At 49.0% G+C, this 144179-nt stretch overlaps 1 long non-coding RNA gene across 1 annotated transcript; it reads right to left on the bottom strand.

Annotated features, from left to right (window-relative positions):
• Nucleotides 1–59512: 59512 nt before the first annotated feature.
• On the bottom strand, nucleotides 59513–137764 carry LOC140407923 (uncharacterized). The gene is made up of 3 exons (XR_011939896.1): nucleotides 137572–137764; nucleotides 131565–131691; nucleotides 59513–59940 (listed from the first exon to the last, which is right to left on the bottom strand). It is a non-coding gene; the product is annotated as an uncharacterized lncRNA (long non-coding RNA).
• Between the last annotated feature and the right edge of the window lie 6415 nt (nucleotides 137765–144179).

The following is a 144179-nucleotide window of genomic DNA, read 5'->3' as shown; positions in this document are numbered from 1 at the left end:
CCATTAAACCTCGACAAAGGCAAATATCCTCCATAGATAGTGCATGCAACAACAGTCCACATATGGATAACACTCCCAAGGGCAAAGCACATCCCACTTAAACAATGGATGGTGCACCCTATAGTAAATCATTGTAATCATGAAGAAGATTGTTTCAGGATTGAAAGACGGACATGCCATGTCTGGGAGCCCAACAGCTGTGTTAGCATCTATGTCAATTCCAACTATATTAGGTAATATTTAGAACATAGAAACAGGCAATTTGGCCCAATTGATCCTAGCCAATGTTTAATAATAATCTTTATTGTCACAACAAGTAGGCTTACATTACCACTGCAATGAGGTTACTGTGAAAATCCCCAAGTCGCCACATTCCAGCGCCTGTTCGGCTACACACAGGGAGAATTCAGAATGTCCAATTCACCTAACAACACATCTTTCGGGACTTGTGGGAGGAAACCGGAGCACCTGGAGGAAACCCACGCATACACAGGGAGAACGTGCAGACTCCTCACAGACAGTAACCCAAGCTTGGAATCGAACCTGGGACCCGGGCGCTGTGAAGCAACAAAGCTAACCACTGTGCCACTGTGCTGCCCATAGACTCCACACGAGCATCCTCCCACTCTTCTTCACCTCACCCCATCAGCCTACCCATCTATTCTCTTCTCACTTGTGTTTATCTCGCCTCTCCTTGAATGCATCTACACTCCGAGGATTGAGAAGATACCCCCTCCCCCTCCCCACCCCCCCCGAGGTCCCTATGGGCATTATTAGTGACGATCTGATAATATGTCTGCGAGTTCAAAGAAACAACAAATAAAAATCCATGTGATCTTTTTGTGCTTGCGATTTTGAAAGCCGCAATCTGTGTTGCAATGTCACAGCGAATACCTTTCTGTCTAATGGAAGTTAAGTGATGTAATATGCATGAGGCGACTGCATCAAAAAGGCGTATGTAGTTTGAGGCTGATATGGCCTCATGCGATATAGCCCCAAACCAATGAGAGGCCATGTCTACTTTGGTAATCCCTCCCTGACCATCTGCTATTCCATGTAACATATAGTGTACTCATTTTAATGCAGTTTGATGGTTTTACTGAGATGTAGTGTGTGAATGGATTGTCACAATATGCAGAGTACACAGGTGAGCAGATGGTGACAGTGTTTGTAATTAAACAATGGATGAATGATGTCAGAGAACAAAAAAATTACAGGCTTTTCTGCTGCGGGTTCAGATGCAAAGATGGGAAAATTATATCTATATTTCAAATGGAATTACTGCTCCATTATTATTTCAGCGATTTAATTTGATTTAAAAAAAATGTATTATTAGGGAACTGTCGGAGACAATTGTCGGAGACTTGAAGTTGGGTGTGCAGTCAGTGGCTCTCACTCTGGCTCGCCTGCTCGGCAGTAGTCCACCCCTCTGTCTCAAATGGCCGGGGAGAGTTGTTAACCTATTAGTATTACAGCTTTAATTCTGCAGCAGTCAGCGAAGTAATGCTTTCTCGCCGGCCCCCTTAGTTCAGCACATTAACTTGTTTATCTGCTGCGGCGAAACTTCATAGCTTCATCATTCATTCAGAGCTGGGGAAAACAAAAGACAGCGACCAAGATTTGCATGGTGCTCAATTATACATTAGCGTACATCACTTGGCAATCTGTTCATATCAATTTAATTAGATTTTAATACTGCCTCTGATCTTGTTGTCTAATTAACAGCACTGGCTGGCAATAAAGCATAACCATGCACCCAGCAACACCTTTGATCTCAGCCATATGGAGCTTCTCAACGCTCTCGAAAAAGTTCACTTTGCACAATATGGACTGTGACAAATGCAGGGGGAAAGAGGGAAAGGGGGGGAGAAAGTATGTTCCCCAGATGGTCAGATACTGCTTGCGCTTTCGACTTCATTGATTAATTTCTCTGTCAATTGGTTTTGATTAAAAATAAATAAAACATGCTCTTAATGGTGTATGCAAATCGGGTTTGGGGAGGAGGTTCTGCTTCTACTGCTATCTAGCTATCTCTTTTTCTCCCTGACTAGCTTCCAAAAAAAAATTGTTTTGGGGAGGGGGGATGCAAATCGGTTTAACTCTGCGGGTTCTGATTTCCCATTGAAGCCCCGAAGAAGAATGAAGACTTTCTTTCTCATACCAATCACTTTCGGTAGAAATATTTAACTCTTGCTCCTGTTTCTGGCGAGTATTTATATTTCAGCAGGTATTGGTATTCCGATTAGAAGCGACTCCACCTTGATACGAACGGATCTTAGTCAGATTTTGGTGAATAGTTATTTTAAGCTTAACCCTTTCAGAACTAGGTGAATAGAAGGGGACTCAACAGATTTATGTTTTTGTTTGTTTCCAATTAATATATGTTGTCTTTGGGTCTTCTGCCTTCCAGTCACATTGTGTCATTCCCCATTCTGAGGTAGGATAGTGCCATGCTTATTAATGTTTGGAGTTTCTCAGCAGTAATGCTGGTTGACTTGGCATCTAATCTGCCCGGCCTCCCAACGGGGGAAAGGTGGTGGGTGGGGTGGGAGGCATTTATGTCAAAGTGGTGCTTCCTCAAATAAGTAATGCCCCTAGTCGTCACATTCCGGTGCCTGTTCGGGTACACAGAATATCCAATTCCAACAGAATTCAGAATATCCAATTCGCCTGACAGCACGTCTTTCGGGACTTGTGGGAGGAAATCGGAGCACCCGGAGGAAACCCACAGCTGACACGGGGAGAACGTGCAGACTCCGCACAGACAGTGACCCAAGCCGGGAATCGAACCTGGGACCCTGGCGCTGTGAAGCAACAGTGCTACCCACTGTTAATGTGCGGGGTCAGAATATCGCCTGACAATTTTGAGAGCTACTGTTCGAAAGTAGCTCTAAAGGGCAAGCATCGGAAAATATTCTGACTTTGTGAGATTCCTTCACAGAATTACAGGACCGTGGTGACCTGACGATGTGGAACGTTGGTGCACAAACATTGGAAAGGCACAAGGCAACAATCCAAACATCTCAGCTAGATAAAGGGCAGCACAGTAGTACAGTGCTCCGGTTTCCTCCCACAAGTCCCGAAAGATGTGCTGTTAGGTAATTTGGACATTCTGAATTGTCCCTCTGTGTACCCGAACAGGCGCCAGAATGTGGTGACTAGGGGCTTTTCACAGTAACTTCTTTGCAGTGTTAATGTAAGCCTACTTGTGACAATAAAGATTATTATATTATAAATGCAAGCATTTTAGAAGCTGATTATGATCTTCAGAAGTTAAATATTTAAAGCTCCTTATCTGAAACATTGCTCTGCCAAAGGGCTATGAAGCCATGTTCCTAACCCTTCGAAGGTGCTCGAATGATATGGCACAATGGGGGAATAATCAGCTACACCACACCAAAAACTCTTTCTCCCCTCCTGCAAATTCCATCCAAAAATACCCCAAAGGAGACCTGATTCAAAAAATCCTGTTTGGTTCTTCGAAGTTGGTGGTGAAAAATCCTGAAGAATCCTGTGGGACAAATTGCAAACTCCAATAAGATTTTGTGCTCCAATTCCTAGGATTTAATAGAATCTCCGATGACAATATCCAAAACCTCTTGAGGTTTTGAGCCTGGAGATTGTGCAAAAATAAATGGAAATTTCGCCACACTTCCCGTATTCTGTTTGATGGGGGAACTTTGCTGGATTTGTCAAAGCAGAAGGCTTTATTTTTAATTTTTTTCCCCCCTGCTTCAAATAATCATCTCAGAATGATCTACAGCTTAATCGGAAGGCTGAATTTTGAGGAATGGTAATTAGCATTGAATAGACAAAACTTATTTTGGATATTTATAGCAATTTATTTCAAAAGCTGTGCGAGTTTTGACCTCACCTTTCCTGAAATGGGTACAAATCGGCTGCTTGATGGAGTCATTCCCTGCCATCAGAACTTGTATCTCCTACCTTTCTCTTGGCATTCCCCCTCCCCCTCATGCCCCAGCATATTACGAGAAAATAGCTGCATCTGATAGCCAGATTATAAATTATTTCTTGTGCTTCGCGAGCTGAAATGTTTTAAAAGGGATGTTGGAAATCTGTTATGCGCCAAGCAGGCCGTGGAGGCATTAGGGAGCATGGCTGATTCCTACTCCCTTGGAGCTGGGGGTGTTAATTTTGAAATATAAGAACAGAATGTGAAGAATGCTAATTTGTCATTAGGAAGATTAGCGCAATCAGGGGAATTGGAGGATCTCGCTTCGATTTGGAGATTATTGACACGGTGTAACGTTAGGAAATCTGTGGTGTGGTGAGCGAAGTCACTCCATTTCATGTGAAAAGGGAATCATATATTTGAAATCGTTATCTTGGCTGGATCGCAACTGAAATTTCGAACCTGTGCCTGCGATAGGTAGTGAGGGATGAATCATGGGCTATTTAATTTTAATGTTGCATGCCAAAACGGCTGTGCAGCGAGATGGGACTTCACAGCAGGAACTGTTGCTTATTTATTTAACCCTTTGCCCTACTTGGGGGACAAATACATCATTCAGAAACAAACATAGCCCCCCCCCTCCTCCCCCCCCCCCCCCCCCCGTTCCACCCCCCCAATAAAATATCACTTGGCTAGGAATTTGAGCTAATGTTTGTTGAAAGAAAGACTTGTATTTCTATAGCCTCTCATCAAATCTTGAATAAATACCTCAAAATATCTCAAGTAATGAAAATTACATTCGAGTATCGCAGTCGTTCGTAGGTAGGTGAGTGTAACGACCCTCACTCACTCACAAACAGCAATGATTTGGCTACCTATTCGGATGTCCCTTTCTTTGTCTTACCATCAAATCTTGCCGGATTATGCTCTTGTGACATTCCATTGAGGCATTTTACTCATTTTACTCATTTAAAGCTCCCCTAAATTTTTAAGTTATTGTTGTTTCCAGTGCTAGTTGGGGTATGATTTTTGGTGAGGACACCAGGGGTACTCATTGTTCTTTTTAATGCCACAGGACCCTTACCATCTGCCCACCTGAACAGGCAGAGCCCTAGCTTAACCTTTCGTGTGATCGGCGGCAGCATTAACAATTGAGTGCCCCCTCAGTACTGCCTCAAATAGTCCTGGATGGACGCATGAACCTAGGACCTGAAAGAAGAGTCTTTACAATCCGCACCAAATTGATATTTATCTCTGAAAGCTTGCTGTTTGAAATGTAAGCACAACAGTCAATGGCGGAAGGTTGATCTCAGCTGAGACTACCTGAAATAATTGAAGCTGTAAAGATGGAGTGATATCTTCTTGAAACAATGGACTGATGCATTTGCATACATTGCTGCAGTGACTACACTTCACAAATAAAGAGCTCCATTGTCTGTGAAGCACTTTGGGGGTGCCCTTTGATGGTTAAAGATGCTACATAATTGCATATTCTTCCTTTCTGAACACTGGAATTGGGAGAAAGACTGTACGAAAGGCAAAAAGTGTTCTCATGTAAATTTTTCAAAATGAGAATTATATGTGAAAATCATTCAAAGCTGAGACACTGAGATTTAAAGGTGAGTTTATACAGCAACTCCCTAAGCAAACAAAAGCCTCATCAGGCAATTGATGGAATTGAATATTAGATTATTCCGCTATTTGTCCAGCAAATGCTCAGTTTCTCAAGGCAACATGCTGACTAAAACATAGCCCGTAATTGCTAATTTAATGCAAATATATTAATGGAGATCAGTACGAACATAAGAAAGAAAAGACCATAAATGGGGAAAGGCCATATGGCCCATTAAACTGCTTCTCTCCACAGGCTATGTGTGATTTACTGAACCATGGTCTGCACCCAAGCCACTCAATCACTTGAAGGTGGTAACTTATTTCAGATAGGGATTTATGAAATTCTCCCAGTTATAATGCCTTCAGATGCACATATATTCCGGAATTTAAAATCTCGTTTCGGAACAAGCCCTCCTGGTAACACTACCATAGGCGCTGTCATCTATAGCAGAGCTTCATCACCAAGTGTAGACCCAGCACCAATGCAAGGCAAATAATTAACATCCCTCCGATCCTCCTGATCATTGTGATAAATAAATGGTCTTGTCCTCCATGTTGCAATGGGGCACTTTTCACCTTGGCTGCATCGGAATTTTCCTTTCCCCCATCAGGTGACCTCCCCAATAAGTGCATACTGATTCATCCTAAGAGAGACAGGGAGAGAGAGACATCCGAGCTCAGCTAGGGTTCATAGATTTCATAGAATTTACAGTGCAGAAGGAGGCCATTTAGCCCAACGAGTCTGCACCGGCTCTTGGAAAGAGCACCCTACTGAAGCCCACACCTCCAGCCTATGCCCTTTATTCCCTTGATCTCCGTAACCCAGTAACCCCACCTAACCTTTTTGGGCACTAAGGGCAATTTAGAAAGGCCAATCCATCTAAACTGCACATCTTTGGACTGTGGGAGGAAGCCGGAGCACCTGGAGGAAACCCACGCACACACGGGGAGAACGTGCAGACTCCGCACAGACAGTGACCCAAGCCAGGAATCGAACCTGGGAACCTGGAGCTGTGAAGCAACTGTGCGAACCACTTATCTACTGTTCTGCCCCTGGTTACCAACTGTGATAAAACATCGATGATAAAACATCATCAAACGACCCTATCCCTCATGCTCTAGCCATTAATCTGCCAACATCATTGTGGTGTACTGCCTTTCTACACCAATTGGAAAGCAAAAAAACTCATTGGGTGATGTTTGACAGTCAGGCAAACAGCCTTCTCCGCCCCCCCCCCCTCCTTATTTTCAATGGTTTTACATCTGATAAAGAGAAATGTTCAAAGAAAAACAAATCTACTTTTTAAAAGTTTCTTAATTTTGCACACAGCAGCGTCCTGCAGATTGATTCCTGGAGACTCCAGGCCAATCCTGGAGGGTTGGCAACCGGAAAAGACCAACTCTTGATACGTACCTGACTGCAGGATCCACTAATCTGGGCCACATGATGAGTGTTGGCTGCCACAGTTGTCCCGTGGGTTAGTGTAGAATGGCAAAGGAACTGAGTGAAAGCTAATCAACATCCTCTTAAAAAAACATTGAGGACGGAATCTTCTCACCTTAGTCTCTGCCAGAGTGGCAAGACTGTTTTTTTTGAGTTTGGGACCCTGCTGTCTGTATTGTGTGGCTGGCCGTGGCTTTTTACCACAGCAACCCCTAGTTATCAATTTGCCTCTGGGCTCCACATTAAATTAGGGGGGGAAGGCAGGATAATGTGCCCATTCTGTCAATGGAATGGGTCAGAAAAGCTCATTTGGATTTCTAAGGCTGCAGCACCAACAGGAATGGGGTGGAGACCTGTTCTCAGTTCTCTCACTCTTTCCCAGAGGTCCTGCTGATAGATATGAGCATCCACAGTGAGGTTAACTCCACCATGAACAAAAGGACAACTTCTCCAACCAAGAGAGTGTGGATGGGAGAGGCCAAGGATGTCAACAGCAGCAGTATGGTTCCTTCAATCTGGAGACAGTGTACCAAGATGACCAGGGACCTCAGGAGAGCATGATGGCACGGTGGTACAGTGGTTAGCACTGCTGCTTCACAGCGCCAGGGACCTGGGTTCAATTCCGACCTTGATGACTGTCTGTGTGGAGTTTGCACGTTCTCCCCGTGTCTGTGTGGGTTTCCGCCGGTGCTCCGGTTTCCTCTCACACTGTACAGTTTAGGTGGATTGTCCATGCTAAATTGCCGCTTAGTGTTCAAAGGTTAGGTGGGGTTGGGGGGTTACATGCATGGGGTAGGGGAGTGAGCCTGGGTGCTGTGCTATTTCCCAGGGCCCGTGTAGACTTGATGGGTCGAATGGCCTCCTTCTGCACTCTAGTGATTCTATGATTCTATGACAGGCTGTGTAACTATTTTTCTGACCTGCCCAACACAACTCAGGCCAACACCCCTTAAAACTCCAGTCATTCCTCGCTGCCCAGCCACCTCACATCCCCATCTGAGCAGGCAACACACACTCATCCTCAGCCTACTGTCCCCTCACACCCATGCCTCATAATCACCCTCCACACCTCTCTCTGCACAAGCCATTACCTGTGCCCCCAGCTCTCTGCTTTTTCTCCATGCCGAAGAAGAGAGCACACAGGATGGCAAGAGGCGTAGATACAGTTGGATGGGAAGCAGGAAGGGTGCAGGTGTACAGTGATAGACATCTTGGCAACGCATGCCCACCTGCTTGCCTGGGAAAGGGGTCTTTTTCCAGGAAGCTGCAGATGTCACCAGTGACCGGCTGTGGAAGCCTGCACCTCCTGAGGCATTGGTGCTCAGACCTATCAAGTCAACGGGTCCCCTGCCTGTAGACATTATGTGAGATGTTTCATCTGCTTCCAACTGGATCTTGGTGTCTACCCGGTGGAGGGGCATGCAGTTCAGGAGATGGCAGCTAGTGGGGGCTGTTGTTATCTCCTCCTGCTGCTGCTGGTGCAGTTGTAGGTAATGTGACCTTCACTCTTGTCCTTCAGCAGAGGTTGGAAGTTTGAGCGGCACAAACTGCTCTCATGCCGTGCTGGAGGTTTGCAGCAGGGAAATAAAGCTGAAGATGAGTGAGGTGCTGGACAGGTGAAGTGCCTTCCAAACAGTTCCAATCACCTGTCCAGCAGTGAAAGCACACTCTGAGAGTGATCACCAGCCTTTCAATGGCCATGGCTGGAACTCCTCAATGCAACTGATCAAAGCGCTCTCCAGTGTGTCAGTTTCACTGAAGTATCTCTTCCTGCTGTGCACTCACCTAAGCAACATGGTGAGTTGCTTGCATTTTCCCTGACTGTAAAATTTCGGATTTATGATCAATGTCTTCCTATCCGCCTCAAACACTTCCTAATTACCTATCCAAAGTATCTAAGGGGGAGGGTCTCTCATTCTCTTTCAATCCCACCCGGGGAGTATTGCCAGAGGGCGGGGTCATGTCAAGATCATGACCTAACTTCAATTTCAGGGACTGTTCCAGATTGCATACTCCTGACCCACCACCAACAGACTGGGAACGTTCTGCCCAAAGAGTCCAGACTGCAAGTCATAAAGCTAAGTGCCAGGTGATGGACTCTTTGTGTAAATTATGAACAAATTGCAGATGCATTGCCTCTTTAGGATTGAAATTCGCCAAAATCCCAGAAAACCATAGGCTGCTGTCCCTTTTGAGGGGGGAGAGCTGACAGGTGGTGATTTAACCTGAGGATCACCACACCCCAGGCGAGGGGCAAGGTTGAGATGGTGGAGCCCTCATGAATAACCTCAGCTGGTACTGAAATTGAACCCGCTCTGCTGGCCTCGCTCTGCATTACAAACCAGGGGCGGGATTCTCCCCTACCCGGTGAGGCGGGGGGTCCCGGCGGGAAGGAGTGGCGTGAACCACTCTGGCGTCGGGCCACCCCAAAGGTGCGGATTTCTCCGCACCTTTAGGAGCCAAGCCTTCACCTTTAGGGGATAGGCCTTTGGCGCCACGCCAGCCGGGGCCGAAGGGACTCCGCCGGCCGGCGGAAGTCCGCGCATGTGCAGCAGTCATCCCCGCGCATGCGCAGGGGGAGTCACCTACGCATCAGCCATCGCGGAAACCTACACGGCTGACGTGGAGGGGATAGAGTGCCCCCACGGCACAGGCCCGCCCGTGGATCAGTGGGCCCCGATTGCGGGCCAGGCTACCGTGGGGGCACCCCCCGGGGCCAGATCGCCCCGCACCCCCCCCAGGACCCCCGGAGCCCGCTCACGCCGCCAGGTCCCGCCAGCAAGGGACCTGGTTCAATTCACGCCGGCGGGACCGGCAACACAGCAGCGGGACTTCGGCCCATCACGGGCCAGAGAATCGCCGAGGGGGGGGGGGGGGGCACCGACCGGCGCGGCGCGATTCCCGCCCCCGCCGAATCTCTGGTGCCGGAGAATTTGGCGGCCGGTGTGGGCGCGATTCACGCCGCCCCCCGGCGATTCTCCGACCCGGCGGGTGGTCAGACAATCCCGCCCCAGCTTCCCGACCAGGTGAGCTAGGATTACACTGGAGAAACAACGCTGAAAATTGGTACTCAATGCGTTTGGTACCCTTCTACCTATCAAACAGAAATTCCACTCCAAACCAATAATGTCTAGATTATTTTCCAGACCTGAAGGAGAACTTACTCTTCATTCAATACTCACCCCCAAATGCTTTCATCAGAAAAACGAGTGCTTGAAATCTGGACTGGTCGATTCGTTAAACAGTCAGAATCTTTTTCATTAAGAAGCAACCGATTCTGTGATTGCCACAAATTAAATTAAACTTACAAACTCCACTCCTGTTAATAATCCGAGCAAGAAATCTTTTTAAGGGAATGCTGCATCAATCAAAATTAAACACGTTCTATTAAATAAAACTTACTTTCTTGATAAAATTCTCTGCTCAGTATTTATACTGTGTGCTGTTTTGCTACAAAGAGATTTCAAAACTAACCTTCAACGTTCCCACTGTAATTTCTCCTTCATGCAAGGCACCAAGTAATGCATTTGTGATGCTTCTGATAAATATGTTGAAGTAACATTAAAAAGCTTCAAAAGGCTTATATGGCAGTGTAAGTTTCATTCACTATTAATATCAACAGTGAGCAGAGTAATTGATTAATCAAAGTAGCAAGCTTCTCATCCATGCCTGTGAGTCAGGTTAACCGGCACGCCGAGTGTTGTAAGCTGCTCCGGTATTTCTATATTATCGCCTACAACCTCCCATGATAGCTTCATTCGCAATAAAAATACGTTTGGCAATCTTTTCCCCAACTGGAACGGAAGAATATTCTACTTTTCAATGGGCAACTTGCTCCTTTGTCCCCTACTTTTGTAGGCCACGAAGAATTTGTCGCCTGGACCTAATGTGATCAAAGTGTTTTTGCATTTCTCCACCCTGGACTTGCATTTGATAGGAAACCGGCCTTGTCTGGTGGATGATGGCCCTGCAACGTTTTGGACATACACTGCATCATCTGGTACAAGGTGCCTGGGCAATCAACGTCGAATGGGGCAACGTCCTTGCAGGTCCTGGTTGAGGTGCACCTTCCCGCCGATTTCCAGGAAGACCATGCTAAGGCGGGTCTGAAGCCTCTGACTCATCAGCATCTCAACCGGGGCACTCCAGTCACGGCACATAGGCATTGTCCGGTAGCAAAAATGGAATCGGGCCAGCCGAGTGTCCATTGAGCCCGAAGACCGTTTCCACAACCCGTGTTTTTGACAGCCCGTTGTGGAGGTTTTGCAAGATCAAACCCTGGCCATTTTCAGGATGACGACACGTGTACCCCAAAGCAGGACACCATCCTCCACAATAAATGCAGACATTTTCGATGAGAAAGCTCGCAATTCACCGGGAAGCTGGAAGCTGTCGCTGCTGGTCACCATACAACCCAAGGTGTCAAACTTAGGAAAGAACTGGGTCCGTTTGGGTCCATTCAGAGATCCGAGACGCAGTGGCCGGCAACGAGTCCATCAAGTTAAGGGTGGCAACAACTTCAACTGCCCTGGGAGGAGTTGAAGGGTTAGTCGGCAAAGGTAGTCAGCTCAATTCATCGGCGTGTGCAATGTGAGTGCCCGGCTGATGTTCGTAGACGGCCAACAAAAGGGCCCACCGCTGGATCCTTGAGGAAGCGATAGGCGGAGTGGGCCTGTCCTCCTTGAACAGATCGAGCAATGGTTTGTGTTTGGTGATGGTGGTGAAATGGCGGCTGTAGATGCATTGGTGAAATTTCTTTACTGTGAAAACCACTGCCAGGTCCTCTTTTTCTATATGTGTGTACTTGCATTCGGCCACAGCCAGCTTCCAGGAGGCAAAGGTGATCGGCCAATCCCTGTCATCTGCCATCCAGCGAGACAGAATGGTCCCAATTCCGTGTAGCGACGCGGCACATGTGATGATGAGAGATTTGGCGGGATCATACAGAGTCAACAACCCGGAAAACAAAAGCTGTTTCTTCACTTGTCTGAAAGCTGGTTCCTGCGGCCTGTGCCACGCCCACTCATGGTTTTTCTTCAAAGGTAGATGCAGGGGGGCCAGCATCGTCGTGAGAATCGGGATGGACTTCTGTAATAGTTCCCTAACCCTAACAATGATCGAAGTTCTGTGGTGTTCACAGGGGCTGCGGCCTGCTGAATGGCACGCACCTTCTCTGCGACCGGGTGAAAGGCCTCGTGGTCCACCCGATAACCCAATTACACAACCTCTTTTGCATGATAAACACACTTGGCTTTCCGTAGGCAGGCACCAGACTCCAAAAAGCACCAAAGAACCTCCGCCAAGTTGTCCACATGCTCCTGCTCGCTCGCTCCAGTGACCAGCACATCATCGAAATATCGTTAGACGTGGTAACCCATGCAGAATATTCTCCATCACCCACTGGAATATAGTACAGGCTGACGACACGCCGAAGGGCAACCGGGCGTAGTCATACAGGCCCGTTGATCGTGGAGTAACGGCGGGAGGCAGAGTCGAATTAGAGCTGCAAATATGCTTGACTCATATCGAGTTTAAATGAGAGTCTACCTGCTAATTTAGTGTAAAGGTCCTCAATGCGGGGCATCAGGTAACAGTCCAAACCCCAAGCTGTATTCACCCTCATCTTATAATCCCCGCATAACCGGACCGTCTTGTCCGGCTTCAACACCAGAACCACCAGCACTGCAAAACGCATGGGCCGGATGATCCCCAGTTCTTCAAGCGGTTGAGCTCGGTCTTCACGCTTGCCAGCACTGCCTAAAGGTGTTAGGCTCTGAAAGATCTCGGGTGGGCACCCGAGTCAACATGGATTTTGGCTACAGCACCTTTTATCTTCCTCAATCCAGGCTGAAAGACTTCAGGGATCTTTTCCAGTACTTCGCTCAGGCCCATGGATTCCATTTTGGCGGAGTGTTGCCAATCAAGATTTAGATGGCTCAACCAATTGCGGCCTAATAAGCTGGGCCCATTACCCTTGACTACAATTAGCGGGAGGCGCACTGATTGCTGTCCAGAAACCACCGGCGCCATGGTGGTCCACGCAAGGTCCAGCGGCTCACCAGTGGAAGTGACCAATCGAGCCTCAGTGTTCCTCACTGATGGGGGGCAACCCGAGGCACTGCCACGCAGTTGAGCTGCATGTAGTCTTCCTGCTCTGGTTCATGCAGACGGGACGTCCGGGCCCTAGGCAGACGCCAACCTCGACCGGAGTGCCGGGACCACTGGCTGCCCCGTGGCTTGCACTCACTTCGGGGCCAACGGCCACATGCCCCACAACTCCCCGGTTCTCCCTCTGCAGACTCTGGGGAGGTATCCTGTCAGGATGACTCGGGCTTCAACCAATGGACTGTGGCTACTCGGCGCTCGGTCTAGGGCCGGGGTACCACCCTTGGGTTCGATCGCTGTGAGGGGACGCGTCTTAAGGTGTGAACTTCCATTCCCTGGATTTCCTGCACCCATCGTGGGAGATAGCAAAATTTGTACACCTTGCTGTAGATTTAAAGACTGTTCGGCCAACAATTTCTTTTGAATAGTCAGATTACTGATGCCGCATACCAAACGGTCGCGCAGAATTCCCAACAGAATTCGTGGAATTCGGCTATCTTTTGTAATCTTGACATAAATTCGGTGACGGACTCACCCTGAGTCCTTTCCGCTGTATTAAAGCGATACCTCTTCACAATCACAGATGGTGTTGCGTTGAAATGTTGCCCCACTGGTGTTCCTTGCTCGAAAGCATGAGTATCAGGTGCCACAGGATAGGTGATGCTTCGTATCACACCGTAGTTATGTGCACCGTAGGCAGTTAACAGGATGACTGTCTGGCGATAAATCTCTGTCATACTATTGGCCCGGAAAAAGCAGCGCATTCTTTCCCCATACTGAGTCCGATCTTCCAAATTGACATCAAATACATCTAACCTTCCGAACAGAGGCATGGTAAATGGAATTATTCCAACCTTTATCTGGCAGGGTTAGGGAGGTGGCTTAACCGACAGTATAGCATCGTCGACAGCAAACCAGCTGAACCCTCGTCGCCAGTTTAGCAGACCCCCCAAGGAGCCCACACCAAGTTGTTAAAAGGAAATAAAGGTTTATAATAACTGTTATTAGTTATTAGGGGCAGCTTCCTCCCTCAATCTCCCCCCTTACCACATTATCTATCCCTGCTTTCAAACTCCTCCTATTCAGTGACCCTAATTCAATTATCTTCTTCATTAACCCCCCCTGCTCAATGTCCAAATTTGTTTGCAACAGGGTGAGAGATCAGAGTTTGCCCACATTTGAGTAAAATAAACTGCAAGTTGCAATTGGTATTGAGTGCCAGCATGAGAAAAGGAAGCTGGATGCCTTGTTTACCAAAGATAGAAGAAAGAGGTCAACAGCCTCATGGTGAGCTGTTTAATTGTTCTCTTTTTATTGTCCTCAAATAAATGTAATGCTTAAGCGTTCTTAGCTGAAGGTAAGTGTAAGTGGCGCTGAAAAATAATCCACGGACAACCTTCTCAGAAACAGAAATGAACAGCATGAGAATTGACTAACTTTTCCACGTAATTATAGAAAGACAGATTAAAACAATTTTGATAATTACGTTTCTATGTTCTCACTGCACCTACAAATGGAAAGATAATTACGGTTGTACAGATTCTTCAGTCCCCCAGCTGCATGTTGTTCAGCCGCGCACTGTTCGCTGGCAGCAGGATTCTCTCTTCCCACCCTTTCTCAATGGGATTTCCCAATGAAGCCACCCCCATGCCGCTGGGATGCCCGCAGGCTGGGTGCGCTGCCAGCGGGAAATGTGAATTGCAACAATTTGAAGATTCCAGCCCATATCTCTTTTGAAGAGGTTAAGTCCTGGAGGTCACCATTGACCAGAAACCGAATTGGACTAGCCATATAAATACTGTGGCTACAAGAGCAGGTCAGAGGCTAGGAATCCTGTGGCAAGTAACTCACCTCCTGACTCCCCATAGCCTGTCTGCCATCCACAAGGCACCAAGTCAGGTGTGTTATGGAATACTCCCTACTTGCCTTGATGAATGCAGCTTCAACAACACTCAAGAAGCTCAACACCATCTAGGACAAAACAGCCAACTTGATTGGCAGCCCATCCACAACCATTCACTCCATCCACCGCGGACGCACAGGGGCAGCCGTGTGTACCATCTACAAGATGCACTGCAGCAACTCACCAAGGCTCCTTTGAAATCACTTTCCAAATCTGCACCTCAGCCATCTAGAAGGACAAGGGCAGCTGGCGCCTGGAAGCACCACCACCACCAAATTCCCCTCTGAGTCACAGACCATCCAGACTTGGAACTATATCGCCGTTGTGTCACTGTGGCTGGGTCAAACTCCTGGATATCTTTCCCTAACAACACTGTGGGTGTTACTCCAACACGTGGACCATAGTGGTTTAAAAAGGCATCACCATCTTCTCAAGGGCAATTAGTGATGGGCAATAAATGCTGGCCTAGCTGGTGGCCACCCGATCAATGAATTTAAAAAAAGCCTAATCTGGCCCAATAAGTCCAAACGTCTATTTGTCAGCGATTTTCACACACTCATCTACAAGAAGGACCCCTGATGTTTCCTTGCATCTATCAACAGACATTTACCGAGGACAATCCTTTCACATTAAACAATAAGGGGCGGGATTCTCCCCTCAGGTGGCTAAGTGCCGATGCCAGAGTAAAAACGGGAGTGTTTTACTCCGGTGTCGGCTCCCGTTCCGGGACCAGATTCTGCGGCCCAAAGGGGGCTAGGACGGACCTGGCCTGTACCCGGCGCCGTGGGGTCCGCGCTAGCGCAGTTGGGCTGGTGCCAACTAGCGCATGTGCAGTGGCCTTCTTCCCCGCACAGGCCCCGATGCCAAATGGCACAGGGATACAGGAGCCGGTACGGAGGAAAGGAGGCCGGGGGGGGCAGAGAGGCCGACCCGCTGATCGGTGGGCCCCGATCGCGGGCCAGGCCACTACGGAGGCCCCCCCCAGGGTCGGACCCCCCCTCCCCCCCACAGGCCACCCCCGGACCCTTCAACGCCGAGGTCCCGCCGGCTCAGAGGATGTCAGAACGGCGCTGGCGGGATTCGGCTTTTTGATGTCTCCGGGCTGTAGAATCGGCGCGCTGGCTCGTGCTGGAGAGTCGGCGCATACCCCGACTGGCCCCGCGCCGACCACGCCAGCGCCGATGGCGCCGATTCTCCGCACTGCAGAGAATTGCGTCTCGGCGTCGGGGCGGCGTGGCGCAATTCGCGTGGTGCTGCGCCGATTCCCCAACCCGCTGGGGGGGATCATAGAATTCCTCCCCAGTTACCTGTCTAGTGAATGGAGTTTGGTTTGAGACATAAGAACAGGAGAGGAAGAGCAGGGCGATATTCAAGAAATGGGAAAAGATGAGAAAAAAATAAAATGGCAGACTTGAAGATGTGCCACAAATTGAATTAGTCAGAGTGTATTGCCCATTAGCACAGAGCACTTCCTCGCTTGCAAGCCAAAAATGTCGGACAAAGCCATTTTAATGAACATGAGAAGTCGGAAAGGCGAATCTAATTTTCCCTTCGCCTCCCCTCAACCCCAGTACTGAGAAACTCATAACTGTTCAAAGACAAATTAAAGTGAAGATTGGACGGTATTTTTTTTTTTCTTTTCAATTGCAAAAGCAAATCTTGAAAAATGAGTTTTGCCTGTCAATTTTAAACGATGAAAGAACTCCGGCGTTTTTGATAGTATTATTTCCTTTTATTTTGCATGAAAACTCTATGTTATTTCACAGTGATAAATCACATCAATAAAACTCACAACAAAAGCAAAAGAGTCTGTAATCAAAAGAATGTTCAGAAAGAAAACTTTTAAGTGATACATAGCGAGTGGGAGTAGAGCTACATTCAGAGCTTGCCTAGTTCATTGGATTAAATGAAATTATATTTACAAATACATTGCTGGAAGGCCTTTAATTTTGGAATTTTTTTTGTGTTTAACGACAAATGACATTGTCATGTAATTGTTGTACAGATGTTATAGATCTGGTAAAGTATTTGGAATGAACAGCATTCGTTTTTGCCCGAATAGAGGACATGTGCTTGGTTTTTCTACTTTCTTAATGGTTTTTATGTGATTAGAAAGGCAATTTGATTCAATGGTGCAGTTGTTCAGCTATCTCATTTACCCACGTCTTTTAAGGAATGGTAATGCACATTGAGATATGTTATTCCGGCTATTTTGGGTCAGAAATTATTCTCGTATTCTCAGAACAAGAAGGCTCATCATTTCAAGAAAAAGCTCTAAAATTATTTTAATTTAGTTGCATTTCCATAACAGAAAGAATTATGCTCTTGCTCCCAGTTTTTTATTAAGGGCAATTTGAACCCAACTATCCCCAGGATTGGTTGCAATGCTGAGTTTACACTCCACCTGATTTTGCTCACCGATGAAGTCAGTGGAAGTAATGTTGGACAAGGGTTAAAATTGGCATTCCGTCTGATTCTGTGGGTTGCCCGTCTGGCAGACCAAAGAAGGCTGAGGGGTGACTTAATTGAGGTGTATGAAATTATGGGGGGGGGAAGAGTTAGAATGGACAGGATAAAATTGTTTCCCTTGGCGGAGAATTCTAGAACCAAGGGGCATAGATTCAAGATAAGTGGCAGAAGGAGTAGAGGGGACATGAGGAAGAAATATTCCAAATATTGACTGGAAAAGATATAGTTCGAGTACATTAGATGGGTCGTTTTTTGTACAGTGTGTGCAGGAGGGTTTCCTGACACAATATGTTGACAGGCCAACAAGAGGCGAGGCCACATTGGATTTGGTTTTGGGTAATGAACTAGGCCAGGTGTTGGATTTGGAGGTAGGAGAGCACTTTGGGGACAGTGACCACAATTCGGTGACGTTTACGTTAATGATGGAAAGGGATAAGTATACACCGCAGGGCAAGAGTTATAGCTGGGGGAAGGGCAATTATGATGTCATTAGACGTGACTTGGGGGGGATAAGGTGGAGAAGTAGGCTGCAAGTGTTGGGCACACTGGATAAGTGGAGCTTGTTCAAGGATCAGCTACTGCGTGTTCTTGATAAGTATGTACCGGTCAGGCAGGGAGGAAGGCGTCGAGCGAGGGAACCGTGGTTTACCAAAGAAGTGGAATCTCTTGTTAAGAGGAAGAAGGAGGCCTATGTGAAGATGAGGTGTGAAGTTTCAGTTGGGGCGATGGATAATTACAAGGTAGCGAGGAAGGATCTAAAGAGAGAGTTAAGACGAGCAAGGCGGGGACATGAGAAGTATTTGGCAGGTAGGATCAAGGAAAACCCAAAAGCTTTCTATAGGTATGTCAGGAATAAGCGAATGACTAGGGAAAGAGTAGGACCAGTCAAGGACAGGGATGGGAAGTTGTGCGTGGAGTCTGAAGAGATAGGCGAGATACTAAATGAATATTTTTCGTCAGTATTCACTCAGGAAAAAGATAATGTTGTGGAGGAGAATGCTGAGACCCAGGCTAATAGAATAGATGGCATTGAGGTACGTAGGGAAGAGGTGTTGGCAATTCTGGACAGGCTGAAAATAGATAAGTCCCTGGGTCCTGATGGGATTTATCCTAGGATTCTCTGGGAGGCCAGGGAAGAGATTGCTGGACCTTTGGCTTTGATTTTTATGTCATCATTGGCTACAGGAATAGTGCCAGAGGACTGGAGGATAGCAAATGTGGTCCCTTTGTTCAAAAAGGGGAGCAGAGACAACCCCGGCAACTATAGACCGGTGAGCCTCACGTCTGTAGTGGGTAAAGTCTTGGAGGGGATTATAAGAGACAAGATTTATAATCATCCAGATATGAATAATATGATCAGGGATAGTCAGCCTGGCTTTGTGAAGGGTAGGTCATGCCTCACAAACCTTATCGAGTTCTTTGAGAAGGTGACTGAACAGGTAGACGAGGGTAGAGCAGTTGATGTGGTGTATATGGATTTCAGCAAAGCGTTTGATAAGGTTCCCCACGGTAGGCTATTGCAGAAAATACGGAGGCTGGGGATTGAGGGTGATTTAGAGATGTGGATCAGAAATTGGCTAGCTGAAAGAAGACAGAGGGTGGTGGTTGATGGGAAATGTTCAGAATGGAGTTCAGTGACAAGTGGAGTACCACAAGGATCTGTTCTGGGGCCGTTGCTGTTTGTCATTTTTATCAATGACCTAGAGGAAGGCGCAGAAGGGTGGGTGAGTAAATTTGCAGACGATACTAAAGTCGGTGGTGTTGTCGATAGTGTAGAAGGATGTAGCAGGTTACAGAGGGATATAGATAAGCTGCAGAGCTGGGCTGAGAGGTGGCAAATGGAGTTTAATGTAGAGAAGTGTGAGGTGATTCACTTTGGAAGGAATAACAGGAATGCGGAATATTTGGCTAATGGTAAAGTTCTTGGAAGTGTGGATGAGCAGAGGGATCTAGGTGTCCATGTACATAGATCCCTGAAAGTTGCCACCCAGGTTGATAGGGTTGTGAAGAAAGCCTATGGAGTGTTGGCCTTTATTGGTAGAGGGATTGAGTTCCGGAGTCAGGAGGTCATGTTGCAGCTGTACAGAACTCTGGTACGGCCGCATTTGGAGTATTGCGTACAGTTCTGGTCACCGCATTATAGGAAGGACGTGGAGGCTTTGGAGCGGGTGCAGAGGAGATTTACCAAGATGTTGCCTGGTATGGAGGGAAAATCTTATGAGGAAAGGCTGATGGACTTGAGGTTGTTTTCGTTGGAGAGAAGAAGGTTAAGAGGAGACTTAATAGAGGCATACAAAATGATCAGGGGGTTGGAAAGGGTGGACAGTGAGAGCCTTCTCCCACAGATGGAAATGGCTGGCACGAGGGGACATAGCTTTAAACTGAGGGGTAATAGATATAGGACAGAGGTCAGAGGTAGGTTCTTTACGCAAAGAGTAGTGAGGCCGTGGAATGCCCTACCTGCTACAGTAGTGAACTCGCCAACATTGAGGGCATTTAAAAGTTTATTGGATAAACATATGGATGATAATGGCATAGTGTAGGTTAGATGGCTTTTGTTTCGGTGCAACATCGTGGGCCGAAGGGCCTGTACTGCGCTGTATTGTTCTATGTTCTAAGACTGTTTTTGCGCAGAGGGTAGTGGGAGGCTGGAATTCACTGCCTGAGTTGGTGGTGGAGGCAGCGACCCTAAACTCTTTTTTAAAAGTTCCTGGATCTGCACCTTAAGTGCTCTAGGTTACAGGACTATGGACCAGGTGCAGGAAGGTGGGATTAGAAAGGGAACCTGGGTGTCCTCGGACTGGCATAGACAAGATGGGCCGAATGAACTCCTGTGCTGTAACTTTTCTATGATTCTTTATCTTTTAAAGTTGGCTCGCTTCGTGTCATGCTTCCCTCCCATATAAGAAATGGTTTTGACTAATAGCCTATTCCTGGGCAAATGATGCCTCTTTTGCTGTTTAGGAAGATAAACAAAAGTGAACAGAAATATTAGGACCATAGAAGAACCGTAGAATTCCTACAGTGCAGAATGGGCCATTCAGCCTATCAAGTTTACACTGACCCTCTGAAAGAGCACTCCACCCAGTCCCACTCCCCCATCCCATCCCAGCAACGCCATGACCCACCTGACCTGCACATCTTTGGACTGTGGGAGGAAACTGGAGCACCCGGAAGAAACCCAACACAGACACGGGGAGAACGTGCAAACCCCACACAGATGGTCACCCTTCAGTTTTCCCTTTTGATATACCTTCAATTCACCAAGAGGCCGAGAGAGCGAGTGAACATAAGACTTTATTAGTCGTGAACTTGCCTAGCCAGAGTCGGTTGTTGAGATGAGTGCCACCCGCAGGTGGCCGGGTTATATATGGCCCCGGTGAGGGCGGAGCCAGAGGCGAGCCCACCGGGGTTACAGTACAGTACCTGGAAGCAGCTCGTATCACCACTTCCAGGTCAAAGGTTACATTAGGTGGATACAATGGTTACAGTGTCATGCATTATAGTGAATACATTCACCACATTCACCCCCTGTTAAAAAATCAAGTCCAGCGGGGGTGACGTGGGGTCATTACATATTCAGTCTCTCTGGAGGCTGGATCGTTCTCTTCGACCTCCTCAGCGCTGGCGGTGCGGCGGGCACAGTTGTTGCAGGTGAAGACTCCAGGGGCGTTGTGTCTGGAGCTGGAGCCTCAGTCTGGCTAGTCGGAGACGGTTGGGGTGTGGGGGTAGACAGGTGGGGGGTGTGGGTGGCGGCAGTGTCGGCGCGGGACAGTACAGGAGACCCAGGAGGGGTACGGGGCGCTGGGGTTGGGGGCGGTTAGAGCGGGGGGGGGGCGTTGGCAGGGGAACCAGCTGGTGCCAGGTCTCATAGGGAGACCGTATCTTGCCATCTGTCTTGGTGCGCAATGTAGGTGTACTGGGGGTTGGCGTGGAACAGCTGGACCCTCTCGACCAGCGGGTCGGTCTTATGGCTCCTCATGAGCCTCCGGAGAAGGACGGGTCCCGGAGTTGACAGCCAAGGTGGATGCGAGACCCCGGAGATGGACTTCCTGAGGAAGATAAACAAACGATTGTGAGGGGTCTCGTTCGTGGCTGTGCAGAGGAGTGACCTGATGGAGTGGAGGGCGCCGGGGAGGACCTCCTGCCAGCGGGGGATTGGGAGACTTCTAGACCTGAGGGTCAGAAGGACGGCCTTCCATACCGTCGCGTTCTCCCTCTCCACCTGCCCGTTTCCCTGCAGGTTATAGCTCGTAGTCCTGCTCGAGGCGATGCCTTTGCTGAGCAGGTACTGGCATAGCTCATCGCTCATGAACGATGTACCCTGGTTGCTGTGGATGTAGGCAGGGGAACCGAACAGTGTGAAGATGCCGTGCAGTGCCTTTATTACAGTGGCCAAGGTCATGTCGGGGCAGGGGACAGCAAAGGGGAAGCGGGAATACTCGTCGATGACGGTGAGAAAATATATATTACGGTTGGTGGAGGGGAGGGGCCCTTTGTAATCAATACTTAGGCATTCAAAGGGCTGGGAGGCCTTTACCAGGTGGGCCTTGTCTGGCCGGTAGATGTGTGGTTTGCACTCCGCGCAGACCTGGCAGTCCCTGGTCATTGCCTTGACAGATTGTCAAGGGCAGATTGTGGGCCTTAATGAAGTGGGTAAGCCGGGTGACCCCCGGGTGACAGAGGTCATTGTGGATAGCCCGAAGTCGGTCATCTTGCGCGCTGGCGCATGTGCCGCGGGACAGGGCATCTGGGAGCTCGTTGAGCTTCCCAGGACGATACTTGATATCGTAATTGTAGGTGGAGAGTTCGATCCTCCACCTCAGGATTTTGTCATTTTTTATTTTGTCCCGTTGTGCGTTGTCGAACATGAAGGCGGCCGACCGCTGATCGGTGACGAGGGTGAACCCCCTACCGGCTAGGTAGTGCCTCCAGTGCCACACGGCTTCCACTATGACTTGTGCTTCCTTCTCGACCGATGAGTGTCGGATTCCCGAAGCGTGGAGGGTCCGAGAGAAGAATGCTACTGGCCTGCCCACCTGGTTGAGGGTGGCGGCCAGGGCGATGTCTGACGCATCGCTCTCTACCTGGAAGGGGACGGACTCGTCCACCGCGTGCATTGCGGCCTTGGTGATGTCGGCCTTGATGCGGCTGAAGGCCGTGCGGGCCTCATCTGTCAGGGGGCAACTGGTGGTTTGAATAAGTGGGCAGGCTTTGTCCGCGTAGTTGGGGACCCGCTGGGCGTAGTAAGAGAACAGCCCCAGGCATCGTTTTAGGGCCTTGAGGCTGTGGGGAGGGGGGAGTTCTGTGAGGGGGCGCATACGGTCGGGGTCGGGCCCTAGGACTCCGTTCTCCACTACGTAGCCGAGGGTAGTACGGAAGACTCACTTTTCTTTGTTGTGTGTAAGATTGAGGGGTTGGGCGGTCTGGAGGAACCTCTGAAGGTTGACGTCATGGTCCTGCTGATCATGGCCGCAGATGGTCACGTTGTCCAGGTACGGGTATGTCGCCTGCAAACCGTACTGGTCCACCATTTGGTCCATCGTTCTCTGAAAGACCGAGACCCGATTCGAGACGCCGAAGGGAACTCTGAGGAAGTGGAAGAGTCGGCTGGCTGCTTCAAAGGCAGTGTAGTGGCGCTCGTCCGGGCGGATTGGGAGCTGGTGCTCGGCCGACTTCAGATCGACCGTGGAGAACACACGGTGCTGCACAATCTGGTTGACCATCTCCGCTATGCGGGGAAGGGGGTACGCACCCAGTTGCGTGAACCGGTTAATTGTTTGACTGTAGTCCACAACCATCCGATTCTTTTCCCGGGTCCGGACGACCACCACTTGCGCTCTCCAGGGGCTGTTGCTGGCCTTGATGATCCCTTCACTCAACAGTCGCTGGAACTCCGACTTGATGAATACCATGTCGAGCGAGCTGTACCGCCTGCTCCTGGTGGCAATGGGCTTACAGTCAGGAGTGAGATTTGTAAAGAGTGAAGGGGGGGAGATTTTGAGGGTTGCGAGGCTGCATACTGTGAGCTGGGGCAAGGGTCGGCTGAACTGTAGGGTCAGGCTTCGGTGATTACACTGAAAATCCAATCCGAGCAGTAGGGGGGCGCAGAGGTGGGGGAGGACGTAGAGCTTAAAGCGGGTATACTCCGCACCGTGCATCGCGAGGTTGGTGATACAGTACCCCTGGATCTGGGCCAAATGGGACCCGGAGGCAAGGGAAATTGTTTGTGAGGCGGGGTAGGTATGGAGGGAGCAGCGCCTTACCGTGTCGGGGTGGACAAAGCTCTCCGTGCTCCTGGAGTCGAAGAGGCAGGGGGTCTCGTGCCCATTGACCCGGACGACCATCATGGAGTTCTTTAGCGGATTCGGCTGCGACTGGTCGAGGTTCACCACACCTAGCTGCGGGTAGCCTGCGTGGTCGATGGAGTCACAAGATGGCGGCCCCCATGTGTTGCACGTGCCGGACGGGATCAAAGATGGCGACCAAGATGGCCCCCCCCCTCTTCAGTCGCACGTGTCAGTCGGTGCCGGGGCCGGCGGCCAAGATGGCGGCCCCCATGAGTCGCACGTGTCGGTAAGTGTTGGGGCCCACGGCCAAGTTGGCGGCCCCCACGATTCGCACGATGCCGATGATGCATCTGGAGGGGGCGTACCGGGCAGGCACGCAGCCACGTTGCGGGATCTGTGGGGCTGTGAGTCCATAGGTCGGGCCTGGTGCGTTTTCGATTTCTGGGCCTTAGGTCGGCCAGACAGACTCTTGTGTCGTGCCCCTTTTCCCCACAGTCGCTGCACGTCACTGAGCGGGCTGGGCAACGCTGCCGGGGGTGTTGACCCTGGCCACAAAAGTAGCACTGCAGTTCTCCGGGCTGGGCTGGCAGACGCGCGGCCCTGGCCTGCGACGTAGGCGTGTCCGACGGGGGCCGCAACGATAGTGTCCATGAGGGGTTCGTCGGGCCCGCGGGGAACGCGCTAATGTTCTGGTAGGCCACCTCTAGCAAGGTAGCTAGCTTTACCGTGTCCCACAGGTCGGAGGGCCCCTTTTCCAGCAGACGCTGCCAGAAATAGTTCGAGCGGACCTCCGCCACGTAGCTGTCCTGGATCTGTGAGTTAATATGCTCCTCCCCCGTCACATCTCGATAGCTGCAGTTCCTCGCGAGTAGAGTCAGGGTTTCCAGATACTCATCCAACGATTCTCCAGCGCGTTGACATCGAGTAGTGAGGAGGTGTCTAGCGAATACCTCATTTATGGGCTTCACGAAGTGCGCCTTTTGGGTTGCGACCGCCTCCTCGTACATGGCAGCTTTCTCAATCATTACCGAGATTCGATGGCTCACCCGAGCGTGGAGGAGTCGCAGTTTGAGGGTCTCCGAGGGACCCGTTGTGGAGGAGTCGATGTAGGCCTCAAAGCATCAAAGTCAATGTTCAAATATTTCCTTGGCTTCGGACGCGCTGGAGTCGAGTTAGAGCCTGCCTGGCTTTAGAGCGGCTTCCATGGTGCTGTCGATGACTAATAAATTGATATACCTTTAATTCACCAAGAGGCCGAGAGAGCAAGTGAACATAAGGCTTTATTAGTCGTGAACTTGCCGAGCCAGAGTCAGTTGTGCAGATGAGTGCCACCTGCAGGTGGCCAGGTTATATATGGCCCCGGTGAGGGCAGAGGCAGAGGCGGAGCCCACTGGGGTTACAGTACAGTACCTGGAAGCAGCTCGTATCACCACTTCCAGGTCAAAGGTTACATTAGGTGGATACAATGGTTACATTGTGTCATGCATTATGGTGAATACATTCACCACTTTCAGTGAAGTGTTTAGCCTCTGTTCTGTGCATCATGACCTGATGGATTGGTTGGCATCACCAGTGAGGAATTGTCGGCACTATCTGATGCCCATGTTCGCACCCAAATGAATCGACCACTGCAACTAATAGTCAATTTATGGTCCCCTCTCCAGTATTCACCACAATGTCATTTCTTGAGTCATTGGAAATTTCTAAAGTGGTACCAAAATTCTGCTGGAAAAACAGAAAATGCCGGCAATAGTCAAGAGGTCAGGCAAAACCTGTGCAAAGGAAAAGAGAGTTAAAATTTCACGTTGATGCCCCTTCATCTGAAAGTCCTGGGCTGGATTCTCCGCACCCCGATGCCGAAATCGCGGCTGCCGCCGGGGCGGCGAATCCAGTTTCCCGCATGGAATCAGGACCAGCACTGGTCCCCCAATTCTCTGGGCCCCAAAAAGCGGCATACCCGGAGAGTACGCCACGCAGCGAATCGCCTACCTGCGGCCATTGCTGGAGGCCAGCCCTGCCATTCTCCGCCCCCGACCGGCCAACGTCCCAACGGCGTGGATCCAACATGGTCCTGCCGGTCAGGATATTAACATGGCGGCTGCGGACTCAGTCCGCGGCCGCCATGGTCGGGGCCGGACCGATCGGAGGGCAGGGGGTCCTTATACGGCACCACACTAATTTTGGGCGGTCCGGGTTGGGCGCGCGACCGATCGGGGGCACTATTTGGAAGGTCCAGCTCCGCAGTCTGAGTCTGCCATGAAGCACAGCGCGACCGCTGGAGTTTTTCTCGCATGAAAGGCCACAGTTTTTACGACGGCGTGGGGACGTAATGACAAAAACGGTGATTCCAGCCCACTGTGTTACTTTAGGTGACAGTCAGTGTAAAGGGTAATTTGACGTTCATTCAACTTCGGCCTGCATTATTCCCTCCTGCTAATTTGTCTCCTTATCTTTTTTCCGTGTGCTTTGTGTCCTGTGATGAACAGATCAAGGGCTGAATTCTCCGGTCCCCCAGCCACGCGTTTCTCACCGGCGCGCCGTTCTATGGCAGCGGGATTCTCTATCTCTGCCACTTGTCAATGGGATTTCCCACTGAAGCCACCCTAGGCTGCTGGGAAACCTGTGGGCGGGCAGTGGCGCGGGGCCGGCGTGAACAGGGAATCCCAACGGCGGGAGATGATGTGATCACGGGCGGCATGTAGATAAAGAGACACTCTTCATGGTTTGATTAAGGCTGCATTGGCGATGTAGAGATGTAGCAATTTGGTTGGAGGCATTCAAACAGGGCTTACAGGAAAATAGACACAGATCTGAGAGATAAAAGCATCTTAAAACACATTGGGAGGGCAGCACGGTGGCGCAGTGGGTTAGCCCTGCTGCCTCACCGCGCCGAGGTCCCAGGTTCGATCCCGGCTCCGGGTCACTGTCCGTGTGGAGTTTGCACATTCTCCCCGTGTCTGCGTGGGTTTCGCCCCCACAACCCAAAAATGTGCAGGGTAGGTGGGTTGACCACACTAAATTGCCCCTGAATTGGAAAAAATGAATTGGGTACTCTAAATTTATTTTTTTTAAACGCATTGGGGAGCAGAGGAGTTTGGAGATGGGGTGGCGATTATTTACGCATGAATTAGTCAGCTTGAGAGATCATTTAGCGTGATGGGATTACTATCTTTCCCCAAGTTCAGGCCTGAATGGGGCAGGGTATGGAGAATGGGCATTAAATACTTAGCCTTTTGTTAGAATTCCCTCCTTCAACTCTCCACCTCCCTTTTCTTTTCCAAAACCTTCTTGAAAACACATTTGACAAAATTCTGGCCACTCCTTTTAAGCATTTGGTCTTCAGATTGGTGTTTTCCTTTTCTTATCCCATCTGGATTGCAAGGTGCTATATAACTGCAGGTTATTGCTGTTTAGGAGACGGAACCTGTCTGAGGCTCCACAGCAACATGTGTTGAGTAATTATGGGCAAACTGGGAGGGTGTCAGGTTTTATGCCTGTTGAGCTAGGTCATCTAAAACAGGGTGGGGTTTGCAGTTTAAAGTTGGACTCAATGCCAGTTGGTTAAGGAACAGAACCGGACAAAGATGTGAGGTAATGCATTTTGGAAGGTCTAATACAGATGGGAAATATACAGTAAATGGCAGAGAGTATTGACAGGCAGAGGGATCTGGGTGTACAGGCATACAGGTCACTGAAAGTGGTAACACAGGTGGAGAAGGTAGTCAAGAAGGCATACGGCATGCTTGCTTTCATCGGCCGGAGCATTGAGTTAAAAAATTGGCAAGTCATGTTACAGCTTTATAGAACCTGAGTTTGGCCGCACTTGCAATATAGTGTTCAATTCTTGTCGCCACACTACCAGAAGGATGTGGTGGCTTTGGAGAGGGTGCAGAAGAGATTTACCAGGATGTTGCCTGGTATGGAGGGCATTAGCTATAAGGAGAGGTTGGATAAACTCGGTTTGTTCTCACTGGAATGACGGAGGTTGAGGGGTGATTTGATAGAGGTCTCCAAGACTATGAGGGGCATAGACAGAGTGGACAGTCAGAGGCTTTTTCCCAGGGTGGAAGAGACAATTACTAGGGGGAATAGGTTTAAGGTGCGAGGGGCAGGATGTACGGGGCAAGTTTTTTACACAGAGGGTGGTGGGAGCCTGGAACTCGCTGCCGGGGGAGGTGGTGGAAGCAGGGACGATAGTGACTTTTAAGGGGCATCTTGACAAATATATGAATAGGATAGGAATAGAGGGTCCCCAGAAGGATTGGGGTTTTTAGTTCAGAAGGGCAGCATGGTCGCTGCAGGCTTGGAGGGCCGAAGGGCCTGTTCCTGTGCTGTAATTTTCTTTGTTCTTTCTTAGAACATTAGCCAGGCTTCCTGCTCCTGGTGGGTGTCCAGTGACCTCAGTGCATATGGGTCACTATTTAATGAGGACAGGACCACGTATAACTGCTACACTGCAGAAGAGCCTACAATGCTCAGCGTAAGGTTCCATGAATGAACCATGACCACTTGGGGTGCGCCATGTCTGTGAATCCATTTCCCTAACACGGAGAGGAGAGGAAGAGAAAGGGGAGTAGCTGCATCACATCCTGGCGAGTGTTTCTTTTCAGCACACACCAAATTGCAGAGTAAAGAGGGTCTTGTTTAAACATTTCTTGTTTACTGTACATCTCATCTAGGAGTAGCAGAAGGCCCCACCTTAATCACCTTGGGGAAAAATAAACCACTAATGAACTTTCCGAAGCAGTAATGGTTTCTACTGGGTAGAGAGGAAAACAAAGTTTGGAACTTGTGTGGCTGGAAGTATTATTATTTCAATTAATTAGTGCAAGCTGCTGGAATTTGGAGGAGTGTGCTACGTCTAAATAATAAGTTGTTTTGGTCTGTGCAGTTTGCGACTCACAACCAATGGGAACACAGTCAGGTGACATAGTTAATAAGATGAGCAAATGGATTGTGCATCAGGCTTGAGTAGCTACCTCGAGACAGCCATCTCTATTTAAAGAAATAGAGAGGTGATCTTTAAAATGTTTCCCCCTCCCTCACCTTTGACCCCTGAGGTGTGAGGTATTAAGGTTCCAAAGGTTTTCAGTGAATTTACAACAATAGTGTCAGGCCTAGCCCACGCAGTTAACCTCAGTAAATCTTGTTATAAAAACAGCAAGTGCTGGAAAAACCCAAGGCCTGGCAGCATCTGTGGAGATAGAGAGGGCGGAATCTTACCGTAACTATTCAAAGTGTTGATTCCGGTGAGAAAACGGTCGACACCGGTGGGAAAATGCACCGTATATTCAACCTCTTCTACCATTTTCCCCCCCACGTGACTCACGCCGCACACGTGGCGGCTTGCCTCTCATATGCTCGCACGGGAAAACTTCATCTCTAGATTCACTGGAGTGCTCCTTTTAAACGCCTCCCCAGCACTTGTTTCAAGCTCAGTCGGGGGGAATACTGTCAGGAAGGCAGCTCCACGTTTTCCAGAAGAAGCCCTCAGCAAACCTCTCCATGGTGTCGAGCAGCGGTGGGAAACCCTCTCGCCACAATCAGCCAGACGTCCATCCAGCTAAGTGACCAACACGTCCCTGGGAGGCTATGGCTGCGATTGTCAGCGCCAGCTCACGCCAAAAGAGGAGGGGGGGGCTGCAGTGTCATAAGAAGACGAATGACCTTCGTGCTACCAGGATAAGTCTGCATCCTCACGTCTCCCTCAGCATCTCTTAACACAATCCTCACACCTCCATGATGATTGCACTCCCACCCACCTCATGGGGTCACAGCACCTGTCATGTTCCACTCCCCCCCCCACCTCCCAACCCCCCCCCCCCCCCCCCGTAGCTCCTGTGCCCCACAAATGCCCGTCCCACTCACCTCCCACGCATGCCAGGCTTCATTGCCAACGATGTGGCATGACTCTCGCCTACATTCATCCCATCTACCCCATTGTAAGACAAACCCCAGCACAACAGATGTGAGCGGACACAGTCGGCCAGAATGATGCCGGAGCACAAGGCCCGAACCCCATTTGAGGAATGAGCCTTCTAGCTTGCTGGCGAGGAGAAGGATCGCTCCTGTGCAGAGGGGAAGGTGAGGTCCAAAGACACAAGTGTTACGGGCGAGGCTTTTCAGAACCCCAAAATGTATCCTGGAGTTCTAACCAACCACTCCCTTTAATGGATTTGTTGCTTTTCCGAGCACACGGCTTTTTCCCTAGGTGTGGGATTACAATTATGGACACGTGGGTTTTTAAACACAAAACACTGTTTATTCCATGAACTCAACTTAACATCTTAAATAAACATTGGATCTCTTAACACCCCTTACTTCAAAGATAACTCAGAAAATATTGCAACAGTAAATAATTCCTTAAAATGTTCCTTCAAATTTCCAAGAGACTTAACACCTTTAGACAGTATCACATTAGGTTAAAGGATATATATATATTTTGTAGAATGGCAGGGATATATTAGCTTGCGTGACTTCAGCTCCAGCACCTTGCTTTCTTCCTGCAAACTCTCTGGAAACACACAGACATACCCAAGCTGTTGTCTCAAACTGGCTTTCTACTTTTAAATTGTTCTCAGCAAAACCAGCCAGGCACTTTTTTAAACTAACTGCATCTCTCTTTCAAAACTGAAACTAAAAACCTGCAAAATGGCTGACCTGAGCTGAGCTCCACCCACTCTATGACATCACTGTTTTCTTAAAGGTACATTGCTTAAACATCCAGTTCTTAAAGGCACTCTCGCATGACACAAGTGAGAACCCTCAATATATCTAGCCACGACTCAAGCCTCACGTGAGTGACTCTTGGCCTATCAGTGTTCTCCTGTCCTGCGTTAATGCCATCAGTTCCATTTCGGGTCAATCAGCAGACCAGCCCAGACCATTATTGCCAGCCCTAGAGATCACATACCCCAGCAGCTCTGAGGTAGACATCTTGGCGACCAGCATTGAAGAGGCGTCACAGCTGTCACCCACACCCTCCACCAGCGCAGATACTCGTACCTCAGTGGGATTAACTAGTAGACAGGCTTCTGGGTCACTCACTTGTGAGCACTTCACAGCTGATGATCCACAGCAGCTGGAGCCAGGGATCTAGCACTTTGAGGGATGTTGGATCTCAGGACTTTGTTGAGACCCAAGCTGATGACGCACCACTGGGCAAGGTCATCTCAGAAATGTTGGAACTGGAAAGGCAGAGTCGCGAGCATCAGGAAGGGATGACAGCTTCCCTCCTCGGACTGCAAGACCGACTGGAGGAATCCCACCTGACCAAGGAGATGGTGCCAACAGTTTGACTGAGCCCGCAGCTGCCACACTAAGTTCACGAGAGGTGAGACCATGAGAGTCCCACGCTGTCGGGAACTTGGTTGGGGATGGAGCATCGCAGGGCAGGACTCAGGCAATGGCCTGAGGCTGTGGATACTTGGCACAGCGTATTCCTAGACTACGGCACTTTTCAGGGGTGGAGAATCCCAAAACCTGCGCCGCCCAAAATGGATTCTCTGCCCCATCGCCGAACACGATTTTGGCGTCGGGGGCCGGAGAATCCAGCCCCCTATGTTTGGAGAGGTCTTCACAACCTAGTCCTGGGGGTCACCAACCTGAGAGTCAATGCGGATGTCCCTAGCCCTGCACCCAATGCAAGCCCTGGCCATCACATGAGGTCTTACCTCCACCTCTTCCATGGGTTGCCTGTCACCACCCTCCATCGCCTCCTGGTCCAGCTGCTCCCCTCGCTGCAGTGCCAGGTTGAGCACAGCACAGCAGACAACTATGATGCGGGACACCTTCTGTATTGGAGGGTTCCCCTCGACTGGTCCAGGCACTGGAAGCACGTTTTGAGCACTCGACCAGTGCACAGTAGCCTCATGATGCTCGTTATAGCGAGTCTCAGTGGGTTTTTGTGGCTTCCGCATTGGCGTCACCAGCCACCCCTTGAGTGGGCATCCCTTGTCTCCAGCTGTTGCTCTCCATCAAAAACAGTTTGGATCTGCAAACACATCAAAATGTAATTATCAAGGACTGTTGCTCTTTAAAGTCGTCAATATGATGTTATATCCCAACAGCGTCGTCAATACTGTGGGTGTTTCTATTTCTCTTACTGAACCACAAGAATTCCCGTATATTGGTCAAATGACCACACAACCAGTTAGTCAGTTCAAGTTCAAAGATAGTTCATTTACACACAAGGGTTACTTCGACATGCAAGCACAATATACTACAAGTTAAACTACACCTATCAGCTACAATAACCTATACTTAACTTCAGGATGACAGTCAATGTGCAAGTGGATAAGGCCTTTATCTTGATCTCACGTGGCTGGTTTGAAGAAGTGGCTCTGTCTCTGCTGGACTCATCCATCAGGTAGTGATCATTGGTTTTGAACTTGGCTGGCTGTTCCTGCTACAGTTGGCTGGCATGGGCCAGATTTAAAGGAGGTTGGCACAGGCCTGATCCAAAAGAGGCTGGCACAGGCCGGGTCCAAAAGAGACAGAACACATGGCTGTGTCCTCTTTTATCCCTCTGGGATTTTGCGCTCTTTGGGGTGGTCCTTAACCTTGGACCCAATATTTTGACAGGGCTCTGATCACTGTCTTCGATTTTGGCCAATAAAGGGGCGGGTGCCTTGGTGGCTGGGTGGGTCCTTAGCGATCATTGACCTTGGCAGTTGGGCTCTCTGAGTAAAGGGAGTGGCGCCAATCAGTCTGTGGCTGTATCGGTTCCTTGATTGGAGTCCTATTGTTCTGGGGAATGGGCCATTAAAATGCAAACGAGCGGGGGTTTTGACCAGGTCTAGCTACCTGCGTTTCAAATACACAAAAGCTCTGTATCTGTCTGAGTCCTGGGTTGGTCATAATTCCCATGGTCCTTTGCAGGTGGCCTTCTCAGGTGGCTACATCCCATCCTCTTGATCCTGAACGCGAAGCGTGGTGGATCACACTATTGATCCCTGTTCATCCTTGGTGTGCCGGTCACCCTTGGCCAAGGGCAGGTTCTACTCTATCCTATCCTACGTTTTGGGGCATTTACCTAATATTTATTAACACATCATACATTAATTAATCTCTAACGGGTCACTATAAAACATTTCACTATTAAACATTTAACTTATCCATACAGTTGATTTCTAGCTAACACTATCTAAGCTACTCTCATTCTGCTGGCGAATATCAAAAAGAACTTATGTACAGTACAAAATTTTTAAAACAGCAGCATTACATTCCTACTTAATTCTAGTAACGTTACAGAGGTACATCGTTTTAATTCTTAGCCGCAGTTAATACATTTGTTCAGTTTTGTTGAATTCCAAAGAAGGGGGATCGTACTGTATATATCGGGGAGCGGGAGGCTTTTGCTCGCCATTTACTGAGTCAAAGTGTCTGAATGACTTGCAGATTATTGCAATTACTAGAAGGGCCTCTACTGTGTATGAAAGGGGATTCCATTTGGCAATGTTTCGCACCAAGTGGGGGTTTCGGTGTCTATCTTTATGTGTGGTGTAGTGTTCGGGCTGGGGGTGGCCTGTTGTATGGTGGTGTTCGGGGCTGGTGTAATGTTCATTACAAAACTTCATTGCGTGCACAGTTGCCGAAGTCCAGCGATGATCCAAACGCAGGTCAGCAGTCCTTGCTTCATCCTGTGTTTTCTGGTTTCCGTGCAATCCTGGCGGTGCAAGCATAGTATCTGTTATTATCTTTGGTTAATATCTCATTTTATTAGTCTTTCTCTCCGAACTCCAATTACCCGTTATGATTGTCACCATGTGTGACTCCCTCATTTTATTTTTCAAAATACCATTTTGGAGAGACAAGAAATGCAAATGTTTGAAGTACAGAGATTTTCCAGCTTGTGGTCGATGCGGGGAGTGGTATGACAATTTCCTCGACCAGTCTTTTCCTAAATCACAACCATGGGAGGTTGAGGCTTATCCTAACCAGGTGAATTTCAGGGCGGCCAGTTTTATATATTTGTTAGCCGCAATCACATTTAACCTGGGGTGTAACTCGCATATGGAGTCGGTCTAGTGTGACCGAAGAAGAGAGGAAGGAGGAGTGAAACAAAAATGAAGTGACATTGCTGAGGTGTCCCTGCCAGGAGAAGTGGTGGGTAAGCGCTCACAGTTTGCATGGGGCAGCTGGGACCTTGTAGCTGCTGTGGGTGGTGTTCTCTTTCCTATCTGGGGGCTAGTCTAGCTGGTGGTGGGGGTCTCCTGCAATCTCGGGCGAAGTGTCCTGACTGCCCACAGTTGTAACATGACCCCCGGGGCACGCAAGGTGGAGCAGGCTCTTTGGTGTATTGCTCCCTTGGGTATGGTTCCCTGGGATATTGGACCTCTCCTCTACCCTCGTTTATCCATGCGGATCCCTGGCTAGTCCTAACTGGGTGCATGTTTGCTCCTATATCTTCCTGATCTGTCTGTTGGTGTAGGGTTTGTTCCCAGCTCTAGAAAGTCGTTTCAATACCCAAACTTCATTGTGTGTGTGGTCTGCGGGGTCGTAGTTTACACAAGCCTTTTGACCTGCGTCTGTGGCATGCGAGACTAAGGTGCATTTAGTGGTGTCCTCCTCATTTAGGTGTGCACGGTTCAATTGTCCGTAGACTGCCATGAAATGAATCCAGCAAATGCGATCGGATGCTCTCCCTTCTTTTGCCTGCAGTGATTTAAACCCTCGACTGGATCTCCTTTGTTATACCCGATTGCGTCTAATATGGCTGCTCCCATTTCCTGTAGGGTTCCTCCTGCTACATTTTGGGGTTCGGGCAAAGCTGATCTTACGGACGGGCTAAGGCTCATAACAATCAACTTGACTTCCTCTCTCTCGTCTAGGCCGTACATAACGTTTTGTTGGCGCACTCCTCAAAGAAGCTGTGCGGGCCTGAATGGACTAATTTTCGTACAGGCTTCTCTTAATTGGGTTATGGATAGTGGGGTGGTGTAAACAATTTTAGGCTGATCCTGATCCGATGACCTGCGCTGTGTGGTGACCGGATTCATGGGAGTCGAATTGTGAGTGGGAGTGTCTGCTGCCTGTGCAGTCGGTGGTGCGGGTGCTTTTCTTTTTGGGGCGTAGGAGGCTCGATTTTGACTTCCCGTGTCCTCTACATATCTTTGTGTGCTTTTGTTTAATTCTTGCCAATTGGGGCATCTTCCTCATCTAAATCCTGGCCTAAAGTATACCTAAATCCATTCTGCACTGAGAGCAGTGACTGTAATTTCTCTATCTGTTGTCGGCATTTTGCGTGGTCTACTGTACTCTGTCTCTGTTCTTTCGTGGAGCTGTGGAGCGCTCGCAAAGCTGCTTTTAAATCCACGCATTGACTCGTTAACTGCGCTACCTGCTGTTCTGTCTCTTCTCGTACCAAGACTGCGCGCTGTGTATCTTGGTAGGCTTTATCGTACTGGGTCTGAAAGCTGCTAAGGTGAACTAAACAAGATTGGTGTGCCCGTTTCACATCAGCCATCTCCTTATCTTTAGCTGCCAACTGTTCCCTGAGTTGCTCAATAATCTTTTCGCTTTCACTATTGTTTCCCTCATTCTTCTCGTCTTTCTCAACTAACTGCCTGCGGAGCGTCTTCACGACCTCCTCTGTGCCTCGCAACTGTGCCAAACAGGACACTATTGCCATTGGCTTTTGGACTTTCGCTGCACTTTTCTTCTGGACCTCAGTTAGGTTGTCCCACCAAGTTTGCCCTATGCTTCCAGGACCTGGCTCGTCATTCGAACAAAAATTGGACCAAAGGGGCCATCCTTTATCTTCAAATACTTCCTCAACTCTTCCTCCCATACGGGGCATTGCTCTGCTCTGTTGGTCGCTGCAACCTCGGGTTCCTGTGGGTTCATTAAACGTTCCATCGTTTTAGTGGCCATTGCTTCTAATATCTCTTTTCCTATCTCTAATCTCTCGTTTCTTACCATTAATCTCTGTTTCCTATCGTTAATTTGGGACAAGGGGATAAGGCGGCGATTTGAGCTGCGGGTATGGCCTAAGCTATTTTCCGGTTCACAATTCCCTCGATAGTTTTGACACAATCTAACGTGTTTACCTTATATCCCTGTTAGTACGCATGCAGGTTAGTACACACTTCCGAAATTCGGTGATTTGGTCGATTTGGGCTTGCACTTGTGATTCTTTCTTTCTCTCGCAATTGGATTTCAAAGTATTGTGGGTTCTCTCGGAAGTCACTTCTAATCGAGTCCCATCAGAGTTTGCCAATAATGTTGCTCTTTAAAGTCGCCAATATGATGTTATATCCCAACAGCGTCGCCAATACTGTGGGTGTTTCTATTTCTCTTCCTGAACCACAAGGCTTTCCTGTATATCCGTCAAATGACCACACAACCAGTTAGTCAGTTCAAGTTCAAAAATGGTTTATTTACACACAAGGGTTACTTCGACATGCAAGCACAATATACTACAAGTTGAACTACACCTATCAGCTACAATAACCTATACTTAACTTCAGGATGACTGGCACTGTGCAAGTGGATAAGGCCTTTACCTTGATCTCATGTGGCTGGTTTGAAGAAGTGGCTCTGTCTCTGCTGGGCTCATCCATCAGGTAGCGATCGTTGGCCTTGAATTTGGCTGGCTGTTCCTGCTACAGTTGGCTGGCACGGGCCGGATTCAAAGAAGGCTGGCACAGGCCGGATCCAAAAGAGGCTGGCAAAGGCCGGGTCCAAAAGAGGCTGGCACAGGCCGGGTCCAAAAGAGACAGAACACATGGCTGTGTCCTCTTTTATCCTTCTGGGATTTTGCGCTCTTTGGGCGGTCCTGATCCTTGGACCCACGACAGGGTTCTGATCACTGTCTTCGATTTCAGCCAATAAAGGGGTGGGTGCCTTGGTGGCTGGGCGGGTCCTTCATGGTCATTGACCTTGGCAGTTGTGCTTTCTGAGTAAAAGGAGTGGCACCGATCAGTCTGTGGCTGTACCGGTTTCTTGATTGGAGTCCTATTGTTCTGGGGAACGGGCCATTAAAATGCAAACGAGCAGGGTTTTCGATCAGGTCTAGCTACGTGCGTTTCAAATACACAGAAGCTCTGTATCTGCCTGAGTCCTGGGTTGGCCATAATTCCCATGGTCCTTTGCAGGTGGCCATCTCAGATGGCTACAGGACTCTCCGTGGGAAATGGGCACACACCTGCATGATGTGCATGGCATGGTTACAGATGAGTTGGAGGGTGGTATCCCTTACGATGCAACAATGGCTTCCCATGCCACCATGTGAAACGCAGAGGCACGTGGTTGCAGTCTATGTCACCCTGCACCTGGAGCATGCCTGCTTGTAAGTGAAGCCCATGGCCCTGGCATCCTGGCTTGCTTGGTCCAGGCCCAAGTTTAAGTACATGCGGGCACTCGCGAATAGCACATTTGTCATCTCCATTATGCACTTGTGCACTGCTGACTGGGAAATGCTGCTCAGGTCACCTGCGCAGCCTTGGAATGAACCTCGGCACAGAAGTTCAGAGTGCAGTAGCTTACAGGACCGCAGGCAATGGGTGACCTTCCAGTCCATGTGGTGCCAACTGTTTCATCACTTGGCACAAATGGTCTACCGTCACCCGAGACAGATACAATGTTCTCCGGCAGTGGGCCTCTGTCATCTGGAGGTAGGAAGATTTACATCAGAACAGCCGTGGCCTGTAGTGTCTCCTCCGAGGCTCCACCATCTCTGGACTTGCTCCAGGAAGATCAACAGGCCCTGTGTCCCCCCTTCTCTGAAGAGTGTCGGTACTGGTCACATGCAGAGGCACATTGATGTCACTGCTGCTGGTCAATGGCAATCAAAAGAATTTCCAGCTCGAGTGGCTCCATAATTCCACAGAATCAAAAACTGAAAGGGGGGGAGCGTCAAACTGACCGATGAGACGTCCTGACAATGCCCGGACCCACAGCCCTCTCAGGATCCTTTCCATGTACGTCCCCTATGTGGGCGCTTTTCTAATGATCCTCACTCCCTCCCCTGTCACACAGTAACCTCTTCACCACAGCTGCCCCTTACAACACCACCTGAATGCAGCATTTTGAGCCTTGAGCGCCTCAGTGGTGTCCCCCCCCCCCCCCCCCCCCCCCCCCCCCCATGGGTAAGGTGAGGCCGGTTGAGTGCATTCAATGTACCTGCATTCTAACCTCACGGAGGAACAGGATGCTGCCCCCCCCCCCCTCCCCATCATTCTTTGAATGGGTTGACTTATGAGCGAATTCATTATAACGCCCAGCATTGGGAGCCTCATCTGTGCCAACTCTTTGTTATGCAGAGTATGACAAGAGTATGAGCCTTAGAGTTCAATTCTAGGGGAGCTTCCAAAGGCTTAAAAATTGGGCACCAATCAGGGGCACACTCATGCATTGCAATGCTGATTAAATTGGCACAATTGACTCTTAAACGAACGGTCAGGGAGCTGATTAGGCAACTGGCTTCCCCTTGCAGCAGGCAAGGTACATCTGATGCGTGTGAAGACTGAAATTAGCATATCAACTTCATCATGCACCCTCATTCTCCCAGCTCTCGTGGGCTGCAAATTAAACGAGCCTTCCAACTTGACCAACCAACCGCCCAGACATTAATCCCTGACAGCTTGACCTCCAGAATCAGTGGCTTTGAACTTCCAGACTTCTGATGGCCTCCAGCTTCAAAGTGCTGCCTGAATGTGGGGATTCATTCCCACTGCAGTCGCCCTCCCCACGCGTGAAGTTCTTCAGGCTTCATGAGGTGAGAAAAAACCCTTTATCAGGGTCCCCCACTCTGCCCATGCAGCCTGACATCTACTGGGACCACACCCAGAGACCTCACAGTCACCCCCAGTGTTGACCCTATGGATTGAGCCCCTCCCACCCACTTTCCAGCTGTCACTCTGGAAGGGCACTCCCTCAGCGGTTACAGCGCCCCAAACCCAGCTAAGGGGACACAGGTAGCGTTGTCTGCATACCAGTCGCCAGACCCCTTTAAACCTCGAGGCTCACAGCCATGAAGGGCTGCAAAGGCCTGCGATGCCAATACCGACCCCCCCCCACGCTCACACTCCCTGGCTCTGGGTTGAACGTATCTGGGTCCCCTGCGTCACCTCTGGTGCACCCTCTGCAACTGGCACCCTGGATGGAGAAGGTGAGCTGGGCTCTCCCCTCTGGAATTCCCTCCAGAGGTGGGGTCGGAAGGATCTCCTTATCTAGCTGTTGCAAATCGCTGACAGTACTCGTCAGCTCAAAATTCCGCCCAATGTTAATGTTCCGAGTTGGATAAGTCTCCTGTTCGGAAATCTTACTCTCTGACTGAGTTGGGCCTGAGGAAGAAAAACATTTATCGATGAGTACATTTGGACCTGTTTATTAAGCAGCTCATTTTTATTTCTTTAAGATTAAGGGGCGAGTTCAAAAATATTGACTCAAAATACCCCAGAATGATCTGCTGGAAATACTTTCCTTCCTGCTCAAAGGGGGAAGAAAGAAAACGATAAAAAGCACAACCAAATATTAAACCCATCCGATCAAAGGAGTTACAATCACTTGTTTGAGGAGGAATTTCTTCTCTCAGAGTGTGATGAATCTGTGGAATTCTTTAACGCCAATAACTAGAGAGGTTGGGTTGTTAAGTATGTTGAAGACTGAGATCGACAGATTTTTAATCAGTCAGGGAATTGAGGGCTATGGAGATAAGGCGGGAAAGTGGAGTTGAGGATTATCACATCAGATCAGTCATGATCTCATTGAATGGTGGAGCAGACTCGATGGGCTGAATGGCCTACTCCTGTCCCCACGCCTTCTGGTCTAATGTACATCACAGGGTGAAAACTCTCGGCTGGTTCTACCAGTGATTGATCCTGTTTGAAGGCTGCTCCTCATTAGCATGGTGCTAGCAAACCCCTAGGCTGCTCTCCTATAGCTTGTCCGCTCCTGACGCGAGCAATATGTTCCAGGTTGGATGCAGAGCCAATCAGCAGAAAGCCATTTTCCAGGTCGAGCTAATTTTTTGAATTCGACCAGCAAACTGCTGCCACTAAACAGGCAGATGTTCAGGAGAGGTGCGGGGGTGGTGGTGGGGGGGGGGGGGGGTTGGTCGGCAGGAGATGAGTCAGGCTGCTGGTGATGGGGGGGCAGCACAGGTTGGCAGCAGGCTGGAGGATTGGGGAAGAAGGAGTGTGAATGTCATAAGCCTACAAAAATCCTCGAAGCTACTCAAAAAACGGATTGTTCCAGCGTGGCCGGTGACCACTGGTAAGACTATTCCAGCGGATAGAATCCTTACAGTGCTGAAGGAGGTCATTCAGTCCAATGAATCTACACCAACCCTCCGAAAGGGCACCCTATCTGGGTTCACTACCCCACCCGACCTCCGAATAGCCTCCTCCTGCTCCTATTTCCTATGTTTCTAGCGCTGTAAACCCACCTGACCTGCACATCTTTGGGCACAAAGGGGCAATTTGAACATGGTCAATCCACCTAACCTGACTTATCTTTGGACTGTGGGAGGAAACCAGAGTACCCGGAGGAAACCCACGCAGACTCGGGAGAAAGTGTAAACTCCACATAGACAGTCACCCAAGGCCGAAATTGAACCTGAGTCTTTGGCGTTGTGAGGCAACAGTGCTAACCACTGATTGGTACAAAATAGAAAGTCCTCCATTATAACAAATTAATTTTGGATCTAATGTTAATCAATAAGGGTCCAGCCTAACTTGCTCCTACCGCAACCACACCCCCCCCCCCCCACCCCCACCACCACCACATTCCTTTCCCCCAAAAACACTGTCCAGTCTCCTTTTCCAAAATTTCCATCGTTTTCTGTGAAGTATAGGGGGTGGAGTTTCAGGCTTTGTGACACCTTTGGGAACACCACCATGGACAAGTCCCCCCCACAAGCCACACCACCCTGCCTGGGAAATATATAATCGTTCCTTCACCATTGCTGGGTCAAAATCCTGGAACCTCCTCCCTACCAGCACTGCGGTGCAACTTCACCACCAGCACTGCGGTGCAACTTCACCACCAGGACTGCGGTGCAACTTCACCACCAGGACTGCGGTGCAACTTCACCACCAGGACTGCGGTGCAACTTCACCACCAGGACTGCGGTGCAACTTCACCACCAGCACTCCGGTGCAACTTCACCACCAGGACTGCGGTGCAACTTCACCACCAGCACTGCGGTGCAACTTCACCACCAGGACTGCGGTGCAACTTCACCACCAGGACTGCGGTGCAACTTCACCACCAGGACTGCGGTGCAACTTCACCACCAGCACTGCGGTGCAACTTCACCACCAGGACTGCGGTGCAACTTCACCACCAGCACTGCGGTGCAACTTCACCACCAGCACTGCGGTGCAACTTCACCACCAGCACTGTGGTGCAACTTCACCACCAGGACTGCGGTGCAACATCACCACCAGCACTGCGGTGGTTCAAGAAGGAGTCACCACCTTCTCGAGGGAAATTAGAGATGGGTAATAACAATGCTACTTCATTGTTTGCAATTAAGTGAGAGAAAAACATCAGGGTTGATGTTAGCCCGGTCTATCTATTTTGAATTCTGTCCGTATCGAGTGAGCCTCTTGGGCATGCCTTTGGCATCTGAGGCACTGTTCAGAATTTTCAATTTTCAGAATGGCCTTTAAATGGGAGACCAGGGGCGGGATTCTCCGCCGGCGGGATTCCCCGTTTTGCCGGCGCCCGGGGGTTTCCCCGATGGCGTGGGGCTGCCCCACAATGGGAAACCCCATTGACCGGCCGGCGTAACGGAGAATTGTGCCGGCGGATTGAGGCAGAAAGGTAGCGTGGCGGGGCAGAGAAACCAGCCCCAGTTTTCCAGCTCAAAACAGGCATGAGGAAGACTAGTTAAAGATGCAAATTGGGTCCCTATGTCAGTTATAGGAGTCCAATTGCACCTTTCCTGTACAAATGGATGGAGCGGACCGCACCCACACTAGCTCAAGCCGTACCTAGTAAAGGCAGCATGGTGGCACAGTGGTTAGCACAGCTCCCTCATGGTGCCAGACACCTAGGCTCAAGTCCGGCCTTGGATGACTGTCGGAATGGAGTTTGGACAGTGTATGATTATAGAATTCTATGATTATACAGTGCTGCCTTTCCTTGAATAACATGTTTTGAAAATCTTCCAAAGTGAAAGAAATAGTGTAAAAACATCATCATTACTGAGAAATTCTCTTCAAACTTGTTTATTTATTCACTGTCATCATGATGTCACTTGCTGCAACTCCCCTTAACCCTGTGCAACTGCAATAATAATGCCATCTGGCATTTCACTGGAATGAAGGGAATGGTCTGAAAAGGACATTAAATGATGTATTTAATAATGAATTAAAGGGATATGCCAGACATTGGGTGGGATTCTCCCGCAACTGGCCGGATGGCCCGACACCGGCGCCAAGAGCGGCACGAACCACTCCGGCGTCGGGCCGCCCGGAAGTTGCGGAATCCTCTGCACTTCGGGGGGCGAGGCCGGCGGCAGAGAGGTTGGCACCCCGCCAACCAGCGCCGAGGGGCTGCCGTGGACCGGCGCGTGTTGGCGCATGCGCAGAACCGCTATCGTGTTTCCTGCGCATGCACAGGGGGTTTCTTCTCCGCGCTGGCTATGGCGGAGCCCTACAGAGGCCGGCGCGGAGGGAAGGAGCGCCCCCACGGCACAGGCCTGCCCGCAGATCAGTGGGCCCCGAACGCGGGCCAGGCCACCATGGGGGCTTCTCGGGGCCGGATCCCCCCCAAGAGCCCCCCCCCCGAGGACCCCTCTAGACAGCCGACAAGCCAGGTCCCGCCGTGATGGACCATATCCATTTCACGCCGGCGGGACTGGCCGAAAACGGGCGGCCGCTCGGCCCATCGGGGCCCGGAGAATTGCCGGGGGGGGGCTGCTGCCAACAGCCCCCGGCCGGCGCAGCATGATCCGCACACCCACCCAAAAACCGGCGGCGGAGAATTCGGCAGCCGGCGTTGGAGCAGCGGGGCGGGATTCACGTTGCCCCCCCCCCCGGCGATTCTCCGACCCGGCGGGGGGGTCAGAGAATCCCGCCCCGATACCGAGTTTTGACTAATTCTGACACTCATCTGCCGATCAGCATTGTGCACATGATGGAGAATTGAGAGGAGAGATAGAGGATAAAGGAGGACTGAGATGTGGCGTGATTGAAAGATATGGGGCAAGATTCTCCATTCCTGAGACTAAGGATGGGATTCTCCAATAATGGGGCTATATCCCCACGCCGGCGTGAAAACTTGCGCCAACCTCTCTGGCGTCAACGGCCCCCGAAAGTGAGGAATTCTCGCCTTTCTAGGGGGCTAGGTTGCCGCCGGAGTGGTTTCCACAGCTCCAGCCTGCGCCAAACGGAATGGCCGGCGTATTCCTGCGCATTAGCGGTGGTTCCCTTCTCCGTGCTGGGCCCTGGGCAAAATGGTAGAGCCCTACAGGAGCCCGGTGCGGAGTAAAGAAGGCCCCCATGGAACCAGCCCGCCCGCCCACCCCGGGGTCGGATCCCCCCGCCCCACCCTCCAGGACGGTCCCCGCACACTTACCTTCCAGGCCGTGTGTGAACGGCCCCCGACGGGCGTGGCGGCGATCCCGCCGGCGCCTGAAAATACGGCGCCGGAAAAGAGGGAAGCCGGTGTCGGGGCAGGATTCACCCCGTCCCGCCGGGGATTTTCCGACCCGGCACGGGGTCGGAGAATCGCGGTCTAAGTGTTGACGGCAGGCAGGGTCAGTGGAGTTCTATGACAGCAGAACTGGCGACGCACCTGAACCAATTCACCAACCATTGAGGGACTAGCACCGGTGCCACGTGGAACACAATCGATTCCAATGAGAAACGGTGTCGGATTCACCGGGTTCGGGATTGACACTCAGGAGGCTGGCAAGCTGCAGCCACGTATACAAACTTCAATCCCCACACGCACCATCCCAGCCAACAAGATGGCAGCAAGGAGAGCGGCACCCCGTTTCACGGACGCCGGACTTAAGACCCTGCTAGATGCTGTGGAGGAGAGGAAGGCGACCCTGTACTCCAGGGTGGGAAGGAACTTGCCAGCCATCGCCATTTGCCATAGATGGACACAGCTGGCAGAGGTCATCAGCGCCGTGGGCAACACAACTTCTTCAGAGTGGCCAGTGTGAGTAGATAGCCCTGTGCCCCTAGCACCAACCACCGTCCCGCACGCCCGTTTCCCCACGCCCACCCGGAGGGCGGCCACACCCCTGTCCTGCAACACCCGCCGGCACCTATACCGGCCACATTGCCGGGTGCCCTGGCCACTGAAGCCACCAACCACCTAACCCGTGGGCTGCATGTGTCGGACTGTCCAACACTTTAGGCTTTTTGTTCCCCCCCCCTCCCCCACCCCCAGGTGAACGTCGCTCACAATCGGCGAGAGTGGGTGAAGACTTGAGGGGGTATCTCTGGACTGCAGCCCCTCACTGGGACTGAACCGAGGGCTCTGGACGTGGTTGGTGGGCCCGAAGAAAGGACAGTCACCGAGGCGAAGGTCGGCATCGGGCGAGGAAGCAAACCCCCGCTGATTCGAGGTTCCCCAAGGCACGTGTGTCACCCCCACCCCCACCACCCACACTACCCCACACTCCCATTCCCCCACCACCATCCTTCCCCTCACATCGCCCTCCCCCCCCCACACACCCCACCGCCTCCCTCCCGGCCCGCAATGCAATCACGCATCGTGTCTTGCAGGTGTTGTTGCTGATGGCGTGGGCCCACCTGGTGTCCCCTGGTGTTCCCCAACCAGACGCCTGATGCCAGGGACTATTTGCTGCCCTGACGGGTTTCGGGCTTCTGGAGTGAATGACCCCGTCTATTGTAAAGATGCAATCGCAGAGCCAGGGACTGCATGAGGGGTTCTCGGCGAGCATCCAGCACCTGCAGGTGCACTTGGAGGAGTCAAGCCACATGCAGGGGCAGGAGATGGTGCCGACCATATGTGCTACGCAGGCCAACAACGCACTGGTGGCACCTGGGGTGGAGGCCTTGGGGACAAAGGTTTCGGCCATGGGTCAAGCTGCCCAATGCCTAGAGCATTCTGTGCAGGTGATGGCCGAGGCCCAGAGCCAGCTGGACATTGCAGCGACGCTCCATTGTGTGGCCCAGTCACAATGGGTTGTGGCTGAGAGCATTGGTGGCATTGCCCAGGTGCTGGCTGACATGGCACAGACACAGAGGGAGGTGGTCCAGTCCCAGTGGGAGGTGGCGCAGTCACTGGCTGATGTGACACAGATCCAGATGGTAGTGGCACAGCGGCAGCTTGATGTGGTGCTGTCCCAGGGGGATGTGGTGCACTCCCTGTGCTCTACGGCCACGAGCATGCAGACCCTAATCGAGACGAGAGCAGGTCTCCAGGTCTGACAATGCCAATTGGCGGGGAACCTCAGGCGTTAGCTCCGCTCACCCTCCCCTCCCATGGAGTAGCCCAGGGGCCATCGGCACCCAGCTGAAGGAGGAGGCAATGGGGACTGTTCTGGCGACTCCTGCATGAGCTGCTGGAAGACCATAGTGCCTCAGACTTCCCCCTCTTGTCCCTGGCACATCACATGGGCAACGGGCAGAACAGGGCCGCGCCAGGGGGAAATGGGCAGACATTGGGGGTGGGCATGGCCCAGGGACCGCAGTTTAGCAGTCACCACTCCGGTGCCCCATCCCCATCCCATTCCACCTCCCCCAACACCCCCGCCCCCACCTCCACCATGTGATGCAAGAGTCAGCTTGCACATAGGGATCAGCTGTGGAAAGTGCTACCGTGGGTAGGAGTCAGACATTGGCGAGCGATGTGGAGCACCAGAGCTCATCGCAGAGCGTGCTGTCATCATCCTCCTGCCCATCCCATATCCTGCCAATTCCTGCCCTCCTCCGCATCTTCCTTGTGAGACGAGGTCTGCCATTCATTGTCCTCCTCCAGCACGTTGCCCCTCTGCTGCGCGATGTTGTGGAGGGCGCAGCAGGCCACCTCAATGTGGGAGACCATCCTAGCACTATACTGGAGGACCGCTTCAGAGCAGTCCAGGCACCTGAAACGCATTTTCAGGATGCCAAAGCATCGTTCGAATGCACCTCTGGTTGTGGCATGGGCGCCGTTGTAACAGGTCTCTGCGTCAGTCTGTGGACTCCAGTTGGGCGTCTTCAGCCACGACCGCAGTGGATAACCCTTGTCGCTGAGGAACCAACTCTATAGCCGGGGGATATGGGGGTGGGGGGGGTCGCTCGAAGAGGCCAGGAACCATTAAGTGTGCCAGGATGAAGGCGCATGCACACTGCCCAGGTATCGGGCGCAGGCATGCATAATGCGCATCTCAAGGTCACACACCAGCTGCACATTCATCGCGTTGAACAGCGACTGATGCACGAGGGCCCCAAGGTCTCGCTGAGTATCCACCTCTCTCAATTTACACCCATTCAAATAATAATTTGCCTTACTATTTTTGCTACCGGATAACCTCACATTTATCCACGTTATACCACATCTGCCATGCATGTGCCCATCACTCAGCCTGTCCAAATCCCGCTGAAGCATCTCTGCATCCTCCTCACAGTTCACCCTCCCACCCAACTTTGTATCATCTGATATATAAATGCATGAACTTCCTTTCTTTAAACTGTGCTGTATATGATTCAGTTACGGTTGGATGTATATTTATACTCTAGTGCTGAGCCCAGTGTCGGGGATCAATGCCTCAATTTTTAAAATGTGTTCTTTCTTGCAGTGTGGGTGTCGCTGGCTAGGCCAGCATTTGGTGCCTTTGCCTAATTGCCCTTGGGAAGGTGCTGGTGAGCTGACCTCTTGCATCTCCAGTCCATATAATGTAGGTACTGCAGTGTTGTTAGGAAGGGAGTTCCAGGATTTTGACCCAGCAACAGTGAAAGCACTACATAGTCCTACGTCAGGATGGTGCGTGGCTTGGAGAGAAATTTGCAGTTGGTGGTGTTCTAAGTGACAGAGGTTGCAGGTTTGCAAAGTGCTGCTGAAGGAGCCTTGGTGAGTTGCTGCAGTGCATTTCGTAGATGGTGCACCCTGCTTCAAGCGGGCTGCTTTGTCCTGGATGGAGTCGAGCTTCTTGAGTGTTGTTGGAGCTGCACTCATCCAGGCAAGCGGAGAGTATTCCAGAACACTCCTGACTTGTGCCTTATAGATGGTGGACAGGCTTTGGGGAGTCAGGAGGTGAGTTCTTGCCACATAATTCCCAGCCTCTGTAAAATCTCAGTAATGTTGCATAGCAATGCTTAATCTTACAAGATGCCCTTTGTTGATATCTACCGATACCCAACCTATACCTGCTCTTGCTCCTAGTAAACAGGGTGCTGACGCACTGTCAGTTTGAACGTCTTGCTTACTTTAACATACTGCTAAATTCATGTCTGAACGCTGAATTAACGGCCTCTTTTCAGCCGCAGTCATGTTGTTGATCACAAATGAGAGAATGTAGCACAATAAGAAAGATTCGCCATAAGTAAAAGTGATTCTGATAAATCATTTTTCCCCCCTCACATGTTTACAGCTTCTGATGTGAAACGCAGGACTTAACCCGCTCCAAAGGCCTTCTCCATAAAAGGTGAAAGAAAGAGACACTCTTGACACTAAAGGCTTAACTTCAAATGCTGACGGAAATCCATTTTCCTGTTTTATTGCCCATTCCGGCTGCTTCATTTCAAAGGCAGGAATTTCTATTCCGACACATAAAATTCCCTTTGTTCTCTTACCCTCTAGCCCTCAGTGCCAGTGCAGCTGTACTACTGGGAGCAATGTAGATCAAACATTCAAAGCCCATATACCTGGCCCTGAATGATGCCCCTGGCACTCTCAATTAAATCAGCTTGGCAAGTTATCAGCATCACCTCACAATATCATTTCAAATGATTTATTTGGACAAATACATTTTAGTGCAGAGTAAAGAGAGGATATTTTCCCAGGTGCAGCCCTTTAGGACCTATCGTTGCAATGCGTGTGTCTAAGCGTCCGTTTGCATTGAGATACTTGCATTTGTTCAATTGATTACATTATCATACCTTTCTTCCTGTTGCTCAGGTAATGACATCATGGTAGCTTCATATTTCAGCTTGTTTCTACTCATTTTGCTGGACGCATGATGTCATAAGCGACTGGCTTCGATTTGGCAATCAGGGATGTGTATTGGAAAGTTTTACATGGCTGCTGATGAAATTAGATTCAGCTGATATTCAAACACGCTTCGCCCGCTGCGTGTACAGATCTTAAATCTTCCCAAATTGAAGGTAAGACGTTACGTTTATTATTTGCATTGATCACAGGCACTGACACACTCGTATCCAGATAGATGACAAAGGCATTGTAGTCGTGAGTCCTTAGAGATCTCATTAAAAGCAAAACTTTCCCTAACTGTCATCATGGGTGAGCTGAAATGCCATTTATCATTGTGGTTATTTTTGTTTGTGGCCATCTGTCAGGGATTCTGGTTCCGCAAACTGCTCGGTAAACTATGAATGTTATCAGGGCCAGGATGTCTCCATATTGGCCTCAGGTGTAATGTTTCAATTCTATTAAACATACCAGTAGAAAATTTCTCATTCCTCAGTTTGAGCTAACAAATCTTCCCAAGCTGGGTAGTGCAGGTGGACCCCTCTTTGTTTGGCCGTCGGGCGTGGTGGCACAGTGGTTACCACTGCTGCTTCACAGCGCCAAGAATCTGTGTTCAATTCCGGCCTTGGGTGACTGTGTGGAGTTTGCACATTCTCCCCGTGGCTGCGTGGGTTTCCTCCGGGTGCTCCGGTTTTCTCCCATGGTCCAAAAGACGTGCAGGTTAGGTGGATTGGCCAAGTTAAAATTGCCCCTTTAGTGTCCAGGGATGTGTAGGTTAGTTGAAGGGTTATTGGGATAGGGCGGGGAAGTGGGCTTGGGAGGAGTGCTCTTACAGAGGGTCGGTGCAGACTCGATGGGCCGAATGGCCTCCTTCTGCACTGAAGGGATTCAATGATTCTATGATGTCCAAGCTCTATGTCATTTCAAAGATTACAATCTTAACAGCTAAACGTGCACAAAATAATTTGACTCCAGCGAAGGAAGAGTGCGTCCTCCTGCCCCTACTCTCTCAATTACTTTCACATGGCCCCAGAGGGTCCAAGGCATTTTAGCTTGGCAGCTGCAGTGGATAACCAGTACAGGGTGCTTTTCTCCAGGTTTCACCCTTTGCTGCAGTCCACTGTGGATTTTTAATCATGGTTGATCTTTCTGGGACAAGGCAAGGATGTAGGCCCCAAGATCTACCTCAGCCAGTTTGAACCCATGCTGTTGGCATCATTCTGCACCCTCTTAGCCAACTGAGCTAACCCTCAACCCCAGACTGGATGGTTTCACGACAAGCTTTAGCACAAGTTATGATGCATTACAAGTACCTTGTGTTCCAGTGCCGTGCAGGGTCTGAATCCCACCAATCGGCATATACAATGCCCTTAATCCCTCCTCATTTAGCCACTTTTATCGTCATCTCCTGGTGTTGTTTGTGGCTCTACCCCTAAAGTTATTTAAATGCAGGACATTCCAAAAAATAAAAGCAGATTAAAATGAGAACTGTCCATTTTTCCTCAATAATGTTTTATCCTATGATTGTAACTGAAGAAGATACCTGAAGGCTAATGGCTATGATTGGCGGTAAAAGGCAAAATCCTTTCAGACGTATTTTAAGACCATAAGACATAGGAGCAGAATTAGGCCACTTGGCCCATCTAATCTGCTCCGCCATTCAATCATGGCTGATATTTTTCTCATCCCCATTCTCCTGCCTTCTCCTCATAACCCCTGATTCCTCTTATTAATCAGGACCCTATCTATCTCTGTCTTAGAGACACTCAGTGATATGGCCTCCACAGCCTTCTGCGGCAAAGAGTTCCACAGATTCACCACCCTCTTGCTGAAAAAATTCCTCCTCATCTATTTTAAAGGATCGTCCCTTTAGTCTGAAATGGTGTCCTCTGCTTCTAATTTTTCCTGCTAGTGGAAACATCCTCTCCACATCCAGTCTATCCAGGTCTCGTAGTATTATGTAAGTTTCAATAAGATCCCCCCTCATCCTTCTAAACTCCAACGAGTACAGACCCAAAGTCTTCAACTGCTTTATTAAGGGAAAATATTGAGGGAAATATTACCTGCTAGGGTAGAATTAGATGTATTTTAATGGGTTTGGGCGCATTAGAATCAATTCAGTTTGTCTCTAAATGAGAGAATTCACATTTTTTGTGCAGAAACTCCACTACCAATTACTATGAAGTAATTTCTCTGCTTCTCATTGCAATCTTTTTTTTAAATTTAGTGTACCCAATTTATTTTTTCCAATTAAGGGGCAATTTAGTGTGGCCAATCCACAAAAAAAGATGTTTTGGGTTGTGGGGGTGAGACCCACGCAAACACGGGGAGAATGTGCAAACTCCAGACAGACAGTGACAAAGAGGATTCAAACCCCATTCTAGGGGCACAAAATTCAAGTGCAGCACTGAAGGAGTGTTACAGTGCAAGAGGTATTGGGCGGGATTCTCCGTTCCCTGACGCCGATTTTGTAATCGGCGATCAGGCGGAGAATCCCTTTTTACTATGGAATCGGGGGCGGTGCCTCTTTTCGCATGCTCTGCCACTTCCAAAACGGCGTCATCGAGGAGCCTGCCGCATGCCGTTGGGACGGCCTCAGGACATTACCTGAAGGCCCTGCCCGATGCTCTGTCCCAGATGGGCCGAGTTCCCCACTGCGCGGTCGACTCATGGTCTCAGCGGTCGAGAGCCCGGCATGCTGGCTGTGGACTGTGTCCAGCGGCGCCACAGTCGGGCGGGAGCGTACTGCTGGCCGGGGGGGGGGGGGCTTCGGCGATGATTAGGGGGACTGGTGGGGGGTGGCCAGTGGTTGGTGCGGGGGTATCCATGGGGGCACTATTTGGCAGGTCGGGTCCGCGCACAGCCAGCGCCACGTTGTACGGCGCGACCGCTGCAGCCCATCGCCGTGTGCATGTGCGGCCACGGAGCCGGCAATTCTCCGGCCATTTTTGTCGTGGAAGCCTGGCGTTTTACGTAGCGCGGCTGCACCAGTTGGAGGATCAGTGCTGGGGCTCCGCCAGTTTTTCCCACGTAAAACGCCACGGATCCTCCGGACATAGTCTCCAAATCGGAGAATGTAGTCCTTGTCTTTTGGATGAGACATTTAACTACAGCCTGTCTGTCTTCTCAGCTGATGTAGAAGGTTCCATTGCATGATCTGAAGAAACGCACCGGAGTTCTCTCTGACCCACTTTTAATCCCTCCATCAATATTGCCAAAAACAGACTATGGAGTTATTATTTAGTGACTTCTGGTGCTGCATTTCCTACATTGAACGTTGACTATACTTCAAAGTGCTTTGGGATGCCCAAGGTTGTGAAGGTCATTATAAATGAAAGATTTTCTTTCTCAAAATTGATTTCCCATTCCACTGTTACCCTTTTCCAAGCTCTCCTGTTCCAAGATAACATCACATGGACAAATAGAGTAAATCCGTTCAAAATGTTTATAATTAGTAACACCAAGTACTAACATAAGAATTGGAGCGTACATGTTTTTTCTTACAGTGAACCTCTTCTAAGTGTATATTGATTGAAAAATCATCTTTATGTTGCTTTATACTTGCTGATTTCACAATGTATGCAATCTACAAAATTTGCACAATGCAATTGAGAAAAAAGAGAAATGGAATAGATTAACACTGGGGATACTTGTACTGATCTGTGGTTCTTACACAATGGGCTATGGTTTTCCATTTTAAGACAAACTCAGACTCCTTACACGCGCAACAAGATGGTTTCAGTTGCTGGATTTCAAGATAAGTGCCCACAATTCTTGCAAAGCCTTCAGAGGGAAAGACTCATTCCGGTTTTTAAAAACATCCAATTCCAGATATCGCCTTTTTAAGGTTGTTTCTGTTAATTGGTCTTCTGTAGGACTTTCATTATCTCCCAGCAAGGGAATCCGAATCGGTAATTTGAGCAAGGTCAGCCCTGCTTCAGATTCTACTTCTACTTCAGAAAGTTGTCCGAAAGGTCAGCTCAAATCTGGGCGGCTGATATCCATTGTTGATCCATCCACTACTTAATTAAACCGAATACTGGAGCGGTTATTTAAGTCACTTTATCTCGGAGTCCCTTGAGTGCCTTCCTCACTGTGACCAAGCACATTGCCTGTAAGCCTGGGATGATAACTCTGGAAATGAAACAGTCATCCTACAATGAAGGTCTTTAAAGTAATCTGTTTTCGACACCATTCTTAGGAAGTAATGCATTTCCTTTTGCTTTTATTGCTGTGGAATCATTGCTTTGCATCCGGGCCACCTTTACCCATCCTGCTTAAAGCGAAAGATTCTTTACGTAAGCAGTGCATTGAAGTTAATCGAACACTATCCTCCTCCAAGAGTGATGTACAAGTGTTGGAGATGAAAACAATATCCTGCGTACTGAAGTCACCATGCAATATACAGAACATTTTATTTTGCTGTAGTTTGACAAAGTGAAGATTTTCATTGTATTTTCTGTTTGGTAGTTTTTATGGAGCTCCCCACAGCTCAGTTATATAACTGAGCAATATAAACACGGACTCCCCGTATCCACATACCAATCTAAGCTGGATTAACTGGCCAAAGCTGAGGCAGCAATGGGGATGCTAAAGTCGGTCCTATACCTCAGCTAGTTTTCCCAGTCCTAATTACTAAGGCGGGATTCCTGTTGAAAGTCTGATTCAAGTCCAGGACAGGACTGGCACTACCACCTTCTGAAGGGTATTTAGGGATGGTGAGTGATGCCCATTGATGCACGATCAATTACACTCAAGACAAAGTGATTTCATAACTGAAGGCTGTAGTCTACTAGAACTTGTTCCCCAGCAGCTTCTGTACAGAAAGTGAAGGCTGCTGGGATGGCACCGTTTCTTGTACTCCACCTGTCAGGGCGGAGCTACGTAACAACAGCCAATGGTAAACTTTTGGGTTTAACCAATGGTCACCAGCCTCTTAGGTACCGCAATACCTGGTACTACCACACCCACATTCCAAGAATGAATAAAAGAGAACCAGGCATTGGAGGGTGGCAACAAGAACAGAGGATGCTGGTTAAATGAGCAAATTAAACCAACAGCCTGCTTCAGATTCCAGGCCTGAAGTACTTTGCTTATTGGAGGGTGGCTGTTGAAGGACCTTTCATATTCACCTGAAAGCACAGTGTTAGTTTAACACCTCACCTGAAGAACAGCAACTCACCCAACAGTGCAGTACTCCCTCAGTACTGCACTGGAGTGCCAACCTAAACCTTTGTGCTCAAGTCTTTGGAGTGGGACTTGAACCTAAAACAGCAACGAAAGTATTGCCAACTGAGTTACAGCTTCCAAGTTTCAGCGAGGTTGACATTCTTTTCAGGAATAGTCGACAGTGGGAGCTATGATGGTCCCCAACTTTGAAATTCTACGAAAGAACGTTGTGGCAGATGATGGTTTAATAGCATAATGCCAGGATCATCATCTCACTGAGATATTGGCATCATCATATCACATCCCTTTTAGCCACAAATCCCTACAGCGCAGAAGGAGGCCATTCGACCCATCAAGTCTGCACCGACCCTTCAAAAGAGCACTCTACCTAGGCCCACTTCCCCGCCCTATTCCCGTAACCCCCCCCCATTAATTTTGGCCAATCCACCCAACCCGCACATCTTTGAACACTGAGGGGCAATTTAGCACGGCTAATCCACCCAACCTGCACATCTTTGGACTGTGAGAGGAAACAAGAGCACCCGGAGGAAACCCACGCAGATCTGGGGAGAACCACCTTGCATTTAATTTGAGATTATGTTCATCCTAATATCTTACACTAAAATAATGTGAATAAATGTTGGCCTGATTTCAAACAAAAGATGACAGCAACACTTGGGGAGCAACTAAAATTCCACACTTTACAAGGTTTAACAAAAATGGCATTCAGATAGCTAATCAGTGTTCTTATTGCTTCAACTGTGACTTGCATTTCATTATAAATTTAAGTTTTATTCTGCTTTATTGATGTCTGAACAGTTAACATAATGGTAGCTTTATAAATGAATAGAAAGATCAAACTGTAAAATAGATAAATGTTTTAGACTAAGTACGATTCAAGTTTCTTTGACTAAATGCTCATGCATTTATTAAATGTCGTGACTTCTATTTCCTGGAGAAAGAAATGTGTTTGCTTAGGTAGCTTGAATGTTTTCCTCTTAGAAATTTCATGTTCATGAAGGTGAATGATTTTAATGTTCGAAAATATTCCGTTTGGTTTCCAAGTCAGAGTTGGCGCAGTCAGCTGTCATGCTGATATGTCTTAACCCCCACCCCATCTTAATAATGTGACAAACCAGCCAGCCTTATGACCTCTGAATGAAATTGTCAATCCTGCCCAGGTTGCAGCTTCTGGGTCTGGACTGCCCAGAGTCCAGTTATAGCCGTAACACCACTTGAGATCAGAGACATTGATCAGACGGGATGGTTTCAAACTCAGATCCTAAAAGAGAAAGGTCGTGATCAAATTCCTCTTTGATTCCCAAGGAAGTCTTTATGCCCCCAAATTTGTCAGATGGTTCATCATTACTTAACTAAGAAAGTTCTTTCAAAATTACTATGTCAATGTTTTTTAATGAAATGTACAATTGTGACTGCAGTCACATCAGAAAATGTATGGTGATGTATTTGCAAATTTTAGCTGCATCATATTAAAGCATATTGAACTTCACAAATAAAAGACACTAGGAGAACGTGCAAACTCCACATAGACAGTCACCCAAGGCCAGAGTCGAACCCGGGTCCCTGGTGCTGTGAGGCAACACTGCTAATCACAAATACTGTCCACAAGTACTCTGAACAATTTAAAAAAAATAATAAATTTAGAGTGCCCAATTAATTTTTTCCAATTAAGGGGCAATTTAGCGTGGCCAATCCACCTACCCTGTACACCTTTGGGTTGTGGGGGTGAAACCCACGCAAACACAGGGAGAATGTGCAAACTCCACACAGACAGTAACTCAGAGCTGGGATCGAACCTGGGACCTCGACGCCGTGAGGCAGCAGTGCTAACCACTGCCACCGTGCTGCCCATCAAGTACTCTGAACAATTAACACATTTAAGGATCTTGAAAGGAACCTATTTTTTCTTCTCCCATTTTGACAAAAATCTGTAGATGTTGAAGGAACCAAAATTATTTTAATCTTCATGAAAACGCAGGAGCCTGTTTCCGACTGCCCAATCTAAGGAAAATATCCCTGCTTGTTGTTTAGTGCCGTGCCCACCCCATATTTTCTCACCAATGCTTTTCTCACATATCCCAGGCACCACAGAAGGAAAGGGGAGAAAATTGCACTTGAGCACACCTATCTCAGGGAAAATTATATGCTTTGCAATTTTGGTTCCAGTGCAATACTGGAGTACAAAGAACCTAATGTTCTGCTTTGACTAGTTCCTTTCTCAAAATTCTCTGTCATTTCAGCTAGGCTTTCAGATTATGTTTATTTAATCGCAGACAGAATAGTCCCCCTTTAGGAGGAATTAAAAGCACTATTATTCTTTGAGACAGACACAATGATTAGATAAGGCTTCTGAGCAGTCCTCAGACTAGCGGATGAAAAAATAAAATGTTTACCAAGTAAACTCTCAATCAGCTAGCTCTCCTGATGCTATGATTAAATTGATTGTGGACACAGTAAGTGTGAGTCCAAATTAAGAATCAATGAGTTAGCTTTCGTATAGGAGTTCAATTTCAATTAAGTTGATGAAAATTTATTGAATGCATAGCAAGCCTATTTATTTTTCAAACTATCATGTCAGATATTATACAAACACGCCCAAATATTAAATTCCTCTTCACCAATTCGAATGCCAAAGATTGAGGCGTGCATTAAGAATATTAACTTCATTGCCAACATGGAACATTGATCTAAAAAAAGAGGAATGAATCATTTTAGTTTAAAGTTGCCCTGAAGGATACTTCCCTTGCTTGCGGCATTTCCAAGCTCCCTGGATCAAGGCTGTCGGCTTTTGCTACTGGACACTCCAGAAGGCTCAGAGCAAGTGTTAAACTTTCCTCAGAGTCGAACGCACAGAGATGCTTCAGGCTTCTTCAGTGGTGGGGAAACTGTATGGGAAAATTCCGAAGGAGAGAATTTATCTCCATTTGGAGAGGCAAGGTTTGATCAGGAATAGTCAGCATGGCTTTGTCAGAGGGAGGTCAGGCCGAACAAATTTAATTGATTTTTTTTGAGCACGTGACAAAGTGTGTAGATGAGAGTAGTGCAGTTGATGTAGTTTACATGGATTTCAGCAAAGCATTTGACAAGGTCTCACATGGGAATCTTATAAAGGAGGCAAATGCACATGGGGATTTGATATGGTGGATTCAAAGCTGGCTGAGCTGTAGGAAACAGAGGGTGATGACAGACGGCTGCTTTAGTGACTGGAAGCCAGTGTCCATTGGTGTACCACAGGGATCAGTGCCGGGTCTCTTATTATTTGTCATTTATATAAATGACTTAGATGACTATGTGGGGGGTAGGATTAGTAAATTTGCAGGATGACAGAAAGATAGGCCAGGTGGTTAACAGTGAGGCTGAGAGTGTTGGGCCACAGGAAGATATGGATGCGGCAGATGGAATTTAATCCACGCGCCAGAGTCCCAGGTTCGTTTCCCGGCTTGGGTCTCTGTGCGGAGTCTGCACGTTCTCCCTGTGTCTACATGGGCTTCCTCCAGGTGTTCTAGTTTCCGCCCACAAGTCCCAAAAGACGTGCTGTTGGGAAATTATACATTCTGAATTTTCCCTCTATGTACCCAAACAGGCCCTGGAATGTGGCGACGAGGAGCTTTTCACAGTAACTTCATTGCAGTTTTAATGTAAGCCTACTTGTGACAATAAAGATTAGTATTATAGTGATTATTATTCTTTGGTGGACATTGCAGATTCCCAAGTTGATATTCTAGACATATCTAAATCAGGGCTTTAGGTTTACCCCATTAAATGTCTCATGTTTCCTCTGCGGGATGTACCGGACTCCCTAAATTGATGCTCAAGGCTGTGTTTGCACTGAAGGCTCACAATCTGTTGTATTGAACACCTGCACATAGCAGTTCAAATTTTCTCAGATAATAGTCCATGAATTGACAGCACAGGAGAAGACCATTCAGAACTTCTGGCTGTGCCAAAGCTATCTCATCAATAGGAACTGTCTATCCCATGCAATTAGATAGTGGGGTGGCACGGTAGCATAGTGGTTAACACTGTTGCTTCATAGCTCCAGGGTCCCAGGTTCGATTCCCGGCTTGGGTCACTGTCTGTGCGTAGTCTGCACGTTCTCCCCGTGTGTGTGTGGGTTTCCTCCGGGTGCTCCGGGTTCCTCCCACAAGTCCCGAAAGACGTGTTTGTTAGGTGAATTGGACATTCTGAATTCTCCCTCGGTGTGCGCGAACAGGTGCCGGATTGTGGCGACCAGGGGATTTTCACAGTAACTTCATTGCAATGTTAATGTAAGCCTACTCGTGACACTAAAAACGATTATTATTATTATTTGCCTGTTCTGTCTCGCCATGCTCAGAATGATAGCAAAACAAAAAGGCTTAAATTGTGAGGGCAGGTTACGTAGATTAGGTTTATATTCCCTTGAAAGTAGAAGATTAAGGGGCAATTCTAGTGAGATGTTTAAAATTATTAAAAAGATTTGATAGGGTCAGCAACGAGAAACTATTTCCTCTGGAGGAAGGGCCCACAACAAAGAGGCCCAAACTTAAAATCGAGCTCGGCAGGTAAGGGGTAATGTCAGAAAGCACTTCACCGCACAAAAGGTAGCAGAAATCTGGAACTTTCTCCCCCAAAGTTCTGTTGACGCTGGTGGTCAATTGAAAACTTCAAGACTGGAGGTTGTGAGATTTCTGTTTGGCGAGGGTACTAAGGATTACCAAATCGAGTCAGGTTGACGGAATTAAGCTACAGATCGATCCTGACTTCATTGAAAGGCTGAACAGTTGAAGAAATAAATGACCTACTTAGTTCCTCATTTCCTATTTATTCTTTCCTTCAACCACATCTCTAATTCCCTTTTAAATGATGTTACAATTTCCACCTTAATTTGGCAAAGCACTCCTTACTAGATGGGCTGCAACTAGCATACGGGATGAGAAGCCAACTTCTGTTTGGAATAAAATAATCTACTGGACTAGCAAAAAAAAAAAAAAAATCCTCTGTGTGCCTCTATTGCTACATCTGGTGAGTGTCTCAAATCCATCGGCAGGATTCTCCGTCCCACCTCACCCGTTTTCTGGTGTCCCGCGCCCACACCGGCAGCGGGATTCTCCGCCACGGCAGTCGGCCAATGGGGTTTCCCATTGTGGGCACCCCACGCTGTCGGGAAATCCGTGCCGTGAGCGCGCAGCCGATAAAACGGAGGATCCCGCCGACGGAGAATCCAGCCCCATGTTTTCCTGGTGGCCGGGGTAGTGGTTGTGGGGGGGGGGCGGTCAGGATTAACGAATGGAGTACCTCAGGGGTCAGCATTGGGAGTCGCTGTTGTTTCTGAAGAATGTCCAAGATTTGAATTCAGAAGCTGAACTGGTGAATTGGTTAAATTTGCAGATGGCACCAAGCTGAGGAAATCGGCGAAGGCAGCTTAGAGACTGTCAGGTGTCGGACAAAATGAGCAAGTGAGCAGAAACACATTAAATTGAATTTGTCAAAGAGTGGAAGTTATTTCATGAAGGAAAGAAAAATGGTCGATTAACACACTTCATAAGTGATTTTAAAAAATGTATTGGATGTGGGGATCCCTAATTGCCCTTCAGCTGAGTGGCTTGCTAGGCCATTTCAGAGTCAAGCGCATTGCTGTGGATCTGGAGGCATATGTAGGCCAGAGCAGAATCCCCTAAAGGAAGGACATTAATGAACCAGGTGTCTTTTTGTAAGACATTGGCCATCATTAGACTTTTAATTCCATTTAAAAAATATGAAATTCAAATTTAGCCATCTGACCTGGGTAGGTGGGTTATTTGACGGTTCGAACCCAGGTCCCTAGAGTATTAGCCTGAGGTCGCTGGATTACTAAACCAGTGACAGTACCTCTGCACCATTGCCTCTCCTTGCTGGAGTAGCTAAGGCTGAAGATGAAAGAGGCCCTGCAACCAATGCTGAACATGTCCAACCAACGTGGAGCAACAATGAAAAGCAAATGGCGTGTTGAACAGTACAGTGATACTAGTAGAATACAAGTCAGAGGAAGTAATGATCACATTGTACCATGTTCTGGTCAGGCCATATCTTGAATGCAGTGAACAATTCTGTAACTGAGTCACAAGGGAGACATTCAAGTGTTGGAGGCAGTGAAAAGAGATGTCATGAGACTGATCCTTTGCATCAAAGTTGTGAGGAAAGAATGGAGTCATGTGCTTTTCAGACTGGAAGAGAAACATCTGAACTAGAGCGTAGTAATCCGGTAGATACGAAGAAGAAAGCTAAACAGGTTTATTTTAACTTAAAATGTACAAGCCGCCACTACGGCGTACCGCACTAATGTCCCAGCCCGGGGAGTGTCCGAACTCCCGGCCCTGGTCTGGGAGCAGCATTTTAAGGGCTCATTAACATGACCCAGCAGGCAGGCCTCAGCCCACTAACATGGGAACTCGTACTCTATGAGCCCCACAGGGGATCGTGTAGTTATCCCCCATGGTCCTCGTGAGGGTTATCACATTCCCCCAACCCCGCCCCCCCCAAGTCCAGATCATCCACCTCCATGATGATGAGGCCTCCTTCGCCTCTTGGCGCACGGCCTTGAGTCAACCGTCAGTGGAGCTGGGTCGGGGTGGCGTGAAGTGGACAGAGGATCGTAGCTTCCTGGCAGAGCGTCGAATGGCCACTGTTGGGAGCTCGATTTCGATGCTGGCCTCTGGCTGGGGTCAGTCATTTCAGTCTCCATTCCTGATCCCGAGTCCCCGCCCTTGAGAGAGATGGCTCTCAAGTTTTCCATTGACTGAGTCCCCGGCCTGGAGGTTGACGGCATCCGGAGTCGTTTCAACAGGGGAGGGTTCCTTGCTCCTCAGAGGGTCTATGAGTTTCTGTATGATCTTCTCTTTAGTCTTGACCTTGTACAAAATGGGACCAGTCTTTTGCACTAAGGGGAGATCGAATAGTGATCCTCTGTTGTCCTCGTGAGGGTTAAAGCCTAGAGATAAGAAATAAACAGCATTATAAAGGCAAATCCTTCAATTTACATTTAAATTAAATTGTAATGTGCTAAGAGGATCTCAAGTTCAAATGAAGTGAAAGGCAAGTTTAGGCCTGATGACAGGAAATTCTTCTTTACCTAATGCTAGATTATCAATACATAGAATGGACGCCTTACTGAGTGGTGGAGGTGAGAAGCCTGGAGTCATTTGAGAGCCAATTGGATGTGCAATGGGAGGACTATTGGATCCAGTGGAGATACTTTCCAGATGTCCTCAAAGCATCCTTGAAGATATTATGGGGGGGGTGCTGGATTTGTCTCGCCCCCTGCAGCGTGATTCCCGGCGGTGGGAATGGGTTTTCCCACTGTATCCACTCTCTGCCACTAGGAAACACGCAACGTGGGCTCGGCATCGCTGGGAGCGGAAGATCCCGCTGGCGAGAACAACCGAAAAATCTCCCCCCTCCCACGCACAACCACCACTCTCTGTCTCTGCTGACACATGGGAATCCCTGGCTTGTGACTGACCAAAAACGAAAAGGTCCACCTGGGAAAGTGTTGGACACTTTGAGAGTCTTCACTGGGAATGTGCAGAGGCAAAGTCAAGGCATCGGAGGAAGCGCACAAACCACCAAACAACCCATGAACCCAACCTCGCAAAACATCTGTCCCACATGTGGCAGAGTCTGCAGATTGTGCATTGGAATTATCAGCTAACTCTGAACCCATTAAACTGGAGTAGAAGCATGTCATCCTCGATCACAAAAGGCTGGTTATACAGACACAGCAAGTAATTAGGAAAGCTAATAGAATGTTAGTGTTTATTGTGAGGGGAATTTATTACAGAAATAGGGAGATTATGCTTCAGTTGTACAGGGCATTGATGAGACCACATCTAGAGTATCCTGTACAATATTGGTCTCCTCATCTAAGGAAAGATGCAAATGTGTTGGAAACAGTTCAGAGAAGGTTTACGAGACTAATACCAGGAATGTGTGGGTTGTCTTATGAGGAACGATTGGAGAGGTTAGGATTCTATCCACTGGAGTTTAGAAGAGTAAGAGGTGACTTGATCGAAACCTTCGAGATCCTGGGGGGTATTGACAGTATGGATAGTAGAGATGGTATTTCCTCTTGCGGGAGAATCTAGAACTAGGGGTCACTGTTTAAAAATAAGGGCCGGGATTCTCCGGTATCCGGCGGGCGGGCCATACTGGCGCCAAAGAGTGGCGTGAACCACTCCGGCGTCGGGCCGCCCCGAAGGTGAGGAATCCTCCGCACCTTCGGGGGCCAACCGGCGCTGAAGGGCCTCCGCTGGCCGGTGCAAGTTGGCGCATGCACCAAAGCGCCAGCGTGTTCCCAGATCCGCTGGCGTGATTCTTGCGCATGCGCAGGGGGTTTCGTCTCATCGCTGGCCATGGCGGAGTTTTACACAGGCTGGCGCGGAGGGAAAGAGTGCCCCGCACGGCACAGGCACGCCCGCAGATCGGTGGGCCCTAATCGCGGGCCAGGCCACCTGCCCCCCCCCTCCCCCCCCCCCCCCCCCGGGCCGGATTCCCCCACGCCCCCCCGAGGACTCTGTAGGCCACCCTCAGAGCCAGGTCTCGCCAGTACGTACCTGGTCTAATCTACGCCGGCGGGACTTGCCGAAAACGGGCGGCCGCTCGGCCCATTGGGGACCGGAGGGGGGGATCACTGCCAACGGCCCCTGACCGGCGCGGAGCGATCCCCGCCCCCGCCAAAAAACCGGCGCCGGAGAATTCGGCAGCCGGCGTCGGAGCGGCGGGGCGGGATTCACGCCGCCCCCCCTGGCGATTCTCCGACCCGGCGGGGGGATCGGAGAATCCTGCCCAAGGAGTCACTCATTTGAGACGGAGATGAGGATACTTTTCCTCTCAGAGAGTGGTGATTCTCTCAAACTCACTTCCTCAAACGGCAGTGGAAGCAGAATCTTTGAATATTTTTAAGGCGGAGCTAGATAGATTCTTGATTAACAAGGGGGTGAAAGGTTATTGGGGGTAACAGGAATGTCAAGGTTGAAGTTACAATCAGACCAGCCATGACCTTACTGAATGATGGATTAGGTTTGAGGGGCTGAGTGGCCTAGACCATAGAACATAGAACATTACAGCGCAGTACAGGCCCTTCGGCCCTCGATGTTGCGCCGACCTGTGAAACCACTCTAAAGCCCATCTACACTATTCCCTTATCGTCCATATGCCTACTCCTGCTTCTAATTGGTATTTTTGTATGTTCTTATGCATGTACATGTGTTTATATGATCCTGAGAGACTGCCTAAGAAGAAGATTAGATCCTCGGGTGTCCTCCTCCCATCCAGATTTTAAAAATATCAAATTTCCAAGCCTTTTTCTGTCATAATTGTAGCTTCACTTCCTCGATAATCTTGTGAATCATTGCTGCAACCTTTCCAGCTCTCCAAGATATTTTCGTTAATGAGGTGCCTGGAACTGCAGCCAATTATCCAACTGTGACCTTAGAGATTTAGGGGTTCTTGTATCAGGTTATCTTTGAAGTTTATGAATTGATGTACACAAGGACCACGGGCTGGATTGTCCGCCCCGCCGCACCACATTTTCGTTTCACCCAACAAGCCGGCTGGTCAATGGGGTTTCCCATTGTGGGGCAGCCCCACGCCGTCGGGAATCCCCCGGGCTGCCGGCAAAATGGAGCATCCCGCCGGCGGAGAATCCAACCCACATTCCAGGGAATGAGTAAATTAATAAGAACTCCCCATTTGTAATGAAATATACTTGGTGCTCTTTGCATTCTCATTGAGATAACAAGAGAAAGTAGTTGGAATCAGCTGTAAAAATGAAAGATATAGCTGAGATTGGGTGATTTCCGGAACTACTTGGAGACATTTTCTGGTTTCTCAGGGGCAGATAGTGGGCAGGAATTAAACACTGATGAAGAGCCAGAACATCTCATCTGCCTTTCCTGGATCTGCAGCTGTAACAGATATTAGCACACGTAACCAAGGAGCCTGAGGCCTCTTTGAAGGCCTCATTGCAAAGTTCAACAAATCCAGGTCTACATGGGACAAAATTGGCTTCCTGAAAGCTGCCTGCAAAAAGGTGGGATTGTAAACAACAAGCACTTCAATCTGGAGTGCCCCTCCTCTTACCGCATTGAAACTGCAAGCTACCACTGACCAAGGCACGGCCCTCCCCCTATCCTCCCCATCCTGATACCAACTTGACTCGCCCTGTCCTGATATCCTGATGACCTGATATTATGGCCCCCCCCCCCCCCCCCCCCCCACCACCACCCCCCAACTCCACCCCCCGAACCCCTGGCTTCCATCCCAATATCTCAAATTCACTCCCTTTCCCAATCAATTCCAGGTCACCCTCCCTTGCCTTGGTTTCCCCCCCCCCATCTCATATCTGATCCTAACCTCCTACCTGAAGGTAGTTGCTGGTGACAAATTGAAGTTCTCTTCGCCAACAAGCTGCAAGGAGGAGGCCACTCAGCAAGTGCGAGCAGTTTGCTGCTCTCATTTAAGTAAGGCCTGAGGCCCAACGTCTGATGCGTCTCGGGCCTATTCTTTCAGGCTTGGGGATTGTTCCCTGCCCCCAGTTCACATTGACAGGCTGGCGAGCCCAGGTCACTGTGGTGCCAAAAGGGCTAGTTACAAACATCCCATGAGCTAGTCTTTGTTTTAGAAACCCTTCCCCAACTTTAATTAAAGAAGCTCGAGGGCTTTCTGGATGAGGTCCAATTCTAGCCCAACCCAATGGAACCGCCCAAGATTTGGATGTGTTTAGATTTCAGGTTTTGGTTCTGTACTGACCCCTAATTAAAATTAACGATGATTAGACAATTTGGCTCTGGTTCAAGATCTTTTCATTGTCTGGTGTCACAGGTACTGCTGTGAAGTCGGATAGTTGACAGCTGACTCAAGGATTTAGCTGGCTTTTAATCTCATGCTGAAATGCATTGTGGCTCCCTCAAGCCCTTGGTAAACATAAACCCACCTCACAGCAACAACCACAAGTCTAGGAAACTATGTGGAAAGCTCAGGCAAAAGAAAATGGAGACCATTTTACCTTTCAGGACATCGACGTGACATTTAGCCAGGCTATATTAATTATAATTTATGCGAGCTACCAAAATCAGGTTCTCAGGTGATAAAATGGAGACTAAATCCATCCCTACAGCAGCGTCTTCTATTTGGCACCGAGTCACATTCTAATCATAATTGTCTGTGCTTTGTAAAGACTGGTAACTGTTGAAAATTTAATGTCCGTGTCTGAGACCGCCCACTTCAGTTTAGCTTGGAGCATTTTTGGCAGGTAAAGAATACTGCAAGACAAGTTATAGCAGCTGTTAACCTGTCCTGGGAGCAGCCTACTTCAATAACATATTTCAACCCTTGCTGCGGTAATTGCAGCAAATTTCAATTAAGTCTTTTCCTGATAATTATAGATGTCATTTCAGAAATGTAAGTTCCAAAAACCCAGTCTCCCCCCTCTTACACCCTGATTCTACTTCCTAGTTTTGGTATACACCTGTTATTGAGTTAGACTTTGCTCTGATGGGTAACACACTACAGCTTTCGTTCTCCGTGCAGTTTGGGGAGCATTGCAAAAGGGGGAGAAACCCGTCTTCAGAATGCACCAAGACACACCTTCTTATTTCAGTATCGCAAATTAATAGATTGGCTACATCCTTGTGGTATTTTGATAACATGCTGATGAACAACTCTCTCCTGTGAATAATAATAGCACCAGGTTCTCACTGTTCTGGTGCAAAAACCTTCCAACCTTTACATCATTTTCATTATTGGAAGCAAAAAATGTGTTGTTATTTCTTTGCCTTCAGGAAGATAATCTTGCAATCTGTGTACTCTGGAATTTTCCTCTCAAGTTTCTTGGCCTTGTAACACCTCCGCGTGGCCTTTGCTCAAGCACACCATTGGTCGTCACCCCAGTTCTATTTCCACTTGCAGCACAATGTCCTGCTTCCCCCACTCTGAAGTGCCCTGGGACAATTTGCTGCACTAATAATAATAATCTTTATTATGGTCACACGTAGACTTACATTAACACTTCAATGAAGTTACTGTGAAAATTCCCCAATCGCTACACTCCGGCGCCTTTTCAGGCACACTGAGGGAGAATGTCCAAATTACCTAACAGCACGATATTCGGGACTTGTGGGAGGAAACCTGAACACGCGGAGGAAACCCACACGGACACAGGGAGAACGTGTAGACTCCGCACAGGCAGTGACCCAAGCCAGGAATCGAACCTGGGACCCTGGCGCTGTGAAGCACCAGTGCTAACGACTGTACCGCCCGATAATGTGCCAGGTAAGTCCATGATGTTGCCCTGTCAGACCTCATCAATTATTACTTTCACCCAGATTCTGTTGCAAAATTCTGAACTGTGGCAAGATTTGGATGCCGAGGATGCGGGAATACCGGGTGTTCCACATTGAGAAGACTGACCTCACCGCTGCGGTTCACCTAGAATGGCCAATAACAAAACTACGAGACACATTGATATCCCTGACGCTTCCCGTAACTTCTTTGCGCTTGTCAAAAACATTGTAAAAAAATGGAAGTTCTTTCTTTCTTGCTGGATGAAATGCAGGTTTTTCTATCAATACCTGGAAGACCCAATCAATTGAATCAATCAAAACTCTGTGCTCCTGCTTCTCATCCTGGCCCCCCTGCCAGGCCATTGTCTCAGGCTGCACCTGATTGTTTGTAAGCTATTTGATGGCAAGCTTTTTTTTTGCCCCACCCCCAATCCTTTCCAAGATAAAGCTCACCTATTTCAACCTCGGTAACAAGGCCCCTTTCTTCTCTTACCTCATCTGCTGCTCAGTTTACCCTTCCACTGATTCCAGTGCAGTTTGGGCTTTGCGTTTCGAGATTGTGATTTGAGACTGACGTGAGTGACGGTTCGGCAATATTGGAAGTGGGCAGCTTTCTTGTCAAGAAGCACGTCAGTGGTTGGTCGTTGCTGTTGTGGGTAATGAAGCAAAGATCAGGTCAGTAGTCCTGGAATGTACCAGGCTGTTTTGAGTCATGCACAAGATTTAGGCCAAGCGTGGGGAGTTCCAGTCTGACAGTTCTACCGCAGTGTTGTTGTTGAGATAGCCCGAGATGTGATGCTGGCTGAGAGACATTCGGGTGTGCTGAAGGCTGTATTACAAATGTTGGGCCACAGGTCATTTGGTATCTTGTATAAACTTGTGGAGGTCAGCTCACCTACTCTGTTTCCCAGAGGGTTTCTACTGCTTGGACCAGGAGCCTGGTGGCTGGGGTTCTTGGCGGCAATAGTTTACTGGTTTTCAGGTTGGAAAGCTTTTTTTAACAGGAGAACCACGCGAAGGTTGGAGTCTGTTAAGTCTCTTCGAGATGACAGGAATCAGCAGAGAAGAATTACTTCACTCACTTAAGCTGAGCACCGTGAAAACCAAGACTGCCTGGGAAACAGCTGAACAACAACCACATCAGTGACCCATAATCAATGCTGATGCCATCGCTTCACAGCTCCTCATAAATTCAGAGCTAGCAGCCAGCAGGGAAGAGAAGCGGGAAGTAAAAACAGCCCGAATGCAGCCTGTCAAGCAAACAGACCTCTCAAACCCTTACACACCAGAGCAAGTGGACATGCGCCCCCCTCCTGACTGGCAGGTTTTGTTTGCACAGGACATAGCTGCTCCGAGCAGGACCTGACACAAATACTGTGGGCAGCATGATAAGCATTGTGGTTAGCACTATAGCTTCACAGCGCCAGGGTCCCAGGTTCGATTCCCGGCTTGGGTCACTGTCTGTGCGGAATCTGCACGTTCTCCCCGTGTCTGCGTGGGTTTCCTCCGGGTGCTCCGGTTTCCTCCCACAAGTCCCCAATGATGTGCTGTTAGGTAACTTGGACATTCTGAATTCTCCCTCTGTGTACCCGAACAGGCGCCGGAATGTGGTGACTAGGGACTTTCCACAGTAACTTCATTGCAGTATTATATTATTATCTCACATATTGAGGCTGGTTTTCAGAAAGGCATGCAGACAGAAAGCACCTTTGTTGACTTATCCTGTGCCTGCAGCAAATAGAATCATCACCCCTGAATCGCCTCCATTTTAAAATTCTCATTTGTGTTTTTAAATGCCATCCATGCCCCCTCCCCATCTCTATAATCTTCTCCAGTCCCACAACCCACTGAGGTGCTCAATGATTTTTATTTAAATTCATTTACGGGATGCGGGCGTCACTGGTGAGGCCTGCATTCATTGCCCATCCCTATTTGCCCTTCAGAAGATGGTAGTGAGTTGCCTTCTTGAACCGCAGTCCCTGAGGTGTAGGTACACCCACTGTGATGTTAGGGAGGGAGTTCCAGGATTTTGCCCCAGCGACAGTGAAGGAATCGACCCAATAACTGGCTAACTGGGCTGAATGATTTCCTTCTGAGCTGGATTTGTATGAATCTGTGATCCAAGTAGAATGGTCTGAACTTTAAAAGTTACGTTTAACCCCAGTGGCGAAATGATGTGGAAGAGTTTGCTTCAAACGGTGAAAGGTGTTTGAACCGGAATGCAAGAAGAAAACCAAACACTTCCCACCCTGTTCGAGACGTAGATCTTTATCTTCTTTGTGGTTCTCCATGCCTTATATTTAATATCAGATAATAAATGACTGGCAGCTAGGTACAAGTAGTAATTTAATATAGCCATTACAATGACATCACAAACCACAAGAACAGAAGACAAATGATTTGTGAACATTAGCCGAACCTCCAGATTGAATTATTGCCTAAATCCTACTGTCAGGCATTTGTTATTCTTTGCAATATACAGATTTAAGGAAAATATCATTAGCTTTGAATGATTCTCATGTTTCATGAGATATGTGCTAAGAACCACTCCAACATTGCCTGACTCGCTGCCTGCCTCAGCTAATCTGTTCCTGAAGCCCTAATCCTTACCTTTGTTACCTCCTGACGTAAATGCCCCAACACTCTCCCGGCCATTGCATATCTTCCACCCTCCTTAAACTTCAGCTCGTCCAGAACTCGGTTGCCTTTGTCCTGACTTTCACAAAGTCTTGTTCGGCCGTCACTTCTATTATTGCTGACTTATGTTCGTGGCAACATCTCAATCTTCAAATTCTCACCCTTTGTTTCAAATTACAGAATGGCCTTGTCTCGCGCTATCTCTGTAACCCCCTTCAGCCCTGGAACCTGGTTGTAGTGGTGGTGTCACTGAACTAGCAATTCAGAGGTCCAGGCTAATGCTCAGGGGACTTGGGTTCAAATCCCACCATTGTGGCTGTTGGAATTTAAATTTGGTCAATAAAATCTGCAATATGATGCCAGTCTCGGAAATGGCGATCCTGAAGCTATTGATTGATGTAAAAACCCATCTGGTTCACTAATGTGCTACAGGGAAGGAAATCTGCCACCCTTACCTGGTCTGGCCTGCAAGTGACTCCAGACCCGCAGCAACATGGTCCAACCTTAACTGTCCTCTGAAATGACCTCGCAAGTCACACAATTCAAGGGCAATTAGGGATGGGCAACAAATGCTGATCCTGTCAACGCCACCCTGAAAGAATTAAAACAGAAAAATCCTCCATGATCTCTACCCTCCTCCAATTCCAGTTTCTTGCACATCCTGATTTTAATTGCTCTAACATTGTTGGCACTGCCTTCAGTGACCTGGGCCCGAAGTTCAAGAATTACCTCCCCAAAACGTATTTCCTATTTCTGCTTCTTTAACACAAACATTAATACTTACTTTTTTTAAAAGAAGCTTTTGGTCCTCTGTACTAATGTCTCTTTAAGAGCTCGGTGCCAGGTTTTGCACAGTATGACTCCCTCTGAAGGATCAGAGAATATTTTACTATGTTACAGCAATTTTCGGACATCAGAGGAATCAACAGATATGGGAAGAAGCCAGGAAAGGAAGCTGTTGTAAACGTTCGGCTGGAATTTTATCAGGCTCGAGGGCACTTATGGATGACCTACAACTACTGCTCCTATTTCTTTTATTCAATCTTGGGATGGGAGTGTCCCTGGTTAGGCCGGCATTTATTGCCCATCCTTAATTGCCCTTCTTAAGATGGCGGTGAGCTGCCATCTTAAGCCTCTGCAGTCCATGTGGTCCATTGCACACAGCGCAATTAGGGTGCACTGCGGGGCCTGGGGTTCATTATCCACCCTTTTAATCACTATCAGTTTTGATGTTTTAAATTTCCTTTGATATTCTATTTACTTTGATGCAATATCCCTTTAAGGAACTGCATGTTTAATTTATACCTCAGTTTGTTGATTTAGTTTATTTGGTTAACAAAAAGGAAGCAGAGCGCAATTAGGGAGAGAGTTCTGGGATGTTGACCGATGTTCTTACATTCACATATGCACTAGATAAATGTAAGTTGTTAAGTGGAGGGAGGCGGGGCTGGAGCAGGTTAGGGACATGTTCTCAGAGGGAAAGTTTCTGGGATTGGACGAGCTGCGGGGGAGGTTTGAGCTGCCGAGGGGCAGTGAGTTTAGGTATATGCAAGTGAGGGACTTTGCGCGAAAGGAGTGGAGGACGTTCCCCTAGTTACCGAAGTACACACTGTTGGAGCAACTGCTGCTTCCTGACGACGTGGGGGAGGGCAGGATTGGAGATATATACGGGGGGTTGGGGGAGCAGGGCGTGGCACAGGTGGTGAGGATCAAGAATAAATGGGAGGAGGAGCTGGGGAGGAAATAGGTTGGGGGCTGTGGCTTGAGGCGATGCGGCGGGTGAACTCAACCTCCTCCTGCGCGAGGATGACCTTGATTCAGTTCAAGGTGGTGCACAGGGTGCACATGACTTGGACGAGGGTGAGTGGGTTCTTCCAGCGTGTGGGCGATGGGTATGAGAAGTGTGGCCGGGGGACGGTGAATCATACTCACATGTTGCGGGGCTGTGAGAAGCTAGAGAGCTATTGAGAGGTGGTGTTTGGAAGGTTATCCAAGATAATGGGGGTGGAGGTTAGGCCAGGCCCTATGGTGGCGATTTTTGGCGTCTCGTACATGCCGGAGCTTCTGGAGGTCCGATGTTGTAGCCTTCGCCTCTCTGATTGCTCGGCGAAGGATCCTGTTAAATTGGAGGTCGGATACACTGCCGTGGGTGGCTGCTTGGCTGGGGGATCTGTACGACTATCTCCAGCTGGAGAAGATTAAGTTGGAGGAGGGCTTTGAGGTGAGGCGGAGACTGTTCATGATGTTACTTGAGGAGTTGTTCGTCGCGAGGGGGAAGGGGAGGGGAAGGAATAAAGGGGGAAAAATTGTACAAACTGGATTGTGCTTTGATGGACTGTGTATTTTGTTGATGTTACATGTGTTTGGCATAAAATAGCTTCAAAGAAAATAAGTGCAAGTTGTTGCAGAGACATGTGACACAGGTGACCACGTAGTGGGCTTATAGTAACAATGAGTGAGAGTAAGTAGCATGGTGAAAAATACCCTCATTGAGTATAAGTCACTGTGGAATACTTATTTTATTTTTAATCATGGTTTAATTGTAAGCGACTTCTATGAATATATATTGTTAATGAGTCCATGACCATCAGTCATCACTTGTGGCTTTGATACCACAAAGTCTACCAAAGCAATAAAGTCAAAGGTTTGTTAGGCTGGCTGGTCTTATGAGGGTATGTACATGGAGAAATTCTGTGTCTGACTTACCCAGAGGCGCAATATGGCACCAAGAAGCCACCACAGGCTGTATTTTCTTTCTTGATGTGGGCAGCGGGAGTCGGGAAACTTCCAGACTTGGTTCGCCTGCCTCGGGAGAAAGTGCCCGCAAAGGCGGGGTTTTTGTTCCAGGGCAGGCAGGGGCTAACTGGAGTCCGGCCCGCTGACCTCGAACGCAGTTTGCAAGAAGCCACATGGTGTGATGGGTGAGGAGGCGGGCTCTTTGAAAGGCCCATCTCGGTGCTTTGGGATTTCATCCTACTTACAATAAAAACCTCACCATCACATCCCCTCACCCCCACACACTCTCCATGCCCTCTCAATGCCAAATCATGCCCCCCACCGACCCCCTGTGGCTGCTCAGACCCACAATATCAACCTCTGCCTCTCGTGCCACCTAATCCCAGTCATATCTTCCATGCCAACGATGCCCATTTACCTGGTATAGACACTGTACAGAACCAATGAACCCAATGGTAACAATGTCATCTGTGTGAAAAAGCTTTAAAAACTTAACTTGATCATTAATTTCTTACAAAAAACTCCTTTTACTACAGCCCTATCAAAGTGTTGATGAACCAGCACACAGAAGTATCAATATCAGAAAATGTAAGCACTTGACACCCACTTTATCTTGTGTAAATAAATATTGAGTAATTGAGAAATAGGTCTAAGAGAGATAGCTGCCAATAAAGCATACCTTCTACCCCAATCTGTGAAAAAAGAATTCCGCTCACCCCCCACACGGTAATGGAGGACCCCCCCTCTCCCTCAAGCTTCAGGCCACCCCTCCAACAGTGAAGTATTGAGGGACACTCTCCCCCCCCCCCACCCCCCTGCACTGCGTCGACGCACACTCCTCTCACCCCTGCCACACATAGGGAGCCCCCTACCCCCAATGGAGGAGGTTTTCCCACCTTGGCAGTGCCCACCTCCGTGCCCCTTGGCAGTGATCCGAGCCTTCGGCTCTGGATCCTCCAGGCTACCTCCACAACTCCAGCGTGGTCAGCACAACTGGTTTTCGCTTTCGGGGGTGGGGGTCCCTTATGTGCGGTTGGGTGAAAGCAGTGCGCGCCAACAACAATGCAGGGGGGCAGAGGTGGCGACTGCCCCTCGATATTTCTGTGTTGGGGGAGGGAGTGGTCGCTTTCGAAAACCAGTAGTGATTCGCTTCAGCATAACATCATGCTGCCGTTGGGAGGACCATTCCACGGGGCCAGACCCCACAGCGTAAAGCCGTTTAATTATATTAAATTAATGTAATTAATGGAAATCATGTTGACGTCCTTTCTGGACATGAACCTGACTTCCATTAATTTGCATTAATTACATCAATTGTCCATTAATTTACACCTGGGCATGAACCTGATCACATCATGTGTGAACGGGGGATGGCGGGGGGGGGGGCAGAGTTCGGGGTTGGGATGGGGGTGAGATGTCAAACCGATATCTCGCCGATGCAAATCCCGTTACGTCCTTGTTGTACGATTTAGCAGTCATAATGGGATTTGAGCCTGCGGCTCATGGACCTGCAAAATCGTGCCCTTTGTCTTTCTCCTAAGGCACTGATGCCAATTGACCACTCCCAGGTGTCAGAGGTAGGTTCTTTACTCAGAGAGTAGTAAGGGCGTGGAATGCCCTGCCTGCAACAGTAGTGGACTCGCCAACACTCAGGGCATTCAAATGGTCATTGGATAGACATATGGACGATAAGGAAATAGTGTAGATGGGCTTTAGAGTAGTTTCACAGGTCGGCGCAACATCGAGGGCCGAAGGGCCTGTACTGCGCTGTAATGTTCTATGTCTATGTTCTAACCTGGCTGAGAACAGCCATCTTGGGGTCAGAGTTGAGGATCAGCCCGTCGGGTTCAGTTCAACAGCGGACAGCAAATTGAGCAGTGGAGGGTGTGAGGGACTAAGCAAGCACACCACAGTCGTTAATTTCTTTCAGCACATTGAACTTTGTTTAAATGCACACGACCAGAATCAGCCCAGGAACAGATACTCTGTGAAATATCCCACCCTCCTGTAAGATTGTGAAATCCTGCTCCGGCTGAGAGTTCTGCCGACACCCAATTGTTCCCATTTATGATATTACCGAAACTTTCTGGCTCTGATAACATATCCTCAAATATCAAACTCTGTAAAAAGAGGAATGACTGGGAGATGCCAGCATATGTTAACAGACTCAAAGGCAGGTTCTTGGCTTGGCTCTATGAGCAGTCAAATGTTTTTTACTTTATTCCTTTACAGGATGTGGGGGTCACTGGCAAGACCAGCATTTGTTGCGCATTCCTAATTGCCCCTGAGAAGGTGGTGGTTGTCGTGTTGGGTGTTCCGATACACAAACGAACCAACACGGTTGTAGATGGTACAACTCTGTTTTATTATTCTGTACAATAATAACTATTAACTTCTGGCTGTGGTTCGTACTTCACCAGCTAACCTGTGGACCCAGCCCTAGCACTATCTTAGTGAGGCACTCAGCACTTGGTGTATGTCTGAGTGGCACGCTGTGAGCTCTGTGCTCTGAGCTATCTCCTGGTGGAATGAGCGGGAACTGTGGTGTTCCCTGTTTTATAGTGCGTGTGCTCTCACTGGTGATTGGCTGCGATGTTGTGTGCATGTTGGTTGGTCCAGCTACCTGTCCATCAGTGTGTGTATGTGATTGCACCATGATACGTTAATATGGATACCATGACATCCCCCCTTTTCACAAGGATATGTGCCTACATGGTAATAAATATTGGTGTGTACTGAGTGCATCTGAGTATGTGTGTGCAATATTTACAACATGTACATGAGGCTAAACTATATACATAGGAAGGTGTCAGGTGCAACATAGCAACGAGATTGTACCACAAACAAAACAAGTGCAATCATCAAATATCGAAAGAGAACTCCTGGAATGACAAGAAAGAAACACGTCAACATTATTGCAGACCAATTCAGTGAGCCCAATGTGCAAACAAGCTCATAAGTCCAGTCTATTAGGTGGGCGAAGAATTCGGGTTGACCGTTAGGGTGACCCACCATTCATCGCCCGGATTGACGCTGTGCACTGGCATCGGCTGGTGGGTCCTACTTGGGGCCATCCGGTTCCTGTCTATTACCGCAACGCGGAAGGGTTCCCAGTCGTCGGTATCACCGGTCTGCACGTCATCAGGGTATGACTCGGTGTATGGGGGCTGAATGGCCAGCACGTCCCTGCGAGGCTGGCAGATTTGCGGAGAGTTGGCAGGTTGAGCAGCTCGACAGCAGGCAGCGTAGTGGCCCATCCTGCCACAGCGGAGGCAGTGTCGCGTTTTGGCTGGACATTGCCGCTTTAAGTGTGCGGATCCACAGTTGCCGCACGTCGTGACGTCATGGCATTCGTTGCGCCACTGCGCATGCACGGTGCGGTCCTGCGTAGAGCGCACCTGCGCATCATGTCCCTCTGCATCGACGTCCCCTCTTTTGGCGCGTACAAGCGCGGGAGGCCTCAGAAAGCGCGCGAAATGGCCGCCCTCGTCCGGGCCGCGGGCCAGGAGGAACTCGATCGACTGGACCCGCTTGGCCTCGTAGGACCCCTGCCGTGCCGATTTGGCCGCCTGGAATTGGGAGTACCGGCTGGTCGCGTTTTCATGGAGGACGCAGGTTTCGATGGCGGTGGCTAGGGTGGGGCACTTTATTTTGAGGAGCTGCTGGCGTAGGGTTTCCGAGGTGACCCCAAAAACTATCTGATCCCGAATCATGGAGTCGGAGGTGGCCTCATAGCCACAGGACTGTGCGAGGATACGGAGGTATGTCAAATAAGATTGAAAAGGCTCATCCTTACCCTGCAGGCGCTGCTGGAAGAGGTACCTCTCGAAGCTCTCATTAACTTCCACGCTGAAGTGTTCCTCAAATTTTAGAAGGACCATCTTGTACTTCGTCTTGTACTCGCCTTCCGCGAATACCAGGGAGTTGTAGATGTGGATGGCGTGTTGCCCCGCCGTGGAGAGGAGGAGGGCGATCTTCCTGGTGTCCGATGCATTCTCCCTATCTGTGGCTTCTAAGAAGAGCAGGAAGCGCTGTGTAAACAGCTTCCAGTTGACGCCGAGATTTCCAGCGATTTGGAGCGGCTGTGGCAGGCTGATGGTGTCCATGGTGCAGGATGGCGGATCTCTGAATAGGTGCAGGTAGGTCTCACAGTCGCTGGCGAGTTTCCAGTCCTGGTATCATGTCGTGTTGGGTGTTCCGATACACAAACGAACCAACACGGTTGTAGATGGTACAACTCTGTTTTATTATTCTGTACAATAATAACTATTAACTTCTGGCTGTGGTTCGTACTTCACCAGCTAACCTGTGGACCCAGCCCTAGCACTATCTTAGTGAGGCACTCAGCACATGGTGTATGTCTGAGTGGCGCGCTGTGAGCTCTGTGCTCTGAGCTATCTCCTGGTAGAATGAGCGGGAACTGTGGTGTTCCCTGTTTTATAGTGCGTGTGCTCTCACTGGTGATTGGCTGTGATGTTGTGTGTGTGTTGGTTGGTCCAACTGCCTGTCCATCAGTGTGTGTGTGATTGCACCATGATATGCTAATGTGGATATCATGACAGTGGTGAGCCAGCTTCTTGTATCGTTGCAGTCCCTGTGGCTTAGGTACACCAACAGTGCTGTTAGGGAAGGAATTCCAAGTTTTTGAAGCGTCATTTGATTATATTGTAACCGGGATAAAATCTTACAAAATAGCATCTCACTCTGACTGACCTAAGCATATTTCTAAAATCTGATGTTACGTTTTGTTTAAAAATTAGTCTTAAGAACGGTTATAGAATCGAAGAAATATAGAATAGTATAGTACAGAGGAGGCCATTTGGCCCTTCGACTCTGCGCTGATTCTTTCAAAGAGCAATCCAATTAGTCCCACTCTCCTGACTTTTCCTCATCTTTTTGCATTCCGTTTCTCTGATATATATTAAATTACATACATGCAAATTAGATGCGGGAGTGGGCCATTCAGCCCCTCGAGACAGCTCTGCCATTTAATAAGATCATATCTGATCTGATTGTAGCCTCAATTCCACATTCCCACCTGCCCCTGATAACCTTACAAAAGTTGTCCCCCAGCTTAATAAGAATCTATCTCTGTCTTAAAAATGTGTGAAGACACTGCTTCCAGTGCCTTTGGAGGAGAGGAGTTCCAAAGATTCACCACCCTCTGAGAGCAAAAGATTCTGCTCATCTTTTAAAAAAATAAATTTTGAGTACCCAATTCATTTTTTCCAATTAAGGGGCAATTTAGTGTGTTCAATCCACCTACCCTGCACATCTTTGGGTTGTGGGGGCGAAACCCACGTAAACAGAGGGAGAATGTGCAAACTCCACACGGACAGTGACCCAGAGCCGGGATCGAACCTGGGACCTCGGCGCCGTGAGGCAGTAGCACTAACAACTATATCATCGTGCTGCTCCGATTCTGCTCATCTGTCTTAAATGGGACAATTATATTTAAATGTTGATCCCTCGTTCTAAATTATCCCACAAGAGGAAACATCCTTTTCATACCCACCCTGTCAAGAACTCTCAAGATCAATCAAGTCGCCTCTTACACTTCTAAACTCCAGTGGATTCGAGACTAACCTGTCCAACCTTTTCTCATAAAACAACCCATCCATTCCAGGTGTTAATCTGGTAAACCTTCTCTGAACTGCTTCCAATGCATTTACATCCTTCCTTAAATAACTAGACACAAAGTGTACACAGAACTCCAGATATGGTCTCACTAATGCCCTATACCGTGGGCAGCACGGTAGCACAAGTGATTAGCATTGTGGCTTCACAGTGCCAAGGTCCCAGGTTCGATTCCCTGCTGGGTCACCGTCTGTGCGGAGTCTGCACGGTCTCCCCGTGTCTGGGTGGTTTCGTCCGGGTGCTCCGGTTTCCTCCCACAGTCCAAAGATGTGCAGATTAGGTGGATTGGCCATGATAAATTGCCCTTAGTGACCAAAAAAGTTTAGGAGGGGTAAGTGGGTTACCAGGATAGGATGGGCGAGGGGCTTAAGTGGGTCGGTGCAGACTCGATGGGCCGAATGGCCTCCTTCTGCACTGTATGTTCTATGTTCTATATAACTAAAGCTTAACGTCTCTACTTTTGTATTCAATTCCTCTCACAATAAAAATTAATATTCTATGCACTTTCCTAATTAATGTACCTGCAAACGAACCTTTTGGAGAGTACCCAATTAATTTTTTTCCCAATTAAGGGGCAATTGAGCGTGGCCAATCCACCTAACCTGCACATCTTGGGGCTGTAGGGGTAAAACCCACACAGACATGGGGAGAATGTGCAAACTCCACACGGGCAGTGACCCAGGGCCGGGATTCGAACCCAGGTCCTCAGTGCTGTAGTCCCAGTGCTAACCACTGCACCACGTGTCACCCTCAGATAAACCTTTTCTGATTCCTGCACAGGGTATCCGATCCCTCTGCATTTCAGTTCTTTGCAATCTCTCACCATCTAGGCAAGATGCTTCTTTTTTATTATTCCTGCCAAAATAGACAATTACACATTTTCCCACATTTTCCATTTGCCAGATCTTCGCCCCCACTTAACCTATCTATATCCCATTGTAGCCTCCTTATGTCCGATTCACAACTTCCAGTCCTACTTATCGCAAAAAACTAGTTTGCAGGTACAGCAGATAATAAGGAAGACAAATGGAATTTTGGCCTTTATGGCTAAAGGAACAGAGTATAAAAGTAAGGAAGTGTTGCTGCAACTGTACAAAGCATTGGTGAGACCACACCTGGAGTACTGTGCACAGTTCTGGTCCCCTTATGTGAGGAGAAATGTAGTTGTATTAGAGGCAGGAGGTTCACGCTGAGTGATTTCAGAGATGAGTCCTGTGAAGAGAAATTGAGCAGTTTAGGCCTATACTCTTTTGAGTCTAGCAGAATGAGAGGAGATCTAATTGTGTTATGTAAGATGATAAAAGCTATTGACAAAGTGGACTGAGAGCAGATGCTTCCTCTTGTGGGACAACCTAGAATGAGAGGTCAACGTTTTAGGCTAACGGATAGCAAATTTAAAACAGAGGTGGGGAGAAACTACTTCTCTCAAAGGGTCGTGCGTCTGTGGAATTCGCGACCCCAGAGTGGAGTGGATGCTGGGACTTTGAGTAAATTTAAGGAGGAGACAGACAGATCTTTAATTAGTAATGGGTTGAAGGGTTATGGAGAACGGGCAGGAAAGTGGAGTTGAGGCCGAGAGGAGATCAGCCATGATTGCATTGAATGACGGAGCGGACTCGAGGTGCTGAATTGTCGATTCATGCTCCTAGTTCTTGCATTTTATCCTGGTGTCATCAGCCCATTTAGCAAACAGTCCTTCTGTCTCTTCATCCAACCGTTTATACAAATTGTAAATCGCTGAGGCCCCAGCACCGATCCCTGTGGCACACCACTTGTTACTTTTTGCCACACCAAAAAAAGACCGATTTATGACTGCTCTGTTTCCAAACTTCAATCCATGGTAATATAATCCTCCTACACCAGGAGCTTTTATTTTCCGCAATAACCTTTGATGTGGCACCTTATTAAACATCTTCTTGAAATCCAACTACAGAACATCTACTGGTCCCCCCTTACTGTCTCAAAGAATTCCAATAAACTGGTTAAACATGACTCCCCTTTCACAAAACCCTGTTGACTCTGCCTCATTACCTTGATTTAACAAAATGCATGGGCAACTAAGTTAAGGGCAGCACGGTAGCACAAGTGGCTAGCACTGTGGCTTCACAGTGCCAAGGTCCCAGTTTTGATTCCTCGCTGGGTCACTGTCTGTGCGGAGTCTGCACGTTCTCCCTGTGTCTGCGTGGGTTTCCTCCGGGTGCTCCGGTTTCCTCCCACAGTCCAAAGATGTGCAGGTTAGGTGGATTGGCCATGCTAAATTGCCCTTAGTGTCCAAAAACGTTAGGAGGGGTTATTGGGTTACGGGGATAGGATGGAAGTGAGGGCTTAAGTGGGTCGGTGCAGACGTGATGGGCCGAATGGCCTCCTTCCGCACTGTATGTTCTATGTGTAAGTGCCTGTTATAATATCTTTAATAATAGATTCCAATGTTTTACCGCCTGAAATTTCCTGCTTTCTCTCTCCCTCCTTTTTGAATAAAGGAGAAACATTAACCATTTTCCAATCCACTGAAACTTTCTCCTAATCTAGCGTATCAACTACCTCACTAGTCACTTCGTTTAAGATCCTAGGATGAAGTCCATCATGACCCAGGCACTTGTCAACCCCGCAGTTCCAATAATTACGACTTTCCTGTCGACTGTGATTTTAAGTTTCTCCCTCCTTTCCAATTCATGATTTACAGCAATTTCTGGGATGTTACTTGTATCTTAGTGAAGACCAATGCAAAATACTGGTTCAATTCATTTGCCATTTCCCTATTTTCCATTGTTACATGCAATGTGATCAATGCTCACTTTATTAACTATTTCCTTTCTTAATTATCTATAGAAACTCTTATTTGTGCTTCCAGGTAGCTTTCTCTCATTCTCAAAATATTTTTTCTCCTTTTAATCTTTGAGTCACTCTTTGCTGTTTTTGATATTCAACCCAATCTTCTGACGTGTCACCCATCTTTGTGCAATTATGGGAGGGACTCTCCGCCCTCCTAACCGTGTGTCTCTCGGCAGCGCTGTCAATGGGAATTCCCAGTGAAGCCATCCTATGCCTCCGGGATACCCATGGGTGGGGGGTGTGCTGGCGATGGGACCAGAGAATTCCGGCCTATAGGCGGGATTCTCTATTGAAGAGACTCTGCCGCTGGAGGAGAATTGCTACAGATTTACATTCCTCCTGGGAGCGCAAATAGGGAAGCAATTCAGTATCCCTTACCATGCAACTTTATGTACGGTGAGGAATATGAGTGATTCCCGAGAGAATTTATTGGGCCGCCATTTTGAGCGGGTGACCCAATAGCCAAGTCCTGTGGTCAGCTATTGCCCCTCCCACCGCAAATCAGCCCCTCACCCTCGCCACACCACAAACCAGTCACCCCCCCCCCCCCCGGATTGCCTGGGTGCCCCCCTTCCCCCAAGTATGGAGGTGACCTGACCCATCACCCCCATAGATTCTGTAACTAGGGAGACGCCCCCCCCCCAAGACCCCCTTAATAGAGAGAGGCACCAGGAATCCTCTTCTTAGGGAGACCCCCCTCCCCGCCCAAGGAACCCATGAATAAGGAGACCCCCCAGACCTAACTAAAGGAACTCCTCCATACGGACCCCCTAACTAAAGGAACACCCCCACAGAGATGCCCTAACTTAAGTACCCCCCGCCCCCCCCACCGCCCCTGGTGCCGATCCCGATTTTTCGATTCTCCGTCCTATAGCTTCGGGTTTCCTGGGACGGACAATTCACCCCTATATGTTTGATACTATCTTCATCTTTTGTAGTTAGCCACAGATGGCGGGTCCTCCCTTTGGGATTTTTCCTTCTCTTTGTATCTATTCTGTATATTCTGAAATATCCCCTTAAGTGTCTACCACTGCATGCCTATTGACCTATCCCTTAACTTAACTTTAGCTAGTTCTCTAAATTGTCCTTATTCAAGTGTGAAATTCTAGTCTTGCACCCACACTTCTCTCCCTCAAACTGAATGCAAAATTAAATCATATAATGATCACTGCTACATTGGGGCACCTTCACTATGAGGTCATTAATCAATCCTATCTCAGTGCACAATTTACCTTTGCAGGCTACGACTCAATCTGTATTCACCAATCTATCAGGCAGTGCATTCCAAATCCTAATCACTTATTGCCCAAAAGAAAACTCCTCTTGTTGCCGCTAGGTCTTTTGCCAATTACCTTAAATCTGTGCCCTCTGAATGGCACTCCTTTAGCCATTGAAAACAGTTGGTTACTCAATCTAAACCCTGCAATATTTTAAACAACTTTGTTAAATTTCCTCTTACCTCCTCTGCTCTTCAGAGAACAACCTCAGATTCTCCATCTGTCGGCATTATTCCACATCCCAAAACACATGAAAATGAAATGAAATGACATCGGTAAATCTCTTCTGCCCTCTTTCCAAAACCTTTATGTCCTTCCTGAAGTCTGATGCCCTTGCATTGGGCATGATGCTTTAGTTGAGGTCAGACAAATGTTTTATGTAGGCTTTGCACAACTTATTGGCTTTTGTACTCTATGCCTCTACTTCGAAAGCCCAGGATCCCATATGCTTTAATAATAATAATCTTTATTGTCCCAAATAGGCTTACATTAACACTACAATGAAGTTACTGTGAAAAGCCTCTAGTCGCCACACTCCGGCGCCTGTTTGGGTACACTGAGGGAGAATTTAGAATGTCCAATCCACCTAACCATACGTCTTTCGGGATTTGTGGGAGGAAATCGGAGCACCCGGAGGAAACCCACATAGACAAAGGAAGACCGTGCAGACTTCGCACAGACAGTGACTCAAGCTGCGAATCGAACTGGGACCCTGGTGCTGTGAAGCAACAGTTCTAACTACTGTGCTACTGTTATTAACCAGTCCTGCCTCCTTTAAAAATGTGAAGCAAACACACCCCGGCCTCTCTCTTCTTGCACCCGTTTTAAAATTGTACCGTTTAACATGCATTTACTCTCCACATTTTCCCCACCATACCTTACACTTTACTGCATTGAATTTCAACTGCATTGTGTCTGTCCATTCCACCAGCTTCTCACTTGAAGGTTCTCACTTCCTCCCTCAACGTTGAAAACACATAACTTTTGTGCCATCTGCAAATTTTGAATTTCCCAGAAGCCTAAGTGATTAAGGAACATCAAAAAGAGCAATAATCTTCTTCCTGAACCCTGGGGAACTCTCCCACGCAATAACAAACAAAGGAGTGCATTTACCACACAAACACCAATCTTGGTGTAAGCCAAAGTTCAACTGTAAAAGTCCCTCCAGTGCCGGTTCATTGTGGCTATGAAGACAAGTATGGTACATTTGTGGTTATCAAAGTGGACCAGTAACCCAGAGGCTGTGAGTCCAAACTCCACCATATCAGATTGTGAAATTAGATTAAATCAATCTAATAACTTGTAGGTTGGCATCAGATAAATGACCATGGAAGCTGCCAGACTGTTGTGAAAACCAAGTTGGTTTAGTACTGTTCTGCATGGAAGAGAACCTGCCGCACTTGCCAGGTTTGGCATTTATAGAAGGCCAGTTTCACACCACATGCTAACTCCGAATGCTCTCAGGGAAACAAAGATGGGTAATAAATGTAGTGTTTCCAGTGTTCCAAGAACAAATAATTTTAAAAAGATATGCAAGGAGATTTCAACGGCTATCAATGTCCTATCTGTTCCTTTCCCCAAACGACCGCACTGTATTTTTAAAAATAAATTTAGAGTCGCAATTCATTTTTTTTCCAATTAAGGGGCAATTTAGTGTGACCAATCCACCTAGCCTGTACATCTTTGGGTTGTGGGGGTGAAACCCACGCAAACACGGGGAGAATGTGCAAACTCCACACAGACGGTGACCCAGAGCCGGGTTTGAACCTAGGACCTCAGCGCCTTAAGGCAGCAATGCTAACCACTGTGCCACCGTGCTGCCCTAAACGACCGCACTGTATGTGCGTGTTTAGGTTGGGAGTGTCAGCAGGCTAATCCACTGTGGAAGGCATCACACAACGCCCAATCCAGTTCTCACCTGGTGTGCGTCCGACATCCTTTCCTATTGCTTAGCAATCAGGAACAAGGACACCTGGTTTGCTTGTTTCTTCTCTCCATGGTCCATCCATGAGATCATCAGTGCTGCCAATAACTGTTGACTCCCCATGTAACTGGGATGCAACCTTGAACCTTTCAGGTGGTGATGGCTCAGAATCATTGAGGGAGGCCGTGATGGGAAAGGGACTTAGATAAATAATCAGGGTTTAAACCTGACCATACGGATTCAGAGGGCGGCAACTCAATTTTTTTAAAAAAGGGGAAAATTAGCCCAGCGGGGTTGGGGTGTTCAATCGGTCACTCCAGGAGTGGTCAACTGTGTAACAGTGACTCTGTCATAGGATAAATATCCTCCGATCCTCCAGATCTGACAAACTATTGTATCAATTGCTCAGTCGCAAAAGAGTTAATTAACCTTGAACTACTGTAATCCCTGCTCTTTTACCAAGGAACCTAATCGCATACATTTGTTGCTTTACAGGGGAAACATCACTATCCTGGGAGTCTGGTGTGTTCTATGGGTGCACATTATAGGCAATAACATTTCTGGTTTAATCATGCATATTATTTTTTTTTCCCTCACTACTCTGACCAGTATGAAGCTGTTGCCACTAATGTATTCTGAGCCAGACCAACTGCCGCTGTGAAAAAGACTTGCCTGAGCGACCGTAATAATTGGAAAATTATTTTGATAGCCTGAAACAATCTAATATATTACAGAATTTTATTAAAATAATATCAAATCAAATTAACTGCTATTCCATAATGAATTAAGTAACAAGGTAGGCAGATATTAATCTGCACTTGCTCCCAGGCAAGGGGGAACGAGTTCATTTATTAAGTTAGCTCTTGCGGCTTTGTGAGGGCCCAGAGTGGGAAATGTGCATCAGCCTGTGCGTGTGTGCGTGTCGCCCAGGAGGATTGATCCTTTAGATCTGAGGGGAGAAGATTATATATATAAAAAAGAAAGCTGCCCCAAAGTCGTCTGATGAGTGAATTTTAACTGTGCGGGAAATAGCCCAAAGTACTGGTGCTGACAGCCAGAATATGTAGAAGCAAAGACACTGTGATTAGTTGGGTAATAAGCCATAATCGACTGCAGCCCTGGTCGACTACAATTATTATGACTAATTAATCCCCGGCAAAAGACAAAAAAAAATCTATTTTCTTTCAAATTTTCTGTCGCTAGGCACACCAGCAAACAGTCCGGGGGGGTGGAGGGGGGGGGGCCTCCAAAGACCCGATCCGCGGCACTTTTTGCTGTTGCCTGTCAGTTTTTCGTTGAAATCCTCAGCAACCTCTCTCACAGGACCCTGCTCGCAAAACCCTTCCCGGGTTTTTTTTATTGTGGTTTTCTAGCGGGAATAGCAGATGGGATGCCCGGCTGCTGTTCGGAGTTCAGCTCCAAAGATGCACCCCCCCCCCCCGGCCCCACCCCCCACCCCCACCCCCCCACCGCGGCTCTCCCACACACACATTATTCAGGACATTTTCATGCACGCCATAAAGCTTTACAAGTGCGAGCCGCCACTTTTGTGATGACAGGGACTTCCAACGTCTTGTCATCTGCTAGCAAAAGAAAAACTGCACAACTTGACCCTTGTACTGTCACTGATTTTTGCTTTGTTCCTCCCCCCCCCCCCCCCCCGCAGTGTCTGTCAAAGGAAAGCTGACATCACCTATTGCCCCCTTTCTCCCTTTCCTAATCCTTCCAATCCCCCAAAAGGGTAACAATCTGGAAACCCAGGTCAACAGGAGCTGCATAGATTTTTTTTAAAAATTCCAATTAAGGGGTAATTTAGTGTGGCCAATCCATCTACCCTGCACATCTTTGGGTTGTGGGGGTGAGGCTCACCGGGAGAATGTGCAAATTCCACAGGGACAGTGACCCGGGGCCGGGATCGCACCTGCGTCCTTGGCGGTGAGAGGCAGCAGTGCTAGCCACTGCGCCGAGGAGCTGCATGAATAAGTTCAACAAGCTCACGATGCCGGGCCTGTGTGACAAACTGAAGGGGACTCAGCGCTGCTAGAAGCCACACACTGCCTGTCCACAGAAAGGTTACACCAGGATTAATTTGCTTTGTCGCAGGTTCATTTTGAATACTGGAGGTGTGTCGGGGATCGGGACGGGGGGGGACGGGGGGGGGGGACGGGGGGGGGGGGGGAGATTCTTGGCTTAATTCAAGCACCCATGTTGTGCTGCAAGCCTGAGGTGGCAGGTGCTCCCGTCAGGTCAGCATGTCCTGATATCTGGTTTCTTGGGTCAGTGCTGCAACAACAGCAGGTCAGACAGGATGTCTACCCTACAGCAAGCTCTCAAACTGCCCTGGGTCCAATTAATTGCACACATGTGGCTCGTCAATCGGCTTCCCATAATGAGGACTTAGTCTAAAAAATTGGTATCATGCCATGAATATGCAGGAGGTCTGTGATGCCATGTGTAAAATTGCCTCTCCAATCCCCTTTAATGCCTGGAGCAGTGTGACCTCACCTCCTCACTTTTGCTGGAGTACAAGATCATAGAATCATGAAATGATACAGCACAGATGGAGGTCCTTCAGCCCCTCCGTGCCTGTGTCAGCTCTTAGAGAGCGGCACCAGATTGATCCCACTTCCTTGCTCTTTCCACATAGCCCTGTATTTTAACCCCCTTCCTCCACCCTTCACGTATTCAATTCACTCTTGAGAGTTATTATTCACTCTGCTTCCATCAACCTTTCAAAGACAATTCATTCCAATTCACAACTCCCTGTGTCAAAAATATGTCTTCCTCTGTAGCCTCTGGCTCTTTTGCCAATCACTTTAAATCCGTCTCCTCTGGCAACTGACCCTCCTGCCAACGGGAACAGTTTCTCCCGATTGACTCCATCAAAACTGTTCATGATTTGAAACACCTCTGTCAAAGCAAGTCGCAGGCTCCCTGACTATCACCTCTCTGCTAGTTGGTTTTGTAGGGTTGCTTTAGCATTTTTCCCTGCCTTGAAACGCTGCACAAGTGAATCATGTCTTTCTCAAGGCTACCTGAGTCAGATAGGGAAAGAAGCTAGTCTGATGACCATAGAACCACAAGGCTAGATACAATTGTTGCCAGTGAGTTATTTTTTTTTAAACAAACTCCCCTACCAGTCCAATTATTTCCTGAATGTGTTGTTTTCTGTTGGGCTATGGTTTTGTGGGGTCTGATAGCTTACTAGCCATATGTGCCATCCTTCACCCTGTGATTTTTAAAATAAATCGTCTGCTTATACAAGGCTCACCATTGGCACCGTGCCCCACACACTTTACCTTGATGCATTGCTGGACTATTTGGTCATGGGGTCCACCACAGTTAAACCTGATCCTATCTTCATTCAGCATCCACACATATGCACTGCGGGAACTAAGATACTAATCAGGAAAGGAACCTGGAAAAGATTGATTCCCCTTTTCAGGTCCAGGGTCACTGAGGGATGCCCCTTTTCCAGTAACTTTACCTGTAGCATTCAGCTTCTGTAATATTGCAGATGACTAGATGTGCTGGGCAATCTCTGTGGCTGCTAGGTTCAATGGAAGTCAACAAGGGTCCTAAAATGCAGAATTCAATTGCAGCCAAATAGGGCCCACGATGGGTCACAATCCAAATAGGTCTAATGAGCTGAAACAACTTAACAAAATGTTGTTCTGGTATCAATCAAGGTGCAATGACTCATAAAGAAATGCTTTCCCCCCCCACATGTTTACCAACTCACTTCTGAATGTTGTAAACCATGTAATTCCTACATTACCACATCTCATTGGCTGAAACGTGTTTTGGGGCTTGTGGGGCGTTATATAAATTCCTTTTTTATTTCTTTGAGATACATCTGGAAGCTTTCTTCCACTATCTGTATCAAAAGTATGTTTACAAGAAAGGTAATCTTCCCTATCGTTAATGTTTCCATGTGACACCAGCATGGCTGAAAAGACATATGTCTTGTCCTGCTATTCCTCCATGATGAGGGTCTTTTTAAAGCCTTTTCAATTTCCCGGCCCATTGTCAAGACTATTCCCATCGCTCACACCCCATCCCCCCTTCTGTGCCTCATTCCATAGGTTGTGATTTTTTTCCCTTCTTTCTTCCCAGGAGGTAATAAATGTGCCAGTTCCACATCCGCCGGCTGCCAGGCATTTGAGGCTGCCTGGCCCACGCTGCACTCCACAATCAGCAGCAATGCTGTGCCATGACTGCCTGGCAGGAAGCGGATCCCGAGCTGGCCTGTCAGGGTTGGACTGGACCAGTCTCTCCAACCCTTCGGATGGAAGGTGATGCTTCCACCCAGCTCGACAATACGCGCCGCAGCTCCTGCTGTGTTCTCAGGCACAGTTTGCTGCAAAAGGAAAGCAGGCACGGCCGCAGATGATTCATTTAGTGCTGGGATGATAAAGAGAGCGTAGGGTCTGCAAACCTTTGCAGGGCGGAACTTAGGCAAAGTCGAGTAAATTCGGGCTGGCTGACTCTTTACTCCAACTGCAAGAGCTTATCTCTACCGCCTCTCTGATTACTAATGCACATGCATACACATATGAGCAGCACGGTAGCACAAGTGGCTAGCACTGTGGCTTCACAGCACCAGGGTCCCAGGTTCGATTCCCCGCTGGGTCATTGTCTGTCCGGAGTCTGCACGTTCTCCCCTTGTCTGCGTGGGTTTCCTCCGGGTGCTCCGGTTTCCTCCCACAGCCCAAACATGTGCAGGTTAGGTGGATTGGCCATGCTAAATTGCCCTTAGTATCCAAAAAGGTTGGGAGGGGTTATTGCGTTACGGGGATAGGGTGGAAGTGAGGGCTTAAGTTGGTCGGTGCAGACACGATGGGCTGAATGGCCTCCTTCTGCACTGTATGTATGTTCCATGAGACACACATACATGTGCCTATATATCCTTCACATACAGACATGCACAGCTCTTCATTTCCTGGATGATTATTGGATTGCATCATTGGCTCTCAGATATCGTTCATTCAGTCACCTTTGAACTAATAAGACTTTAATAAGTCACTTTGGTGTCTGTTGCAGAATGCTTTTGGGCGCTGCATATGCTTTCTCCTCTCTCTTGCTATATATATATTATATATATGTATATATAGTTTGCATGACAGTCAATGATTAATTTATGGCAATACCATTTTAATTCAGATTGGACCACAGAGGCAACACAGAGTTGTCTCATTAAACTTTAGGGATGTGGCTCTGAAACATTATTGTGGTGTTGGCGTATTTTGTAGACGAGCCAAAGGCTTTTTTTGTGAGACAGCTCAGCTTCCGCATATAAGCGGCTCCCTGGCAGTAACGTCACTAAACCGACAAAGCAGCGCAAAAGCTGCAACTGTGGACCAGTATCCAGAGGCTGGAAGTCTCTGGGCTTCCCCACTGCACAACTGGGAAACTTGGCTGAGGGATCCCACGAGCAAGGCAACTGTTGAAATACAACAGCTTTCAAAACACGGTCGCAGTCTCTTTCCTTTGAAAGAGAGTCCACATGTAATTTTGTGCTACCCAGCCTTGCAGAGTCAGACACAAAAAGCTGGCCACAATACCAGGAGACCTTTCAGATCACCTATAATTATAAGTAGGGCTGGGTTCCCTTCAAAATAAATAGCAATGTGTGGTTTGGAAAGCTGGTGTTGGATTCCATGCGTCTGGGTGCCGGGTAACCATGCCTGAGCCAAGCAATCGCCTGCCGGATTCCAGTTTGATCTATTCAAAACTTTCAGGAATAAAGGTTTAGAATCAAGAGGCTCCTTAACTCATTCACTGCTGGAGGTGCCACTGGACACTGCTGCTGTGTTTCATGGAGATGTAAGGTGAAGCCTCTATTTATAGCCCAATGTTTTTCTCTGAGGCATGCACATTTGGCAACACGTAAAGACTTGCGTATTGTCAAACTATTGGTTAGAAATCACAGACACAAATTTGAAGGAAAGGAGCCAAGGTTCAACGTTTGCACGCAGCCTGCAATTTACAAATGCTAGAGGAAAGGCCAGAGCGAACTCTGAGAGGCTCTCTGTGTTAAAGGGCTCATTAAGAAGTCTTACAACACCAGGTTAAATTCCAACAGGTTTGTTTGGAGTCACGAGCTTTTGGAGGGCAGCTGCTTCCTCAGGTGAGACTTCTTACTGTGCCCACCCTCGTCCAACGTTGGCATCTCCACATCGAGAGCTCAAGAGCAGCTACACAGATTGGCTTCTGGTTCAGAATTTAGTCACAAGGCGCGAAATGGCATTTCTCACTGCCTCCTGGTTGCTTGCTGATCCCAGGAACTTGTTTGTCCTGCGCGAGATGCCCTTTCTCTTTAATAGCAAGGAGCTGGCACTTTAAAGGTGAGAAGTCACACTGATGGGAAAGTGCTTTCTCATCATTCCCCTCTCTAGTATTGGCCTTTCCCTCCATTTGTTAACTCCTACAGGTGGCCATGTTGAGATTCTAAAGCATTGATTTGAATTCTGGCCAGCCCCACCAGCGAGTTTGTGGACGGGGAGTGGCGGGGGGGGGGCGGGGGGGGGGGGGGGGTGGTTGGTGAATGGTAATACCACAAATGGGCATCTCACTGGGTTCCCACCCACCCTGACCTCTCAGCGATTTTAGGATGGGGAGGGCGGGGCCTCAGATGAACTGTCTGTCCTTGCTTCAGTCAAGGGCCATTCCCATTGGCAGGAGGATTTCCCAGATAAGGGGGAAGCCTGGAAATGGTTGGATTAAAGCCTTGGGCTGGAAGCTGGGGGTGGGGGGCAGGGGGAGGTGCCTCCGTGAGGAGCACCATTCCAACTTCGAGCGCGCTCCTTGCAAAGATCGGGTGGCCGCTGGATCCCTCTCCCATAGAATCCCTACAGCGCAGAAGGAAGCCATTCAGCCCATCAAGTCTGCGCTGACCCTCCGAAAGAGCACTTTACCTCGGCCTACTCCCTCGCTCTAACCCCATAACCCCATGCATTGATCATGGCCAATCCACCTAACCTGCCCATTTTTGGACACTAAGGGGCAATTTAGCGTGGCAAATCCACCTAACCTACACATCTTTGGACTGTGGGTAGAAACCGGAGCACCCGGAGGAAACCCACACAGACACGGGGAGAACGTGCAAACTGTGCTGTGAGACAGCAGTGTCAACCACCGTGCCATTCTGCCGCTCCTACCCCGGCCTCGTCCCCGACACCCCGCCCCTCATGATCCACCCCACCCCCCACGATCCACCCTGCCCCCCACGATCCACCCCGCACAGGCCTCACCCCATCCTAAGACCCCCAGAAGTTACCGTTTCTCACTCTCCCAGGACTTAGGTTCCGTGAACGAGATGCGGTCCCAGTTCTGCTGCAGCTGGGACAGCTGATCAATCTGAGTGACGGGTGGAAGTCCAGCCTGCCGCCAATTAACGCTCATTGGAACGTGTGATGGTTGTGTGGCAGCTAGTGTTGGCAAGGATGCGTTCCCTGCCCATTCTTTGAATGGTAGGGCAGGAAGGCTGCACTCCTAAAAACCCTGGCTGTTCTATGAGAATGGTGTACGTCCCTTTCGAAATCTTCTGATTTTGAGGGGCAGTGCTTTACCCAATTGTACCATAGCCCCATCCATTATCAAGGAGTACGAGGAGATAACAAAAAAGTAGTATGCGCCAAATATTTAATACAGCTGTGGAGGTTAATACTGGCTGCCATCAATTATGAAGGGTTTTTGATGGAGCGTACACAGAGAAGCTGTTTCAACTGGCAAGAAGATCACTAACCAAAAGAAGGGGATGTAAGATAATTGGCAGAAAGCCAAGAGAGAGTTGGGAAGGAATTATTCTTTAATGCAAAGAATTGCTATGATTGGAATGTGCTGCTGGCAAATGGGGTGGGAGCAGGCTCAATAGTAATTTGCAAAAAGGACTCAGATAAGCACTCGAAAAAGAAAATGTGTACCGGGCCACGGCAGCACAAGTGGCTAGAACTGTGGCTTCACAGCGCCAGGGTCCCAGGTTCGATTCCCCGCTGGGTCATTGTCTATGCGGAGTCTGCACATTCTCCCCGTGTCTGCGTGGGTTTCCTCCGGGTGCTCCGGTTTCCTCCCACAGTCCAAAGACGTGCAGGTTAGGTGGATTGGCCATGCTAAATTGCCCTTAGTGTCCATAAAGGTTAGAAGGGGTTATTGGGTTACGGGGATAGGGTGGAAGTGAGGGCTTAAGTGGGTCGGTGCAGACTCGATGGGCCGAATGGCCTCCTTCTGCATTGTATGTTCTAAGTTCTAAGAACAGGAGAATGGGGCTGATTGGGTAACTCGTCCAAAGAGCCAGGCAAGGCCGAATGGACTCTTTTGTACGACGCACTGCTATCTGGACACAGACATAGGGGGGACTTTATAAAGATAATTAGAGAGAAACCTTCAAAGCTCCGACGAGCCAAAGTGTCACACACGCAGCCAAATGGCAACCTTTTTTTCAGAAACCTCACGCATATTGCCTTCTGAATGAAGCCCATTTTTGACCCAGATATGAGCTGGAGCCCAAAAATAAGTGATTGAGAGTGACTGCTGCTACGAAAACGTGGCCTGACATGGACTGCAGGAATAAACATTATTTTCCAGCAGAGGGAAACCTGAACTGGCCCGGCTTTCGGGGTCATTCACCGATAGGAGAATTTGGGCCAGCGTGCCTCAGACACAGAGAACCCTTTTAAAGGGGAAGAGGTTAGCAGGTGTAGAGGAAGATGTGTGAAGGCTGTTTATCTGTTGCAGCCAGTGCTCTGGAATCCTGCAGCGTAAACAGGGTGGATTCCACAGCATTGGCTGAGTTCAGGTTCTGCGTAATGTCAAGGCACATCATTTTTCTGCAACGTGGCTTGGAGGGTGACCAGGGAAGAGAAATCGCTTGGCACCAGGCCCTGGAGTTCAATGAGTCTGGAAGGTAAAAATATAACGGCAATTTCTTCTTCCTGCTGCCCCTTGTGCCTGACAACTTTGTGGAGGGGGGGGGGTTCTGTTTGATTGCTCGTGACCCTGAAGATGGAATGTGCATCCGACCTCTGAATTGCATGATATGGCCGATGGTGAAATAGATCTCGAGCACTGAATTATGTGCATTTTGAGAGTCCCGGTACTTAATTGCAACCTGCTAACTGGACACTAGTAAGTTCAGCGCTGAGACACTCGCTGAGGTTAATTCCAGTCAATCCTCACAAGCAGTTGCAGGCAGATTCCTATCTTCAAAAGGCAAGCCTTTCCATTTTTTTTATATAATTGATAATATTCCTGCATTATTAAGGAAGCCTAATCTTGCTAACTCCTTCCCGGCTGTCAGAATGAGCAGAGAAGGTAGGGATTAGTAACCTCTGGGGAATAGAAAGGATACAGCACAGAAGGGGGGGGGGGAGGTGGGGGTGTTGTGGAACTGGGTCACTTGTGATCCAAGGGGGCTCTACTGGGCACAGGCAACAGCTGTAGCAGATTTGAATATGAATCCTATCTGCCAGCACAGCTATGCAAGGACTTGGCAGGACCTGGTGGTAATCTTTCCTGCACAAATGTCTGTGCATTGTGACATTTCCTTACAGAGATCTTGGTAATTAAAGTAAAATTGATGGTGTGAAAGCTCCATGCCATTACATCTCACTAATTCCGAATAAAACATGAATAAGCAGCCAGGGCTAAACCCTATACTATATCCCAGCGTGGTCCTAGTTTAACTCTCTTCAATTGAGTTTGGCCATTTCGACGATACTGTTTGTAAGGGTGAATGCTTCTTGTTTTTTGTCTATCTGTCTGTTCTGTCTGTCCATCCACCAATCATCTTTAATACCTGCTGTTAAATCACCCTGGAAGGGACAGAAACATTCTTAGTTCCTGACGCACAGGTCTCACACTTCCAGTGGCAGCCCCAGTTTAACTTGCTGGATTTGCCAATGGGCACAGCCAATGAAAATCAACTTGTGTTTTCATTGGACCATCATTGAATCCTTCCTATTGGCGACCAAGACAATGCTGGGTTCAATTCCCGGTCTGTGGTGCATTAGCTGATTGTAGCCCAGAGCAATGAACAAAGAATAAAGAACAATACAGCACAGGAACAGGCCTTTCGGCCCTCCAAACCTGTACCGGTCATGGTAGGAGAGATTCAACTGGCCGCACTGTCCTGTGGAAGTGCAGTGTAAGTGCAGAGAATGAACCAAGACTGGAGTGGGTTAATCTATGATGACTGCAGTGGTGTGATATCCTGGTGACAATCAGCATCAAGCCAGCCACATGAACCATTAGAGATATCTCTAATTCAATCTCTTCCCTTTTTATAAAGGCTAAACTAAAATGCAGACTGGCACATGCTTGGGGATTGGGGTGAATTCTCCGCCTCCCCGGTCGTATGTTCCTCAGCCGGCCAATGGGATCTCCTATTGTGGTCACACACGCCGCCGGGAAACCCCTGGGTGGGGGTGCGCTGCCCGCAGAACGAAGAATCCCGCCAGCGGAGAATTCACCCCGTATTTAGCGATGTAACTCTGACTGGAAACAGCCTGAAGTTAAATCAGTCTGTTCCCAACCTTGGTGTTATATTTGATCCGTGTAAGCTACCAGCTGGGTATCCATGCTGCTAAGGCTGCTTATTTCCACCTCCATAACATTTCCTGACTCTGCTGCTGCCATGACCCTGTGACCTCTAACACTGACCATTCCAGTGCTCTGCTGACCAAAAGCTCCCTTTCTGCCCTCCCTGAGCTTGCAGTCTCAACAAACTCCACCACCCCAATGCGGGGGGAACCACAAATCAAAACAATCAAGCAACTCCCAAGTGACAAAATTGCCAACAAGATTTCACTTTTTGTACCTTTTCGTTTGACATGAATCAGGACCAATGCAAATTTAACATGAATTAAAACGCAAATGATAAAAAGATAAATTTCATTTTAGTACAACAAAAATATGCCCCACAGAACTGTAAGCATCACTCCCTGCAGACGTATGGCAACATGTGAAGTTCCACAGTTCTAGAACTCAGCCTCTGGTACATAGGGGGCTGGATTCTCCGTTCCTGAGTCTAAGTGCAGACGTCAATGGAGGAGTTCCACGTCAGAAGAATCGGTGCCACACCCGCACCGATTCGGCTACTGGTGAGGGGCTCGCACCGGCGCCGCGTGGAACACCAACAGAATACATAAAAAAGGGTGCGGAAATCGCCGGGTCCGTGATGGACACTCGCACGGCTGCAGCCGTCCTTAGACTATGCACCCCCACGCACACAAACTGATCACGGCCGCACAGATGGCACTGGTTGTGCTGGACCGCCCATACAGCTGGTGGGCCGACTGGGGCCAGGGGGGGTCACCTATATGACCCAGGGCACCAGGTTTGTGATGGTGCTGTTAGCGCCAGGCACAGCCGCATGGCGGCCGTGCCGGCAGCGGTAATGGTGTTGCGTCCCCGCCCACCCCAACCCCACAGCCCAACTCCTGGCCACCCCCCACTACTCCCCCCGGCCCTGGCAGAAGTACCCCGGCCAGTGGTGATGCACCATCAATTACACACGAAGCAAGTTGTAGGAAATGAAGTAATGGTTTTAATACTCTAAGATGTAGCCTGTCTGCTGCTGAACCCAGACTGGAGACAGGGCTACAGATCAGTCAACTATATACAACAGCCAGTGGGGCGGAGCCACGGAAGAACAACAATATATAACACAGTGAGTAACAATGGAACAAACAGTAACAGAGAATATATACAGCGCTGTAAGTAACAGTGGAACAGCAGTGGAACTACAATAACAGTGGTACACCACATTCACCCCTGTTAAAAAAAAAAGTCCAGCGGGGGTGAAGCAAACTTATAGATTAAGTCTATCAGGAGCTTTAACCGTCCGCTGTGATCTCCTCAGTCCCGGCTGTGGTGTGGGCACTGGTGTCGAGACCTGCGACTCCGGGAGCATGTTGTTCTCTTCTTCTTCTTCCGGAAGCGTCGACAGAGAGGGAGACGGTGTAGGCACGGGGGCGATGGCAATGGAGGTAGACGGTGGAGGGTCGGGTGGGGAACCAGCGGGTGCCAGGCCCTGGAGGGAGACTGTGTCCTGCCACCCGTCCTGATGTGCCACGTAGGCATATTGTGGGTTAGCGTGGAGCAGCATAACACGCTCGACCAGGGGATCGGTTTTGTGGTTCCTCACATGCTACCGGAGGAGGACAGGCCCTGTGGCTGTCAGCCAGGACGGGAATGAGACCCCTGAGGTGGACTTCCTAGGGAAGACAAACATACGTCCGTGAGGGGTCTCGTTGGTGGCAGTACGCAGAAGCGATCGGATAGAGTGGAGCGCATCGGGAAGGACCTCCTGCCAGCGGGAGACTGGGAGACTTCGAGACCGTAGGGCCAGGAGATCGGCCTTCCAGACTGTTGTGTTCTCCCTCTCCCCTTATCTGTTTCCCCGGGGGTTGTAGCTGGTCGTTCTGCTGGAGGCGATGTCCTTGCTGAGCAGGAACTGACGCAGCTCATCCCTCATGAAGGAGGAGCCCCGATCACTGTGGATGTAGGTGGGGAAACCGAACAAGTTGAAGAGGCTGTGCAGGGCCTTGATGACAGTGGCCGAGGTCATGTCAGGGCATGGGATGCCGAAGGGAAAACGTGAGTACTCATCAACGATGTTGAGGAAGTACACGTTACAGTCGGTGGAGGGGAGGGGCCCTTTGGAGTCAATGTTAAGGCGCTCAAAGGGGCGGGAGGCCTTCACCAGCTGCGCTCTGATGGCCGATGGAAGTGCGGTTTGTACTCCGCGCAGACCTGGCAGTCCCTGGTCATGGTCCTGACCTCCTCGATGGAGTAAGGCAGGTTGCGGGCCTTGACAAAATGAAAAAACTGGTGACCCCCGGATGAGAGAGGTCATTGTGGAGGGCCAGAAGTCGGTCTACTTGTGCGCTGGCACATGTACCGCAGGACAGGGAAATCTGGGGGCTCATTTAGTTTCCCAGGGCGATACAAGATGTCGTAATTGTAGGTGGAGAGTTCGATCCTCCACCTCAGAATCTTGTTGTTCTTGATCTTGCCCCGCTGTGTATTATTGAACATGAAGGCAACCGACCGTTGGTCAGTGAGGAGAGTGAATCGCCTGCCGGCCAGGTGATGCCTCCAATGTCGCGCAGCTTCCACAATGGCTTGGGCTTCCTTTTTGACGGAAGAGTGTCGAATTTCAGAGCCCTGGAGGGTACCGGAAAAGAAGGCAACGGGTCTGCCCGCCTGATTGAGGGTAGTGGCCAGGGCAAAATTTGACGTATCGCTCTCCACCTGGAACGGGATGGACTTGTCCACAGCGTGTATCGCGGCTTTGACAATATCTGTCTTGATGCAGTTGAAGACTAGGCGGGCCTCAGTCGACAGGGGATAAAGGGTGGATTTGATGAGTGGGTGGGTCTTGTCCGCATAACTGGGGACCCACTGGGCATAGTGTGAGAAGAACCCCAGGCATCTCTTCAGGGCCTTGGGGCAGTGGGGAAGGGGAAGTTCCAGAAGGGGGCGCATGCGGTCGGGATCGAGCCCTCGGACTCTGTTTTACACAACGTAGCCGAGGATGGCTAGGCGGGTCGTGCGGAAAACGCACTTCTCCTTATTATACGTAAGATTAAGGAGTTTGGCGGTGTGAAGGAAACGTTGGAGGTTAGCGTCATGGTCCTGCTGGTCATGGCCGCAGATGGTGACATCATCCAGATACGGGAACGTGGCCCGCAGCCCGTACTGGTCAACCATTCGGTCCATCTCCTGTTGGAAGACCGAGACCCCATTGGTGACGCTGAAGGGGACCCTGAGGAAGTGGTAGAGGCGGCCATCTGCCTCAAAGGCAGTGTATTGGCGGTCTTCCGGTCGGATAGGGAGCTGGTGTACGCAGACTTCAAGTCTACCGTGGAGAAGACTCGGCACTGCGCAATCTGGTTGACCATGTCAGATATGCGGGGGAGGGGGTACGCATCGAGCTGCGTGTACCGGTTGCTCGTCTGACTGTAGTCGCCGACCATCCGGAGCTTCTCCCCAGTCTTGACGCCCACCACTTGGGCTCTCCAGGGGCTGGTACTGACCTCTATGATCCCTTCCCACAGGAGTCACTGGACCTCTGACCTGATAAAGGCCTTGTCCTGAGCATTGTATCGTCTCTCCTGGTGGCGACGGGCTTACAGTCCGGGGTGAGTTTAGCGAAGAGCAGGCTGGGGCGACCTTAAGCGCCGCGAGGCTACAGACGGTGAGAGGGGCAGGGGTCCACCGAACGTTATGGTCAGGCTTCGGAGATGGCATTGGAAGTCTAGGCCTAATAAAAGGGGAGCGCAGAGATAGAGGAGGATGTAGAGTTTAAAGTTAACGTACTCTACGACACGTATCGCAAGAGCTGCGACACAGTACTCCCGGACCTCAACAGGGTGTGATCCGGAAGCCAGGGAGATTGTCTGGGACGCAGGAAAAATTCAGAGGGAGCAGCGCCTTACTGTATCCGGATGGACGAAGCTGTCCAAGCTCCAGGAGTCGAATAAGCAGGGCGTCTCATGCCCATTTATCCGGACGGTCATCATGGAGTTCTTGAGATGTGACAACCCCCGGATCGGGTGATGGCTGCGCCCAGGATGCCCACGAGGATGCCGCGTGGTCGGGCGTGAAGGCATCCATATTCTGGAAGGCCACTTCCAGGGAGTTCGTGAGCCGCACCGTGTCGTTTAGGTCGAGGGTACCCCTTTCGACCAGGCGCTGACGGATGTAGTCAGACCTAACGCCGGCCACATAGGCGCCCCGGATCAGGAGCTCGGTATGTTGAACTGCCGTTACTGCCTGGCAGCTAAAATTCCAGGGGGGTACCCGCAGGTCACGCAGGAACTCGGCCAAAGATTCTCCTGGGCGCTGACGCCTCATGGCGAGGAGGTGCCGGGCGTACACCTCGTTTACCGCCCTGACGTACTGCCCTTAGAGGAGTGTAATCGCCTCGTCGTACGTGGCCGCATCTCTGATGAGGGTAAATATTCGGTGGCTCACCCGGGCGTTGAGGACCCGAGGTTTGTGCTCCCCTGAGACGGTGTCAGTGGAAGAGTCGAGGTAGGCCTCGAAACAGCTTAGCCAATGCTATAAGATTGCGGTGGCGTCGGCTGCCTCTGGGTCCAGGTCCAATCGCTCAGGCTTGAGTGACTTATCCATCGTACTATCTTAGAGTATTAAATTGATGCACCATCAATTACACATGAGGCAAGTTGTAGGAAATGAAGTAATGGTTTTAATACTCTAAGATGTAGCCTGTCTGCTGCTGAATCCAGACTGGAGACAGGGCTACAGATCAGTCAACTATATACAACACCCAGTGGGGCGGAGCCACGGAAGAACAACAATATGTAAACAGTGAGTAACAATGGAACAAACAGTAACAGAGAATATATACAGCGCTGTAAGTAACAGTGGAACAACAGTGGAACTACAATAACAGTGGTTCACCACAAGTGGCAGGACTGTCAGCGAAGTATGTTGATGTTGGACACTGACCGTACACCCTCTCTCTCTCTCAGCAGCCATCACGGCAGGTTCATGATTTTTAAGAGCACACGTGGACCGTGCAGTCAGGATCTCGGCCCATCGGAGGCGGAGCAACGCGGGTGGGCCCACTAATGAGGTGCGAACCCAGTTGCAACTATGCGAGACGTGCATCGCAATGATGCCATTTTCGAGGAGGCGGAGCATCACGATTCGGCGTCAAACGGGCGCCTGCCGCGATTCCGCATCAGGAGCTATTCTCCGCCCAATCGCAAGCCCCGATTTCGGCGTCGGCCAACGGAGAATCCCGCCCAAAATCTCTCACTTTGCCACTCAATTAATCAAGTCCTTGGTGTTTAAGTACATGAGATGGCAGGGCATGTTGAGAGGACAGTTAATAAAACATATAGTAGGGCAGCATGCTGGCACAGTGGTTAGCACTGCAGATTCACGGCGCCGAGGTCCCAGGTTCGATCCCGGCTCTGGGTCACTGACCGTGTGGAGTTTGCACATTCTCCCCGTGTTTGCGTGGGTTCCGCCCCCACAACCCAAAAGATGTGCAGGGTAGGTGGATTGGCCACACTAAATTGCCCCTTAATTGGAAAAAAAAATGAATTGGGTATTCTAAATTTATTTTTTAAAAAACATATAGTACCTTAGAGTTTATCAATCGAGGCATTGAACACAAGAGTAAGGAGGTCATGTTAAACTTGAAGAAGACAATAGTTAGGCCTCATCTGGAGGACTGCATCCTGTTCTGGGCACCAGACTTGAGGGAGGAGAGATTCAGAGGAGATTCACAAGAATTATTCCAAGGATCAACTGCTGTAGCTATGAGGATAGATTGCAAAGGTCGGGACTGTTTTTCCTGGAGAAAAGAAGATGGAGAGGAGACTTGCTGGAGGTAATCAAGGGTAAATAGTGAGAAATTGTTCTTGCCAAAGAGAGCAGCAAGAGCTAGAGGGCACAGATTCAAAATAATTGGCAAAAGGAATAAAAGTGAGGAAATCCAGAAGATGGTTTCAGTCTGGAAATAACTTCCTGAGAGGGTGGTGGAGGCTGGTATTCAAAAGGGCATTGGATTGCTATCTGAAAAGAAAGAGGGCAGGATTCTTCAGGCACACCAGCCTCGCGAGCGGAAATACCTGCCCAAGGTATGGACCTTTACATGGTCTCCATCCCGTCCGTGGTGATCTTGCGGTGGGCGCGGCTGAGGCAGGGGAATGGCACTTGGCATAATGGTCTTTTGGAGATTCGATGGGCTGCATAACCTCCTCCTGCAATATGACGATTCTGTGATTCTAAGTGGTGTTCACCGGCAGCCATATTTCAACCGGTGACCTGGGGACAGTCGTCACCCAAACAGGACTCTCCTGCAGAGTCTCCTTAGCTAGCTTCAAGTCAGTTTTCATGGCACAGATTCCCCAGAGACCCCTTCAATAAACCCCGTTTACTCTCTGATTGTCTCTTGCAAAACTGAAGCAGTAAAATAGTCTAATTCACAACCACCATTCAAACTCCCTGTCTTCAACTTTCTGTCCTGATTACAAATGCAGTAAACACACAGCTCCTTGTAAATGTGCATTTTCTATTCTTCCCCCTGATGCAGCTCTCCTTTATCTGCAACTTTGCTTTGTGTCTGGCCACACAGCATTCATGCATTGCTTCCTATTGGTACTGCTTCCAGGTCGCGGCTTGTCAGGTCACATGGACCAGCATTCCTTATTATTCAAGAAAATTACAAATGGTCCCGTTACAATTGATACAAACTCATTCTGAAAACTCTTTGAAAATATTCTTAAAAACAATTACAGATGGGCGGCACGGTGGTGCAGTGCTTAGCACTGCTGCCTCACGGCGCTGAGGACCCGGGTTCGATCCCGGCCCCGGGTCACTGTATCTGTGGTGTTTGTACATTCTCCCCATGTCTGTGTGGGTCTCACCCCCACAAACCAAAAAGATGTGCTAGGTAGGCGAATTCGCCATGCTAAATTGCCCCTTAATTGGGGAAAAAAAAGAATTGGATACTCTAAATTTATTTTTAAAACAATTACGGATTCCAGGGACATTTTAAAGAAATTACAAATGTACCTTACTACTTATGTGCCGGAGGTCTTCAGACCACATCTTGTGCGCGATTTAACTAAATGGGAACAAAGTCCCATTGTGAGCTTGTTTAGCCACGTGTCTCCCGGCGATTGCAGTGCTGAGAAGCACAACGCTTGTGGTAGTCACCACTAAGTTGTATTACATGTATTACGGTAAGGCCGTATAGTAGAGGTACATGGGTAAATCCCTGCCTGCTGGCTCCGCCCAGTAGGCTGTGTATAAATGTGTGTGCTCGCCGGGGCTGCAGCCATTCTGGTTCCAGCTACAGGAGGCACAACATCTTTGCTCAATAAAGCCTCGATTATTCTACTACTCTCGTCTTTGTGGTAATTGATAGTGCATCAAATTATTGAGCAAAGATTTTTTTAAACGATGGATCTCCGCATCAAGCCTGATCGCCTGCAGCTGAGCCCTCAAGCAGCCAACGCGACTGCCTTTGACCACTGGCTGGCCTGCTTCGAAAGCTACCTCCGAACATCCGTTGAGGAACCCTCGGACTCGTAGAAGCTCCAAGTCCTTTATTCATGGGTGAGCCCTGACATTTTTCCTCTCATCCGGGATGCGCCCACTTTCTCCGAAGCGATGGAGCTCCTGAAGGGACATTATGTTCGACCAGTCAATCAACTATACACCAGGCACCTCCTGGCCACGAGACAGCAACTCCCCGGGGAGTCTCTGGACGATTTCTGGCAGGCCCTGCACATCCTAGGTAGGAACTGTGACTGCCAGGCAGTTTCGGCAGTCCAGCACACAGAACTTTTAATTTGAGAGGCTAACGTTGCAGGCATGAGGTCTGCGTACGTCCGCCAGCGGCTACGGGAAGGGGGTACGCTTGATCTTGCGGGAACTAGGCAGCTCGCTAACTCATTAGAAGTAGCCTCCCATAACGTCCAGGCATACGCCCCCGACCGCTTGGCACCCTCGTGGGCATCATGGGCCCCACCAGCTGCCGACTCCAGCTCTCTGCAAGCCTGCGCCGTGCGACAGCCAGCCAACCCGGCGGGGGGGGCCCCAAGTGCTATTTTTGCGGGCAGAACAAACACCCCAGGCAGCGCTGCCCGGCGCGGAGCGCGACCTGCAACAGATGTGGGAAGAAGGGACACTTGGTTTCTGTTTGCCAGGCCCGGTCGGTCGCCGCTGTTTCCAGGCCCGGCGTTCCTGCACCCCCCACGTGCGACCCAGGGGCGCCGCCATCTTCCTTGTCGCCAGCCACATGCGGCCCGTGGGTGCCACCATCTTCTTCACCGCAAACCATGTGCGGCCTGTGGGTGCCGCCATCTTTGCCGTCCCCCGCCATGTGCGCCCCGTGGGCGCCGCCATCTTCAGCGCCATTTTGGTTGGCGTCTCAGGACCCCTGCTCGTCTGGCCGTTCATCGCCTGCCGCTACCTCCACCACCGCTGACCAGCCCGGGGCCTCCCAGCATCTGCCACAGCTCGCCTGGATCACCCAGGACCAGTCCCGTCCCTGCAACCTCGCGACTGCAACAACGACAGTGAAGATCGATGGGCACGAGACATAAGAACTAGGAGCAGGAGTAGGCCATCTGGTCCCTCGAGCCTGCTCCGCCATTCAATGAGATCATGGCTGATCTTTTGTGGACTACGCTCCACTTTCTGGCCCGAACACCATAACCCTTAATCCCTTTATTCTTCAAAAAACTATCTATCTTTATCTTTAAAACATTTAATGAAGGAGCCTCAACTGCTTCACTGGGCAAGGAATTCCATAGATTCACAACCCTTTGGGTGAAGAAGTTCCTCCGAGACTCAGTCCTAAATCTACTTCCCCTTATTTTGAGGCTATGCCCCCTAGTTCTGCTTTCACCTGCCAGTGGAAACAACCTGCCTGCTTCTATCCTATCAATTCCCTTCATAATCTTATATGTTTCTATAAGATCCCCCCTCATCCTTCTAAATTCCAACAAGTCCAGTCCCAGTCTACTCAACCTCTCCTCGTAATCCAACCCCTTCAGCTCTGGGATTAACCTAGTGAATCTCCTCTGCACACCCTCCAGTGCCAGTACGTCCTTTCTCAGGTAAGGAGACCAAAACTGAACACAATACTCCAGGTGTGGCCTCACTAACACCTTATACAATTGCAGCATAACCTCCCTAGTCTTAAACTCCAACCCTCTAGCAATGAAGGACAAAATTTAATTTGCCTTCTTAATCACCTGTTGCACCTGTAAACCAACTAAAGATGACCTCCCTTTTGACTCCGGGACAACGGAGAGCTTCATCCACCCCACTACGGTAAGGCGCTGCTCCCTCCCGGTACACCCAGTCACCCAGAAAATCTCCCTGGCCTCCGGATCCCATTCCGTGGAAATCCGGGGGTACTGCATCGCGACCCTCACCGTCCAACGCGTAGAGTTTAGCAACTTCCGGCTCTACGTCCTCCCCCACCTCTGCGCTGCCCTGTTACTCGGCCTGGACTTCCGGTGCCACCTCCAAAGATTAACCTTAAAATTCGGCGGACCCCTACCTCCCCTCACCATGTGCAGCCTCATGACTCTTAAGGTCGACCCACCTTCCCTGTTTGCGAATCTCACCCCTGATTGCAAACCCGTCGCCACCAGGAGCAGACGGTACAGTGCCCAGGACAGGACCTCCATCAGGTCGGAGGTCCAACAGCTTCTGCGGGAAGGGGTCATTGAGGCCAGCAACAGCCCCTGGAGAGCTCAGGTGGTAGTAGTAAAGACTGGGAGAAGCACAGGATGGTCATTGACTACAGTCAGACCATCAATCGGTACACGCAGCTCGACGCGTACCCCCTCCCACGCATATCTGACATGGTCAATCAGATTGCGCAGTATCGGGTCTTTTCCACAGTGGACCTGAAGTCCGCCTATCACCAGCTCCCCATCCACCCGGAGGACCGCCAATACACTGCGTTCGAAGCAGATGGCCGCCTCTATCACTTCCTTAGGGTTCCCTTCGGCGTCACTAATGGGGTCTCGGTCTTCCAGCAAGAGATGGACCGAATGGTTGACCGGTACGGACTGCGGGCCACCTTCCCGTACCTAGATAACATCACCATCTGCGACCACGATCAGCAGGACCACGACGCAAACCTCCAAAAATTCCTCCAGACCGCCAAACTCCTTAATCTCACCTACAATAAGGAGAAATGCACCAACCGCTTAGCCATCCTTGGCTATGTCATGGAAAATGGAGTTCGAGGGCCCGACCCCGACTGCATGCGCCCACTCATGGAACTCCCTCTCCCCCACTGCCTCAAGGCCCTGAAACAATGCCTGGGGATTTTCTCTTACTATGCCCAGTGGGTCCCTAATTATGCACCGCGACTAACGAGACCCCTCACGAACGTGTGTTTTCCTTCCCCATGAAGTCCACCTCCGCGGTCTCGCTCCCAACATGGCTGACAGTTCCTGGACCCGTCCTCCTTCGCAAGCATGTGCGGACCCATAAGTCGGACCCCTTGGTCGAAAGAGTCCACCTCCTACACGCAAATCCGCAGTACGCCTACGTGGCACACCCCGACGGGCGCCAGCACACGGTCTTCCTCCGGAACCTGGCACCCGCTGGATCCCCACCTACGCCCCCTGACCTGACACCCCCCGGCTACCTCTACCACCCCTGTGCCATTCTCCCTCCCCCCAACGAACCTCACTGCAGCCCCCACCCCAGCGGGATCCGTCCTCCCACTGATTCCACTCAGGGGTGACAAAGACGAGGACAACACGCTCCCGGAGTCACAGGTGACCAAGTCGGCGCCCACATCACCACCAGGACTGAGGCGATCGCAGAGGAGGGTCAAGGCCCCCGACAGACTGAACTTGTAATGTTTTTCTACCACCCCCGACGGACTCTTTTTTTAACGGGGTGAATGTGTACTTTTACTACATGTAAAAGTAGTATTACCTGTATAACGGTAAGGCCGTATAGTAGAGTTACTTGGGTAAATCCCTGCCTGCTGGCTCCGCCCAGTAGGCGGCGTATAAATGTGTGTGCTCGCCGGGGCTGCAGCCATTCTGGTTCCAGCTACAGGAGGCACAACATCTTTGCTCAATAAAGCCTCGATTGTGCCACTATTCTCGTCTATGTGGTAATTGATAGTGCATCAACGCTATAATATGGCACCCGAGTTAGACAAGGTGACTCAGCAGGGAATGTGCGGCCAAGGCTGCCACAGCCCCATTTGGTGCACTGAGGAGTTCCACTCACCGGAACTCTTCAGTGTAGTGATAGACCGGGACATTTTTAAATGGCTTCCTGAATTCTGGAACCCCGAAGCGACCACCAACACCCCCTCCTCCAAAACCCGAACACAATATGGAAGGCTCCCTGTGGCCCACCAGCATCTCCTACACAGGGCACCCCCAGCCCAATAGCCATGGCATAAAAAATCTAGCTTGGTACCACCAACCTGGCAGTGCCACCTGGGCACATTGGCAGTGTCAGGTTGGCACCCAGGTGGCATCATCAGTGTGTAAGGCTGGCAGTGCTAGGGTGCCCAGGTGTCACCAGCAGTGCCATGGTACCACCCTGTCCAAAGGGCATGCACCTGGGGTATCCGATCCCCTGAGCGACACCCACGAGTGCCGTTCCATCTGGCCCCTGTTTGTGGAGACCAATACTGAATGGCACTCACCCAAGGTCTCCAAGGCAAAGGGGATAGATCCCATGTCTTGTACCTCAAGAATCTGCACATTAAAGTGAGACTAGTTATCTCGCTCTAGTATGCAGATTTGCTTCAAAGTGATCCCGCCCACATTGGGCGAGATGTACATCGCAACGTCTCGCGAGATCACATGCCACACATGCATCGCGCTGCTTTTCGGGTGCAACGTGGCCATTCGATTGTGCCCCTTAATTCACATCAAGTCCTAAACACCCATCACCTCTGTGCTTGCTGACCGACATTGGCTAAGCAATGTCTCTATTTAGAAAAATGTTATCCTTGTTTTGAGCGTACAAACTTATTATAAAAAGAACAGCATTAGGATATTCATTGAACCTCCCTACGCCATGAACCTCCTCCCTATCTCTGTAATCTCCACCAGCCTCACTGTGCTTCTCTAATTCTGGCCTATTGAGTATCCTAGATTTTAATTGTTCCATCATTGATGGCCATTCAGCTGCCAGGAACTCTGGAATTCCCTCCCTAAACCTCTCTGCCCCTCTCCCTCGCTTCCCTCCTTCAAATTACATAAAACCTACCTCTTTGACGAGGCTTTTGGGCATCCGCTCGGATATTTCCTCATGTGGCTTAATATTCCTGTGCAGCGCCTTAGAGTTTTCTGCCTCATGGTGCCGAGGTCCCAGGTTCGATCCCGGCTCTGGGTCACTCTCCGTGTGGAGTTTGCGCATTCTCCCCTTGTTTGAATGGGTTTTGCCCCCACAACCCAAAAGATGCGCAGGGTAGGTGGATTGGCCACACTAAATTGCCCCTTAATTGGAAAAAAATGAATTGGGTACCCTAAATTTAAAAAAAAGAAGAAAAAAAAGAGTTTTCCATTATATTAAAGGCACAATACAAATCTGAATGGTTGTTGTCATTGACTTCAATAATTATACGTTTTCCGCAGGTAATAATCGCAAATGACGAGGTGAAGCTTCAGCTTGATCCAATTTAGCACAAACGCCTTTGAGCCAAAGTTATTCAGATCTAAGTCCTACTTTGGGATTTAAACACAAACGTTAGCCTGCTACTTTCATGTGAGACTGAGGGAGTGCGGCATTGTTCGAGGTACTGAGATGACATACACATCTGAGACTTCATTTCTTTTGGCAAGGTTTTGAAGAAGAACAGGAGAGGCCTTGGCCAAAGCTCCTCCCTAACCTGGAGTGGTGGGCCACATGGTTTTCTTCTGTTGGGTACGATTCTACTTCCCATGCTGTTTCTCTTGGGAGATTTGGCAGCTGTCTGGGACAATTTATGTTATTCAGATTGTTCTCCGTTTTATATTTTTTCATCTCTTACTTGTTTTCCTTCTCTGGATCCTTTGCCCCATTTCATATCTTGCTTCATTTGTATTTGTGTCCCTGGTGTTACGGACAGAATTTATGGGTGGGATTCCCGGTCTCCCAGCCATGTGTTTTTAGGCGGCACGCAGTTTGCTGGCGGCGAGATTCTCTATTCCTGCTGCTTGTCAGTGGGATTTCCCATTGAAGCCACATACACCACCAGAAAATCTTTGGGCGTGCACTGCCAGTGGGCAAAGGGAATCCCAATGGTCAGAGAATTTTGGCCTATATGTTTTTTCACTGCCCAAGATTAGTATGTATGTATGTAAGTGGTGTGTGTTTTTCTTTTTACCCTCAGAGTGAATGTCCCAATTAAATACTTCCAGTAACTTAAAAATAAAGAGGGTCATTTATTATCACACAGCTGGAGTTTGATGTAACGTCTTACTTATTCACCTCACACTCTCACACACCCACGAGGATTAGTTACAGATGAAGGTAAAATATACCATCGCAGCTCATAATTGCTTCAGTCTCTTTTGTGGCAGGCCTGTAGTTTCTTGGATGGAGTTGAAGTGAAGGTCTGGTTAAGTTAAGGGTTCTTAATAAGCTGAGAGGTTTCTTATAGTCACATTTCCAGGAGGTTGGTTCTCAGGTGAACCTATGCTCAAACAGGTTGGAGAGTCCTTCTCCTGTTAGGAGCTTCCACTTTCAAGGTATTGCAATTTATTATTGTTGCTGTTTGGATAACTTGCAGTTGGCTTGATGGCTTTCAATAGCAAGCATTTCTGTCTGCAACCAAATTTTAAAAGCAGTCATAAAAAATGTTCCCTCATCATGTGACGTCTATAGTTCGAAGTCCTTTTTCTAAACAAACGGTGCTGCGTACATTGATACCAATTGTCCTGCGTTGTCGTTTAACACCGCATATAATTTGGATGAGCAGTTCAATCATAAGACAATGGAAGGTTGATAGGATCCATTTCCATCTATCTTATACACATTGAGGTTCAATGCCCCTTTTTGTCCAGGGTGGCTGAAATTCTCGAGACCTTTTGTGTTGATCCATCCTTAAACAAAGGGATGTATGAATTCCCCGGATGGCAATAAATGTTCATATTCACTTGAGACTTTGGACTGCCTGAACCTCAAAATGTCAAAAGTCAGATGATTTTTGGTGGCCATTTAAAAAAGGTTTTAAAAATTATTGACTGATAGCTCATAATATACTGAGATATGACACTGTGATAACTAAACTAGCAAGCTAGACAAAAAGATCAATTTAATAAAAGAAGCATGTGTTGAAACACCAGGAGCTACATTTTATAGCACATTTAACTTAATATAAAGCTTGGTCATCGTGATAGGTTTTAATCAGCTGAAAGTATTTCCACGAATAATGGAATGATTAATACTGGGGTATTGTGTATATGCAAAAGGTCAGAAGTGGAGGGTTAAAGTCCAAAGGTGTGCAGGTTAGGTGGATTGGCCATGCTAAATTGCTCCTTAGTGTCCAAAATGGTTAGATAGGGTTACTTAGTGAAGGGGATAGTGTGGAGGTGTGGGCTCAAGTAAGGTGCTGGGTCCAAGGGCCTGTGCAGACTCGATGGGCCAAATGGCCTCCTTCTGCACTGTAGGGATTCTATGATTCGGTAGAGGATTGCAGGGCTGGAGGGGGTAGTGGCGATATTGAGGAGTGAGTTGATGTGTTATGTACTCTGGGATAACACAGGCTGCAACTGGTTGCAGCTTTGACCAAAAGATACTCCAGACCTTGAAGTTGGTTCAATCTGATTTATTGAACCAGTAGCACAATTAGCACAGTTCTCTATGTGTTTGACTCTCTGCTAACCTAAGTGTGGTTACTCTGTCTGACTGAACCAGACTAGCTCTTAGCCACGTGCTGGAGGTGTGATACTGTACATACACCCTGACTCACTCTGTAGATATTCATCAGTGGAAAGGGAGGGAGTGTGAGTGCCTCATGCCTTTTATAGTGAGATACCACCCCTGAGTGTCCTGTCTGCTCATTGGTCATGTCCTGTTCTCTGTGTTCATTAGCTGCCTGTCTGGATGTCATTATCTGCATGTTTGCATATCATGACATGAGTCATGGAGAGATTGGAAAACAAAAATGAGAATTTTTACATTGGAGCATTGAAAGGTGTCCAAATATAGACGATTTTATGTTTATCTGTGTGAATGACTGGGTCCAACTGTGAAGCAAAAGAATGGGTTAAAAACGGAAAACATGAATCTTGATGCAAGGAGGAAACGTTTTCACAGCTCAAGACACAGATAGGGATATGAGGAGAAATGATGGTGTCGATATGTGGAATATCAGGCAAGCATATTTAATGATTTCACATTTATGTATTTCTTATCCTATAAATGTTATCTATAAAGCGACATCATTTTTGTGTCAGAAAAATAAGCACTTCACAAAAATAAATTCAGTAAAGCGATTAGTCGAAAGTGCAGCCTTTCAAGTGGTTGTTTTTCTATGGGTTTCTCTGGGACCATTGCTGATTAATATTTCAGTAAAGCAGTGTTTGTATTTGATCCAATTAGAAAAGTGTGACACCTGATTTATTTTTCTACAGGCAGATATGATGAGTGACATGCTTATGCACAAGATGCCCATTTTATAGATATGGCATCCAGCTACATTTGCAAAGTTACCATTCTATGCGGCAGAAAATAGATATGCAATACACCCATTTCTCAGGAATACAATGGGCTCAATGATAACACATTTTGCAGTGGACCAATTTGAATGCGGGATCAGACTACGGCTAAATTAATTTGGCTCATTCATCAGGTGGCCCCTGGCAGCCACCTTTGGCATGAGGCATCTTTCAAATATTAACGATGGGAGTAACTCCTGTTTAAGGTCCCATTGCCAAAATTAGATGCCGATCAGAGATGTGGGTGTCAGGTTTTCTCCCTTGGATAGCTAATCGAAATAATGATAATGTGGCCTGAGAAACAATTCTGGACAGGCCTTGGGCCTCCTGGCTGGAAATGGGCCATGACCAATTTCTACACTTGCAAAAAGTGTATTCTGTCACATGCATCCTGTCTGTTTAATTATCAGATCAGTCTGGATTCACAGGTTAGGTGGGGCATTTGTGTTTAAAGGCAAAGATTAGTGACAGGAGGTCCTTTCAAGGAGGGGCTGAAATGCATGCTGCCACTAAACTTTGAAAGGCTGAACATTATCATCATGAATTAGGATATAATGCTCACCACTGAACAAGTGGTCACTTATGGCGTTGGACTATAATGAAAAAGGCCTTTTGTTAACAACCCGCTTTGTTCGAAAAGGATCAATTCAGCAAACAATTAAACATTGATGGCACAATACTCAAAACTGCACAGCTTAAGTATGACAGGCTTTAATCAGAGACATTAACACTGCAATGAAGTTACTGTGAAAATCCCCTAGTTGGCACACTCCTGCGCCTGTTCAGGTACACAGAGGATGAATTCAGAATGTCCAATTCACCTAACAGCACGTCTTTCGGGACTTATGGGACGAAACCGGAACGCCCGGAGAAAACCCACGCAGACACAGGGAGAACGTGCAGACTCTGCACAGACAGTGACCCAAGCCGGGAATCGAGCCTGGGACCCTGGCGCTGTGAAGCAACAGTGGTAACCACTTTACTACCATGCCGCCCTTAGAATGTCAGTGGTAGCTTCCTGGCCCCTGATGTTGGAGGCAGCGGGTTAAGACCCCATTCTGAACACTTCATCACATAACCTTCAGTGAAGAACTGAGAGAGACGAAGGCACCATTTACTCTGACAGGTCGATGTAAAACATTCAATGGCATTCTTTGAGGAAGAGCAAAGGAATTTCCCCTGATGCCCTGGCCAATATTTATCATGTATTGAGTAGTTTAATTGGAACTTGCATTTTATTTCCTGTGCTCGGGCAAGCTTGCCTTATTACAAGCTGGCAGGGACATTAAAATGGCACAAGAAGATCGGGACCCTTGTGTTCGCATATTTGGCGTAACCATGCACATGTGCACCCATTACTGCCGATTCAAAAGTCAAATTGCAAGCATTTTCTGCTTCCCAGATGAAACCTGTTCCCATTCCTCCCTTGCTACATATTCCCGGTGGCATTTTTCTTCAACAATCTGCGAGCCTATTGAAAACAGCTTGTTTTTTTTTGTGCACAGGAATAGTAATAAGGTTGGTAGGTGGGCCATTTTCTGTGTTGCCTGTGTGTGATGTCACAGCTGACTGTTCATCACCTGGGCTATTAGATGCTGCTGTTGTAAAAAGAAAGATAAGAGATTAATGGTGTTTGATTAACTTCTCGGGTCTTATTAATATTCATTAGATTGGAAATGCTGTTATGAATGAGATGTTACAGCACGGTACTGCTCAACAGACCCCAAGCTATAACAGTTTCCATTTGGGAGATGGGAACAGCTGGTCAAGCTCAGTTTTAACACTTTGGTAAAGGTAACACTATGAACTTCATCAAAATGTTTGCCCTCTTATTAATGGGGAACAAAAACCTTGCCTCGTGTTTTGAAATGCTGAGGAGATAAGGCCTTTAAAGATCTGCAGAAGCACGGTAGACGTCTTCTGCTATCTATTTTCTTTTAGTGCTTTGGCCGCAGTGCATTAAAAGCGTCAGAAATAGGAGCGCGAAAAAGACCCCCCACCCCCGTCCTTTCCAGTCTTATCCCACACATTCATTAGAATATATATAGTTTCAGGACGGGATTTTTACAAGCTCAAGGGGTGGCTATGAATGCAATGGGTTCTGAGTCACAACATTAATTAAGTATTGAGTAAGCAGAAAAAAAAATCTGTTAAAAATAACGGAATGTGTGTCTGAAGGGCGCAGACCTGCAGTATTATTGTGTGTCGGGGTTGAGGCCTGTTCAAAGTGCAGTGCATGTGTCAGTGGGTTCTGGAAATGTTTTCAGTGCTAGAGCATGTGGGTGAGGCCTATTTGGCCTTCAGACTTGATCTATCCTTAAGATGAAAGGGCCGATCAGATATAACTGTTTCACACAGGTGGGTGGTGAACAATTGGAATGGGAGGCTCTGGAAGGTGCTAAAGGCTGATGACATCAGTGGTGGCGCACTAATGCAAAAGCAAAATACTGAAAACGCTGGAAATAAAAACAGAAATGCTCAGCTGGCCAGGCAGCAGCTGCGGAGAGAGTACAGCAGAATTAATATTTCAGGTCGACGACCTTTCACATGAACTGGCTTTGAAGCTCTCTGTTCAGGGCAAGAGCAGGAAAGGGCAGGATACGGGCATAAAACGAGCTGAGAGAAAGGGAGCCCGGGGTTAGGACTGGAACAGAATGTGTTCCACATATCCCACAAAAGGTGTGACATAGCTAGAACCAATGCGGATACCCATGGCAACACATTTTATTTGGAGGAAGTGAGATATAGTAAAGAGAGGTTGTTGAGTGAAAGATTGAGTTTGGCCTGGTGGAGGGGTGTGGTGCTGGTGGATGGACAGGTTGGATCTCCTTTCAAGGAAGAAATGGAGAGAACTCAATCCATCTTGGTGGGGAATGAAGGTGCACAGAGTTAACCATTATGTCCAAGAACCAGAGAGGGCTGGAAATTGGGAGTGATGGAAAGCACCTGAAGAGTCATGGATGTCAATGGGGAGAAACTGGGTAAGGGGGCGAAAAGTAGGGTCGAGATAGAATGGCTCAGTTCATTGGGGCTGGAGCAAGCTGAAACAATGGACCCACCAGCGCAGTCCTGTTTGTGGATCTTGGGAAGGGACTAGTGGTTTGGGGCTGGGGAATTATGAGGTCAGGGTTCTGATGAAAGGTCATTGACCTGAAACGGGGGGGAGGAATCTCCAGCCGTTGGGATTCTCTGATCCCGCCGGCAGCACCCACCCGCCCGAGGGTTTCCTGGCGGCGTGGGGTGGCTTCAATGGGAAATCCGATTGACAAGCGGTGGGACGAGAGAATCCTGCTGCCAGAGAACGGCGCGCCATTGAGAAACATATGAATGGGGGACCGGAGAATACCATCCATGAACTCTGTTTCTGTCTCCACGAATGCTGCCAGACCTGCTGAGTATTTCCAGCACTTCTGGGTTTTTTTGTGTTGTGAAGGAGTTGAACTTACCATTAGCTGGAGTCAGCCATTGCTCAGCTTTTATCCCCTGAGTCAGACAGCCATGCGTTCAAGTCTCTCTCCAGGACCTTGAGCACTTAATTTAAGCTGGAAATTCATTTTAAAAAAATGTTTCCAATTAAGGGGGCAATTTAGCCCAATCCACCTAACCTGCACATCTTTGGGTTGTGGTGGTGGAAGGGGGGGGGGGCGGGGGGAGAACCCACGCAGACATGGGGACAATGTGGAAACTCCACATGGACAGTGGCCCAGGGCTGGGATCGAACCCGGGTCCTGAGGGCCATGAGGCAGCAGTGCTAACCACTGTGCCCCTCCGCAGCTGGAAATTCATTGTAGTACTTAAGGAATTCTGCATTGTTGGAGGTGCTGTATTACAGATGAGATCCTAAACCAAGGCCACATTTGCCCATCGGGTAGACTTCAAAGATTCCATGAACATTTATCCCTTGACCAACTACATTAAAGCAGATTATCAGATCATTGCTGTTTGTGGGGGTTTGTTGTGGGCAAATTAGCTATCACGTATTCTACATCAGAACAGTGACTACACTTCAAAAGTGCTTCATTGGTTGTGACGTGCTTTGGGGTGTCCTGAGGTCACAAAAGGTACTGGTCTACGTGAGAGTTTTACAGGACTTTGGTTAGGTCACAGCTGGGCACTGTGTTCAGCTCTGGACACCGCACTATAGGAAGGATGTGATTGCACTAGAGAGGGCGCAGAGCAGATTCACTAGGATGTTGCCTGGGATGGAGCATTTTAGGTCTGAAGAGAGGCTGGATAAGCTTGGAGCAGAGAAGGCTGAGAAGGGACCTGATTGAGGTGTATAAGATTATGGGGGGCATGGATAGAGTGGATAGAAAGCAACTGTTCCCCTTAGTTGAAGAACCAATAACAAGGGCCGTATATTAAAGGGGAAAGGCAAGAGGTTTAGAGGGAATTTGAGGGAAAAGATTTTCACCCAGAGGGTGGAGGGTGATGGGAATCTGGAATGCACTCCCTGAGAGGGTAGTTGAGGCAGGGAACCTCATAATCTTTAAAAAGTACTTAGATGAGCACTTCAGATGTCATAACATTCAAGGCCATGGGCTAAATGCTGGAAAGTAGGATTAATGTAGATTTAGAACAGTTTTTGTCAGTGCAGGGTCAAAGGGCTTCTCCTGCATTGTATGATTATACGATTCTATTCTATTCTACGTAAATACAAGTCTTCCTTTCTATCTGTTGGTGAGACAATCAGTCAATGAAAAGCGATATTTTATAGAGAGGAAGTGCACATTTAACATAAGGACCAAGAATTTCTGCATGAATTGACACCCTTCCCTGCCACACCTGAAAAATTCTACAGACCATGTATTAGCACTTATATTGCAACCAATTGTACTTGGCAGCTTTTCAAATTATCATTAGATTTGCCACTTTAACCATAAATACTAAGTGTGGTAGTCACCACAAAGTAGTATTACATGTATTATGGTAAGGCCGTATAGTAGAGGTACATGGGTAAATCCCTGCCTGCTGGCTCCGCCCAGTAGGCGGTGTATAAATGTGTGTGCTCGCCGGGGCTGCAGCCATTCTGGTTCCAGCTACAGGAGGCACAACATCTTTGCTCAATAAAGCCTCGATTATTCCACTACTCTCGTCTTTGTGGTAATTGAACCGCTGTTTCCAGACCCGGCGTTCCTGCAACCCCCACATGCGACCCGGGGCGCTGCCATCTTCCTCATCGCTAGCCACGTATAGCTCGTGGGCGCCGCCATCTTCATCACTGCAAACCACATGCAGCCTGTGGGCGCCTCCATCTTTGATGCCCCCCACCATGTGGCGCCGCCATCTTCGCCGCCATTTTGGACGGCGTCGCAGGACCCCTGCTCGTCTGGCCATTCATCACCAGCCGCTACCTCCACCACCACTGACCAGCCCGGGGCCTCCAGGCATCTGCCACAGCTCGCCTCGATCACCTTGGATCAGTCCCAGCCCCGCAACCTCGCGACCGCAACAACGACGGTGAAGATCGATGGGCACGAGACAACCTGCCTTTTTGACTCCGGGAGCACGGAGAGCTTCATCCACCCCACTATGGTAAGGGGCTGCTCCCTCCTGGTACACCCAGTCACCCAGAAAATCTCCCTGGCCTCCGGATCCCATTCCGTGGAAATCCGGGGGTACTGCATCGCGACCCTCACCGTCCAACGCGTAGAGTTTAGCAACTTCCGGCTCTACGTGCTCCCACACCTCTGCGCTGCCCTGTTACTCGGCCTGGACTTCTGGTGCCACCTCGAAAGCTTAACCTTAAAATTCAGCAGACCCCTACCCCCCCTCACCGTGTGCGGCCTCATGTCTCTTAAGGTCGACACACCTTCCCTGTTTGCGAACCTCACCCCGGATTGCAAACCTGTCTCCACCAGGAGCAGACGGTACAGTGCCCAGGACAGGACCTTCATCAGGTCGGAGATCCAACGGCTTCTGCGGGAAGGGGTCATTGAGACCAGCAACAGCCCCTGGAGAGCTCCAGTGGTAGTAGTAAAGACTGGGGAGAAGCACAGGATGGTCATTGACATGGTCAATCAGATTGTGCAGCATCGGGTCTTTTCCACAGTGGACCTGAAGTCCGCCTACCACCAGCTCCCCATCCCCCCGGAGGACCGCCAATACACTGTGTTCGAAGCAGATGGCCGCCTCTATCACTTCCTTAGGGTTCCCTTCGGCGTCACTAATGGGGTCTCGGTCTTCCAGCGTCAGATGGACCGAATGGTTGACCGGTACAGACTGCGGGCCACCTTCCCGTACCTAGATGACGTCACCATCTGTGGCCACAATCAGCAGGACCATGACGCTAACCTCCAAAAATTCCTCCAGACCGCCAAACTCCTTAATCTCACCTACAATAAGGAGAAATGCGTGTTCTGCACCAACCGCTTAGCCATCCTTGGCTATGTCATGGGAAATGGAGTTCTAGGGCCCGACCCCAACCGCGCCCCCTCATGGAGCTCCCACTTCCCCACTTGCCCCAAGGCCCTGAAACGATGCCTGGGGTTTTTCTCCTACTATGCCCAGTGGGTCCCTAATTAAGCGGACAAGGCCCGCCCACTCATTCAGTCGACAGTTTTTCCCCTGGTGGCTGAGGCCCACCAGGCCTTCAACCGCATCAAGGCAGACATCACCAAGGCCACAATGCATGCGGTCGACGTGTCCCTCCCCTTTCAGGTCGAGAGCGATGCATCGGACGTAGCTCTGACCGTCACCCTCAACCAGGCGGGCAGGCCCGTGGCCTTCTTCTCCCGCACCCTCCATGCCTCCGACATTCGGCACTCCTCTGTCAAAAAGGAGGCCCAAGCCATTGTGGAAGTTGTGAGACGTTGGAGGCATTACCTGGCCGGCAGGAGATTCACTCTCCTCACTGACCAACAGTCAGTTGCCTTCATGTTCAATAACACAGCGGGGCAAGATCAAAAACGACAAGATCTTGAGGTGGAGGATCGAGCTCTCCACCTATAATTACGAGATTTTGTATCGCCCGGGGACGCTCAACGAGCCCCCTGACGCCCTATCCCACGTTACATGTGCCAGCGCACAAGTGGACCGACTCCGGCCTCTCCACTATGACCTCTGCCACCCAGGGGTCACCCGGTTCTTCCATTTCGTCAAAGCCCGCAACCTGCACTACTCCATTGAGGAGGTCAGGACCGTCACCAGAGACTGCCAGGTCTGCGCAGAGTGCAAGCCGCACTTCTACCGGCCAGATTGAGCGCACCTGGTGAAGGCCTCCCGCCCTATTGAACGCCTCAGCGTGGACTTCAAAGGGCCCCTCCCCTCCACCGACCGCAACACGTACTTTCTGAACGTGATTGACGAGTACTCGCGGTTCCCTTTCGCCATCCCATGCCCCGATATGACTTCTGCCACGGTCATTAAAGCCCTCCACAGTATCTTCACCCTGTTCGGTTTCCCCACCTATATCCACAGCGATCGGGGATCCTCTTTTATGAGTGATGAGCTGCGTCAGTTCCTGCTCAGCAAGGGCATTGCCTCGAGCAGGACGACCAGCTACAACCCCCAGGGAAACAGGCAGGTGGAGAGGGAGAATGGGATGGTCTGGAAGGCCGTCCTGCTGGACCTGCGGTCTACAAATCTCCCGGTCTCCCGCTGGCAGGAGGTCCTCCCCGACGCGCTCCACTCCATCTGGTCACTCCTCTGCACCGCGACTAACGAGACCCCTCACGAACGTATGTTTGCCTTCCCCAGGAAGTCCACCTGGGTCACTGTCCCAACATGGCTGACAGTTCCTGGACCCGTCCTCCTTCGCAAGCATGTGCGGACCCATAAGTCGGAACCCTTGGTCGAAAGAGTCCACCTCCTACACGCGAACCCGCAGTACGCCTACGTGGCACACCCCGACGGGCGCCAGGACACAGTCTCCCTCTGGGACCTGGCACCCGCTGGATCCCCACCCACGGTCCCCGACCTGACACCTCCACCCCCACCCCCCGGCTGCCTCATTCACCCCTGCGCCACTCACCCTCCCTCCAGCGCCCCTCACCGCAGCCCCAACCCCAGCAGGATCCGCCTTCCCACTGGTTCCACTCAGGGGTGACGAAGACGAGGACAACACGCTCCCGGAGTCACAGGTGACCAAGTCGGCGCCCACATCACCACCAGGACTGAGGCGATCGCAGAGGAGGGTCAAGGCCCCCGACAGACTGAACTTGTAATGTTTTTCCACCACCCCTGCCGGACTCTTTTTTTAATGGGGCGAATGTGATAGTCACCACTAAGTAGTATTACATGTATTACGGTAAGGCCGTATAGTAGAGGTACATGGTAAATCCCTGCCTGCTGGCTCCGCCCAGTAGGCGGCGTATAAATGTGTGTGCTCGCCGGGGCTGCAGCCATTCTGGTTCCAGCTACAGGAGGCACAACATCTTTGCTCAATAAAGCCTCGATTATTCCACTACTCTCGTCTTTGTGGTAATTGATAGTGCATCACTAATATCTAATCAAATTATGATATCAAGAATCAGGCAGTATGTAGAACATTAAAATGGGAACTGAATTATAACTGTGTGTCTTGGTCAAATTATCCATCCCAACCCCTATTCAATACCACAGAAGATTCACTGTAGTATTAGAAATGTAGTTCCTTCCATGATTAAGTAATTGTCAGATTATTTTATGAATGACAAATTAACCACACACAAAATATTACAACTATAAAATATTACAATTGTATTTCTCACATGAAGGAGCCCGGAATAATGACAGTGTCGCTTCTCAAGCAACGTATATGAAGCTTTTTGTTCCGTTATTCATTTCTTTTTTAAATTTATAGGACCCAATTACTTTTTTTGCCAATTAAGGGGCAATTTAGCGTGGCCAATCCACATAACCTACACATCTTTGGGTTGTGGGGGTAAAACCCACGCAGACACGGTGAGAATGTGCAAACTCCACACGGACAGTGACCCAGGGCCGGGATTCGAACCTGGGTCCTCAGCGCTGTAGGTTGCAATGCTAACCACTGTGCCAAGTACCGCCCTGTTCCATCATTCATGGGAGGTGGGTGTCACTGGCTGGACCAGAATTTATTGCCCATTCCTATTTGCACTTGAATTGGGAGGATTTTAAGAGTCAACCACATTGCTGTGGGTCTGGAGTCACATGTAGGCCGGACCAGGTAAGGATGGCAGATTTCCTTCTCCTAAAGGGTATTAGTGAACCCAATAAGATTTTTCACCATTTGCCGTAGAGGATTTTGAACCGGGGTCCATTAAGCATTACCCTAGGTATCTGGATTGCTGGTACAGTGACCGCTCTACTAGGCCACTACCGCCCAGGTGATTTCAGCTGCCAAAAAATTAATCTCTCAAAGCCTTCGTTAACCCCATTTCTCTCTGGTTGTGGCTGGTCGACACACTGGGAGTTGTGTAATCTGTTTCAGCTATCGGAAGAGCAATTTGGCACACAAGTTCATAGTTGAAGAACGCCACTGGCATTTTTAAATTATTCATGTGTTTCCATAAAGGAGTAATTCGCGCAAAAAGGTGTGCAGTGCCCCTCTATTGTTCTTTCAGGAAGAAGAGGAAGCCAAAGCACACTTGAGACAGGTCATCTGGATGGGGGCCGTGGATCCTCACCTCAGCGGTGCAGGCCAAGCTCGATGACCGCTCAGTCCCCGGTCACCCCCGCGACCTCCAGGGCCTGTTCCTCGTCGGGATAAGGACTCTGATGTCCGGCCCCCGCCACTCATTTGAGCTCTTTCCCGCCTATTGTGAGCCAACTTCTCCTGTGGGGACAAAGAGAGGGCATTGTGAGCCTCAGGCTTCAGGCATTGCAGGGGGGGCATGGCGGGAGACAGGCACGGCACCACAGCTGGGCATGGGTGGCCTGTGCTGGTGATTGCCAGGGTGTGTTGGGGCACAGATGTGGTATTGTGCTGGGGGTGGGGGTGTGCATGGGGAGTTGTGTGCTGCCAATCGGCAGCCTGTTGGGGGGAGGAAAGGGAGGGGCGGGGAGGTCTGGGGGTGGCAGGTGGGACCGGTGCCAGGGGGCCGACGCCAACTCAGCCGTGTGGCCCGGTGGAGGTGGTTGAGCTTCTTTCTGGCACTGGATGGCGATCCTCCTGGTCACACTCGCTGAGCTGATGCCCGCTGCCACTGCCTCTCAGGCGGCATTGGCTGACCTGTGGCTGACTCTCCAACTCCCTCGGGGAACAGGGGGCGGGATTCTCCACTCCCGCACCAAAGTGCCCACGCCGTTATGAACGCCGTCGAGGTTCACGACGGCGCGAAACGGCCCCTATCCCGACCGATTCAGGGCCCGATAATGGGCTAGGTGCGGGGCCGCGTCATTTACACGTGCCAGGCCTTGTCGCCGCGCAAAGGCGGCGCCACATACATGACGCGGCCGGCGCCGCATAACTGCCGTCACCAACCCGCGCATGCGTGGTTGCCGTCCTCCTTCATAGAGGACGGCCCGACGATCGGTGGGCACCGATCGCGGGCCACCCCACATTTGAGGTACCTCCCCCGGTGCAGGATCCACCCCCCCCCCCCCCCCCCCCCGCAGGCCGCCCCCCCCAGCGTTCCTGCGCTGTTCCCGACGGCAGCGACCAGGTGCGGACGGCGCCGGGAGGAACCCGCCGTTTTGGGCTGGCCGCTCGGGCCATCCGGGCCTGAGAATAGCAGGGGTGCCGGAGAATCGCTATTTTGGGTGTCTCGGGCGATTCTCCGGCCTACGGCCCGTGGAACACGACGGGGCCATTCCCGCCGCTTGGGAGAATCGCGGGAGGGCGTCGGACTCTCGTCGCGGGAAATTCTGGCGACCCAGGCGATTCTCCCAACCAGCGCGGGATTGGAGAATCGCACCCAGGGTGTCCTGTCGCGACTATGCCACGTCCAGGAGTCTGGCCAGGTCGGCATCACCAAAACTGGGGCTGGTCTACGTGGTGGCATGGCTGCATGCCGTCTGCGGTTTGCTCGGAGGGAGCGGTTTAAGAGCCGGGTGCGGTCCAGGCAAATCAGCTGGCGGGTTTGCCATTTCCGCCGTGAAGCCTGAGGGGCATCATTATCGGCCAGAATTAACCAGCCAGAATTAATCAGCCAGATACTGGTTGCGGTCTCGCGAGGCTGGCCGTCGGGAAGCATCTGATAAGTCTCACTCATGACCGGACTCAGTGCTTCTCCCGTTAGATCACCCCCTCTGTCTTGCATGCAAAATTCAAAAAACAGCACCTCATCCTTATTGCACACACCAACAGTGTGCATATTATGTAGAAGAGATGCCTAGCAGTGTCATAGAATACTCCAAAATCGATAAAGCATTTAGATTACAGAGGAATAAATAGGTACAAAAAGGTCATTTAACCATTTGATTAGTTGTCAAGTTAAATTGAAAAGAACCATGGGAGCGGGATTCTCTGACCCCCCGCCGGGTCAGAAAATCGCTGGGGACTGGCGTGAATCCCGCCCCCGCCGGTTGCCGAATTCTCCGGCACCGGATATTCGGCGGGGGTGGGAATCGCGCCGCGTCGGTTGGCGGCCCCCCCCCCCCCCCCGGCGATTCTCCGGCCCGTGATGGGCCGAAGTCCCGCTGCTGGAATGCCTGTTCCGCCGGCGATAATCAAACCATCTCTCTTACCGGCGGAACAAGGCGGCGCGGGCGGGCTCTGGGGTCCTGGGGGGGGGGGGGGGGCGCGGGGCGATCTGGCCCCGGGGGGTGCCCCCACGGTGGCCTGGCCCACGATCGTGGCCCACCGATCATCGGGCGGGCCTGTGCCGGGGGGGCACTCTTTTCCTTCCGTCTCCGCCATGGTCTCCACTATGGCGGAGGCGGAAGAGATCCCCTCCACTGCGCATGTGCGGGGATGCCGTGAGCGGCCACTGATGCTCCCGCGTATGCGCCGCACGGCAAAGTCATTTCCGCTCCAGCTGGCGGGGCACCAAAGGCCTTTCCCGCCAGCTGGCGGGGCGGAAATCAGTCCGGCGCGGGCCTAGCCCCTCAAGGTGAGGGCTCGGCCCCTCAAGATGCGGCGAATTCCGCACCTTTGGGGCGGTGCGATGCCGGACTGATTCGCGCTGTTTTTGGCGCCAGTCGGTGTACATCGCGCCGATTGCGAAGAATCCCGCCCCAGATTACCTTTTGCACGCCTCAGTATTATGTTATTTTTTTCAACCCTTACACCCCTTAGCACCACATTATATACACCATTTTAAAAGATATCTGAAAGTGGCGAGTGAGGAGGAGAAAAATAATACAGGGTTTTACCACACAGGTAGTTTAAATAAAAACTTTCAGCTGGAGAAATAGACAAGTTTTCCAATCAACTCTGTCAAACTCACCACTAATGAAGTTTAAGCATTCATGTGTACGGCATAATTGTATGGCCTTTGACCATGTAATACTCTCACTTGTTTGGGCATACTCGTGCGAGGAATGTTTGGCAGGGAATTTGCACAACATCTCGAGAGGAGCCTTCAGCAAACGTTGACAGGTATAAGGAGTGGGACTTTTATGACTGGCCAAGTTGGATAAGGAAACAAGGACTTGAAGGTCCTCGGCACAAACCTGTCTCAACACAATTTATCCAGTATCCCCTGACAACAGGCATTGCTATGGGTCTCAAACATGGCCAAACTTGATGGTGTAGTCATCAAAGTGAGACTTGCATACCTTGCAGTTAGAAAACGCAGTCTACTTTTAGATGCAAATTAATTAACATGGCCACCAGAAATGAAAGCAAATAAGAGCCACACACACACACATACAAAGATTAGAAAAAGCTAAACAAAGTCTAGACAATCTCTCCCATTGACCCTTCAATCACACCCACCACCTATGAATATATTCAATGTTCGACTGTACTTGCATTACAGAATGAATGTGGGAGCTGGGCAATGTCCTTTTTTTTCAGACCATGGTTCAAAGCTCACGCAATAGTGCCTGTCAAGATGAAAGTGCAAACCATTATTTGATTGCTAGGTTAACGATTGCACCACGAGTGACGAATATCAGAATTGAAACTGTGGATGGCATCTTACTGGCCGTGTGGAGGGACCTTGGGCGGTGGGCAATGGGGACGTATTTTGAACATGGCATGCTGGGGCAGCTACCTAATGTGACCCCATCTTGCTGGGGGTGGGTGAGCAATGGACAGCTAGCTGACATGGCAACCAATTGGTGCCAAATATTTGGCCACTTGGGGGGGCGCAAATTGAAGATGCGCTAAGATCTTACTATAAACTGTGGGTCCCTGCGTCAGGCCTCAAAGCCAGCAGGGCCTCCTTTATCTATCCCAGCGCAACATCCTCCCCAAGCCCATTCCGCCATAGGGCTATGACTGCGGGTCATTCTGTAGATCGAATTCCTCCTCAACAATGATGGCCTTGTACCTGTGGCCACAAATTACTTTTGCATTTTTTCTTTACCTTCCGAGGTGCCTCCATGTTGAGGCCTCCTCGCATTCTCCTGCCTGGCTGAATGGTGTTCTCCCATTGGACGAATCAGGTGCACACCCTGAATTAGACAAGCTTTCATAGGCTGCCTCTTAATTGGTCATCTCCGTTAAGATAGTGCAGGCAGGTAGTCAGGCATCCCTGGCGGGGGTCGGGCCCTGCTTTCGCTCCTGATCCGTGAAAGCCTCGAAGGGTGGTAATATTCCCTCATGTGGGGTACAATTTCCCGTCCCGTCCGCTCCGAGTATTGTCGCAGGTGGGACTGGAAATTCTGACCGACCATTTGAAGGTCCGTTGACCACGGGCTGGAGGTTCCGGACTCGGGGCGGGTGGGTGGGGCCTGAGAGTCCAGCTCACAGCGCGGGTAAGAATGAAAGAATTCGGGAGAGGGCAACGCACGTTGAAACAGCTTCATGAATTCCACTAATAATGTAAATAATTATTATGATAGATAGTGCTAAGTACGTTAAAACCTTTGTCACTGTATATATCAACCATTCTGCTGCCTATTTCAAGGAATTATTAAATCATAGAATGGTTACAGCACAGAGAGGGGGGCCAATCAGCCCATCGTGTCTGTGCCAGCTCTCTGCAAGAGTAACTCAGCTTACCCCGTAGCATTTTCCCCGTAGCATTGCAATTCTTTTGTCTTCAGGTCATTTTCCTATGCCCTCTTGGAAGCCGCGATTGAATCTGCCTCCACCGCACTCTCAGGCAGCACATTCGGGATCTGGAGCAATCACTAGGCTACACTGGAAATTCAGCCTCAAAAGAGGATTAGGAAAATTCCGAGCCAGCCTTTTTGGAGGAGGAAGCGCAGATGTGGGTTACAGTCGGGCCAACTGACCTGGGAAAAAGTTCGGAGGCAGCCACAGGGCTGCAGGGTGCTAAGGTGGTCTGTTTGAAATGCCCACCTTGGCGCTGTGGGACTTGGTTCAGTTGTAATAAAGCAGGAAGGCCCACCATCCCTCACCAATTTCACTCCCATGGTCAATGCAACTTCATGTCCTCACCCACCCCTCCTGCATTCCATTTCAAAGTATGCTCCCATCCACCCCACGACCTTCAAGCACCTAATTCCAATGAATGCTCCCACCCATCCTCCATGTCCTCTCATGTCCCTACATGCCAAGCTATGGCGCTTCAATGTCCATTCATCTAATGTACACTGAATAGAACCCATAAATACTACAGTGAAAGTAGGGTGTTAAAATAGCTTCAAGAGCCATTCATTGATAACTTTCCACTTTCTTGAAAAAAGTTAATTTTTACATCTGTCAACTCCCAGTCATTTTAAAATATCAATAGCAGAAATTGCAATCACTTGAAACCCCTTAACTTTGTGTAAATAAACATTGTGCAATTGACAGCATAAATCAGAGTGCCAGAGCTGTCAATCGAGTAGATTTTTTTCCTGGGCTTAGGTGTTTCAACAGGCAAATTTATTTCAACCATTTAATGGATTTCAACCAAGCCTCATTGATCGGAATTCGCCAGCCAATTGCTGGCGGTAGGATTCTCAGGTCCAGCCAGCAGCGCACACCCGCCCACCGATTTCCCGGCAGCATGGGGTGGCTTCAATGGGAATTCCCATTGATAGCGGCGGGAGCAGAGAATCCAGCTGCCAGCGAATGGTGCGCCACCTCCCACCTCTGAGAAATATGCGGCTGGGAGGCCAGAGAATCCTGCCCACTATGTATTCTTGACAGAGCCCAGACATGCATTAGAGTACTAAAACACTTGAAACCCACGGAAAACATTGCTCGATTGACAGCTCTTGCTCTCTGATCTCTTCTGTCAATTGCACAATGTTTATTTACGCAGTGCATTTTTTCTACATTTTGGGGAAGAATCCACTTTGACTCAAGGCCTACTGTGTATAGGAGTCAGAGCTATGAGGTATGTAGGGCATCATGTGATCTAATCAAGAATATTAGTGCTTTACTTAATCATTTATTGCACGTGTAATTTAAATTCTGTTTGTGTGTGTTTATGAGTGCTCAAATCGACACTGTAAGTGGGATAGAAATTATATCACATGGCTTTTTGTTACATGCTCTAAACTTGTCTCGCCAATGTTTCCACCTTTTCTCCTGAAGGCATTAATACACGGCTCACAAGCACCGCTCTTAATACACCAAAGTGGTCACTCTCCACGTGTGTGTCTTAATAACTGTAGACTACTTAGCTACAAATGACATCACAGCCCAGTTCAACCAAGCTGGTGCGGTCTCGTGACTTCATTATGTCACTGCTTGTCTGCTGTGATTTCATCTCCTCAAAATAGAAAAAGTATGTGGCGGGATTCTCCATTTTCCGACGCCGTAATCGCAAAACGGGATTGGGCGGAGAATAGGTTCCGACTCCATAATTGCTACGGGCGCCGATTTGATGCCATTCGCGATTCTCCGTCACCTCGACAGTGCGTCAATGCGTACCGGTATGCACGTACAGCGGGCACTGTTTGCTTATCGTTAGTGGGCCTGACCCGGTATTATCCGGGGCCTCCGCGATGCTCCGCCTATGATGGGGCGAGTCCCCGACGGCACGGTTCACTTGTGCTTTTAAAAATCGTGAAACCAGTGTGGTGGCTGCTGAGGGAGGGAGAAGGCGTACGGAAAGTGTCCAACATTGCCGTAGTTTGCTGACAGTTGTGCCGCTGGCCGGGAGGCTTCTGCCAGGAGGTGGGCTATGGGGTCGGGATGAACGGAAACGGAATACCATTGCCGCAGCCGGAAAGGCAGTCATGCAGCTGGGCACACCGCTTACAGCCCACTGTCAACTTAGGGGCATTGGTCCTATAGGTCGCCCCCCCCAGGACACCCCCTGGGTGCTCCACCACAACCAGTGCCATCTTGCTGGCTGGGGTGAGTGTGTGTGGGGTTTGTAATGTATATGTGCAGTTGCAGCTTGTCAGCCTCCTGAGTGTCAATCGCAGAACCGGTGAATCCGGCACCGTTTTTCATTGCAATTGATTGTGTTCCATGTGGCCCCCAGTGCTAGCTCCTTAACAGTGATGGAATCGGTCCAGATGTGGCACCAGTGTTGCTGTCGTGAAAGTCCACGAATTCTGCGTTGGCGTCAATACTTAGTCTTAGATGCGGAGAATCTCGCCCATGATTCTGTAAATAACATTGTTGCATATGGTATAAATGAAGACGCCTTAAAGCAAAATGGCAGCTCTAAGAACGAAGCTCTCAGGAAGTATCGAATTCAGCTTTGTACATCGGGTGCAGGTACTTTGCCATGGCTTCTCATCACATACACTCTGACTGTCCCTCCAATTTGCTCACCTCTAAGCCACTAGCTCATGTCTATTGCTCACCAGCATTCAACACATTCTGATGAAAGCAGAACTGGAGGACCTCTCAGGTGGGCTCTGTGCAAGTGCTCTTGCCTCAGAATCAGATATTTGTGGGTTGAAGCCCCACTCCAGGGAACGTGATGACCTAGTGTTCAGTGTAGTGTTGTGGGAGGGATTGATCTTTAGATGGAATGTTAGTTCGAGGTAATCTCTGATCATGGAGATGTAAGAGGTTCCCTTGAGGAGTTGTCCTTGTCAATATTTATCCCTCAGTCAGCAGCAACTAAACAGATGATTTGGGCATTGATCACATTGTAGTTTTTGCCATGAATTGACTCCTACATTTTCTTACATTATAACAGTGAATAAATGTAAGCTTATATCATTAACTGGAAACCACTTTGTGACATCCTGTGGATATGAACAATGTCTTAGAATTGCAAGTTGTTTCTATTGTCTGTAGATTATCCTTTGAGTACTGCAGGGATTGTTGAACACGTGTTAATTTTCCTTCCACTTTGCAGTGGATACTGTCACATCAGAGGGTTCCAGATATCAGGGGCGGGATTCTCCAATCCCACGGCAGAGTGTCCACGCTGTCGTAAACGCCGTCGTGTTTTAGGACGGCGTGAATGGGCCGCTCCTATGTCTAATTCTGGCCCCTATAGGGGGCCAGCATGGCGCTGGAGCGGTTTGCGCCACTCCAGCTGCAGATCCCGGCGCGAACTGTGCGCCGCGGATCCGCGCAAGCGCAGTTGTGCCGCCACCAACAGTGGCGCCGGCGCCAACACGCGCATGCGCAGTGGCCTAATTCAACGCGACGGCCCTGATGCAACATGGCGCAGGGCTACAGGGGCCGGCGCGTAGGAAAGGAGGCCCTCAGCCAGAGAGGCCAGCCCGCCGATCGATGGGTCTCGATTGCGGGCCAGGCTACATGGGAGGCCCCACCCGGTGTCGGACGCCCCCTCCCTCGCCACCCGACCCTTACACGCCGGGGTCCCGCCGGCCCAGAGCAGGTTAGAACGGCGCCGGCAGGACTCGGCTCTTTTCCTACGGCCGCTCAGCCCATCCGGGCCAGAGAATCGGCGGGCAGGCCGCGCAGAGCGGCCCGCGACCGTCACCGCACCAACCACGTCGGCGCCAATGGCAGTGCGAAGGCCCGGAGATTCTGGTCTCGGGCCCAGTGAGCTCCGACGTGGCTGCAAAGCCTGATCCCGCCGCCAGTGAGACGCTGACGCATAGCGGTCGGTTTGGCGCACAGCGTGAACCTCGATTCCGGCCGGGCACCCGACTCTCCGCCCGATCGTGATCTGCTTTGCCAGCGTGACAGGGTGGCGAATCCAGCCTTATGTCAATATCGCGTGCTGGCGTTGGGGCGGCGTGGCACGTTCGCGGGGATTCTCCAGCCCGGCGCAGGGCTGAGAGAATCCCGCCCCAGATACATGTCTGTCATCTGCACCATTGTTCATGTCACCAGTCGATCCACTAATTCAACCAGGCCAAAGGTGGCAGTGTTTCGCAGGCCACCTTCACTGTGAGATGCACACAATAACAACAACTTGCATTTATGTAGCATCTTTGACATAAGGCTGGATTCACCACCCTGTCACGCTGGCAAAGCAGATCACGATCGGGCGGAGAGTCGGGTGTCCGGCCGGAATCGAGGTTCACGCTGTGCGCCAAACCGACCGCTATGCGTCAGCGTCTCACTGGCGGCGGGATCAGGCTTTGCAGCCACGTCGGAGCTCACTGGGCCCGAGACCAGAATCTCTGGGCCTTCGCGATTCTCCAGTCCATTGGGCTGGGATTCCCGTGGACGGGGATCACTACTGGTATTTACCAGTGTGGCCCCGATGTGGGCCAAGGCGGTAAAACCTTAATGGAGTAGTTCCTAGAACTCCACCCAAGGGCCACCCTTCCCCCCCCACCCAACTACAATCCGCGACCATAAAACAGGAGACACAGACAGATACCCCCTAGATAAGAAGAACCCCCCCCTAGACCTCCTGGATGTGGGAACCCCCCCCCCCCAGAGATTCCCTGGATAGGGGACCCCTGACGACCCCTAACTAAAGGGACCCTTCGAGAGACCCCCTAACAAAAAGGTCACCCCCCTAACTAAAGGAAACCCTCACAGACTCCCCCAAGGAAACAGACACTTCTCTGGAAGCTAGAGAGCAATCCAGGCAGGGAAGTGAAGAAAATCACTGTTCCTTTTCACTGCTCCTGCCTGGACTACTCTGCCGCTTCGAGACAGGGGTCCCTTTTCTGGGGGTCTGTGGGGGGGGTGTTCCTTTAGTGAGGGGGTCTTTTGGGGGGTCCCTGGGGGTGGGGGTCCCTCATTTGGGGGTTCTCTGGGGGTGGTCTCCCTATTTAGGGGTCTCTGGGAACAGGTGGGTCATGTCACCCCTGTATCTGGGGAAGGGACCCAGAAAATCTGGTGTTGGGGGGGGGCTGATTCACAACGTGGGGCGGGGGGGCTAGATGTGAGGGGCTGCATTCCGATGCCCGGAGAGGTGAGGGGCACTGCCGCGGGACCTCGTTATTGGGCTGCCCGCTCAAAGTGGCGGTCCCATAGGAGGATTCCCTCGGAAATCCCTCGTATTTCTCGCCATGCATAAATTTGCAGGGTGAGGGATACTGAATTGCTGCTGGGAGCGGGAATTCAGATCCATATCACCTCCAGTGGGAGCCTCCCAAACGTAGTGTCCCGGGAATAGTAAAACGTGCCGAGGTGTACGAAAGGAACAACTGTCAAGCAGAATTTGTCACTGAGCCACACAAGGAGATATTCAGGGAGGTGACCAAAAACCCAGCCAATAAGGTAGGTCTTCAGGAGTGTCACAAAGGAGGAAAGAGATGTGAAGAGGCGGACTGGAGACAGAGCATCCCAGAGCTGAGAGCCTTGGCAGATGAAGGCAAGCTAGTGGCTGAGTGATTTACAATTGGGAATGTTCAGGAGGTCAGAGCTGGCGGAGCACAGAAATCTCAGAGGGTTTGAGAGCTGGAGAATTCTGAAGCTGTTTGCAAAGCCCATGAAGTTGAATTGCAACTTTATATTCATTGGCTGCTCGTGTTGGGGAAGGGTCTCCTGTGAACTTTCCACTAAACATTATTGCTTTGGACCAGCACCATCTCAGTTGATGTTTGAAATAAAATTCTGTACGCAGCTGAAGATTGGGCAAACTGAATATTATGGGGCATGGGGGTTGGCTGTTTATCCTCACACATCTCGGGCAGGAGGTGGACAGTGTAGGTTTACTGCTGTGACCAAACTATCTAGAATGAGTCATTCTGAATATTGTTCCACAGGAGTTTGAATTGTCTGACCAACAATGAGAGATTTCACTGTTAACCGTTTTGTGTGGAGAACGCACAGTGCTGCGAGTTAGCAGGTACGCATATCTGTGACTTTGTAAATCTATCCGTTGAAAGGACTGGTCTTTAAAGCTCAGGTTTCACCAGAAGAATCAGAAAGTCCTGTTGACTGGCCTGGCAAGCAGCCTATAGAATGATACAGCTCCGAAAGAGGCCATTCAGCCTTTCAAGTCTGTGCTGGCCCCTTGAAAGAATCATTCAATTGCTCCCATTCCCCTGCTCTTTCCTCACAGGCGTGAAGTTAGATCAGGCTGGTTAATCAGAGAACTTGAAGAGACAAATGAGCATCTTTAGGTTTGGCATGGGACTGGAACTAATGACAAATCATCAAATAGACCCTCTTGTTACGTCAGGTGAAAGGTTTCAAGACGAGACCATTTATCAGGTGGGTGGAAATGAGGCTCACTATTTATTCTATTGTTCTGAATCTAATCCAAGGTGACACTCCATTGCCGCTCTGAGGGAGTGCTGTGCTGAGAATGTGGCATCTTGTGGATGAGACGCTTAACCTGTCCTCTCAGTTTAAAATCTGGAGGCAAATGCTTCCAATGCACTAATCAAAGAAGAGCATGGGAATGATTAACTGGCGTCCTGGCCAAACTGGCTCATTAATGTCCTCTAGGGAAGGAAATCTGCTGTCCTTACCTGGGGTGGGATTCTCTCCTACCCGGCGGGGTGGGGGGTCCCAGCGGGATGGAGTGGCGGGAAACACTCTGGCGTCGGGCCACCCCAAAGGTGCGGACGTCTCTGCACCTTTAGGGGCCAAGCCCTCACCTTGAGGGGCTAGGCCCGCGCCGGAGTGTTTTGTGCTCCACCGGCTGGTGGGAAAGGCTTTTGGCGCCACTCCAGCCAGGGCCGAAAGGTCTTCGCCGGGCGACGCATGCGCGGGAGCGTCAGTGGCTGCTGACGTCATCCCCGTGCATGCGCAGGGGAGGGGGTCTCTTCCACCTCTGCCATAGTGAAGGCCATGGCGAAGGAGGAAGAAAAAGAGTGCCCCCATGGCACAGGCCCGCGCGCGGATCGGTGGGCCCCGATCGTGGGCCAGGCCACCGTGGGGGCATCCCCCGAGCCAGATCGCCCACGGTCCCCCCCAGGACCCCGGAGCCTGCCCGCGCCGCCTTGTCGCACTGTTCAAAAGGTGGTTTAATCCATGCTGGCGGGACAGGCATTCCAGCAGCGGGACTTCGGCCCATCGCGGGCCGGAGAATCGGTGGGGGTGGGCCCGCCGACCGGCACGGCGCGATACCCGCCCTCGCCAACCGGCGCGGCGTGATTCCCGCCCCCGCTGAATCTCTGGTGGCGGAGACTTCGGGACACGGCGGGGGCGGGATTCACGCCAGCCCCCGGTAATTCTCCGACCCGGCGTGGGGTCGGAGAATCCCGCCCCAGGTCTGGCCTACATGTAACTCCAGGCCAACAGCAATGTTGGTGGACCCTTAGCTGCCCTCTGAAATGGCCGACCAAACTACTCAGTTGAAAGGAAATTAAGGAGGGGCAACAAGTGCTGGCCCTGCCAGGGACGCCAAATCCCATGAATTAGTAAGTGAAAAATAAATTTACCCCTCAACAGAAATCAATAGGAGACGTTATCTACCTGACTCTTTGTTTGCTTTGTGTGTGTAGAAGAATGCTTTGTGAAATTGGCTGCTGTATTTCCTCCATTCTAACAGTCATTACAATTCAAGTTAGTGTACTGGTTATAAAATGATTTGGTATGTCCTGTGATTACGAGAGGCACAGCTGAAGTGTGAGCCCCTTTTTTTTCTTCCATGCTAATTTCTAACCGATGTTTGAGAGTCTTTTGACGTTGCTTTTTGAAAATCTAGTCAAAGTCTTAAGTGGGATAAAACCCCATTGGTGACAATGCTGAATCGCATCTGGCATTAGAAATCATAGAATTTACAGTGCAGAAGGAAGGCATTCGGTCCATCGAGTCTACACCAGCCCCTGAAAGAGCACCCTACCCCCAAGCCCACACCTCCACCGTATCCCCGTAACCCAGCAACCCCACCTAACCTTTGGACACTATGGGCAATTTAGCGTGACCAATCCACCTAACCTGCACATCTTTGGACTTGTGGGAGGAAATCGGATACCTAGAGGAAACCCACGCAGACACGGGGAATACGTGCAGACTCTGCACAGACAGTGGCCTAAGCCAGGAATTGAACCCGGGTCCCTGGCACTGTGAAGCAACAGTGCTAACCACTGGGCTACCGTGCCGCCGTAGGTGCAGGACTGAAGCATTCTAAGCAACACAATGTTAGTCCATTTGCCTAAAGCTGAAGATTCAGTCAGGTCATGCCGAATGCCAGCTTGTACCATGGAGGTGATCCACCAGGAAGTGTTTGTAATGCAGAGGAAGAGCTGGTCAGCCTGCATCCTGTCACACAACAACCAATGCAGCTGAGATGGAAACAATTGAACCTGTACACACACCTTGGCTCGGGAATTAAATTGAATGCTTGCGAGTCAAGGATATTTACGGTCTGGCTCTGAAGTATTTAGACACGGGTGGTCCACCCTTTCAGTACATTGACTGCGGACTTGAGAATCCGATTGATGTCTGTTGACTACACCCAATTGTGTTTTCGTGTTTCGCAATCACAGGGCTCCTGTCGGTGCATGTTTGAGTCAAAAGCAGGAGACGTATCAGGGGATTGGCACAAACCCTCCGAGTGGCTTCAACTCAGAATTAAAGAGCAGCTTCACTCCCGGGGGATTGTATATTACTGACTCGTGGCCAATTTGACAGTCTCTGCTTGACTCCTGCTGGTGCCGGCTAACATTTCAGCTGGAACCGGTCCTCGACGTAACGGGGTAATATTTCTGCATTGCCTCAACGAGTTAATTATCTAACTTAGTTTATTTTGTAACGCAGAAAATGTTATTCTGCTTCTTAATAAAAGGTAGCCACTATTCCGAGAAAGGATTTCGAACAAATCGTGACCTACCCCACCTTCATTCCAGGTGCCGCTGGACTCCCCTATGTATTCCGAACCCTTTCTGTTTCTCTTTCAGCTTTTCCAATCTTGGCAGGTTTTCTTTTTTCTATTTCACAAGATCTTAATGGTAAGACTCCTGGCAACAAAAAACAACTTGCATTCATACAGCTTGTTTAACATTGTAAAACGTCTCAAGGGGTGGCACGGTGGCACAGTGGTTATCACTGCTGCCTCACAGGGCCAGGGACCCGGGTTCAATTCCGGTCTCGGGTGACTGACTTTGTGGAGTTCGCACTTTCTCCCCGTGTCTGCGTGGGTTTCCTCCAGGTGGCCTCCTTCTGCACGGTAGAGATTCTATGATTCTTTTTTTTCATAAATTTAGAGTACCCGATTATTTTTGTTTTCAATTAAGGGGCAATTTGGCGTGGCCAATCCACCTACCCTACACGTCTTTGGGTTGTGAGGGTGAGACCCACGTAGACAAGGGTAGAATGTGCAAACTCCACTTCCCGGACAGTGACCCGCGGCCGGGATCGAACCCAGGCCCTCTGCAGCACACAACGAAATATCAGGACAGGTGACCTAAAGATTGGTCAAACAGGTAGGTTACAAGGAGCAACTAAAACATGGAGGGTGGGGTAGTTGACACATCCTGGCACTTACAAAACATTTCAAGAGGTGGAGAACATGTTCGGGATCTATCTTTTTACTGTTTAATTTTTGTGTTCATCCGCTGCATCCTCTCTCTTGGATGTGATCACGTGACGCACAAATGACTTTCAGTGAGATCATTGAAGTAACTTGCTTCATGGTTTTCCATAAGGTGCATCTACACAGCAGTGACTGGGCTGCAGTTCGAGTTACTGTTTACTTTGCTTGGCCCTTGTCCGGTTGGGAATTTGAGCAGCCTATTTAGGAGAGATTTTGCGCACACATGAATGCTTATGTGGGTAGAGCTTTTTCTCACAGCCACTTGTGAGCAGATGCGGTGATCCCAATTGAACCCTGCTGGCCACTTCCTACCTCGGCTCAGGGCAGAGGTGACACTAGCTTCTACTTTCTTTAGACTGGCTGCTCCATGCTTCAGCTCACCTTCCATTTCTTTCCTCAGCTTTGTTTTCTTTTCTCAGAATCTGTATCCAGGCTTGATCAATCACGCACAGTGATCAACAAAAGTAATCAGACTCACATATTCAAACAGGGACCAATCGAACCCAACAAACCCCAACCAAAATTTTTATAAACCTGTTTTGACACTGCAGCCTTGGTGGTGTTAAACTGAAAGTGTGCGATACTAAGGCTGGACTTGGGTTTGCCAAAGTGCGCCCTTGAAGCCATTTTGTAAGCAATATTAGCAGACGCGGGGCAGGAAGGCAGAGTTGATGATGACGCCTATGCAGTTGAATAGTTTGTTAATGCCGGCCACCAAAGGGAAATGAATGAAAAAGTAGGGAATGAGGGTGGGGAGGAAAAAACGGCCAGAAATAAAAGACGTGCATGGGGGTATATTTTTTCAAACTGAGCACAGCACTGGGCCTAACTCATCATTAAAGGCAGCTTTTATCTTTCTTTAAAGAGTGGCTATTACATGGTTCTTGCAGTCACTGTGGAAAAGTACTCTTGTGGTTGAAGGCATGTAAGCAAATAAAAACATGTGCTGATCTGCCTGTGAATGTTGTCCACATGCTCCCTCCCAAGTACCTCACAGTAATAATTCCTAACAACAGGGTTACATGCAGATTTGGGATTTATTCTTTTCCTTTTGAGGGGGCAGATGTCGGGTGGCCAAATTGAAAGTAATGGAGCGGAAAAATATTTTTAGAACCTTGCAAATAAAAAAGTAGAAAGCCGGTCTAAACCCCCCCCCCCCGCCATCCACACACCCCTGCCCTTACCCACGACATGAGTATTGTTCTTAGACTCAAGATGGGGTCGTGCTTGTTTAAACCATTCTAGAGTGGAGGGTGAATTCAAGTCCAACGTTGGGTTTTTTAACTGAGCTATGACGTCCTATCTGCTCCATTACTAAGACCGCCTCCACCTCTCTAAAATTGCCTGACTCTGCTGCCAGTGTTCCAGGTTCGATTCCCGGCTTGGGTCACTGTCTGTGCGGAGTCTGCACGTTCTCCCCGTATCCGCGTGGGTTTCCTCCGGCTGCTCCGGTTTCCTCCCACAATTCCGAAAGACGTGCTGTCAGGTAAATTCTGACATTCTGAATTCTCCCTCAGTGTACCCCAACAAGCGCCGGAGTGTGGCGATTCGGGGCTTTTCACAGTAACTTCATTGCAGTGTTAATGTAAGCCTAATTGTGACAATAATAAAGATTATTATTATTATCTTCTGCTGAAACCCTCATCTGTGCCTGTACCTCTAGACTTGATATTCCAACACATTTCAGGCCAATCCTCCATCTTCCACCCACCATAAACTTAAGCACCTTCAAAACCTCACTGACTGCTTCCTAACTTGCACCAAACCCTCTATACCCATCAACCCTTGTGCTTGACTGAACCACATTGACTTCCAATCTGGCCATGCCTTAATTTTAGAATGTTCTCCCTAGTTTTCAAAGCCCTCCATGGCCCACCCCCTCCCGGTCCCTGTAATTTTCTCCAGCCCTTCAACTGTCTGAGATCCCTGTGATTCCCTAATCCTGGCCTGTTGCGCATTCCCTGTTTTAGCCACTGCACTGTTGGTAACCCTGCATCCTGTTGCCTAGGCCTGAGTTTTGGATACCCACCCTTAACCTCTCTGCCTCTCCACCTGCTTTAAGACAATCCTTAAAGCCTATGGCCAGGAATTTAGGGTCCTGCCATAGCTTGTCTCCCACTGGCAGAATCTGCTGGCCATTTAGATTGCCGGCTGCTTTGGCGGGAGCATAATGTCCTGGTGTGCAGGCGGGACCGTAACATCCGAGCCTCTTTGACCAGTCTTTTTGGTCATCTGCCCTCGTATCTTCATGTGTGGCTCAGTGTCAAACTTTGTTTGATAACTCTCCCGTCAAGCCCCTCAGGAGACATTACGATATTAACGGTGCCAGAAAAATGTAAGTTGTTGTTGTTGTTAGCATATTATAGTGTTGTCTATTTCCAACGGTAGGAAATATTGGGCAGAGTTTTGGGGCCCCCGCTGGTCATGTTTTTGATGGATTCCATGCAAAATAGGAATTGTGGCTAGCGCACTGGCTACCCACTCACTACTGAGCTGTGCCCCATAATTCAGTGGCTGAGTCAGGCATCAGCCAGCCTGCCTATTGAGGCCCTTCATTAACCAATTAATGGTAGCTTAAGTGCCTGATTTCGCCTCTGTCACCAAAATATGGTGGGTGGACTCACAGATTTTCATAGATTTCATAGAATTTACAGTGCAGAAGGAGGCCATTCGGCCCATCTGGTCTGCACCGACTCTTTGGAAAGAGCACTCCACCCCATCCCCGTAACCCAGTAACCCCCTCCAAAGCCTGATCCCCCCCTTCCGCACCCCCCCTTATACTCCTCACTTCCCGAGGGTCCCCGATCTCTTCCCTAGCCAAAGGATTATGGACTTACCTTAGTCTGGTATCCATGCTGCCCTCTTCTTGGGGACTTTGTGTTGTCCTAGCAACTGCCCGCTACTGAGCTCTGGCGCTGCGGGGATTACTCAGCTGCAGTTCAGGCTGATTGGCTGGCAGCTCTCAAGGGTGGTACTTCCTCTCCCTGAGGGTTTGAGTTCCCACAATTACCTCAGTGAGGCTGCCCCCATTGTACCTTTAGGCGATCAACACAGCAAACCCCCCCCACCTCAACTCTAAAATTCAGCTCATTGTTTTCCAGAGGAGCTTGTGAACATACCAACAATGTCTGTGGTGAATCACAGTGGTCTTGCACTCTCACGTCACAGCCCGTACTCAACTCAAACACCATCCTGGCCGAGGCCTCACGAGCAATCAAATTGGAAGGAGCACACTTAATTATAATTCAAAACTACTTGAGAGCCAACAAACCTTCCCACATCAATAAATTGACGATCACATAGTCTCAAGGTAAACAATTAACTTGTGCCAACTCTTCTTCAGCTTTGCACCATCCACCTTGCCAACCCCAAATCCTTTAGTATTGCTTTCATCTAAACTCTCTTTTTAAGATAAAATACAAATGCTGGGACTACACCCAGCATGTCAGGTGGCATCGGTGGAGATTCTTTAGGTAGACGACATTTCATCTCAATCTCTGAAAGTGAAGGAACGGCGGTATATCTCCAAGGGTGGTAAATGACTTGGAGGGGACCTTCCAGGTGGTGGTGTTCACATATGTCCGCTGCTCTTGTCCTTCTAGAGGGTAGTGGTCGTGGGTTTGGAAAGTGCTGCCTAAGGAGCCTTGGTGCATTCCTGAAGTGTTTCTTGTAGATGGTACACACGGCTGCTACTGTGCGTTGGTGGTGGAGGGAGTGAATATTTTTGGAAAAGGTGTCAATCAAGCGGGCTGCTTTGTCCTGGATAGTGCTAAGCTTCTTGAGGGCTGTTGGACATGTACTCATTCAGGCAAGTGGGGAGTATTCCATCTCGCTCCTGACTCCTGCCTTGTGGATGGTGGACAGGCATTGGAGAGTCAGGAGGTGAGTTATTCACTTCAGGATTCCTAACCTCTTACCTGCTCTTGTAGCCATAATATTTATATGGCAAGTCCAGTTCAGTTTCTGGTCATTGTTAACCCCTAGGATGTTGATAGTGGAGGATTCAGTGATGGTAATTCCATTGAATGTTAAGGGGCAATTGTTAGATTCTCTCTTATTGGACATCGTCATTGTCTGATACGTGTGTGGTGCGAATGTGACTTGCCACATGTCAGCCCAAGTCTGGATATTGTCCAGGTCTTGCTGCATTTGGACATGGACTGTTTCAGTGTCTGGGGAATCATGAATGGTGCTGAACATTGTGCAAACATCCCCACATCTGACTTTATGATGCAAGAAATGTGATTGATGAAGCAGTTGAAGACGATTGGGCCTAGGACACTACCCTGAGGAACTCCTGCACCAATGTCCCAGGACTGAGATTATTAACCTCCTTTCACTACAACCATCTTCCTTTGTGCCGGGTAGGACTTCAGCTAGCGGAAGATATTCCCCCTGATTCCCATTGACTCCAGTTTTGCTTGGCTCTTTGATGCCACACGATCAAACGCTGCTGCCCTTGCATGGGATTATTAGAAACTTAGAGGCTTTAAGGGGTTAAACTTTCATGATTATAAAATTTTAGCATACAGGAATGGGAATAAGCCATTCAGCTCCTCAAGCCTGACCCAGCTTTCAAACCTGTCCTAAAAAATAGAAACGCTGTCAGGTTTGCCTGCAGTCTATTCAAGGAGGCAGGGTGTGTGTGGGACTGTCCCTCTGAGTCCAATGGAGAGACCGGGCATTAGGAAACGGTGGGTGAGGTGGTCACGCTGGAAGGCACCACCCTGTTGACCATCCTTTAGCACCCTCCCCGGCGACCCCCTCCTGGTAATGCCATCCTGTCACACTTACCACTCTCCAGGGATCCATCGTCAACCCCTGGTGAACCCCAAGTGCAGCGCCAGAAGTTCCCCCCCTTCCCCCCCCCTTGGGGTGAGGAGGGGAAGGGGTTATGGTTCCTGCCCTGCACCAGGCTTCATTCAACAGTAGGCCCAATACTGTCCCGGTAAGTGCCAGATTCTTAGAACATTGCGTTGGGCCTCCTGAAAATGGCGGGATTACCTTTGGTTTCCCAGCCAATGAGCATGAATTCAGCCTCGAACATTAAATTCTGCCATGTGACTCTACAGATCTAAGCTTCTACCATCCTTTGTGTGTAGAAGTGATTCCTAATTGCAGCCCAGAGAGGCCTGTTTCTAATTTTTCAGCAATGTTCTCTAATCCTAGACTGCCCCACCAGTGGTATTGCCCTGAATAATGCGAACATGTCTGCTGATTTCACTCCCACCCGTCGCGATCTCTTGCCCCCCCCCCCCACCCCCCCAACCCCGCCCACGCCCCACTGAAAAAATGAAATACATACACTTCATTTCCTTCATTCTCATTTCTAGGCAATTCCAAACTGTCATCATAGCCGACTTGTGACTGCACCCTCCCCACAGGGCTCGCAATCTGCTCTTAAGTCAATGGAATTAATCAAATACCGCCAGCCCCTTTGCGCAGTTCGGCAACTGCCCCAGTAAGGGAAAAGAGCCGTGAAGGGTGCTTCAAAATCCTCAGCAGCCTCGAGCCCCGTCTGCTCTGCTCGGAAGTTGTCGGATCCCGAGGAAAGGATCTGGCCAGTGGTGCCTACGTTGAGCAGGAACAGGGATATTTGACACTGCCTAAAGTTTAGTCTGCATTACGAAATGTTTCATGTGACATGTGAGGCTGCTGAGGAGACACTGCTAATTGCCAAACTCTTACCACAAGGAAGGATCTGCCTCACATTTGAAATAAACTATGCCTTCGAGGACATTTTTTCCCCCCACTTGTTTTTGAAAAGCAGCCCGCAATTTAATTAAAGGGGCTGTGTATCTTTCTGTTGGGTCTTTGCGTGCAGCCAAAAAAAGAGAGAGAGACACTCACATTTACATCGCGCCTTTCCCGAGCACCCAATGCCTCAAATCGCTTTGCAGCTTGTGAGGTACGTCTTGAAGTGTTGCCGCTCATGTGATATAGAAAATGCAGCAGCCAATCTGTGCATAGCCAGATCCCACAAAACAGCAACCTGATAATGATCAGATTATCTGTTTTCATGATATTGATCGGGCGATGGGAGTGAGGAGGGGTTGCTGCTGGGCAAACGCACCAGTCCTGTTGTACCTTTAGTATTGCATGTGTCTTTGCTGTATGTTATAACCTGCAAACCTGAAATGTGGAATCAACCTTTCAGTCACAAAGATGGGCAGGTTAGTTGGATTGGCTGTGCTAAATTGCCCCTTAGTGTCCAAAGATTAGGTGGGGTTATGGGGATAGGGTGGGGGAGTGGGCCAAGGTAGTGTGCTCTTTCTGAAGGCCGGTGCAGACCCGATGGGCCGAATTGCCTCTTTCTGCAATGTAGAGAATCTATGATTCTATTTATGAATCTATTGTAAGGGTCCTTCCTTTTATTCCCTTGTTTCCTCTTGTATTTTTTTATTTTTTTTTATAAAGTATTTTTATTGAATTTTAACACAATATCAAAATTTATATAATATAAATTTAACAAACAGAACAAGAGCAACAAGCGCATCAACAACATATATATCACAGGTTGTCCCCGCATCTGTGACCATAGTTTTCATAATCACCTTTCCTTATTTACAATGGTGTACATAGATACAACGGGAACCTTTTAATACCATTCAAAGGTTACTAATGCAGGACTTCCTACCACCAAATTATTTTTTTAAATAAATCTTTTTATTGACATTTCCCATATTTATAAGCAGTTGTATATACACACATCACATTTTTCTCGCCCGCGCTAATTTTCTTTATTATACAGAGAGGTTTAGTTTGTCCTTCGTTTAACTGACCCTATGTGCATTTCGTTGCCCTCTGGATCGGTTCATGGCTCCTCCCCCTTCCCCGTTGCACTCCCCCCCCCGCCCCCCGGCTTCGACTGTGCTTTTCTTTTCTTTTCGTGACAAAGTGGCGAAAAAGAAAAAAGGGGGAGTAGCCCCCCCCTCATCTTTCCCCTTTTATTTTTGCCATTATATATTTCATCCATGGATGATTAATGGACTTGTGTCTTTAAGGCAAGCAGCCTAATTCTTTAATCCAAGCGAAAGAATCCAGAAGCATGAGAAATGACTGTGCTAGTTTGTGTTGGTTAAATTGGAGTTGTAGACTGGGTGGTATTAGTGAGAAAGCTGGGCTGGAACTCGGTTTGATGGATTTGGCTGGTGGACAAAGAATTGCCCCAAAAGCTGTGCTTTGCCAGGTAACGGGTGGTGATTGGATCTTATCCCAGTGGGATTGTTCAGAGAACTAAGGAGGTTTCATTTTTGATTCCGACAGCGTGGAGGCGAAGGTCAAGATCCTCTCCAAAAAGATCCAGCTAACTCTCTCCAGAAGGCTGTTGTGAGGGCTGTTTCTCACTCTCTAGAATGCCTGTGGTGCTGGATTCCTGGAACTACAGAGGCCTGAAGACAAACTACGAACTGAAAGCAAAAATTGATGAGGAAGACTCTGCCTCTCCAGGAAAGTTATGAGTATATTTTTTTTGAACAACAGAAAAGACCAGTACTGGCTGCAAAACAGAAACTTTAATCTGCAAGCTTACTATGAAGAAAACATGCTAAGAACCATCATCTGAAGCAAAGACTCTTCCCTTTCACTTATGTGTCTTTTTAATCCCTTTCCACCCCTCTGTGTTTGTCTGTCTTGTGTGTGTGTGTGCAGAGGATCAGGGGAGGGGGGGAGTTAAAGTGGGAGTTAGGTATTAGTTCATAGTTAACCAACTGTATCTACTGCGTATTTCATTATGGTTCTTGTTATAAATAAACAGTAATTGTGTTTAATTTACAAACCTGGAGACTGTATTTATTGGGCAGCCAAGGGCCAAAATCTTTGGGTGTTTTATAAGAATTATCAGTTAATTCACAGGGTGTCATAACACTGTCATCCAAGATTGAACCCATGGTTCCTGCTCCACTATTCAGTTCGATCATGACTGATCAGTATCCATGTCCATTAACCCCGTTTTAGCACCATCTTCCGGGATTTTCTCATTGAACAAATCTCTAATGGTTTCAATCCTGTTAGCTCCAATTCTTCCATGGTCCTTAGGTAGAAAGGCTTCCAGAGTTTAATAGGGCATCTACTAAAGGCAATGTCCTATACTTGGATGTGGTTCCAGAAAACCTCTGTTACAATCCTAGCTGGACAGTCAGGTCCCAAATTGGACCTTGGTTCCATGTATCTTTTATTTGTTTCAGTCAGAGATAGTACCTATATGTCACTTGTATGAACTCCTAAGCTCTAAGGAAAGCTTTCTTCACCAGATCATATTCCACAGGTACCTCTTCTGACGGCGATGCATACACCTCATGAGCCCTACCTGCCAACTTACTCTATAATAGCAATGTCTAAATTCCTTTTGGCTATTTCATTTGTTCAGTTACCTTTTCAAATGAAATGAAAAATGTCTTTACATCCCTTTCCTCAAACTTTGGAAGAGCTTGTATGAATTTTAATATCTCCCACTGGGTTTAGTTTTAGAAATAAGTCCTTCCTCACCTTCTTCTGGCGTCTCTTTTAGAACTGCCAGCTTGTTAAGCTGGCATTCGCTGTCTCTCTCCCTGTCTCTTTCCTCCTTTGCTAACTTGTGCATTTCCAATTCCCCTTCCTGTCTTCTTTACTCCCCTCGCTTTCCCTTTCTTTTTTGTTTGCCTCAAATTCACGTTTATTGATTTGCAATGTGATTTTAGCCAATTAAAGTGCCTCACCCTTTTGGAGAACTTGGGGTGGGACTCTCTGGCCCCGCCCACTCGGCGACATGGTCTGCATCCCGCCCATGGCGATCTTGCGGTGGGCGGGGCGGAAGAATCCAGCCCTTGGTCTCTCTGGTATTCCGTCCAATTTTAAATGTTCAGCTGCACCTTCAATTATATCTGCTTTCCTTTACTCCCTGAAGATAATCCCAATTGCAATTTATCTACCAATACCATTAATTTAGCTTTAGTTGCCTTTTGCAAACCCTCCAAAGGTTATATTCGCTACTCCCAAACAAGCTATAGCAATTTCCAAATCAATGTACTGCACAGAACTCCACATCCCATGCCCAGTATCCCAGTATGGGGAGGAAGTGGCGTAGTGGCATTGCCACTGGACTAGTAATCCAGACACCCAGACACACGCTCTGTGGACTTGGGTTTGAACTCCACCACGGTAAGTAGCAAAATTTGAATTCACTAAAAATCTGGAATTAAAAGTCTAATGATGACCAATGCAGCTATGATCGATTGTTGTAAAAACCCATTTGGTTCGCTAATACCCTTTAAGGAAGGAAATCTGCCATCCTCACCTGGCCTGGCCTACATGTGACTCCAGATCCACATCAATGTTGTTGACTCTTCAATAAATGCAAATCAGTTTGAGGACAATTAGGGGCGGGCAACAAATGTTGGCCGTGCCTGCGACACCCACATCCCACGAAAGAATAAAGTAAAAAGAAGTACCCGCTTAAATTCATTGTTTTTGTGGACTCACACATCCTACCTTATAAAAATAAGTCCGAGATTTACTATTTTAAGTTTTACTGTTCGGAATCCACTAACTTGCTGTCCACGTTTCAAAATATCCCAACAAATTATTCTTAATCAGGGTCCATAACCTATTCTCCATGACTTGAATATCCTGCAATGAGCCCCCACTTTTATTACGATCCCAACCAATGTTATTATTGGTCAGTCAGGTCCCATGATCGACCCCAGCTCAACATACTTTAACTTCTTTTTGTTCAGAGGCATGGATGGACAGATTAACTTTCAAAAAAATGGTAAAATCTTTATTAACAGGAAAAGATTGAATATAATACAATACTCCTTCACCCACCTATATTTTTCCAGATGTACACAGATTTGTAAGGATAACACCAGTTACAAAATCCATCTTATACTCTAATGTTCTCAGTAAGTACACAGTCCATGTAAAGCAACAGGCCAACTGTGGTCAGACAAATCACATTCTGAAACAAAATGACAGGTTCCACCCAATGCAACTTCTGTGGATTGTCATACTGTGAGACAGCTGGTCGCACTGGAATTCTGACTTTCACAAGTGTGTTTACAAATGCCACTCTAAATAAAATACACCTTGGAATCTGCTCCCACACAACGCATTCTTTCGGATGCTTTCACCAAGGATCTACTTCCAGGATTTCAATCTCTCCTTCCAATATTCCTCTGACTTGGATTGCCACATGCATTAAAGCTTCCACACAATATCTCAGGTACCCAGCCATGCCAATAGAACACCACAGCTTTACTGGCTGTATTAAGATGTCACCAAACTGTGATTCACCTCGATATCTGGCTTCTCAACTAGCTGACTTTAAACCTGGTTCTTCTAGGTGTCACTTTAATGCATTACAGAGCACTTTCTCTACTTTTAACTTGAATTCTCCTGAACAGGACGTTGTTCAACTTCTTGTTCTTTATTCTTTAACTTAGCTGTCTTCCTGAGACATTCTTTGTGTCCCAAACTCCCTGGTTTCCTGGACTTCCTTTTGTTCTTTTGGGAAGTATGCTTTCTGCAGCTCCCTTGTACTGACCAGGTTCTCTAGCACTAGCTTGCAATGAAGTCAAAGGTTCTTTCTGTTCCAGGTTGCCCCCTGGTTGCTAAGCAACAACCTAGTTTTCCTTTAAGCCTTATTTGCTTTCACGTCGTAAACCTTCAGTACCATGCAGGCATCTAAACCAAACTGAGGTCATCACCCCGTTCAAGGAGAGAAACACAAAGTTAAACTTACTTAAAGCTACGATTTTTTCTCATACCCACAAACACAAATATATATTACTTAAAACTACCTCTGTTTCCTGACATCTCTAATATCTCAGGTAAGTGGTCGCTTTTCATGTATGAATCAACACAGAGAAGGCTGCATTTTCTTCCACAATGCTCCCTCAAATTGAAGGACACAGTGACAAAAAGCATGGCAAAATCAAGTGGCCAGGCCTATCGCTGCCTTGACTTTCATTTCCTTTCTCTCGTAGCCCATGTGCCCAGCTGGGAAGGTGCTTGACCATCCTTTAACCGTCATGTTGTCTGCAAACAATGGCAGGGAGGCGGACCTAGGAACCAGTCTGATCTACATCCTTACCCATAGAGCATGAGGAGAGGGAGGGAAGTAGAGCTGGTTTGGCACGAGTAAACTGCTCCTCTTGTTCATTAGTTGCTGGGGTATATTCTACTTTCACCCCATTATAAAGGCCCCAATTACTCACCTCTTGATAGCCTTGGGTCAGCCCATACCTTCAAGTGAAAAGGTTGACGAGGCTCTTCAAAGTGTTTTACCTAGATTCCTTTGTGTCTGAACCACTTTCTCTGCCTTGATGATGGAGAGGTGGGATTAGGAATTAAGATCAGAATTAAACCCAGGGTGTCCGTGGTATGGAGCATCATAAACCAAACCTAAGAATCATCCTCACAGATCAGCCATGACTTAATTGAGTGGAGGAATAGGCCTATGCCTGTTCCTATGGGTTACTGTAAAGTGACTGTAAGACCTGGGGCCACCAAGATCAAATGTTGTGACCGTAAGCACAGGTTGGAATCAGCGAAATCACCATAGGCCATAGATTCACCTTGGGAGCTCATGGATCTGAGTGGCTCAATGCCCTTTGCAATGCATTTTTGAAATTAGATTTAGAAATGAAGGGAAGAAAATGAATATCTTGTGAACGCCTGCACTCCACTGGACAAGTCGACAGGTACTCTATGATGCATGTAATGTGAATAATATATAAGGAGTGTAGGAGAACCATTTTAAGTATAACCCAAATACTGAAAATAGAAAAATCCCACCCTCAGGCATGTAACAGCTGTAAATCATGCATTAACAAGGTGGCAGAATAATACAATAGCTTCCTAATACTTGTCACATTATTTAGTGCTGCAGATGTTTTTAATGCATTTTATAGCATATTGTTGAACTCAACATAA

Source organism: Scyliorhinus torazame, chromosome 2 (genome assembly GCF_047496885.1).
Source record: "Scyliorhinus torazame isolate Kashiwa2021f chromosome 2, sScyTor2.1, whole genome shotgun sequence".
Classification (NCBI taxonomy): Eukaryota; Metazoa; Chordata; class Chondrichthyes; order Carcharhiniformes; family Scyliorhinidae; genus Scyliorhinus; species Scyliorhinus torazame.
This window is presented reverse-complemented; position numbering and strand designations above follow the sequence as displayed.